General features: G+C 40.3%; 2 protein-coding genes and 1 non-coding gene across 5 annotated transcripts; 2 read left to right on the forward strand and 1 right to left on the reverse strand.

Annotated features, from left to right (window-relative positions):
• Positions 1–2,491: 2,491 nt before the first annotated feature.
• LOC121491956 (cytochrome P450 1B1) lies at positions 2,492–10,735 on the forward strand. The gene is made up of 3 exons (XM_041757140.1): positions 2,492–2,623; positions 3,038–4,081; positions 6,920–10,735. Exons 2-3 carry the CDS (start codon positions 3,039–3,041, stop codon positions 7,506–7,508), a joined length of 1,632 nt encoding a protein of 543 aa, XP_041613074.1. The 5' UTR covers positions 2,492–2,623; position 3,038; the 3' UTR covers positions 7,509–10,735.
• A 36,110-nt stretch (positions 10,736–46,845) lies between these two features.
• RMDN2 (regulator of microtubule dynamics 2) lies at positions 46,846–113,996 on the reverse strand. 3 transcript variants are annotated; one of them, XM_041756662.1, is made up of 12 exons: positions 113,871–113,996; positions 101,036–101,503; positions 78,173–78,347; positions 76,966–77,068; positions 73,171–73,231; positions 67,197–67,272; positions 66,249–66,326; positions 61,074–61,172; positions 55,418–55,471; positions 55,011–55,091; positions 47,151–47,200; positions 46,846–47,046 (listed from the first exon to the last, which is right to left on the reverse strand). In XM_041756662.1, the coding sequence occupies exons 2-12, from the start codon at positions 101,485–101,487 to the stop codon at positions 46,977–46,979; spliced, it is 1,299 nt and encodes a 432-aa protein (XP_041612596.1). In that variant the 5' UTR covers positions 101,488–101,503; positions 113,871–113,996; the 3' UTR covers positions 46,846–46,976. The 3 variants fall into 3 exon arrangements, with proteins under 3 accessions (XP_041612596.1, XP_041612593.1, XP_041612594.1); XM_041756659.1 differs by lacking the exon at positions 113,871–113,996 and adding an exon at positions 108,912–109,183; XM_041756660.1 differs by lacking the exon at positions 113,871–113,996 and adding an exon at positions 108,699–108,876.
• On the forward strand, positions 63,960–64,066 carry LOC121492231. The gene has a single exon (XR_005988142.1). It is a non-coding gene; the product is annotated as a U6 spliceosomal RNA (small nuclear RNA).
• Positions 113,997–144,179: the final 30,183 nt, after the last annotated feature.

Here is a 144,179-nt window from a genome sequence, read left to right on the forward strand (position 1 = left end):
TCTTGACTTGCCTAACAGAACGTGCTGTTGCTTGGCCTCAGTGAAAAATAGTGTGTTTCTGTGTTTTGCGCATCTCTAACGGCTCATGGTTCTTTTGCTTCCATCGAGGCTTCCCTCAATAATGAATTGGTGTAGTTCTACAGAAAACCTATGTCTGGGTGTCTCCTTGTGGAAAGCTCTGTCCACCTCCCCTGAGAGCCTGCTCCACTTGTCGTTTGGAAGGGAGCCTCGGCGACCACGATGCTCCAGCACTTGCCCCAGAAGACTGGTGGACAGAGCCAGGAGAAAGGGACATGTGCCTGGCCAGGCCCTTGGATGCCAGTCGGGCAACTTAATTTTTCTCCATTTAGGAGAGGGCAGGAAGATAAGCTTTAAATTTAAAAGGCTGGAATAAAAATAGAAATCCCCATTCTTCCTTCACTTGACCTGCCTCACTCCAGGGCCGACGCTAATTCACCAGGACGTAGCTGCCATGCTGTGGGTCCACAGCCTCCAGCATCTCACAATCAGAGTCCAGGGAACTCGGAGAGGGGGAGTGGGTCATAGCTGGAGGTGGCCTCCTGAGGTCCCGAGCTCCGCTGTGGACAGTCCTGTGTGGCCAGGCTGCCCTGTTGGGTTCGTCCATTGGGTACTGGCAGGGAGGTGGGTAGTCTGGCTCAGGTAAGCCTCAAGTCTGAGGCTTAATAGACTGAGCCACCCTGAGCCAGGCGCCCCAAGATTACCTAAGATTATATTGTATGACTGTAATTGTATCATTGCAGTGTGTGTGATCTTGGTAAAGTCACGTAACCCCTCTGAACACCAGTTTCCATATCTATTAGCTAAGAAACAACTGAACAACAGAGATTCTCAGCACGAGGAAAGCTCAACGCGCAGGACTGTCACGAGGTCAACGCCCAACTTTTACATGGACGCTGGAGGATCCCGGGGGCCTGGAGACACACGTCCCTCCTGGTTAGCTACCATCCATCCATCCTTCCCTCCCGGGGCTCGCCCTTTCCCCAGCCTTCCCAGAAGACCTTTTTCTCTCCAGGGGCTTGAAAATACTTTGTACCAGCCGGTGAGGAAGGGCGCAGCCCGCGGGGGAAGGCGCCGGCCGAGCACCCCGGCTCCCCGGCTCCCGACCCGCCTACCCGCCGCGGAGTCTGGGCGTCCGCCTCGCCGGCCGGCCCGGGTGCGGCCGTGCGTGCGCCGCGGAGGGTGGTGGCGGCTCGCACCCCGCCCTGGGCCGCCGCCGCCGCCGCCCCAGCGTGTCAGGTGCCGTGAGAAGCGCCCAAGGATATGACCAGAGCCGACGACTTTCCAGAAGCCGCGCACGCAAGGCACAGCTCCGCACGCAAGGGGGAGGCGACAGCAGGGGAAACTTTCAACCCCATAAAGTTCAGAGGCGCGAGATCTGCGCGCTGCTCCTCCCCCTCCCCCTCCGCCCTCCCCCCTCCCCACGGGGGCATCCGAGCGTGCTCCCTCGGCTGCGAGCGCCCGCCGTAGCCCCAGCGTGGTCCCGGGCTCCGGGCCGCGGGTCCCCGACGCGGGGCGGTGGGCGGCGCCACCTGGGGGCTGCTGAGCGGGAAACCGCGCCCGGCTGCGTCCCGCTGGCGCTGGCCTTTGTGTGCCAAGCGCGGCCGGGGCGCGGGGGCCGGGAGCGGCGTCCTCCGGGGACCCTCGGTCTCGCCCACGAGGTGGAAGGAGAACCTGGCGCGCCGGGGGCCTCATCCGAGGGGCCTGTCTGCAAGGAAGTTACAATAAAACAAAACAGCCGGGGACGCTGTGAAGGCAAACCGCCACCGAGACCCGGCTTCCCGCGTTCCCCGAACTGACGGGTTCCCTCTCCGGGCCCCGGCGCCCGAGGATCCCGAGCGGGTCCATCTCGGGCAACGGAGCTCAGGCACCGAGAGGGGACGGGGGGTGTCAAGCTCCCCGGGAGGGGCGCGCTCCCCCCGACGGGCAGGTTCTGCTCCCAGCGCGCTTCCGGGCAGCAGCGGCTACGATGGGGAGGGACGGATGAGAGTGGTTTTCCGGGAAACGGGAAGTCCGCACCGCCGCTTGCAGCAAAGCCGCCAGCCACCGACCGAGGCCGTCGGGGAGCCTCGCGGCCGCCTCGCGTGACCGCGCTAGCGCCGCGACCCGGGTCGGGTCTGAGCCCCTGGAAGCGTCCCGCAGGCCCCGCCCCCGCCAGCCCCGCCCCCGCCAGGTTCCGCCGCCGCCTCCGACGCAGACCTTAAAAGCCAGGCAAGCGGGATGGCGCGTTTTGACTCCGGCGTGACTGCGTGCAGGCGGGCCGCGCCCCTGCGACAGCAGCTGTCAGACGCGCGCGGGTCCTGAGGCTGGGAACTGGCTGCGCTCGCCCACCCCGCGTCTCAGTGCGCGCTCTGTGGGGGAACCCCCGCTTTGCCGAGGCCCCAGGTGTAGCGGGGCTCGCGGCCGAGGAGGCCGCCGCCTCGGTCCCCATCCCAATCCCAGCGCCGCTGGCTCGGAGGCTCCAGAGTGGGTGCTCTGGCCCCCAGAGCAGCAGGTGTCCAGGCGAGGCCTCCGATTTCCTGGGGACTTCTGGCCCTCCTCAAAGGCCCCAGCCCTATTACGGAGCCGTCCATCCCGCGCCGCCGGACACCGCGCCACCTCGCAGGTCAGTCTGTCCGCGGAGCCGCCTTCCCGCGGCCTGGCGGGGCGGGGGTGGTAGGCGGTGAGAGGGAACTGCGCGCCTCCGCCTGGATGCCCTCCGGCCTGCCCCGAAGTGCTGGAACCGTTACACAGCTGGGGGTTGAGGTGCGGACGGAGAGTCCGGGTCACGGAGAGGCGGAAGCATGCTCTTTCCCTTCTCCTTTAGGGGATGGGTTTGGGATGGGAAGAAGCGTCCTCCGCTGCTTCCCGGGAGAGCCCGCCCCGCCCCGCCCCGCCCTGCCCTGCCCTGCCCTGCCCTGCGCGCGACCTCCTCGCTTGCCAACGGCTCAGCGTAGCCCGACGCCAGGGGTAGGGGCGCGGGGCGCCCGCTCCTTTCCCTGCACACCTGAGGGCCACGCCTTCGCCCCTCTCTCTCCAGCATGGCCACCAGCCTCGGGCCCGACGCTCCCCTGCAGCCGAGCGCGCTGTCCGCCCAGCAGACCACGCTCCTGCTGCTGCTGTCGGTGCTGGCCGCGGTGCACGCGGGCCAGTGGCTGCTGAGGCAGCGGCGGCGGCAGCCGGGGTCCGCGCCGCCCGGCCCGTTTGCGTGGCCGCTGATCGGAAACGCCGCGGCGATGGGCCCCGCGCCGCACCTCTCGTTCGCGCGCCTGGCGCGGCGCTACGGCGACGTGTTCCAGATCCGCCTGGGCAGCTGCCCGGTGGTGGTGCTGAACGGCGAGCGCGCCATCCGCCAGGCGCTGGTGCAGCAGGGCGCCGCCTTCGCCGACCGGCCGCGCTTCGCTTCCTTTCGCGTGGTGTCGGGCGGCCGCAGCCTGGCTTTCGGCCAGTACTCCCCGCGCTGGAAGGTGCAGCGGCGCGCGGCGCACAGCACCATGCGAGCCTTCTGCACGCGCCAGCCGCGCAGCCGCCGCGTCCTCGAGGGCCACGTGCTGGCCGAGACGCGCGAGCTGGTGGCGCTGCTGGCGCGCGGCAGCGCGGGCGGCGCCTTCCTGGACCCGCGGCCGCTGACGGTGGTGGCCGTGGCCAACGTCATGAGCGCCGTGTGCTTCGGCTGCCGCTACAGCCACGATGACGCCGAGTTCCGCGAGCTGCTCAGCCACAACGAGGAGTTCGGGCGCACGGTGGGCGCGGGCAGCGTGGTGGACGTGCTGCCCTGGCTGCAGCGCTTCCCCAACCCCGTGCGCACCGCCTTCCGCGAGTTCGAGCAGCTCAACCGCAACTTCAGCAACTTTGTCCTGCACAAGTTCCTGCGGCACCGCGAAAGCCTGCAGCCCGGGGCCGCCCCCCGGGACATGATGGACGCCTTCATCCTCTCGGCGGGAACCGAGGCGGCGGAGGGCTCGGGCGACGGCGGCGCGCGGTTGGACATGGAGTACGTGCCGGCCACCGTCACCGACATCTTCGGCGCCAGCCAGGACACGCTCTCCATCGCGCTGCAGTGGCTGCTCATCCTGTTCACCAGGTAAGGCCTCGAGGCGGCGCGGGCGGGCCTTCCTTTCCTGCCGGGTAAGGGGGGGGCGGTGGGATATGCCGAGGTCTCCGCGCACGCCCAGAGTCTGCGGTTTCGCGCCAGGCCCCCCCCCCTCAAAGCTGAGATCGCGGCGCGAAAGCGGGGCTCGGGAGGGAAGGCGCAGCGCGGGCCGGGAGCGCGCCCCCCCCGCCCCCCACCCGCCCGCGTCTTTGATCTCGTGGTTCGCTACCTCCAAGTGGGGGACAAAGCTGTGAGGACCCCCGGAAAGGCACGATCTCTTAAGTGCCCGCAGATCAGCCCCGGATCTCTGCCTCCCTGGTACAGCAGAAGCAAAATTGGCACAGTTCCGACAGAAAGGGTAACGGGAAACACGTGAAGTAAACCCAGCAGCAATCGGCGGGGCCGGCCCTCGGCGCAGACCGGAGCTGCCGGCCGGCCGCGCGTCCGGGCTTTGTTCCCGGGCGCAGGAGCGCTCGGAGGCCGGCCCCGCCGACCGTTACCCGGCGCGGGAGCTTTAGGAGGGCGGCCAGAGACTAGCAGGTTGCGCTGGGCTTAGGGAACCGCCGCGCTAGTCGCGTTAGAAATCCCCGGGGAGAGAGCGGGAGCGGGCGCTTCCTCGGAGCGCGGAGCAGCGCCTCGACAGGCGCACGCGGAACCCGGGCAGCGCGTGCGGGCGGACTCCTGCGGCGCCGAGCCTGCCCCCCGCGGCGCCCGCCCCGACCGAGGTCGCAGACCCTGGGAAGCTCTGCGCGCAGGGAGCAAGCGGGTTGCTGGGATAGGGTGTTGCCAGACTCAGAAAATGAAAAATAAAACGTACACAGGGCATATTCTTGCTGAAAGATTAACTGTTGTTTACCAGAAATTTAGGTCTAACATAGCAGCCTATTTTTGTCTGGCAACTCTGCTCCAGGAGCAGGTGTCTCACTGTCTTACTTCACTCACGGCAAATGTTGGTTGCCTTGAAAGACCTGAGGTCCTGGTTGTGCCGTTTCTTGGCGCAGAAGGAAGTGGAGGGGGATGCCGAACTTGCTGGCAACCCAGCAAGGGCTGGTTCTTTTCTTATTAGAATCCTGCAACCTATATACATATGTCCTTAGATCCTGTGCGACTACTTTCGTAAGTCGAATTTTTGTGTATTTAAAATTGCTTTTCAGTATTAAGAGCACAGAAACCCATAGGGGCAATGAGCAGAAATCAAATAAAAACAAGTCGGTAATAGATCAGGAAAAAGACATCCTAAAATGATATCAATAGGTCCTTTGCATCCCACCATAAACTTATCATCTTCTGAAACTTCGTTTTTTTTGTTTGTTCGTTTTGTTCCCCACCCCCACCCCCCATCAGAAACTGAATTGGGCAGCAAAAGTAAATAAAACAATTTTGGAGTCACTCTATTCAATATAGCTGATGAATACATTTTTCTTCTTTTTAGTGAAAACACAGTATGAAGGAAGTTGGCAAATTACACTGCCCATTTGGTATGCAAAATACAACCATGGCCATTCATTTATGTGTTGTCTGGCCGCCTTCACAGCACAAGGCAGAGCTGAATAGCTGTGACGGAGGGAGGGTTTGGTTGGCAAAACCTAAATTTTTAGTATCTGGCCTTTCATGGAAAAGTTTGCCGACCCCTGAAATACGATGAAGCATACTTCATGAAGTTAAGGAAGCAATTTTTTTAATCACCCATAATTTTATACCATACACGCTTATATTTTTTTCAGAGATGCAATAATTATTTACTTAAAAAAAAACTTAAGACATTTTCATTTAGTGTAATGGACATTCTCCCATCTTTTAAACTTTATTTTAGTGATTTCTGATGGCCCCCTAGTATTTTTGTCATAATAGCACCATTACGTATAATCGCTTCTTTTAACATTGTTGATTGCATTTTTAAAATTTCGGTGATTGTTGTAGTTACATATTTTTGTACCTGTTGTTTCCTGCACATATGTTTCTAGGCGTGGATTACTGGGTTTAGAAAGTGGGGGAGAGTTACCCTTCTGCATCTTGCTTTGTACTCAGATTTTGTTTTCCAAAAGGACAATACTGTTTGTATTGCCAACAGTAAAGAAGCATTACAGTTTGTACCATAATCTTTCTAACATTGGGAATTTTCTTTTAAATTTAAATTTTGAGGATTTGTAGCTTTATCTATCAGGAGACCATTGTGTGCGAGAGCAGTGTGTATGCTAGAATTTATCCCGGGAGATGAGAGAAGAAAAGGGTCTGCTTTTGGGGCTGCTTTTTTACTTTTCATGGGCCTTGGATGCTTTTGCCTCTTTAGACTGTTTGCCCCTCAGAAAATCTTAATGACATTTTATTACTACATTGGAATAAAGATAAATATGTAAAATTACATATTAAAACATTTTCTTTAACAGGTTTTTTTTTTTTTTTGGTGTATTTTCTGATTTTGAATGAAATGAAAACATTTTCACGAGCCCCTGAAAAATTTTGCAGGTCCTTGGCATGTCTGCCGTGCCTCATGGAGAAGCTGGCCTTGTCTGTTAGGAGCTTTTTCAGGCTAGAAAACTTCAGACTGTTTTTGACTTACGATAGGAAAGAGAGCATTACCCATATGAAACTAATTACAGGAAATATAACTGTTGATTTATCCATCCTGTGATTTAGTGAGAAATGAGGAAACTGTTTTGGATTTTTTTTCTTTTTGGGGGGCTGGAAGTACTAACTCATTAATGAAATAATTCATTAATTCGGTATTCATTCAGATAAAGAAAGCAGAATTAAAGTGCCATGTGCTTTCTAGATGAAAGAAGAATCGATTACCCTTACTTATTTTCTCCTGTGTTAACGACCAAACAGGTATCCACAAGTGCAGGCTCGGGTCCAGGAAGAACTGGATCAGGTCGTGGGTAGAAACCGGCTGCCCTGCCTGGACGACCAGCCCAACCTGCCCTACACCATGGCCTTTCTTTACGAAGGCATGCGTTTCTCCAGCTTTGTGCCCGTCACCATTCCTCATGCCACCACCACCAGTGCCTGTGTCTTGGGCTACCACATTCCCAAGGACACAGTGGTTTTTGTTAACCAGTGGTCCGTGAATCATGACCCAGTGAAGTGGCCTAACCCAGAGGACTTTGATCCAGCCCGGTTCTTGGACAAAGACGGCTTCATTGACAAGGACCTGGCCAGCAGCGTGATGATTTTTTCAGTGGGCAAACGGCGATGCATTGGGGAAGAGCTTTCCAAGATGCAGCTGTTTCTCTTCATTTCCATCCTGGCTCACCAGTGCAATTTCAAGGCCAATCCAGACGAACCCTCAAAAATGGATTTTAATTACGGTCTGACCATTAAACCCAAGTCATTTAGTATCAACGTCACTCTCAGAGAGTCCATGGAGCTCCTTGATAGTGCCGTCCAAAAGTTACAAGCTGAGGAAGACTGCCTGTGAGAAACCAGAAACATGCTAAAATTTTACAAGTACTCAAGTTTTGGGGGGATAGGGAGTAGAATTTTCTAGCTCCTCTGGGTCACTCTCTCAATTAGCCTCTAAAGTGAGCATGAACCAACTGATCCGCAGGTGATGTGCTTCATGTGTGTGTGCTCAGATGAGCACTGGGCTCCGAAGGAGCTCCTGGAAGAATCAAAGAATGAAAGGATCCAAAGAATTTTTACACAATATCGAGTTCTGATAATAATGTCTTGAGGGAGCATGTACACACACAAATGACCTAATGAGGAAGAGTTTTGATAACCGTGCCTTCGTGTACGGGATCCAAGCTTGATGTTCTGCGTGCTGAAATCTGCTCCAAAGCAAACTGTAGTTAGCCAAGTTTCAGAATATATTGCTGAATATGCAAAGACAAATAATTTCCATGTAAGACATGTGATTGAGGGTAATAAGGGAAAAGGGTAAAGACCAGGAATTCCCCCTTTCTCACCTCTTCAATAAAAAATAGCTTAGTTAGGCTGTAGTTATCTATGGATGGATTTATCTTTTTGCCTACTGATACACTTTCTTTCTTGGGGGGTAAGTCCTAAAGTCATTTACTCACAAAGAAATTAATGGTGGTTGATTAACTGATTATAGTAGCTGTTCCAGTGATGTATTCTGAATTTTAAAAGTATAAGTTGTTAAATTGTAAAAAAATTCCAAGCCAAAGTCATATCTCTGTTGTTGCCAAAGTACAGTTTCAATGATGAGCAAAAAAAAAAAGAAAAAGAAAAAAAAGATTTAGCAGCCTAGCTAAGCTTTATCTTATATGATTATAATGCACTGATTTCAGTAAGTCTTATAGATTAAAAAAGTCACCAAATACTATTCAATGTATTTACATATATAATTATCCATAAGCAGTATGTATTAGTTATTGTATTATTAAATAGTATTAATTATTTTGGTTAAGAAAAATTTGAATAAGATATGTCTTTCCAAAAGAAAGACCAATCAAAAAGTACAATTCAACCAGTTTGGGCTCAAATATGTGAAATGAGCCTATTTTGACATCATGGAAACCAAGATGAAGCAAAATCCATTCTCTCATCTGCAACTTGAATGAGAACTGAAAAATCTCAAAATTGGATCTGTAAGATGTATTCCTTATTACTTTACAACATATTTTCTAAAATGATATTCATAATCTAGAATCTTTTTATGAAATCAATGTAGTTACTATAATTCCAACCTCTTGGCATGCTTACATTTTAATTTTAAAACCATTCTGATTGTTGAGTTCCAGTTGAAGTTACTGGAAATCTGACCATTAGCCTGTGCAAAGCAGAGAAATTTAACCTGTGTCTGCTTGATGAATAGTGAAAAATGCAATGAATTATCCGGGTGTTCTCTTTATTAGAGAACCAGGGGGGAGGTGGATTCCCATCATAAAAGGCCTAGTTTCTCTTTTAAGTTTTTTAAAAATAGCATTCATGTCTGTGTTTTGGAAAGTCAGAATCAGAAGGTCCTGTTGGGAGACTGTTTTGAAGATTGCATCACATTCCAGTGGAGCTGATCAGATCAGGTGTGCTGCTCAGGATGGCCGGCCCGGGAGCAGTCACTTTGGTAACTGTGAAAACATAAAGCCTGAAGGAAATACGTATGTTCCATTTATGTAAAGAGCCTGAAAATCTTAAAAACAAAAAACAAAAACAACACCACATACTGGAAGATTGCAAAAGTTCAAAGTGAAGGTTGGAGCTTTAACTTTCATTGCATGTGAACTTGCAGAGGAAGGTATACCGTATCCTGAAAGCTAACTGCTTCTTACATTCTATTAAGCTTTTGGAATCTTTTAATTAACATTATAAAGAGAGGAATGTCTGACGTGTGTGTGTTGGGGTGGTGAGAAAAAAAAGCAAAAAAAAAGAAAAGGAAGAAATATGGTTAAGCCTTTCTCCACTCATTCCAAATTAATTCATCTGAAGCACAAAATTTGAAGTATGAACACTTAGAAAAAAGATGATTTGTAGGCCGATGTTAAATCCCAAGTAGACTTTAAAAAAAAAAGATCTATTTTGTAATTTGAAATTCTTTTATTAATAAAAATTTCATATAATTTTAATCAATAAAATCTCATAGCTCTGCCTCTTGAGTATGGAGAACTGTGCCAGTATTTTTAAAGGCACTAAATCCACCTGTAGAAATCAGGCTTACCCCAATACCTTAAATTTTTTTTGTCACCAGCCATTCCAAAACATGACTACCCGCCACCCCTAAGCAGGGCTGAAATCGTGATTGTTGGCTGCCCTAGCCCACTTACTCTGAGACATATGTGGTACCAAGAGTAATCATGTACCAATCTAGATGCCTCATTAAGTCAACCAAGTCCAGATGTGCTCTAATCTGTGCGAATGTGGGCTCAGTTTGCTTGGCACTTCTAGCAATGGAAAAGCTGTACTTTATAGGAGGAAGTAAGGTGGGCTCTTGGAGGTCACCTAGCTTATTTAATACAACTATTTTATGTTTTATAATCTAGTTAAAGGAAGGATAGCAAAACCAAAAACAAATTAAAATAACCAAACTTGGAGGCCACAATAATCAGGCTACTGGTTTAATCAGAAAACCTTATTTCTTCCAGAGAAAGAAGGTATTTGCTGGTCACTACTGTAGTCAGAATATCTACTCCAGATTATTGTTAATAGTTCAAGCATATCGTTTATTAAATACTTCCTTTATGTATTGAAGCTTTGACTTTGCAAGAAGATTGCTTTTTTTCCAAACAAAAAGATGTCTCAGGTTTGTTTTGTGGGTTATCTGAAAGCTTTTTTTTTTTTCTTTTTTTCCTCTGAAAGCTTTCATGTCTCAGAACTTAGCCTTCACCTGTGAAATGCTATTACGGCCTTAATATGTCCTTATTAGATCTATATTAGATCAAATAGTTGCATAGCATTTATATTAATTTTATATTTTTTTAGCTATGACACACTGTGTGATACTCTGGTAGATGCTTATAGCTCAATGATAATTTTTTATTTAATCTTTTCTTATTTTTGTATTTTATCATGTGTGCTTTTAATATGTACAGAACAACTATAATACATAGTTGTAACTGAAATACATTTCAGAGGCACAGCGTTAACATGTACATTTTACTGTTTGATATACCAGATTAAAAACATTTTGTATCTGTAATTACCTGTAACCGGACACCTTTACCAAGATAATAAAAATCACTCTTATAATCTTGTTATGGAATTTTACTTTATGTTGTAGCAAGTATGCTTTATCTTTTTCAACATGCATCCATTCATTAATGTATCCATTCTTTTCAACTACCACTTATAACTGCTTAAATTAAAATGTTGCATTATAAACATTTTATTTGGCCATTTGACATTTTAGGCTGCTTGCTCTTTTTAAAAAATAGGCTTTTAGCATTCAGTTTTCTACCAAATTCCTAGTCTCTATATTTTTGAGTTTATGAGAACCAACACAGAAGTTAAATTTCAGTGGCAAACATCTAGAAAAGTGGGAGTTAATTTTTAATTTTGAAAAATAGACCAGATTGAGATTTTAAAGACTCTGATCTTTTATTACTGCTTCATCCAAAAAAATGCAGAACACATATTTGCCCCTCAGCAGCACATCAGTCCTTTCTGTTAGTATTTCATTCATTTATTTTTTTTTCCTTTTGTCATGAAAACTTCTGTTTATGTGTGTGTGTGTGTGTGTGTGTGTGTGTGTGGTGGTTTTGTTGTTTTTCTTTTTTTGAAAGCTTTTGTTTTCAGTTTGGTTGCTATACATTCATTCATTCATATTTAAGGTACGTGTGCTTTAATTAATAAATGCAATTCGTGTCCAATAAAAGAAAAGAGGAGAGCATTCTGTCCTGTAGTATGTGGAAATATTTTCTGCTGACCTTTTTACTGGGTAAAAGATGCGACTTCACAGAGCCTCTGCTATGATTCTCCAGGCTCTCACTGCCCCACCTGCACAGATGGCAGGGTGTACGGTGCCAAGGGTTCTTATTGCTTCCAGACCTAAGCTCCCATTACTGTGAAAACAGGAAAAGAAATCATGAAGTACAATTGCACACAGTGTCATTGATACTTCGGCTTGACAACATCACTTCAGCAACTAAAAGGTATGGCTATAAATTGGCTTAAGAGAATACTCACTTGTTTTCCAAATCTGCCAACATAAGATCTTCATAATGGCCGTAAAATTTTAGGATGAGTGAAATAAATTTTCCATAGGAGAAATTTTAACAAAATTATGATCAGGGTCAGGCATTTGCAAAAAACGTCAAGCAGAGTTGAATTCTACACAATCAATCCACTAAAATAGAAGGCGGGAGTGCAGGGCAGAAAATGACTGTAGCTTTACAAAGGAGACAGCCATGATTGCTGCAAACGCATAGGGGTTATTTCTGTAACCTCAAAGCCAGTCCATTTTTCTGCAGCTATTAACACCCCCCTTATTTTACCTCAGTGACTCACATGCTCTCTGCTTTCCAGTTCTGACCTTCTAGCTCTAATTCTTAGAGAAGGGAAGAAAGAGAAAAGAATACATTCAGAAGCAATTATTTTTAATGGGAAAGACTGGAGAAAATCCAGTTTAAATAGCTATGGGCAAGCTATAGGCAAACAACAGCTTATGCCTGTAGCTCCTAATCCACTTACAATACAAGCTGTGTGGTCTCCACTGACACTTCCCAACATGTGTCAGGTATGGGGGGAAGAAATGCAACTAATACGTTGAGCACTTCTTAGGTTTGAATCACCACGCTAAGCAGAATCGCACCGCAATTCTGTGCAGGAGGCAGTAATGTAATATATAACATGTCACAGTTAGACGTGGCAGTGTCCGGACGCTCCCAGAGATGAACTGACTCCAAAGCCCATTGTCCTCGTGCTGTAGTGTCACCTTCCGACCTGGCTGTGTTTGGGTGGATAGTCTAGTCTGTCTATTTTCAATCCCCATGATCCTTGGGTTTCACAGCAATGCATTTCCTTTGTCTAGGGCACATTCCACACTATAATCAGGGTGTAACTGACATTGTGAAGTGCCAGAAAGACTCACAACATTCCTCTTTCCTGAGGAAAGCGTCCTCAAACTGTTCCTTACTAAAAAGAAAGAAAAGGAAGGAGGGACAGAGGAAGAAAGAAAAGGAAGAAAAAAAGAGAGAAGGAGAGAAAGAAAGAAAGAAAGAGAGAAAGAAAGAAAAAGAAAGAGAAAGAGAAAGAAAAAGAAAAAGAAAAAAAAAGATCACACTTTGTTTTGTAATCTTAAAACCCCTATCCTATAAACCTCTTTTTGGGCCAGGGATCCTTGCCTGAGCCAAAGGCCATCCATAGGAAGGAACGGTTGCCTGTGAAGTGGCCTGATTCAAGAATTCTCTCTGATAGGGGTGCACCACACTGGATAGCTCATGTGACCTCCACACTGGATAGCTCATGTGACCAATCAGAACCTTTCGGGCTCTCAGGGAACTTGAGTAGGGTAAACAGAACCGCCAGAGAAAGTACAAAACCGAGGAATGAATCAGACAGGTGTGTTGACGGGAAGCCTGCCTTTGAAAACAGTTTCCTGGAGCTACTGGAACTGGTATGGGACTACTTGAGATCCCTTTGAGCGATAGGCTAAATAAACTAACTAGCTAAATAAGTATTATACTAAATAAACAACACAATATTGCACAAATTGCACAATATAACAGCACAAACCCAACAGCCACGGAGATGCCCTTAGATCAGAGCTAAGGGTCACTCCACCAGCCTGAAAAATCTTCTAGGCTCTTTAAAAAATTTTTAATTCTGTTTTTTCTTCCTACCTGCCTATTTTTGTTTCTCTCCCTCTTTTGGTGCTAAATAGGTACTTTTTGTTTGCATGTGTTCCAGCAAATTTCGTATTATTGTTTTGTATACATGTGGTTTTAATTTATGCAAGTACTCTATCTCATCCTGTTGCTTCGTCTTCTACTAGTACGATACTTTCAATATTGTCTAATCCCATGGCTTCTCCCCAATGCCTAGTCTTCCAGGCATTCATCCACCACATTTTCTCTATCCAAGTCTCAGAAATGGGCAACCAAGTGGCCTCTGACTTCATGTATCCCCAAATAATGCTGCAAGGAACACCTTTGTACATGTTCCCTTGTGGACCTGTGAGAAGTCTGTAATATATACACCATAACCATGATCAGCACTGTCAGGCCAGCAAGTCTGGGTCTGTGTGATTTAGGGACTGTAAGCATGTTTTCCAGGATGCCACCCAGCCACACTCCTGTCAGCCGTGTGACGACGGTACCTCTACTATATGTATGCCCCTATCAACATGTGGAATGACCTTATTTTTTTTTTACATGAAATATACCATTTAGGAAGGTATCATGCATTAAATTGATTTTTTTTAAAAGAGACATCTACCCTCATATGTCAATACATCTTGTAGATGTATGTGTAGTTCTATCACCTCTCCTCTCATCCATGGTACATTTATTAAAAGCCACCGGGTGCCAAAAATTTGCTATTGAATGATAGCAAAATTATGAATGAACGAAGGAGTGAGTTCTATTAAACCTGCTTCTCAACACTAATGACACCATCTTTGCCCTGCCTCCATTCTCAATCCGTGCCCTTAAGTCTGACCAAGTTCTCTTCCCTGCTGTAGGGTTGAGGTTGGTTAAGGTTCTTCTGAAGGTTCTTCTCGAGGTTCTCTCTGACTCACTCTAAGCAAGTAGAAATGCTAACCCTGGGTCTTCCTCCTGTGGTATGAACAGTGGCTTTCAAACATGTTTTACCATAATCCACAGCATGAGCTATATTTTGTATTATGACTTAGTACGTACCTATTGTGTGTGACTATGTATTCACATACTTATATCAGAATAGTCTTTACCATTGTTTTCTGTGATGTGATCTGTTTTCAGATCTACTTTATTTTTTTTCATTAAAAATATGCTGTAATGAGATACCACCACAAACCTTTGATTGAGGCCAAATGACCATGACAAAATGCTAGAGACAATGTGAAGCTACTAGAGCTTTCAAACATTACTGGTGGGGAGTACAAACTGGTACAGTGTGATCCAGCAATCCTACTCCTAGATTTTATCCTAGAGAAATGAAAATTCATTCGCATAAAGGCTTTACATTAATATTTATAGCAGCTTTATTCATAACACCCAAACCGGAAACAACCTAAGTGTGCTTCCACAGGGGACTGGCTCAACCAACCTTGGTATATCCATACAAAGGAGTGACACTCAGCAATAAAAAGCAATGAACTCAACTGATTTACACAATAGCTTGGATGAATTTGGAGGGAATACCACTGAATAAAAGAAGCCATCCTCAAATGGTTATATACTCTGTGAATCCAGTTTTGTAACAGTCTCAAAAAGACAAAAGTAAAGTGATGGAGAGTGGATCACAGGTTGCCAAGGATTAGGGGCAGAGGGAAGCTGTGACTACAGAATATGGTGGAGTTTGGGGGTATTTGCTGATTGTGGCAATATAGTTACACAGAGCTATACGTGTGTTAAAATTTCTAAAACTATACTTTAAAATAGACTGAAAAATATTTTTGAGGGAGAGTTGGTGCAAGTGATCTTCAGTGAAGTGTGGGTTGGCGGATAGTACAGCAGGTGTTGGCAGACAGAGTAGCACCAACAAAGAAGGTCAAGTCCAGGTGTGCAAACCAGGGTCATGGCCTGTGTTAAGTCCTTGTAGACTGAGGGGAAAGGGTGATGGCAGGCTCTCAGAGCAGAATCGGAAAGAAGGACGCTAGTGTTTGTGATGAACAACAGCAGCTAAAAGCCATGAGGTGGAAGCTGCCACTGGGTACAATTTAAATTCAATAGCTTAAGTGTTAATGGAGCACCTACTGTATGGCAGGCACCGTTCTGGGCACTGCAGATATAACAGCGAGGAAGATACTTGGCTCTGAGTTCTTGAAGCTGATCTTCTGGTGGAGGGGGCATGGAGAGAAAAGAAAGAAGAAGATTTAAGTTAGGAGTAAGTGCCCTGGTGCGGTAAAGACAATGAAACAGAGTAGGGTGTGTGTGTGTGTGTGTGTGTGTGTGTGTGTGTGTGTGTTGGGGGACTCGAAAATAAGTAGTCAGGGAAGCCCTTCCAAAGGAGGTGGCAAAAAGAAGTAGAATTAAAGACAAGTATCCTCTTCCTCCCACCCTATGTGAAGGAAGTAACCGGCACTGAGCTTTCAGACATAAATTAGTTACCTTAAAAAAAAAAAAAAAAGCTAGTTACAACTCATTAAATTGATTCTATGGTCACTAATGAGTCACAGGCCACAGTCAGAAATAAAATAATTTCAGCACACCCAATGACAGATGTTGTAGGCTAGCCCTTAGTCAGTTTTGGCTTTTGGTTTTGCCACATGGCATCTCTCTGGTCCAGACCGTTTCCTGCCTTTGACTCCCAAGCTCATTCCAGATCGTAGTCCTCTGGGAGCATTGAAACAAGTCCTGGAGCATCACCAGCGAGTAGGCTCTCTATGTATGTAAATATATAGGCGCTAACATGCTTGACAACGATGCTTTGAAAAACACAAGTTAACATGGCCTGCGGATTCTTTAACTTTACAAGCAGTGAAGGATTTCAAATGGATTCTTTGGAGCACTTAATGGGTCTTCTGGAATATTTCACAGACGCTACCTCTGGCCCTAGAAGGAAACTTTTATTGTATCTGATTGAAAAGGATTTCCACCCTAATTTCCGTGGGCTTGCTGAGAAGAGCAAGGAGTCTGTGCCCAGGATCTTGCATCCCTGGTATGGTGCCGCACATCTGGCAGTGCTTTCTTTGTGTGCCTTGCTTTGCTGTTGTATCCCTCAGTTCTGGCTGTTGTCGAGGCCCAGGGACACCAGAGCGCGGGTCACACCCAGCTTGAGAGTTTGCACAGCTCCATCGCCCACGCTTGGACAAAGTTGCTGGAGTCCCGTTGGGCTGGCAGGCTCTGTGCTGGTCTTTCTGACGCCTCCTCGGGTGCTCTTCCCCCACATTTCACTGTTGCCCCACTTCAGGGAGCCACTGGGGCGCCTCGGTTCTCCTACTGCCTTCCTCTGCAATCATCATTTTATTTATTTCTATTTTTTAAAAGGTTTGTTCTATTCTTTTGAGAGAGGGACAAGAGAGCACAAGCAGGGGGAGAGGCAGGCGGTGGGGGAGGGGAGGAGCAGACTCCCTAATGAGCAGGGAGCCCAACTCAGGGTTCCATCCCGGACCCCAGGATCATGACCTGAGCCGAAGGCAGAAGACGTTTAACCATCTGAGCCACCCAGGCGCCCCAGCAATCCACATTTTAATTTAAGACTCTGCTTCTGCAATTTCCACAGCCTCCGAGCAAATCCAGTTGGCCCTCTGTTTTCCTAGCACTTGGCATTGACATTGAGGGGAAAAAACGGGGGAAAACATGCTGGACAAAGAGGTGGAAGAACAAGGTTGATTTTTTTACTGTTGTGTTTTCCAACGTGGTTTCCAGAAACTCATTGCGGCAAAAAGCGGAGCGAGCCTGCTTGCTACTTAGTTTTAATTTTTAACTTCAGGAGATGGTTCTGGAAAATACATATCAAGGCTTTGTTAACAAAACCCAACGAAAGCTATCTTCCCTTTACAGGGCCCTACCAGGCTCCTTTTCTTTGTGACTGTGTGGCTGGGATGATCCAGAGCTGCTACTTGGCTCTGCAGTGTCAGCTCCTTGGGCACTTTCTCTGCCCAACCTGCTCCCTTGCCCCTCTCTCCAGTGAGCTCAGCCCTCAGCTGCTTGAAGAAGCCTACTTTGACCACCCACCAGACACTCTCAGCTCACCTTATCTTACTCTACTTTTCCTGTGTTTCTGTTTTTCTTTTTTTATAGCACATATCTCCTGCTAATGTAACATAAATTTAACTTTCCTTTTATTAGGTTGATTGTCTCTAAAAGACCTCACTCCACAGAATGTAAGGATGGGTGTCTTTATGTTGCTTGGAAAGCAGAGTATCCAACCATCTCGCTAGGTTTTCTATACAACACCTGTATGATCTGATCACTGCCCTAAATAAACAATCCATTCACGCACACACAAAAATAGTTAATGGAGGGATCCCTGGGTGGCGCAGCGGTTTAGCGCCTGCCTTTGGCCCAGGGCGCGATCCTGGAGACCCGGGATCGAATCCCACGTCGGGCTCCCGGTGCATGGAGCCTGCTTCTCCCTCCGCCTGTGTCTCTGCCTCTCTCTCTCTCTCTCTCTGTGACTATCATAAATAAAAAAAAAAAAATAGTTAATGGATGTCATATAGATCTGTGCTGTCCAATAAGTTAGCCACTAGTCACGTGTGGCTATTTAAATTTAAAGTAATTAAGGTTGAAAAAAATTAAAATTCAGCTCCTCAGTCATACTAGCCATATTTCAGGTGCTCTGTTATCCATGTGTGGCTAGTGGCTGCTGTTGTGGACAGCACAGATAAAAATGGTTCCATCATAGCAGAAAGTTCTATTGGACAGCACTGCTAGAGATGAATCAGTTTGTCGTCCATTGGATTTTTTTCTATTTGAGTGGTAGATATCTATTTAGTGTCTACCTGGAGTAAGGTACCATGATAAGAAATACATGTCACTCAGGAAGAATTCAGAGAACTTGCTTCTTTCAGCAAGTGGGTCTGAAGATAAATATAATATGAAAAGAGATGTGTATCAAAAGCCTTGAGGTAGATGCAAATAAAGTACTGCAGGAATTCAAAGGAAGGAGAGTTTATATTTTCCAGGTCAGGGTAGGAAATCAAGGAAGACTTCTTGGAGGAGGGGAGTCTGAAACAGAAAACTGCCCATTATTTCCATTCGAAAGCACAGAACACTCAACACCTTGGGATAATTGGAGGAGAGGACCTGTATACAGTAATAATCTGATGGGAATGTTAACTCCAAACAAGGAGGTTATTTTTCTTTTAAAGATTTTATTTATTTATTCATGAGAGACACAGTGAGAGAGAGGCAGAGGGAGAAGCAGAGGGAGAAGCAGAGGGAGAAGCAGGCTCCATGCAGGGAGCCTGACATGGGACTCGATCCCGGGTCTCCAGGATCAGGCCTTGGGCTGAAGGCGACGCTAAATCGCTGAGCCACCAGGGCTGCCCACAAGGAGGTTAACAGTGATAGTTCCCATGGCCTCGAATTCTACTTTTACTTCTCTCTAACCTTTGTCTCGGGACAACGAGTCCCCCAGAAACAAAGGCTTCTGGTCTGGATGTCCTCTGCTCCCACAGAGCTGGGAAAAGCAGGTGAAAACTAACACTTGAATGGTTGCTTCCCTGATTCTTCCCTCTGACTGGGAGTTGCAATGCAGGGAGAATCTTCTCCTAAGGCTGCTTCCCCTTGCTGAACAAAGCTTGAAGTCTTGACCTAAAGAGCTACATTGTAGGATGATGAATGATTGAATGTGATTTTTCAGATATCTGAGATTCTCCACCTGGGCTCATTGACCCCCTCCCCTGACCCCACAGGTACTGGTCCTATTAGCCTGGCCTTCACTCACAGGTGGAGAATCCCATACTCCTGGTGGAAAATGCACTCAGCGCAAAGGAAAAAGGCATGTGAGGAGCACAATTATTTCTACAGAAAATAAATTTCTAAGAGCTGGTATAGCTCTCTAATGCCATTAGTACAATTTGAATACTTCTCAGAGTGCTTATTCTGACATCGCTCAAAGAGTGGACTCCACTGGCCACCAGTCATCTAGACAGATACCATCTTGTGTAGTTTACACCAGAAGTCAGCAAACCACAACCCATGGACCAAATCCGGCCCATGGCTTATTTTTTCCCAACTTTTGAGCTGTGACTGGCTTCTATGTTTTTAAATGGTTGGTAAATATCAAAAGAAGTATAGTATTTAGAGACACATGAACATCTTATGAACCTTGGAATTCCATATCTATAAATAAAGTTATGCTGGAACCAACAACACTCATTTCATTCGTTTGCTTTTTGTCTGTGACTGCTTTCCTTCCACAGAGGCAGAGTTGAGAAGCTGTGACAGAGACCATGAGGCCTACAGAGCCTAAAATCTTTACTGTCAAACCCTTTACAGAAAAAGGTTGCCAATCGGGGTCTTTACCATCAACCTCTCGAGGCACCAGCAGATATTGATCGTAACTTCCTCTTGTTCCTCAAATGCTCTATGGTTGACAAAACACTTCCCCATGTACCATTTTCATTTTTGTCATCAATTGTCTTGGGCTCTGGCTTCCTGGGCTGCTGCTGCCTGTCTCACAGACAGACATGAATCCACAAAGCCAACACCCCAGGGGAGCTCATTAGGGAGCAGAAACAGGTGACAGGCATTTTTTTTTTTTTTTTTTTTTTTTACCAAGGCAATATTCCAGATTGTCTGAAAATGTAGGCATTTAATCACAGACGAGAGAACACAAGCAGTTACATTCAGGCAACGTTCAGACCTATGCAGTGTAGTGACATCACTAAAACAAAATGAAAAAAATAGATTGTGGCTTCAGGACTTGAAGATCTTTCTCAATTATTTTCCTCTCCCCAAACTATTTGGTTTCTGTAAGTTTACATAATTTGAAAGGTTGCCCTTCACATTTTTAATGCATACCCTGAGATAATGCAGTCAAACAAAATTCTTCCTCTTATATGGTCACAGGGGACACTCTGAAGAGCATTTTTTAGGAATTCTCCTGTTGTCTTCATGCAGGGCATAGTATTTTTAAAAAAGATTTTATTTATTTATTCATGAGAGACACAGAGAGAAGCAGAAACACAAGCAGAGGGAGAAGCAGGCTCCATGCAGGGAGCCCGATGCGGGACTTGATCCCAGATCCCAGGATCACGCCCTGAGCCAAAGGCCGACACTCAACCACTGACCCACCCAGGCGTCCCCAAGCAGAGCATAGTAAATCAAATATAATATTATTTGAATTCAGATAATTTATTCACACCCAATGTATGCTTCTAACCATTGTTAAGCACTGTTAGCTTTTGTTATAAGAGAAAACTACTATAAAAACACATTTCCTGATTTGGTGATCGTTATTCTCTGTCCGAGGAGACACACTCAAGCACCCCAAATACCGTGGGATGGATGCGGCAACAATTTCTTCTGAAGTGCAGTGGGAATCAAAGTTAGAAAATACCAAATTCTCTTAAGGAATGTGAGAGGATGAGGGTTGGGAATGGCTCTGCAGAGGAGGCTCCATGTGAGCTGGGCCTAGAAAGATGCTTAGGGTTGACCAGAGAGACACAATACTGGGAGAGGGAGGATGAAAAGGTCCTGGATTGGCGCTGAGGTGAGGAAGGGCCCGGTGGTCTGTCTTGTTCCTGCTGGGCCTTCAGTGCTTGTGATGGTGCTGGCGCCTCGCACGTGCTCAGTACATACCCGCCGGCTGAATGAATATGATGTGCTTGGGGGTAGTGACAACCCAGATGGAGTGAGGGGTTGTTTGTATGCTTCATAATATGCTATTTGGAAATCATTGCAGAGACCTGATGAGACTGACTTTTTTTTTTTTAAGATATTTAAAATTTATTCATGAAAGACACACACAGAGGCAGAGACATAGGCAGAGGGAGAAGCAGACTGTCTGTGGGGAGTCTGATGTGGAACTTGATCCCAGGACCTCGGGATCACAATCTGAGCTGAAGGCAGACGCTTAAACACTGAGCTACCCAGGTGCCCCAAGACTGACTTTTAATTTGACTTTGCATGTGACTTTCATGTGTCAAATCACTCATCTTGCAGCCCCTGGAAACAGCTTGTACTCTCTCTTCAGGAGCATTTTTGAAGCTTTCTTCTGTTCTGGCACATGTGGTAGACATTGTGTATGCATCTGACATTCCTGTGAAACCTCCCCAGCTGCTCAGGACACTTCAGCTAATAGTACTGAGATACCCAAATGTTAACAGTAGGCCAGTCACAGCTACCTGTGGGCTGTTTGGTCTTAGGTAAGACCGGCTGTGCATCTCTGGCAATTGTATTTGGAAGGCATTGTTCTTTCTCTCACTCAAAAAAACCTGTCACGATTCAAATGAGAAAGTCTTTATTATAGCAATAATCTTAAATCAACTGCTCTCAATCAATCAACCAACCAATCAATCAATTAATTATTTATAGCATGCCAGGGAGGGGCAGAGGGAGAGAGAGAGAATCCCAAGCAGGCTCCAATGTGGGGTTTGATCTTAAGGCCCTGAGATCATGACTTGAGCTGAAATCAAGAGTCAGTGGTTTAACCTAATGAGCTACACAAGTGCCCCTCACTCATTTATTTTTAAGGGACATTATTATTTGCATTTGTTGGTACTTTATTTTATATGAACAAAGTTCTTTCAGTCTTTCGGTGAATTAGGATGTAGTAACAGATTGAGAACCAGTGCTTTGTATTACAAAGAGCCTTGACATTTATAGATTTGGCAGTCGTGGAGTTAGTGACAGAGGATCCATTCGATACAGTGATTTTTCTGAGGCACAAATTTGAATCCCATGGCTAGCGAGACTGGAGGACGGAAATGAATCCATTAGCTAGTGAACCCAGCCCACGGCCCACCTGCTCACGTCAAAATAGTATTAACATTTTCTACTTGACTTTAGAGTCCTGTAATTTTTGGGAACTAATTAAGAAAAAAAGTTTGTAGAAATGTCCCCAGAACAAACAACAATTGCTGGTGATGACAATAAAAAGAGAAGTCATGAGACAAAGAAGGAACCTCAGGTGGGTTCGTCAGTGCTTGTGGAGAATCATTAAGAATATGAAGGTCACTCAGAATTTCCATTTCCACTTGACTGCATGGTACAGAGGGCATGTAAAACTCTGCTGCCATTCACAAACCCCTCCAGACACATCCCACCTGACCGCGAGGGGTCAGCTCTATCTTCAACACTCCCTAGCAATTTGGTTTTGCTATGAATCTGCATGACCCTGAAGAAAAGGGTTGGCAAATCAAAGATAAACATCAAACCAGACTTGGTCTAATTGCATAAATTCCAGGTTGATGAAGCCTGAGCTAATGAGGTTTCATGCCCTAAAGGAAGTCTTAATCCTTGTCACTGGGCTTGGGGATGTCTTTCCTGGAGAGGCTGACTCCCCAGGGCACAGCCAGCCTCGTGAAGTCACGTTCTAACTTGCCCTCCCTCTCTGCATATCCGATTCTGGCCCTTAAGAATAATGTGCCCTTTGTGATACTTTCCAGGTAATTCTTCCAGGTGGAAGATTCACAAAAGGAAGGGATTACCCATGAGCCTTCTTTGGATGCTGCTTCTCCTCTCATTTCCTTCTGATATGTAGACATCAGCCATGGTGGCGGGGGGGGGGATGGTTGTCTAACTCGAGTTTAAAGTTGGACGAATATCTCACAGCCAGGAAGCTAGATTCAGATTAAGAACTGCTATTCAATTTCAAAATATGATGCTTCTACTAAGCATTTTGGGAAGAAACCATAAATAATGATCCTAGTCCTAATCTCCCGAAATAAGACCTCATTTCAGTTTCTTAAACTCAGATCTTTTAAGAAGCAGATTGATTTCGAGAGTGGTTCTAACTTTTTAAGGTCTTTTTGGATCGACTGTTTTTTTGTTTATGTAGATCCTATAGATAACAACACAAATCACAGTAATCCAATAGAATGATAAGTTATACCAATACAGTAGATAAGGTAGTGAATGGTCCTCTGATCTTTCTTTAGGAAATACATGTGGTATTCTTGCAGAGTCATGTTTTCTCTTGGTTCCAAGTTCGTAATGAGGTGACCAGGAGCTCTATTAGAAATAATTGAACCATGGGGCAATACCCAGGGTAGCCCTTCTGCCCAATTTATTCTTTTTTTTTTTTTTTTAAAGGCAAGTCACAGGAGGAGACATTTTTATTTAAGCTGGTTTTACTGGATCCTACCATATGAAACCATCATGTAGGTGCTGTGAAATATGCACAGATGAACAAGGCACTATTCTAGTCCTCAAAGGAACTTTTCCCTTCTGCCCAATTTAGAGACTAGATTGCAACCCCATTGATCAGGGCAGAGGCCCTATGGAGTTTTTAAGACTCCACAGGAACATCTGAGATCTGAAAACAATGTAATGGACTGGTTATATTGCTTGCTTTTTCAGGAAACATAGAGGAGAATCAGAGAAATTGGGGCTGTATGTGGGGATGTGCGGAAGGAGATGTACGATCAAGGGATGTGTTTTGTCAAAATAGGTAATACTTAGGCAGGTGTGTGTGCTGGCGACAGCGGTCCTACAGGAAGAGGAGAGGAATGAGGCAGGACAGAATGGAGCTGGTTGTAGGAGAGAAGTCCCCGGGAAGGCAGCAGAACACGGGGTGCCCAGCACAGGGGGACACTGGGCCAGGGACATGGAGTTCATATAAGGTGGGGCTAAGAGCTTTCATCAAATCTTGGATTCAGATATGGTCTCTGTCAGTGTAGAAATGTGTGAATTTGTGCGAATTAACCTCTAGAAGTGGCCATCCCCTCATGTGTAGAATGGAGGGAGTAAGATCTCAAATTCAAGTTCCTACCCCTGAGTCATGCATACATGCACACAAATCACTCATCTGTGATGAAAAATGACATCCTCAATCTTTCCACAACTCGCCTTCTGATATTCTCTGTCCTCCCATCCCACATTGGCCTTCCCCCCACTTGAAACCTCTCATTGCTAATGGCCCACTGGGCGCCAGAGGGCCAGAGAGCCTGGCTGGGAGAAGGCTGTGGCAGGACAGCCCGAGGAGAGGAGGGGAGGCGGGGAAGTGGGGAGGGAGTAAGTGGGGCTTGCTCTGTGTTTGTCCGACACTGCGCTGGGCATGTTCACATTCCTCATCTCATTTAATCCTCACAGCAAGGCCCGATCCCTGGTGTCCGGGGGCAGGTGGTGAAACAGGACCCATTAGGGCCTTAGGAGGGCAGGGCCAACCCCGCATCTGTCCTAACCCCTTGGGAAGCAAACATGGTTCAGCCTCAGCCAATGGATGAGTTTGTGGCAAGGCAGGAGGAGGGGTCTTCCTTCCTCTGTCTGTCTGCAAACCTGATTCCTTTGTGAGTGGAGGCAGGGCCTTCTGGTTAACAATGGGAGTGAAAGGGATGGTGAATGTTTCCATCAACACAAAAATGATGTATCAGAGGAGCAGGGGGTGACTTAGGAGGGTCTGTGCCCTTTAAGTAAAGGAAGTCATGGCTTCTGAGGAAGAAGTGAAAAAACAGGAGTGCCTGAGGATGCTCAGGGAAAACTTTACAGACTGCATGTCACCTGCCAGCCATGGGCGATCTATGGATTTAGGAATCAGACAGTTTTGAGTTAGAATCACATTTTTGTGACTCACTAGTTCTATGGCCTTAGAAAAGTTTGTTAGCCTCTCTGGACAATAGTTCCAGCACTTTAGAATGAGAACACTCCCAAATGACTAAAACCCTAAAGGACAATCCTAAAATGAAGATTGACTTTTCCAGAACAATTGTATGCATTAAAATTATATATATAATAGCATCTGGTTTTTAATTGTTGCTTTAAAAAATCATTACTGTATTTTCGCCACTACTTAAAAATTTCAAATCAAGTTTGGGTGCAAAAAAACTGTGCTCCCTGTTTGGCTTCTAGGGGATATACCCGAACCCGAAACACGGGCCTAACACTTCTAGTGCTGAGGGGAGTAGAACCTCTTAGGGCAGGACTGGCAAGGGAAATGCCAAGAAATGATGCCTGGTCCTCTGATATGGACTCCAGAATCGGGTCTCGTGAGACCAAAGTGTCTGCCTCTACCTGTCCAAGGTCAGCCTGGTACTCTCAACGCTGTAGGGGTCCAAGAAGCTCCCAGTGCCCCCCAAAAGACTTTTACCAGGTGCCTACTATGTGGCAGGTTTTATTCTAGATGCTGTGGGTACAGAGACTAAAGACGTGTGGTTTCTGTGTGCTTGCACCATAGCTCAGGAAGGTGGAAGGAAGCCACCGACCATGCCCCAAATGTGGAGGCCCTTGCCCTGCAGACCCAGACGGCCCCGCGTGCGGGGAGCAGACAGCGGGCTGTAGCCCTGAGCCACACAGGAGACAGTTCTGAACTTCCCAGAAAACAGCTTACACAACACGGAGTATCAGTTTTCTCCTTGGCTCCTTCCCCTCTGTACCAAGATAACCGAACCAGTTACACAGAACACTCAGTTTATTTGATTGTTGGGAAAAACCGAAAACACCCCAAGGGAAGGCAGGCCAAAGTGGCTTGTGCAGAGACTGGCAGCTAGTGGTGGCCTTGCTCAGATGCTCCCTGCCCGCCTGGGGACAAGGGCTGCCTCCCTGCAAGGCTCCCCCCAACGAGGCCAGGCTGAGGCCCTCCAGCGGAAAGTCCCAGAAGGCCTCCTTCTGGGCTTGGGAGACTTCTGCTGGCTAAAAGGAGCCTGTAAGCGCCTTCCATGTTCTAGGAAGAAATGGAAAAAAAGGAGAGGAACGACGCAGAACAGAGATGAGACAGAGAGGGAAGGTAGCCAGCGTCCCGGATGCCAGACTCGCAAGCGAGGTCAAAACTACCAGGCTCCAGAGCTCTACAGGCTCACAAAACACTGCAAAGGATTGCATTTCATCTTCCGTTAGAGTTCTCTTTCCTTAACAGCTCTTTCTGGATGCACTGGCCTGACTCCCAGCTCAGGCCGCGAGGTCCGTCCCACAGCGGGAGTGACTTAGCCTCAGGGAGCTGGTGTTTTCTCACCTGTAAAATGGGCATAAGGACCTCGTGGGGAGAATTAAAGGGCCAAAGTGTGTAAAGCATTTCACCCAGTATCTTCAGTGAGCAGTTGGTGAGTTTCCTGCCTTGAGTTTCTTTCAAGCTCTCAGTAGCCAATGGGAAACTGAAAATGCTATCGAACAAAATATATGAATTCAGGAAAGACTCACCAGGATTCTGAATTATTTTTGAGATCCAATTAAGTCAAGAAAACCGACACAGATTCCCCAGCTATGTGTGCAGCATGGTATTGTAGTACCACCAAGGTCCTCCCCCAGGATTTGCAGACTCCTTGGATGCTGCCAGGCCCTTCTCCTGGGCTGCTGGGCAGTGAGCTCGTTGCCCGGCCTGTCTCTGCTGTCTCTGCAGATATTCACTCAACAGCCAGAATCTAGAGGAGTAGTCAACAAGCATTTACCACATTCTTTTTGATTTTTCAAGAATTTATTTATTTATTCAGGAGCAACACAGAGCGGGGGTCGGGGAGGTGGGAGGGCAGAGACACAGGCAGAAGGAGAAGTAGGCTCCATGCAGGGAGCCCGACATGGGACTCGATCCCAGGTCTCCAGGATCACATCCTGGACTACAGGCGGCGCTAAACCGCTGAGCCACCCAGGCTGCCCCATTGACCACATTCTTACGTTCCTGGGGGCCACTTTAGTTACATGACAGGATTCTAAGGATTAAAAGCAACATGGAAACATCTAGGAGAGATGTGAATAACCGGCAGAGGCTCTGTCTCCACAGGAAGGAAGCTGAGAAATCCTCTTCATTTCAGTATGTCAATTATTTTACTTGTGTTTATTTGATCTTTCTCACAAAATCTTGCATCATAGGGATTTTTAGCACCATTTTATGAATGAGGAAACTAAAGCTCACAGAGCTTAAGTCACTCATGCAACTTTGTGCACGGATCAAGAGCCAGGTCGGGATCTGAGTCTGATTCTGAACACAGTGCTTGTTTCTTTTTTATATCATGCCACCTTTCCCTGGAAGCCTAAGTTTAGGGGAAATAAATGAACTCTAGGGATAAAGCAGCATGTTCTTTGCTCTGCAACCCTTCCTACTCTTTCTCTGGAAATAGATAATGAAGCCACCAGGACCCCCAAGGTAGCCGTGGCCAACAGCACAGTGGATTTGGGGCCTAGTTGTTTCTCATCAGACTTTTGCATATCTGCCAGGTCCGCACAGCACATCATCTCTGGCTCTGATGTTTCCCCACAGGAACCCGAGAGTCTGTCTCTGTATGTGTTATCAGACCAGCTAAAGAGTTACACATGTCAGCGCAGAAAAAGAGAGCTTTGATGTTGGCTCCGCGTCCAGGAAAGCCTCACTGCTCCCCTGCTCTGGCTTGAGCTCTGCGTCTTTCATCAAGTTCCGCAAGACGCCTCACTGCCTGCCAAGACGAAGGCAAATGAAGCAGGACGCTCACAGGGTGAACGCTCCTCCCTGGGACCTGCCTTTGGACGGGGTGCTGATTATTCCATGGCTCCCAACCTTAACTTCCTTTGGGGGAGAGTATCTGAATTCTTGCTGGGTCTACGTAGCCCATGGCTCCTTTAGAAATAAAAGGTGACAACAGTGAGAAGAGTGCATATTCCAAGCAAGGCTCAACTCAAAGTGAACACTTGCCTCTGACCAGAATTTGCAACGTGTACTCACATTTGTCATTTCCATGCCCTTCTTAGGGGAACCCTATAGCTGGTCATAGCAGGAAGAAGTATCCCCAATAATGTGTACTTGGCTTGTTAATCACCCTGAGCCATGCCTCTGGGCCCCTGGTAAGAGTGTCCTGCAGGTGATGAATGTTCCTGGGTGACACCTCAGATTACTCTGTGATGAGGTCTCCATGGTTCTCCATCACCGGCACCTCTTTCCTTATCCTCAAGTTGGGCCTATCAACAAGGGTCCTCTGGGTGTGTGCACAGTGAGGCTCTTTTCCCACTTGTCCTCATTCCCTCTGAATCTTGAATTCCTTCCTGGTTGGTATACTTTTCCCTGCTGTGGTATTCAGGGAGAACAAGTGTCTGAACTTCACTGAGCAGTTATTGTGTGTCACTCCAGACGCAGTGGTGCAAGCCTGGAATGTGATGATCCCTGTGACACCTGTGATGCCCAAAGTGCGGCTGTGAACAACTGTACCACGGGAGGACGGATTTCAGGATGCTGCTGCTTCCAGCTGGGAAACAAGTTTACTGTCTTTTCCACCCATCCTTCTTCTCCATCTTTCCCACCCCCTTTTTCTCCCAAGGGCTCATTTACTATAAAATCCATTTTATGTGCCCCCTTTATTGTATATTAAATTTGCATGTGTATCTGGGTGTATTTACAGTCTCTCTGTTTCACTGATCGGTTCCTGTATTCATTCAAAATACTGCTTTAATGCGTGGAGCTTAATAACACATTTTTTCCTATCTTGTAGGTATGCTTGCCCTTCCTTTCTCAACCTTTCAGAGTCTCCACAGCTCCTCTTGCTGTTGTTTTTCCATTTGAATCTTAAGACACAAAAAGAATCTTGTTGGGAATTTTAATGGGAATTGCTCAATTTGTAGATTAACTGAGGAAGCTTTGGTAACTTTAGGATGCCGTCCTTGTAGTCAAAATACAGCAAGTCTTTCTACTTGTTCAAACCTTTGAGGTCCTTCGATTTCTGCTTGTCCATCAAGCACGGTTCCTACATTTATTCCTAGAGATTTGAGTCTGTCTTGTGGTTATTGTACATAAGGCCTGACCTGCCATTACATCCTTGAACCAGCTACTTGTATTTGTGATGGTTGTTGATCTCTACACATTGGCTTGTTATTGCATGAGTCTTAGCAAACTCTCTCTGTTTGAAAGTAGTTTTTTAGTTACTCCTCTCGGGTCTTTTGTGTATACAGGCTGACTTACCTAAGTAATGATATTTATTATACTCTGTTAATATATTACTTCCAAATGGACTCTGTAATTTAAAAATTTGTCTTTTTAAATTAGAGCTAGCACCAGGGCATATTCAGTTGGTTAAGTGTCCAACTCTTGATTTCTGCCTCTGGTCATGATCTTGGGGTTGTAAGATTGAGTCCTGCATCGGGCTCTGCACTCAGCCTGGAGTCTGCTTGAGATTCTCTCTCCTTCTTCCTTCTGCCTCTCCCCCTGCTCATGCTCTAGAAATAAATAAATAAATAAATAAATAAATAAATCTTTAAAAAAGTCAAGCTAGTACCTCTAGAACAATATTAAATAATAGTAGTGATAATGTCGTCTTTGTCTTGTCCCTGACTTCAGAACAAATGTCTCTCAACTCTGTGTTAGCAGCATGATGAACTCAGATAAATACCTTTTATCATTTTAAGAAAGTATCTTTTTATTTCTATTTTGTTAGGAATTTCTTTTATACCCAAGAAAGGAGGCAATCCTAAACTTTGAAAAGTTCTATATATGTGTATATTTTATCATGAATATTTTAAGAGTTTCAAGTTTCAATATTTATAATTTATAAATAAATGAATATAAATACATTGGAGGATGCCAACTTTTAAAAACTGAATCAAGAACGTAATTGAAAAAGCTTGAAGATCAATGGGCTTACAAGATTGTATAAAATTACTTACATTAAAATATTAACATTTACCATATACAATTTAGCTTTTTGTTTTTTTTTTTTTTTTTTTGTTTTTTTTTTTTTAATTAACTTTTATTGGTGTTTAATTTACCAACATACAGAAAAACACCCAGTGCTCATCCCGTCAAGTGTCCACCTCAGTGCCCGTCACCCATTCCCCTCCAACACCCGCCCTCCTCCCCTTCCACCACCCCTAGTTCGTTTCCCCGAGTTAGGAGTCTTTATGTTCTGTCTCCCTTCCTGATATTTCCCAACATTTCTTTTCCCTTCCTTTATATTCCCTTTCACTATTATTCATATTCCCCAAATGAATGAGAACATACACTGTTTGTCCTTCTCCGATTGACTTATTTCACTCAGCATAATACCCTCCAGTTCCATCCACGTTGAAGCAAATGGTGGGTATTTGTCGTTTCTAATTGCTGAGTAATATTCCATTGTATACATAAACCACATCTTCTTTATCCATTCATCTTTCGATGGACACCGAGGCTCCTTCCACAGTTTGGCTATTGTGGCCATTGCTGATAGAAACATCGGGGTGCAGGTGTCCCGACGTTTCATTGCATCTGAATCTTTGGGGTAAATCCCCAACAGTGCAATTGCTGGGTCGTAGGGCAGGTCTATTTTTAACTCTTTGAGGAACCTCCACACAGTTTTCCAGAGTGGCTGCACCAGTTCACATTCCCACCAACAGTGTAAGAGGGTTCCCTTTTCTCCGCATCCTCTCCAACATTTGTTGTTTCCTGCCTTGTTAATTTTCCCCATTCTCACTGGTGTGAGGTGGTATCTCATTGTGGTTTTGATTTGTATTTCCCTGATGGCAAGTGATGCAGAGCATTTTCTCATGTGCATGTTGGCCATGTCCATGTCTTCCTCTGTGAGATTTCTCTTCATGTCTTTTGCCCATTTCATGATTGGATTGTTTGTTTCTTTGGTGTTGAGTTTAATAAGTTCTTTATATATTTTGGAAACTAGCCCTTTATCTGATATGTCATTTGCAAATATCTTCTCCCATTCTGTAGGTTGTCTTTTAGTTTTGTTGACTGTATCCTTTGCTGTGCAAAAGCTTCTTATCTTGATGAAGTCCCAATAGTTCATTTTTGCTTTTGTTTCTTTTGCCTTCGTGGATGTATCTTGCAAGAAGTTACTGTGGCCAAGTTCAAAAAGGGTGTTGCCTGTGTTCTCCTCTAGGATTTTGATGGAATCTTGTCTCACATTTAGATCTCTCATCCATTTTGAGTTTATCTTTGTGTATGGTGAAAGAGAGTGGTCCAGTTTCATTCTTCTGCATGTGGATGTCCAATTTTCCCAGCACCATTTATTGAAGAGACTGTCTTTCTTCCAATGGATAGTCTTTCCTCCTTTATCGAATATTAGATGGCCGTACATTTCAGGGTCCACTTCTGGGTTCTCTATTCTGTTCCATTGATCTATGTGTCTGTTTTTGTGCCAGTACCACACTGTCTTGATGACCACAGCTTTGTAATACAACCTGAAATCTGGCATTGTGATGCCCCCAGCTAAGGTTTTCTTTTTTAAAATTCCCCTGGCTATTCGGGGTCTTTTCTGATTCCACACAAATCTTAAAATAATTTGTTCTAACTCTCTGAAGAAAGTCCATGGTATTTTGATAGGGATTGCATTAAACGTATAAATTGCCCTGGGTAACATTGACATTTTTACAATATTAATTCTGCCAATCCATGAGCATGGAATATTTTTCCATCTCTTTGTGTCTTCCTCAATTTCTTTCAGAAGTGTTCTATAGTTTTTAGGGTATAGATCTTTTACCTCTTTGGTTAGGTTTATTCCTAGGTATCTTATGCTTTTGGGTGCAATTGTAAATGGGATTGACTCCTTAATTTCTCTTTCTTCAGTCTCATTGTTAGTGTATAGAAATGCCATTGATTTCTGGGCATTGATTTTGTATCCTGCCACGCTACCAAATTGCTGTATGAGTTCTAGCAATCTGGGGGTGGAGGCTTTTGGGTTTTCTATGTAGAGTATCATGTCATCGGCGAAGAGGGAGAGTTTGACTTCTTCTTTGCCAATTTGAATGCCTTTAATGTCTTTTTGTTGTCTGATTGCTGAGGCGAGGACTTCCAGAACTATGTTGAACAGCAATGGTGAGAGTGGACATCCCTGTCTTGTTCCTGATCTTAGGGGAAAGGCTCCCAGTGCTTCCCCATTGAGAATGATATTTGCTGTGGGCTTTTCGTAGATGGCTTTTAAGATGTCGAGGAAAGTTCCCTCTATCCCAACACTCTGAAGGGTTTTGATCAGGGATGGATGCTGTATTTTGTCAAATGCTTTCTCTGCATCTAATGAGAGTATCATATGGTTCTTGGTTTTTCTCTTGCTGATATGATGAATCACATTGATGGTTTTACGAGTGTTGAACCAGCCTTGTGTCCCAGGGATAAATCCTACTTGGTCATGGTGAATAATTTTCTTAATGTGTTGTTGGATCCTATTGGCTAGTATCTTGTTGAGAATTTTTGCATCCATGTTCATCAGGGATATTGGTCTGTAATTCTCCTTTTTGGTGGGGTCTTTGTCTGGTTTCGGAATTAAGGTGATGCTGGCCTCATAGAACGAATTTGGAAGTACTCCATCTCTTTCTATCTTTCCAAACAGCTTTAGTAGAATAGGTATGATTTCTTCTTTAAACGTTTGATAGAATTCCCCTGGGAAGCCATCTGGCCCTGGACTCTTGTGTCTTGGGAGGTTTTTGATGACTGCTTCAATTTCCTCCCTGGTTATTGGCCTGTTCAGGTTTTCTATTTCTTCCTGCTCCAGTTTTGGTAGTTTGTGGCTTTCCAGGAATGCGTCCATTTCTTCTAGATTTCCTAATTTATTGGCATACAGCTGTTCATAATATGTTTTTAAAATCGTTTGTATTTCCTTGGTGTTGGTAGTGATGTCCCCTTTCTCATTCATGATTTTATTAATTTGAGTCTTCTCTCTCTTCTTTTTAATAAGGTTGGCTAATGGTTTATCTATCTTATTAATTCTTTCAAAGAACCAACTCCTGGTTCTGTTGATCTGTTCCACAGTTCTTTTGGTCTCGATATCATTGAGTTCTGCTCGAATTGTTATTAACTCTCTTCTTCTGCTGGGGGTGGGGTCTATTTGTTGCTTTTTCTCTAGTTCCTTTATGTGTAAGGTGAGCTTTTGAATTTGAGATCTTTCCAGTTTTTGAATGTATGCTTGTATTGCGATGTATTTCCCCCTCAGGACTGCTTTTGCTGCATCCCAAAGATTTTGAACGGTTGTATCTTCATTTTCATTAGTTTCCATGAATCTTTTTAATTCTTCCTTAATTTCCTGGTTGACCTTTTCATCTTTTAGCAGGATGGTCCTTAACCTCCACGTGTTGTGGTCCTTCCATATTTCTTGTTGTGATTAAGTTCTAATTTCAAGGCATTATGGTCTGAGAATATACAGGGGACTATCCCGATCTTTTGGTATCGGTTCAGACCCGATTTGTGACCCAGTATGTGGTCTATTCTGGAGAAAGTTCCATGTGCACTTGAGAAGAATGTGTATTCAGTTGAGTTTGGATGTAAAGTTCTGTAGATATCTGTGAAATCCATCTGGTCCAGTGTATCATTTAAAGTTCTCGTTTCTTTGGAGATATTGTGCTTAGAAGACCTATCCAGGGTAGAAAGAGCTAGATTGAAGTCACCAAGTATAAGTGTATTATTATCAAGGTATTTCTTCAGTTTGGTTATTAATTGGTTTAAATATTTGGCAGCTGCCACATTCGGGGCATATATATTGAGGATTGTTAAGTCCTCTTGTTGGATAGATCCTTTGAGTATGAGATAGTGTCCCTCTTCATCTCTCACTATAGTCTTCGGGGTAAATTTTAATTTATCTGATATAAGGATGGCAACCCCTGCTTTCTTTTGAGGACCATTTGAATGGTAAATGGTTCTCCAACCTTTTATTTTCAGGTTGTAGGTGTCCTTCTGTCTAAAATGAGTCTCTTGTAGACAGCAAATAGATGGGTCCTGCTTTTTTATCCAGTCTGAAACCCTGCGCCTTTTGATGGGGTCATTAAGCCCGTTCACATTCAGAGTTACTATTGATAGATATGAGTTTAGTGTCATCATATCTATTCAGTCCTTGTTTTTGTGGATTGTTCCACTGAACTTCTTCTTAAAGGGGAATTTTAAGAGTCCCCCTTAAAATTTCTTGCAGAGCTGGTTTGGAGGTTACATATTCTTTCAGTTCCTGCCTGTCTTGGAAGCTCTTTATCTCTCCTTCCATTTTGAATGAAAGCCTTGCGGGGTAAAGTATTCTTGGTTGCATGTTCTTTTCATTTAGGACCCTGAATATATCCTGCCAGCCCTTTCTGGCCTGCCAGGTCTCTGTGGAGAGGTCTGCTGTTACCCTAATATTCCTCCCCATAAAAGTCAGGGACTTTTTTTCTCTTGCTGCTTTAAGGATCTTCTCCTTATCTTTGGAATTTGCAAGCTTCACTATTAAATGTCGAGGTGTTGAACGGTTTTTGTTGATTTTAGGGGGGGATCTCTCTATTTCCTGGATCTGAATGCCTATTTCCCTTCCCAGATTCGGAAAGTTTTCAGCTAGGATTTGTTCAAATACATATTCTGGCCCTCTGTCCCTTTCTGCGCCCTCGGGAACCCCAATTAAACGTAGGTTTTTCTTCCTCAGGCTATCATTTATTTCCCTTAATCTATCCTCATGGTCTTTTAATTGCCTGTCTCTTTTTTCCTCAGTTTCCCTCTTTGCCATCAACTTGTCTTCTATGTCACTCACTCGTTCTTCCACCTCGTCAAGCCTCGTCGTTAGGACTTCTAGCTTGGATTGCATCTCATTTAATTGATTTTTAATTTCTGCCTGATTAGATCTAAATTCTGCAGTCATGAAGTCTCTTGAGTCCTTTATGATTTTTTCTAGAGCCACCAGTAGCTGTAAAATAGTGCTTCTGAACTGGCTTTCAGACATTGAATTGTAATCCATATTTTGTAACTCTGTGGGAGAGTGGGCTGTTTCTGATTCTTTTTTTTGAGGGGTTTTCCTTCTAGTCATTTTGCTCAGTGCAGAGTGGCCAAAAACAAGTTGTATTGGGAAAAGGAGAAAAAGAGAGAGAAGGAAAGAAAAGAGAAAAAGAAAAAAGAGAAAGAAGAAAAAAATAGGGGAAAAAGAGAAGAAAAAGAAAGAAAGGAGAAAAAAGAAAAAAGGGGGGGGTGGGGGAAGCAATCAGAAATCAAGAAGAAAGAGAGAAAAAAAAGCACAAAACAAAACAAAAACAAAAACAAAACAAAACAAAAAAAAAAAACAAAAACAAAAACAAAAAAACAAAAAACAAAAAAAACCACGGGGGAGTATCTTCCGATTCTGTGTAGTTTAAGTCCCTTGACTTCCCTTGGAACTGGTCCGTCTCGCTGGTCTTCTGGGGGAGGGGCCTGCTGTGCTGATTCTCAGGTGTTGGCACTTGGGGGAGCTGCTCTGCCCCTGCCTGGTGCAGGGCTCAGTGGGGGTTGTTGACCCCGTGAGGCCCCGGGAGGAAGCCACAGTGGCGGGGGCAGCTCTGGGACCCTGGATCCAGCCCCCGCAGTAGCTCCGGGGCTCTCCTTCTGCAGGGCCTGGGCGCTCCGGGGCGGGGCCGCTGATCTGCTCAGTTCCAGGCAGGAGCGTCCTCGCTGTCCTGGGCCCTCCCGGCCTCTGCCTGTCCCGGGGGAGGCCGGATCCTGGGCTGTGTCCCGGCGCCCTGTGCTCCGGGGCCTGCGCTGTTGGATTCGCGCTCCCGGCGGTGCAGCCCCCTCCGCGGAGCCGCCGCCCGAGCCTCTCCGAGCTGTTCCCGGAGCCGCGCAGCCCCCTCCGCGCGGAGCTTCTTCCTCTGCGCGAGCCGCCGCCGCTGAGCTGTTCCCGGAGCCGCGCAGCCCCCTCCGCGGAGCCGCCGCCCGAGCCCCTCCGAGCTGTTCCCGGAGCCGCGCAGCCCCCTCCGCGCGGAGCTTCTTCCTCCGCCCGAGCCGCCGCCGCTGAGCTGTTCCCGGAGCCCCGCAGCCCCCTCCGCGGAGCCGCCGCCCGAGCCCCTCCGAGCTGCTCCGGGCCCCGCCGAGCGCTGCAGCCCTTAGGGAGCTCGGCGCATCTCCCGGGGCGCAGTTCCTCTGTTACTGTCCCAGGGAGCCCGAGGGCATCCCCGCATTTCTGGGGATCCTGCTCCAATTCCCCGGGAGGCCTTTCCGCGGGGAAGGTCGGTGCAGCTCCTGCTCCTCCGGGCCGGGGCTCTCCTGTCCTGGGGACACTCGCCCCGGCCTCAGCCCGGCTCCTCGCGGGGCCCCTCCCCCTTGGAGGCCTTTTGTTTCTTTATTTCTTTTTCCCCGTCTTCCTACCTTGATAGAAGCGCGAACTCTTCTCACTGTAGCATTCCAGCTGGTCTCTCTTTAAATCTCAGGCCGAATTCGTAGGTTTTCAGGATGATTGGATGGTTTTCTAGGTAATTTGCTGAGGACCAGGTGACCTGGAGACCCTACTCCTCCGCCATCTTGCCCCTCCCCTCCAATTTAGCTTTTTGTTTTTAAATACACTTGAGGATCTTGAATGCTGTAGGCTCATCATTTTGGATATTGGTTGTCTTATTAGTTGATAGAGGATTGGCTAATCAAGCATCAGTCATTAGAAGGCCTTAGTTCACCTCTGAAAAAGTCTAATTTCTGCGGCCCTCTGAATGTCCTCTTCTACATAAGATGGTTTCAGTGAAGCAGCAATATGCTGGGTTTCCCCAGCCACACTGCCATTGTAGAGGCACCATAATATGACAGAGGAGAGATAAAGGGTGGGCCTGCCTCTCTGAAGCATGCCTTGGATAAATAGAGTGTCCTGGTGGAAAGATGCTCTTTCTGGCAGAGGCAAGGTGGTGACACACCTATGCGCAGACCACTCAAAGAATGGGAATGAACCAGACCTCATAAAGACTCATTGCTTCAGCACAGTGGGACTTCCTGTTGGGGCCACTGCCAGAAGTCTTCTTGAGTAGAAGATTCTGACAAGTAAAGAAACACAAGTATTCTTTGTAGTCATAAAAAAGGAAAAAATGGCTAGAGGGATAAACATCTCAACCAACAAATTCTTTTTATGGGATGTCTGGCTTTCTGCAAATTTTTACTGAACCAAGACATGTGTTCTTTTTAAATTAATACATGCAGTGCAAAAACTCAAAACAATATGCTGATTTATTCCATAAAGATAATTCCCAGGCTAACTGTGGTTTGTTTTACATTGTCAACAAGAGTAGGGAATTGGGGGAGGAATCTTGTAAAGTTCTGGAGATGAAAAGTTTGGGTCCACATGGAATGATTACTCTATAATCTAGAGTAAGTTCAACCTCAGCCTCCTTCCTTCCCTTCATGTTCCTCCCTCCCCTTCTCCCTCCCCTCTTTTCTCTCTCACTCCTTCCCTTCCCCCACCACTCTCTATGTAACAAGCATATATGTTGAACATTGCAAATTTAATTTAACTTTACAAGTACTCATTGAGCACCATGGGAACACAGACGCAAGATAAGATGGAGTGCCTTTTAATCTACTTAAGGAGGGGAATACATGTGCGTATAGGGTTGATAACAATTCAAAGAAATACAGATTTGAATAGCAACATAAGAAGCATGGACTGTGTTGCAAGAGGTCAGAAAACTCATGACTGGTTGATGGGATTGTACCAGTGGGGGTTCCTGTAAGTATAGCAGAAAGTATAGCAGAGCAAGCAGGGGAAGAGGGATATGATTTATCTTCCTTCTCCCAGTATTGTTCCAATGTCACAGGCTCAATCTACCTGCTAAAGTTTCTATACATGGGGCTTCTGAAGATCTGTTTTGATGACCTCATCTTGGGATGAGGGGGCAAATCAGAGCTCCTGTCAGCTTTCTTATGTGCTGCCAGTGTTAAGGCAAGAAGGAAAAAGTAACAACCTACCAGCAAGTGACAAGGATGCTTTGGCTGTCAGGATGCTTTTTGGCTGATTATTGAATTTAGTGCCATCTGCTGGTCAGAACAATTGAGTCAAGGAAGAAGATGCCCAATGAGCACATGAAAAGATGCTCAGCCATTAGGGAAGTGCAAATTAAATCCACAATGCAATGCCGCCTTACATCCATTAGAATGGCTAAAATTAAAAACAGGCTGACAGTGCCAAGTATTGGTGAGGATATGGAACTCTCATGCATTTCTGATGGGAATGCAAAAGGATGCTGCCATTGGAAAAGCAGTATGAGTTTCTTGTAAAGCTAACATATGCTTACCATGTACTGACAATTCCATACCTAGGCTTTGGTCTCCACCTTCCAAATAAAAACGTGTCCTTGAAAGACTAGTATATGAATGTTCACATCAGCTTCATTCATAATAACCCCCAACTGCCAGCAACCCCAAATATGTGAATTGATAAGCTTTTTTTTTTTTTTTATAGATTTTATGTATTTATTCATGAGAGACACAGAGAGAGGCAGAGACATAAGCAGAGGGATCCATGCAGGGAGCTCAATGTGGGACTCAAACCAGGGACTCCAGTATCAATGCCTTTGGGCCAAAGGCAGACGCTCAACTGCTGAGCTACCCAGGTGTCCCCCTGATAAGCTATTTATGACACTCCAGTTATATGATATTACACAGCTATAAAATAGAATGAACTATTGATATACGCAATACCGTGGATGAATCTCGAAAGTATGCTCAGAGTAAGAATGATTCCATTTATGTGATATTCTAAAAAACAATTAACCTGTAGTGCTAGACAGCAGATTTATGATTGCCTGAGGATGGGGTGGGGGCCGGAGATTGAGTGGGAAGGGACAACAAAGGAACTTTCTGGAGTGATGTGCATATTTTATATCTTGATTGTGGTAGGGCTTAAACTGGTGTATAAATTTGTCCCACCTCATTACACTGTACACTTAAAATGAATGCATTTGGTTGTATGTAACGTATACCTCAATAAAGCTGATGTAAGAAGAAAAGGACCCCTCCTCTGATGAATGGGCTTGCGGGACAGGTGAACCCCAGTGAGAGATAGCACTCACTTCTGAGAAATGCCTGGGGGTAATGGGACAGTGAACATCTCACCCCCAGATCTGCTACGGGGCTGTACAAGGATTGAGACTGAGTGGTAGGCTGGCAGCCACGGCACACAATCTCCTTGGTTGGATATTTCTGAGACCCAACTCAATTAATTGGCTCCTCTCTTGAACAAGAAACTTAAGTTGGGGTCTAGCTAACTGTGGTTAAAAAAAGCATTCCCCCTGGGCCCTGTGCATCCTGCAGAGGGTCCCTGCCCAGAGCATTTCCAGTCGGAAACAAGGTGAGAGATCAGAAGGAGACAGGCAGCTTTTGCATCTGTGCCCCTCGCAAGTTATCCTCTCTGTAAAGAAAACTGGGTGTTAACAGGACATTGCTGAGTTTGGGAAAGTCCAAATAAACTTCTTCACCCTTGAATTTTTTCGGCCAACTCAGTGAGTCACATTGGAACAGTCTAGATGTGGGGAGGGGAGATTTGCAACTGTGAGATTGATCATAATCTCCACTAAGTACATTTTGAAATGTAAATTATAGTTATGGAACAGTGAAGATTCACATAATTACATCAGAATTAAAAGGGAAACAAAGTATGAGCAGCATCTTGCAGAAAAATTACCACAACCAGATGTATGTAAATTGTTCCCTGAGTAGAATAAGGCATCTCTCCAGGACATTCCCATGAATTTCTGTTATATGGACACTGAGCTCCCTACCCAAAGCCCATCTTAATTACTATTTTCCTTTCCAATGAACCATTTCTCCCACTGTGGGAGATATGTGTGTGTCCTTGCTAAATTAACAATTACATGAATTTCCAGAAGTCTATCTTTGTAAGATAGACTACCATAAGCACTTTTCAGTAAAAAAAACAAAAACAAAAACGAGGGAAAACGAAAGTGTTCCTAAACACATTAAATATAAAATGGTTTAAGGCTGATTATGTGGATCTGAATATGATTTCTTCCCTCACTACACATGCCAGGGCTGAGAGTCAGGGTATCTGGGGCCCGTCTCCACTCTCTCATTAGCTGGGTCCATGATCTCCAGCATGTCTAACCTTGTTCCGGTTTCTTCTTGGTCAAGATGCCACCATGTCCTACCAATCTCAGCAATTAAAGAGTTTGCAAGGAAATGTTACATCTAGTGCTAATACTCTGAAAAAGTGGAAGTCTGATATGAATATAAAGCAGAGATTTTTTGCATTTAAAAGACAACTTTTAAAATGTTATAAACATATGTGCCATCACTATATGTACGTGTTATAGGGTCAATCCCCAAAGCAATAAAAAATCTTGTTTTCAAATTTTCCAATCTGTTAGCAACAAGCATAAGGGCTAAGTGTTCTCCACGAGCAGTGCTCACTCTCACTGGGTTGTTAGGAACAGTCCTCTGTCGCCGCTCTAAATCAGTTTAAGTTCAACACTGGGGTATTGCAGGAGTTATTTTATTACTAAGCCAATAGACTGCAAAGTGAAGCCTAGAAATGGAATATGAATTAAAACTTGAAAAAGAAAAAGAAAGCGATTGGGTCATAGAAACGCCATAATGATGAAGCCTAATATATGATCCATATTCCATTTAATGCAGGTCTAGTAAAAAATAAAATGGAATGTCCAGGATCTGTGTTGTTTTGGGGGGAGTAAGAGAGTACTAGGAATTTGAAGTCAAGGGCTGGTCTTGGCATTGCCTCAAGCTTATGGCCTCTGGCCAGTCCCTGAGCTGCAGGGCTGCTCCATTTCCTGCCCTGCTCTGCCTCCTGTCCTCTTCTTGCTCCCTGTCCCATCATCTCCGAGGGCAGAAATGACCCTACATTTTCTCTTTTAGGAACCCTAGGAACTGTGAAGCACTTTTGTATTTCTTGCGTTGGTTTAGGTGAACACAGGTTAACTCAGTATATACTGCTAGACAGTGAAGTGAGTAATCCATGGTCCTTGCCCTTGCCTTGCAGGAGATCTGATGGAAGGACACAGGAAGTGCCTTGCTATTTTGAGGAAGGAGAGAGCATATTGAGTTATGTGCATTGGGAAGGTTTTATGGTAGAGCTTCCATCACTTGAGCCAGGCCTGGGGAGGGGAGGGGAGGAGAGATGTGCACAATGTGAGGCTAGATGGCAGGCCCCTGAGAACATGACCTGAGCTGAAATCAAGAGCTGGATACTCAACCGACTGAACCACTCTGGCTCCCCTGACTGGGACTTTTTAAAAATGAGAACAGCCAATGTTGGGTTCCAGATGAATTCCATACACACTATGGTGGGACTAGTCTACCTCACTGGAAGTGGCTGGCCAACCAGGGCTCTGCTAACAGCACCGTTAAGCGACATTAATAATTCCTAATGCTGTTTCTACTTGCAATTTATAGCAGATTCTTTTCCCAGTCAGGTTTCTCAATTTTAAATTAGTTGAGTTGGATAAATATAAAGTATTCAAGAAGGAAGAAAGGTATAATTTAATTCTTCATATGCAAACTTTGCCAAAGCTTAATAATGCTACTTAAAAACAAACACAAATTATCTGAGTTGTAACCAAAATCTAATTAAATAATTTCATAGTACAATTGCTCAACTTGTTTTATATTATAGAATGGAATGGGTACATCTGAACATCATAGAAACTTGTTTTAAAAAGCAATTTAATATGTTTGCATTTGTGGTATACAAAATAATGGTTTAGAGGACTGGAAAGTGCTCCAGAATTACAACTCCCTGAAGTTACAATTTCTGTTTTTCAAAATCCAAAACATGAACAAAATGTATGACCTATTTTTTTAAAAGATTTTATTTATTTATTCATGAGAGACACAGAGAGAGAGAGGCAGAGACATAGGCAGAAGGAGAAGCAGACTCCCCACGGAGAGTCTGATGTAGGACTTGATCCTGGGATCCGGGATCACACCCTGAGTCAAAGGCAGATGCTCAACCACTGAGCCACTAGGCATCCCAGACCCAATGGTTTTCAAGTTATTGGACAGTAGGAAAGAAGGACAGTAATCAGTCCCTGAGAGATTGTAACAAACAAGATAAGCCCTACAATTGCTTGGGATCCCTTCCTTGAGAGACTTTCCAGGCAACAGTGAAAAAAGCGGAGCCTGAAAGGAGTCTCACAATCTCCTTAAGGAGCCAAATTGATCAACAAAGTCCCAATCAAAATCCTTGCTAGATTTTTTTTTTTAATTTTAAAAACTGATTCTAAAATTCATATGGAAATGCAAAGAATCTAGAATAGACAAAACAAATTTGAGAAGAAATAAAGCTGGAGGAATAACAATATCTGACTTCAAGAGAATATAAAACTACAGTAATCAATACTGTCATATTGGCATTAATATTGATAAATAGATTGATGGAAAAAATAGAAAGTACATACATATATGGAAAATGATTTTTGACAAAGGTGAAAAGGCAATTCTGTGGAGGAACTATATTCTACAACAGATGATACTAGAAAATTGTATATCCATATTCACAATGAATGAACTTTGATCCATACCTCACACCATATGCAAAAATTAACCCAGAATGGATCCCACATTTAAATGTAAAACCTCAAATAAAAAATTTTTAGAAGAAAATATAGGAGAAAATTTTTATAATCTTGGATTAGGCAAGAGTGTTTAGATATAACACCAAAACAACATACATGAGAGTATAAATTGATGCATTGAAATAAAAAACTTTTGTTCTGTCAAAGACACTGTTAAGGAAATTAAAAGACAAGCCACAAAGAGAAAACATTGGCAAGCTGCATATCTAATAAAGGACTTTTATCATACAGGATATATACAGAACTCTCAAAATTCAATAAAAAAGAAAACCAGTATCTCAATTAAAATAATGGATAAAAAATTTGAATAGATACTTCACGAGAGATAATACAAATGGCAAATAAGCACATGAAAAAATGCTCATTGTAATTTGCCATTAGGGAAATGAGAATTAAAACCAAATTTAAAAAATGCAAATTAGATATGCCTACACATGTAGAGCCGTAGCTAAAATTATGGAGAATGACCATACCAAGTATTGTTAAGAAGGTGGAGGAAGTGGAACTCTCATTCATTGCTGGTGGGAATAAAAAACGGGATAATCACTTTGGAAAACAGTTTGACCACTTTTTAAAAAATTTAACCATAGATCTGTCACATGATCCAGCCATTCTACTCTTCATGTATTTATCCAAGAGAAATGAAAGCATGTGTTCATTTGAAGAATTTATGTGAATATTCATAGATTTGTTTGTAATAATCAAATACTGGGAACTCCCCAAATGTTCATCAACAGATGAATGGAGAGAAACAACTGTGGTATATCCATGCAATAAAATATCCCCAGCAATAAAAAAGAATGAACTCAGTATACACTATGAGATGAACAAATCTCAAAATAATTTTGTTGAGTGAAAGAAATCAGACAAAAAAAGAGAGAACATAATGGATAATTCCAATTATATAAAAGTCTAGAAAATGCCACCTCTGGTGACAGAAAGCAGGTCAGTGGTTGTTTGGGGATGGGAGGTGCAGGAAGAGGCAGGAGGGAGAGGTTGCAAAAGGGTCTGAAGAATCTTTTGGGGGTGATGGAAATGTCTGGGGGTGATGGTCTCAGGGAAACATGTATATCAAAACATCAAGTTATACACCTTAAGTATGTGCATTTGGTATGCCGATTATACTTCAATAAAGCTATTTTGAAAAGTTATTGACTTTAGCCACGGAGAGCAAAATCCTGGTTTGGGAGCTGCAAGTCACGGAATCTCAAAACGTTAAGTATACTTGGTTCTAACATGTAACGTCTTTAACTGTAAAATAAAATATTCCTGTTAACTGCCCAACAATAGGCCATAAAGGCTCTATGGAGGTTCTCCCTCCACACAAATCAAATGGAACAAGTCATTGAAAGCAGGTTTCACAATCTCCTCACTCCCTCCTTCCTTATCTTGGGAAAGGAGATGATGGGAATACGAAAATAATATAAGGCAAGATACACAACAGGTTGTTGGAAATTTATGTGACATTAGAAAATGAGTATCAGTATCCAAAAAATAAATACAAGGAAAAAAATTTTTTTTGCTCTCTTCTTTTCCTTCTTTCCTTACCATCTCTCTCTACCCCCATGCTCCCTCTGCCCCCACTACCCCGGCCCCGTTTGCAGGCAGGATTGCACAGCAGTTCAGACTACAGCGTGGACTGGAGCAGACTACCCAAGTTCAAATCTAATTAGCTGCCCTATCTGTCAATAGGGTAACACTGAAGGTTCCTTCTTATTGGGCCACTGTGAGGATTAAATGAGCTAATGTAGGGAAAGCACTTAAAAAGGTAGAACCACGGGTTAACACCATGCAAGCGTTACCATTCTCAGAGCCCCTAATCTACAACAGACACGTTGGGCTCCAATCAGTTAAATATAAAAAACCCTGGGCTCAGAGAAGACGGAGGAGGGCACAAGGTCCCTGACCCCTTCCCTGTTAATTTTGCATCAGAGCTTAGACTTATTTATAAGGGAAGTGAGAAGGCTGGTCTAGAAGACTGTCTCTGTGGTTCCATCCAGCTGTTAACACTGCTCCTTAGAATTCAAAATTACACAAATATCAAACGAAAAGCCTTTTGACTTTTGCACTGTAAGGCACAATGAGGTCTTTTTCATGTTCCAGTGAAGGTCATTCATTATTTAGTAAGAAAGACAACTAACCTTGCAAATTAAACGGACAGGACAGTTGCTAAAGTTTTTAGCAGAACACTGACTTCTTTAATGTGTTATGAGAAATTTTAACACACAGTTTATTATCTTCCAAAATCAAATATATTCGAAATTCTGGATCAGATCTTCTCCTTTTCAAAGCTGAGCATGAAGTCTCTTGAAAGTTTAGGAGTTTATGTACTTTGCAGTAGACGGCACACCACTAGGTTGGCTTCAGTGACCTCTCCCACCCCCCAAATCATTTCAGAAGTGCTCCCACCCCCCAAATCATTTCAGAAGTGCTCTGTAACCATTGGCTTCTCCCAGGTCAGCAGCGGGAGTGGGGAGTGGAGTAACCATAGAAAGAAAGCTACAGTCAGTTCACAGGACTCACTTCATGAGAAATTCACTGGAGTAAGTGTAACAATCCACATATAGTGTTGCCATCTGAAAAAAACACTCTGCTTTTAGAAGGGGGCAGATTTAATGTGGAGGCTGTCTTCAGTTGTGACCTCGCCAGCAGGGCTTTAATGTTAATTTGAAGGGGGATCCAGTATAACTATGAGGAGGAGGGAGATTTCCTCTGCTAACATCCTACTGAAGAAATTGTCAAGTGTGTCAGGAATTCCTAATGCTTTAAAGAGTCAAGTAACTTTCAGGAATGTTACACTCCCAATGGGGCATGTCCTTATCCAGAAACTGAATCACTCAACCCAGGGACATCAGTCTGTCTGCTGAAGACATATTGACTACAGGGACCAAACAGGAATTTTGTTTAAATAGAGATGGATTAGATGGTCCTCATAATTCCTGGCAGAAGTCTTTGCATTGCTCTTGGCTGGGATGAGCTGCTCCCACAACATGGCTGATTTTGTCTTTTGCTGATAGTGACAATCACCTGCCTCAACTGGCCCATTCTTTTAGCTGTTTAGAGAAAACCAGAGGCATCCATAGCCTTGTGTACACTACGTATCTGTGCAAAGACCCGCCAGACTCCTGTCCTTCTAGCCAGTAGGGTCAACATTAGACCTGTTGTCAAGAGTTTGGGTCAGAAGCAGTTAAACTGATTCGGGTACCTTGATGGGTCACTGTAAACGACCAGAGGGAGGAATTAGCTTAGTTTGATTAAATGCCATCTCTAGGTCAGGGCTTGAAATTTTGAGTGTATCAATGTATGTGTGTGCCCCTGTATTTGGGATAGAAAACAGGAAATTCAAGTTTTGATCTGATTTCCAGGATGAGGTTGGTTAAAGTGTAGTGAGGAATCTTTATAGATCATTGCTAGTTAAGTTCGATGAAAAAATCCTTTTAGTTTATTAATCAGAGAGTGAGAGAAACCATAAGAGACTCTTAATCATAGGAAACAAACTGAGGGTTGCTGGGGAGAGAGAGGTGGGGGGATGGGATAACTGGGTGATAGCTGTTAAGGAGGGCACGTGATGTAATGAGCATTGGGTATTATAAAAGACTGATGAGTCACTGATCTCTACCATTGAAACCAATAATACATTATATGTTCATTAATTGAATTCAAATAAAATTTAAAAAAGTTTAATTATCCATTACAATGGATAATTAAAGTGTTATTTTGGTAGGGAAAAAATGGGAAATATAAGAAATAAAACCTAACTCCAAAGAAATATGAACTGCTACCAGATTAGTATCTTTCCAATAGACGTTTTTCTGCAAATATTTTCATATAGTTGAGATGCTTTGTATACACTATTTTGCCTTGTACTTGCACTTAACATGCTTTGTGCATTTCACAATTTTTGGAATTTTTTCAATGTCAAAATAATACCCTGTTGTAATTATTTATATTTTAATATGGTAAAATGCTTTTCTATTGTTGCACATAGTGTTTTGCCATAATAAATAATGCTGTTATAAACATTTGTGCATAAATAATTATACGCTTTCTCTTTAGAGCTATTTCACTGAAATCACCTCATAAGATTAAAGAGTTAATACATTTTTAAGGCTCAGGATACATTTTACCAAATATTTGTGTCAAAATACCCTTCTGCCAGCTGTGGTGGAGAATGTTTCAAGTCATGGCATCATTATTAGCACTGAACATTTCTTGAAAGAAAAAAAAAATTCTTGCTAATTTGATGACAAATCAGTATCCTACTGTAATTTTATTCTCATTTCTGAGTACTAGTTACAATATATTTACTCTTTTGTTTTTCCTCTTCTATCAATGACTTGTTCATGACCTTTGCCTATTTTTCCCATTTTTCATACATAGTAATGAAATTTTGTTTTAAAAAGTCTCCACTGAAGCAGAAATAAAAGAATCACTAGGGGTCATTTTATTGAATTGATTTAAATATTTTATTTAAAGAAATATTCTGAAGACTATAGTTAATTGATAGGAAAAATATAATCATACATGTTTAAAGATCATTTTGTACTGACATTATGGGAAGTTGATTTCTTCAAATAACATGATTAGTTTTGTCTACTTGTGGAATGCATTCTGAAGAAATGTGATTTTACCTTCAAATCTGAGCACATCATCCTTACATCAAAAAAGAAAAAAGGATAATAAAAAACACAACTTGGATTAGTTTGAATTTTAGTAGACCACATCTGATTTGTTGAAGAGTAAGTTCTTTTATTTACCTCTTCAAGGAAGTGCTTATTTTTTTCACTTCTTTCTGTGCATCTTTATCCTATAAAAAAATACAAATACATAATGAAATTTCACACTTTGATCCTGCTACTCTGGGTACTTGGAAACAATTTCTGGAGGAGTGAGGTGATACATTCTAAAGGACCATTACAAAGAAATTACATATTTCTTAGAACCAGGCATGATTCAGATCTCTGAGAACACATATAATGTGGAGAGCTATTTCTAGGCTCTTCCTCTACCAGGTTTGGAGTGGTGGGACACAGGAAAAAGAGAGCCTTCCCTGTAAGCTGACATGCTGGATCTTACTAGTGTGTTAATGGTAACACTATTTTCTTCTTCAACTGTATCATGTGCAAGAAGTCCTAACCCTACTAGAAGAGTTTGAAGAAATGTGAGATTCCACTGCAAGATCCAGACTAGCAAATACACATTTCATTACTGACTTTATCAAGTAGTTTATATTTAAGATGAGAAACCAAGTATATTTTATAGTACTCCACATGTATTGTTATTTCTTTAAAACAAGAGTGGATGTTGGAAACAGTGGCGATAAATTCAGATGGCAGGGAACTCCTCTACACTTTTGTATTTGACATTAATTGAGAGGCGCCTGTGTCAGTAGATTAAGCATCTGCCTTGAGCTCAGGCCATGATCTTGGAGGCCTGGGATTGAGCCCCACATCAGGCTCCCTGCTCAGCGGGAGTCTGCTTCTCTCTCTCCCTCTGCTCCTCTCCCTTGATTGTGTGCTCTCCCTCTCTCTCTCGCTCCCTCCTCCCCCTCAAATAAATAATCTTTAGAATTTTTTTTCAAAAAAAAAAAACCCCTTGGTCTTTTCCCCTGCCTTTAGGAAAAAGGTACACAAGGCTCTCATCTCTTCTCTCCCTCTAGTACTCAACGTTTCAGCCATATTGTACATTTGGTTCAATGCTTTTAGGCATATTTCTCAATTCCAAGCCTTTGCTTTTAGTGTCTTATAAAGTAGGGCCTGTAAAAAAAAATTAAAAAAAAATAAGTAGGGCATGTACACCACCCACATCAGTATCCTGAAATGTCTGAATCACATAGCATGTGTTTATGTGTTCATGTTTCCATTCACCCTTGCCATGTGGATACATATTTCAACACTAATATAATCATTAGAACACATTATTTTGTATTCTACATTTTTCAATTACATTAAAAGTTGTTTTCTGTTTGAACAAAGTCTTTGTAAATTTGTTTAGCGCTGCATAAAAAATAGAAACTAATCAGCTTTCAATAGTGATGAAACAAAGAGAAAATGGCCCGATTACTCAGCATAACATTTCATGATTGAAGACAAATGCCAATGTATTAGATTTTCTATCAACAACTTTTATTAATCTACTGAGGAGGGACTATCTTACTGCCCATTACATTTTACCATATTCTGCATTCAACATTTCCAAGAATGCATTACAGTTCTACCTTTTTACATGACATGATCTTCAGTGCCACACCCTTTGCCAAAAGTCTAAATTATATGTTGAATTGTTAAATTGTGTTCTAAAGGGTTCTTGATTGTTTTGTTCTCCAGTAGGAGTTTTCTTACATAAATGGCAGATAAAGGCATTCCTACTTTGACTAGAAGCCTGAGGGACTCCCCAGTGTGAGAACTTGAAGGTATGTGTGATCATTGAAGACTTTCCTTCATTTGTGATACCAAGAGTGTTTTATTCAGTAAGAATCCTTACATGTCCTGGAATGTTGCTCTATGAGGAAACAGTTTCTCATGTTTATTTCATTGAATTGCTGCTCTAACATAAATTATCTATTATTTCTCAAATGGCTTCCTCCTCCTCGTAAAGACTTGCTGTTCCCATCTTGTTTTGCTTCCAAAGCTTGAGGTTTGGCTAAAGGCTGTAGGGTGTCTCCCCTGTGGAAACTCTTGTGTCTATAAAGGTTAAAGCTGAGGCTGAAGGCTCTTCTACACTCATTACATTTATAGGGTTTTTCATGATGGCTAAGGTTAGAGCATCAGCTAAGGGCTTCACCACATAGATGACATTAGGATAGTTTTTCTGCAGTGTGAATTCACTCATGCTGTTTAACAGATGAGTTGTTCCTGGAGGCATTTCCACACTGATGACAGGCCAAGGGTTCTTCTCCTGTGTGAGTTCTCTCATGTAAACAAAAGTTAGTTCTTCAGCTGAAGGGTTTGCCACATTCATTACATTTGTAGGGCTTCTCTCCAGTAACACAGGCTAAGTCAGTGGAGCTATGGCTCTTTCCCCAACCTCATTATATTAAAAGACCCCCTCTCCAGTGTGAAATCTGAGGGAAAGTAGGGCCTGCTAGAGAACTGCCTATATCCATTCATCTATTCATTTTTCTGCATATGAATTCTATGCTGATCCTTGAGTGATAATCTCCAGTTAAAGTTTTTGCCACATTGGTTACACCCATATGGTGCGATACTCTCCTGCATGTAACTTTTTTTCCTTCGTAACATGTCAACTGCACAGCTATGTGATTAATTCTGAGGTCTTCATTATGTTTCAAGCACTCAGTATATTGGCCATTTTTGTGCAAATGTCATCTTCTAAGGATTTGGGTTATGGTTTTGAGTTCAGGTTATCTTTTCTTCCCCAGATTCAAACTACCCAAACCATTCTGTTGAGACAGCACACGTTCTCTCCATAAAACACTGCAGTTTCAGATTCTGGGAATACAAAGTTGTTCACATGCATGAATCTAGGCCCTAGAGCCCACGGGCTGACATTTTCAATATCAAGTGCAGTGTGATGAGCTTAGAGCTCCCTGAAAGGGACAGAAGACATGTCACAAATAACTATCGTGCCAGAAAGAGATTTATAAACACCACAGGAAAGCAGCACATATGGGAAAATATGTCAATGCTCTCTGCCAAAAACTTCAGATAAGTAGGAGAGAGAAAGACTTATATTACGTTGTTATACTCCTGGCATTTGGAGAATGATTATCAAACATCAATTTGATTAGACAGGGTACATGTTAAGAATGGCTGATTCCAAACCGATGCTGTGTCATCAGTTATTTTAAGAAAATTATTAAAAGGAGGTCTAAGAAACTTCATTCAGGTGTTTTTAAGATCAACTTAAAATATACAACCAAGGCCATTAAATATGGAGAAAGCTCAATGACTATTTCAGAATGTCAATCAGTAAAAGATAAGAGCCCAAAGAGTAGAAATAGAGGAGTATAGACACAGTAGCACTCTCCGCCTGCAACTCATGAAAATGTCTGTTCAGAGAGTGGGAAAACTCTGTCCATCCTCTAGTGGCCTTATTAATTTCTTTTAAAATGTACCAGGAAGAATGAATTCTCAAGGCATGGATAGCACAGATGAGTTAATCTATAAGAAATAAGTTCAAACCAGAAATAAATAGGCAAATCAGAATTTCTAACAAATGGGAAACCTTGGACAACACTGCTGGATTTCAGTAAGTGACCTGCTCATCACACTAAGCTGTGGTATTCCCTTAACAGGAAGGCAGGATGAACATCTGTGGATGAATTATATTTTATAAACTTAACTGAAAAACCAGTCTCTTAATTTAAAAATCAAATATGAGGTCTTAATTAAGACAGAAAATTAAAAGCAGGATTAGGAATTGTATTACTAAGAGTGGTTACTACTCAGAGGGATGATTCTTAATCTATGTAACAGCATGGAGATACAGCCCAGGATTTTTTTTTTAAATTTATTTATGATAGTCACAGAGAGAGAGAGAGAGAGAGAGAGAGGCAGAGACACAGGCAGAGGGAGAAGCAGGCTCCATGCACCGGGAGCCCGACGTGGGATTCGATCCCGGGTCTCGAGGATCACGCCCTGGGCCAAAGGCAGGCGCCAAACCGCTGCGCCACCCAGGGATCCCCAGTCCAGGATTTTAAACAACACATTAACTTCCAAGAACTTGCTAGGCAGGATGAAGTATTCCTTACTGTGAGCACTCTCAGAGTCCTCTTCTTCTTGGACTTGTTTCTCACATATTTTATTTACTGCCCTATAAGAGTTTGCCTTAAAAGAGCAATTAATGTCACTTTCAAATATTACAGAAATTTAAGAACAGTTTGTTTCTTTACCAGATTAGCACCTCCCTTGTCATAAAACATGATATGACATAGTACTTTTTGAGCGGAGCTTTTGCAGCATACTCCAGGTCAGTATGACTTGGACCATTCCTCTAGGCAAAACAACTCCCAGGCTGCTGGTGTGGTCATGACTTCACTCATCAAGCATTCTTACACTGCCTTAGACACAGGATCCCTTTTATTTTAAAAACGGGATGTTTCTCAGGACCTGAGATTACCTTCCTAGGGTCAAGAAAAGTCCACGTGAATAATAAAATACCGCAATTTCAAGTTCTGGGAATCTAGAGCGGCTCACATGCATGAGTCTGGGCCCTAGAGCCCAAGGGCTGATGTTCCCAGTATCAAGGGCAGTGTGATGAGAGTTCCCTGGAAGGGACGGAGGACATGTTACCAGTGACTCCAATGCCAGGAAGAGGTTACAAGTGCCATGAGAAAGCAGCCTATAGGTCCTGCGAGGTCACCTGAGGGAGAGAGCACTGATGGCCGGGGCAAGAAGGGGTGTTCAACCGTAATTTGTGGCTCTGCTAGACATTTTGGGTATGAATAGACTGGTCAGCAGAATCACTAGAGGGATATATTTCAGTCAGGAAAAGCTTACAGAGAGAAGGGGTACTACAGATAACTCTCCTCAGCCTAGTTTCTAATTGAAAAAGAAATTGAGATATTCCTGATAGGACATTTACTACTTAAAACAAAACAAAACAAAACAAAACAAAACAAAATCTCCTAGAATATACAAACGGAAACATCACTGGAAAAAAAAAGTAACATGGAAAATATTCACTACTGCTGTTTTATTACATAAATATTTCCACAGTGCCCAGCTCTCTTAGCTACATTTATAATCAGTCTTATTTATTAGCACTACTGGCACTATTATTTTTATTTGCAGGGTATTAGTCTTCTGATTCTTCCTACCATGAATGAATGCTTATGATCTGCCAGGCATGGCACCTGGTGCTGGGAACAGAGGAGTGAATGAAATACATCTAGCTGTGACTCTCATGGAACAATCAGACAAATAACTATGCAACCACAACCCTGCTAAAAGATATGAAAGAAAAGTACGAGGTACTTTCTTGCCTGGGTGTGTCAAGGAAGTCTTTCCTAAAGAAATGACATTTGTGGTGAGACTTGAAGGGTGAGTAGCAATAAAGGTAGTAAAGGGAGTGGAGGGCTCAGGGCGGGGGCAGAGGGTATTACAGGAGGAGGCAACAACAGGTGTAAGGCAGGGAAGAGCAGGGTGCAGAGATGGGGAGAGCGGGGAACATACATCAGAGCCATGATGGACATGCTAAACGTTTCAAACTCTGAAGCAGCAAAGCGACACACTGAGGTTTGTTTCATCTGCTGCTTTGGCTGCTATTGAGAGCCAAGAATGACCAGGAGGGAGGAAGAAAGCTGTGAGACCAGTGGGAGGCAACGTAGTTTGGGTGAACTTGGGTGTATCCTGCTTGGAGTGGTGGAGTAGAGCAAGAGGGCAGTTGGATGACTCATGGCATGTTTTAGAAGAGGAATTCTGAGAACCTGGGGACTGGGTGGATGTCTGGGTTGAGGGCTGAGGGAAAAGGAAGTATCTAGGATGATTCCCAGCATTCCCAACTGATGAATGAGTGTGCCAATTAGTAGATGGGAAGATGGAGAAAAGCAGATCTAAAGGCCTGATGATGAGTTAAGTTTGAGATGTCTGCAAAACCTCCAAGTAGAGATGTTACATAGGAAGTCGGATAAATAGGTCCAGAGCTCAGAAGAGAGGTCTAGAGATACAAATCTGAAGACTCCTGGCAGGTAGATAGCATTTGAAGTCATAGAAAACAGGCTTGTGAGGTAGGGAGGAGGAAGAGTGAGAGGAGAGAAGAGACTTAGGGACCAAGGACCAAACCTTGGGGGTCATTGATATTTAGCCCTTGTGCGAGCACTCTAAATTTCATGCACAAATATTTGCATGTCAAACCAGGTATTATGCCTCATTATCATACTGTGTTCTAATCTCAAATTCTTTTTTTTACATTTTTAAAATTTAAATTCAATTTTCCAACATATAGTATAACACCCACTGCTCATCCCCTAATCTCAAATTCTAATAAGCATAGGCACTCAGTTTAAAATGACTTTATGCAACCTAAACTGACATAATCCAGGAGAGGTGGAAAGGATGGTAGGGTCCCCATCACTCATATGGAGCAAGCAACCAGAGGAACAAAATCTATTTTCTGCCCCCCAAATCTATAAAGCGTCTTCTGGAGAAGTGCAGCTACTGATCCTGCGCTGTTGTGCTCAGTACTGACCAACAAAACCAACTCAGGGATCTGAGTTGGAAGGATGATCGACCTTGTAGGAAATCCCAAACATAGAAGTCATCTAAGACATTGTGCAGGTGGTTGCTGGAAAGGTCCATGGACGCCTAATAAGTCCTGTGTACAGACGTGGGCACTCCTGAACCCTCAGGCTCCCGGCAGGTCTTGTTCCACTCCCACACCACCACCGTCATCCTTATTTCCCATGACCATCCTGAAAACCCCCTCCCCTCCAGGCGAACAAATCTTTGCTTTTCCACCTCTATGCCTTTGTTCATGACCTGAGATGTGCTTCACACACAGCTCCACATATATCTTCAAAGCCCACCTCTGATGCTACTTGATCTTTTCTAGGTGAAAATAATTTCCATATTCACTATTTACATAACCAATTACTTGTACCTCTCTTAGCACTTTAGGCTTTCCACCCTGAGCTATAGTTATTTGGATATATAATTTATATTCTAGGCTATAAGTTCCTAGAGGGCTGTGGGTATGTCTTATATGTTTATATTCAAGATCACAACAAATAATGGAGCCACTGTTGCTCCAACAGAGAAGAAGAAGGATGCTTATTTCTGAGGCATTTTTTCCTTTTTTTTTTTTTTAAAAAAAAAACATAGGCTCCACACCCAGTGCAGACCCCAACATGGGGCTTGAACTCATAACCCTGAGATCAAGACATACTTTTGAAATTAAGAGTCAGACGCTTAACCAACTGAGCCACCCAGGTGCCCCTTGAGGCATTTCTTTTAGATGTGATTCAGAGGATGATAACGTTTGGTGGTATGAGAAGGAAGCAGGAAAACATTCATCTATTTTTCTTTTGTTCCCACACCACCAATATATGGCTCATAGGAACACTGAGTGGGGTGTTTACTCTGAAATTCCTAAAACAGAGCACATCCAGAATCCTGAATTAGTGAACAAAAGGACAAGAAGCAATATGATAGTTTCTTCTTCATTAGTGGTAGGTTTTCAAAGACCAACACAATGTTAATATATTATTTTAAATCTTCTTCATGGTAGAAGATAGCCACACTCTGCTGTGGGGTTGAAGTTGGGGATTGAAGATGGCAGCCATGTGGACAGTCCTCTTGCTCCAAGGTAGGCAGCCTACTTGTCCGTTGCCTATCACAGTTTAATCATCAGCTTCCCAGAATTAGGCTTTCCTCCTTCGTTCTCAGTGGGGCTTGGCCTATTCCCTGCTGGCTAACATTAAACAGACATCAGGATGTTTCAACTGCTAGCACATGATGTGAGTGTCCCTTAAAGATACAGGGAGTCTTCTGGTAAAGGGTTACCTACAGCAACTTTAAGAACCTCATAGGATGTGTTAAATACAAAACGTTTTAGTGTGGAAGAAAAATCCAGATTTATCTAAGCCAGTTGTTCATGTTTGAAGCCAGAAAAGTACTAATAATATAACAGCCCTCATTGTCACTGTTGGGACTTACCTCTTTGGTAACACAAGGAAGCAACACTGCCAAATTACAAAACTTCACAGCGTTATCTGCTTGTTCAAGATCAATGTAACACTAGAAATGAAAAATAGTCAATATGAAACACAATCACATCTTTATGTAATGGACTCAAAGTGATCTCAAAATAGCAGGCTTCCTGGGGCACCTGGGTGGCTCAGTAGGTAAGCCCTCGGACTCTTGATTTTGGCTTGGGTCATGATCTTGGCGTTGTGGGATTGAGCCCCATATAGGGCTTCTTTCTTAGTACAGGGTCTGCTTGAAATTCACTCTCTCCCTCTCCCTGTGCCCTACATCCTACTCATACTCTCTAAATAAATAAAATCTTTAAAAAAAAACAAAAAACAAAAAACCCAAGCACCCAAAACAGTAGTCTTTCTTACCTTGGCCAAGTACAAGTAATTGGACTTAGAAAAACCAGGGTGTAGTTCTTCAACCTGATTTTAAGAGAAAACAGAAAAGAGAATAACAAGCCAATATTGAAACAACCAGCAAAGATGATATATCTTAATAAATCAAATATTAACCAAATTGTCCTAAAAATTTAGGTTGATTATGTTACATTAGCATCATTTTATCCGTTCAGTATCTTTTAGATAGAAATACAGCTTTTGAGGTTATACAGCTCATAGGGCTCATGAAACAATGAGACACAATACATTAAGATTTTGAGATTCCTTTGTATAACCTATCCTTTCTCTTGATTCCTCTCAAAAACAAAAACAATTGGTGATACACTCTCCCAGGACAAGTCCTATACAATTCAAATCTATTTAGGAAATGAGTAGAGGATAACTGGTATCCCATGGCTAGCATCCTCCACTCCACTGCATTAGTACTTGATTTCTTAGGATTTCGACACATCTCATGAGTTGAATCATATCTGAAGTCCATCACATCAAGTATTTTGAAAGAAGAGACAGACTTGTGAAACAACCAAAGTAGCAGACCTACTTGCAGATTTTAATAAGTGGGTATTATGTAGGCACTTTACTCCTCATCTACTAAACTCTTATGCACCAGTTCCCTTTCTATATCTCTGGTGAATAAGAACTTTTTTTTCAGGCATCTGGCACTGCTACTAGAAAGCACTTTTAACCCAAGTCAATCTTCGGTCAGAGTCAGCTTCTGCTGTTGTAAGGGCCTATGCAAATAAGCTCCCAATCTGACCCTGGAACTCAATCCAGAGAGATGCAGAACCCAAGAGAAGAAGGTTTCTTTAAAAAACTTACAAAGATGGGGTTGTTTTACAAGATACAAATAATATGGACATTTTTAAAATTGAAAAGTGGAAGTTTCTTTGTACTAATTTCATCTTCAATTTCAATCTCATTCCCCAGGGGTAACCAGTATCAACAGTTTGACATGCATCCTACCAGACCTTTTATCAAGTAAACACAAATTTTTAAAAAATTCACTTTTGAAAAAAATTAATAAGGGAACATTTCTACATATTGGTCCAAAACTTTTTTCCCACAACATATCACAGACACATTTTTTTGTTAGCATACACAAATCTACCTCATTGTTCCTAAGAGCTGCATTTCATACTACACATATGCCATAATTAAATTGAGCATTCTCTATTAGAATTTTTTTTACTGTTACTAATAAGGATCAATGAACATACTTGTTCCTATATGCTTGTGCACATGTGTGATCATGTCTGTAGGACAGATTTCTGGAAGTTGATCACTGAATCAAAGGATACATACATCTTAAAGATGGAGGGGAAGCTAAGACCTAAGCATTCCTGTGCTAAGGAATGCACATCTTTAGTAAAGAACATTTACTGTCTATAAAATTCAAAAGGCAAGGATTCTAGAGGAGGTGGAGGACAAAGTCTCTTGGACTAGGGAACCACCTTGGGTATAACTTTTTAGGATCAAGTAGATGAACAGTGTATGGATCTGGCCAAGAACTTGCTAGTGAGATCATAAGGCTGCCAACAGATGAAAGACATTGTCAAGTCCAGTCCTAGCCAGAGCTTTGAAAAGCCTGGAGAATCATCCATGGTGCTGATGGATTCTGGTTATGCTGCTCCACTCCTGTCCCATTACTTTCATCTCAACTCTTTGAGTCTAATAAGTGCATTTCTTGAGTCACTCTAATAAGAAATACCTCAATTAAACTTTGTTCAGTTTTACCTTCTATGTCTAATAGTTGCCCAGCTCTGTCCAAATCCTGTCTGGAAAATGTGCTCCAACATATGAGCATAAGCAGCTTATTTTTTTAATGTTGGCATTTTAATTCTGCATACATACCTTAGCACTTATGTTTAATTATCTGTAAGGACTATAAATTAGAACATCTCTTTATGTGCTCATGATTTTTTTTAAAAAGTCAAAGGAATATATACAAGCTACTAACAATACCAACTTCCTAAAATGGAGCAGAGTCTGAGTTTTTACCAAATGGCTTACCCGAATAACAAGGAAGGTAGTGTTGCTCAGTAGAATGTTCTAGTTAAGGAGCAGTTTCTAGCTAGGCTCTTAGAACACTCTATAATAACACTAGGCAGAGAATATTGTGGTTGTTTACTTGGTCTTGGCTGTACAAGTTCCTGGAGGGAGGAGCTGTGTTGATCATTTCTGTATCCCCTACATTTGACACGCTGGTACTAAGTATGTGCTTAAAAAGATTACTGAATAAACTAGCATTATTTTAAGAAATCTCATAACCTCAAGCAGCAGCCCTCCATTGTATCAGGACACAGATGAAGGTTCTGCAGGTGGTAAAACCACTAAGGGAGATCCAGGGATCATATGTTGCAAAGAGTGGGGGAGACCAGGGCCACCAATCCTCCAACATTGCCACACCTGTTACCTACTACACACACTCAGGTACTGGTCCTGGGCTGTCAATCATGCCATAGACTGTACAAGAAGAGCTTTAAAAACACAGATCAAGTTTTAAAAATACTTCCCTTATGACCCAACAAGTCCATTCCCAGGTACTTACCAAAGAAAATTCAAAACATATCTACATAAAAGCTTGTATATGAATGTTCATAGGAGCTATATTCATGGTAGCCCCAAACTGGACACAACTGACATGTTTACCCTAACTACCAATACATAAATGCATAAGCAGACCATGGTATGTACACAAAATGCAGTATTACTAGGCAGTAAAAAGGAACTACTGATACATTGATAAAATGAATGAATCTCAAAATATGTTGAACAAAGGAAGCTGATATACACAAAGTACAAGCTCTATGATTCCATTTATATAAAATTTCAGAATCGGCTAAACTAATCTATAGTGACAGAAAGCAAATCAGTGGTTGCCTGGGGCGGGGAGTGAGGGAAATTGACAGTAAAGGGGCAAAGATAACGCTTAAGGGTGATGGAAATGTTCTATATCTTAAAATGGTGGTGGTTACACAAGTATATAAATTTGTCAAACTACAATGATCTGTAGACTTCAAATGGGTGCATTTTATTGTATATAAACTATACCTTAATATATTCAAAGATTCTGAAATTATTAGTCTGGGTTGTGGCCTGGACTGGCCTTTTTTAAAGCTCTCCAGATGATTCTTGTGTATAGCCAAATTTGAGAACCACTGCCTGAGGGAATCATGCCAGAATTTTGGATGAGGTGGAAAGCATGCTATAGTTTGAGAAAATTCCCACAGAGGATTCATAGATGACTCCTGGCCAAAAACTACCTCCCTAGTGGCTGTGATGCTGTGGAGGATCAGATTTCATCAGTTGGAGGAGCTATATAATAATAGCAGCTAACATTTATTTTTAGTTAGAGTACTTAATGTGCTAGACCCTGAGCTAAGAAAATTTTATGTATTAATTTATTTATCTTCACAAAAACCATATAAAGTAGGTATTATTATGTCTGCTTTATCGATGAAGAATTTAAGACTAGGAGAAATAAAGAAACATGGCCAGGTCATACAGATAGGAAAAGGTTCAGGTCTCAGACTGTCTGATTCTAAAGCCAGTGCTCCAGATCTCTACAAAACGGAGCTGGATGGTCTGGGGACACATTCCTGGCCCCTGTGAACCCTCTTTGGAAGGACAGAGTTGGGGACAGGAGTCCTACAGTCTGGGTTCCAAAAACATGACCTCCTGCTGGGACCACAGGTTGCAGACTCCCCTTGGGTGTGGGATCCAAGTTTCTTTCTCACCTTCCACCTCCCAGTTTTCTTACATCCTTTCAGCCTTTACCCTTAGCACTCTGGACTCCTCAGCACCCTCAGCTGTGGCAGCTGATGCAGGAAGAAGCTTTCCTGATGCCTTCTCGCTCCTTAGCAAACACCATGAAGCACATTTTCAGATGGAATCTAAGTCATGACTGAATTGTCAGGTCCCCAAGATGGTTTGCCACGATGTTGACAATTTCATGGAGTTAAAATTCTTACTAGGTGTGGAGTACTCTCTAAGCAATTTCCTTGTCGTTTACTTATTTAATCTTCACAACACACTATATGACTCAGGTACTGTTATCTCCATATTATTGATTAAATTGAGAGAGGGGGTAAGAAACTTGTCCAATGAACTGGAAAGGGGCAGAACTGAGATTTAACCAGGTGGTCTGGTTCTAGAGGTTGTAATCCTTACCTCTACATTATTGGGCCTCTGATCATTTTTTATTTATCTGGGTAGTATTTCAGGTACACTAGCAACTTAAGAATTTCTGCGCAATGTCCTAAAAACCTGAGCCCCTGCTTATAACTTTATAATATGAATAAATGAGTTTCAAGTCCAAATGATATTTTTCCTAATTAGCTTAGTGTCTTCTATTGAACTATTTATCTTAAATATACCATGATCTTAAATTCTTACAAAATGTAAAATAAAAGAACAAATTCTCAGGGGTAGGAAAAAAGGTGAAGAAATTGGAATGATATAATCTTAGACTACATTCATATCTTTGGTCTGCCACTGTGTAACACTAAAAAAATTAAGTTCCTGAGGTACTGATTTCCTTTTATAAAACAAAAAAGATCACGTTAAATAAAAACTAAGACATGTCTGCCCCTTGTGCTTTTATATCCTGCATTCTTTTCCATTGGGCTCGTACTTGATCTCAGAACACTTATTTTTTCCACAGAGCACTGGAGGTAGGCACGAACCATTCACTCAGTAATGGAAAGTATAAATGAAACCTATTTGCGATCTGAGAATACATATTCTCTAAATTCCCTTTCAGTTCTATAAGATCAATCCCTAACATACAACAGAAAAATATGAGCATGTACAGTATGTTGGATAACACAGTCTAGAGCCTGATTTTGTCTGTCTGTTGTTACAAATCTGAAATAGGTAGATCAGGAAAGAAAAAAACATCTTAGGGTCTATAAGATTCTATAATTGCTTCCAGAGAAAGACACAGGGATTAGCCCATGAGGAAGCTGATTATGTGCACACACACATATTACTCTTCAGAGTTTTATTAGCATAGCAATTATACATTTTAAGATAGGAATGAAAATACTGGTTTGGTCTGATTCTCCAAGAATATTCCATAAGACTATCTGCAACTTATGGGATGGCTTTTAAAATAATAACTCTTCCTTCTGGCACCTTTTAGTTCTTCAAGATTTTTTTTAAAAGATTTTACTTATTTATTCATGAGAAGGCAGAGACATAGGCAGAGGGAGAGCAGGCTCCCTGCAGGGAGCCCAATGTGGGACTGGATCCCGGAACTCTAGGATCACACCGTGGTGAGCGGAAGGCAGACGCTCAACTGCTGAGCTACCCAGGTGTCCCTAGTTCTTCAAGATTAAACTGGCTCTCTAGTAGGCTAATTAGGAGTATTTGGGAACAAGTCTAATAATCACAAATGCTTTTGCGTATACTCACATGACCTGGAGAGCTGCTCTTGGATTTGGTAGTAAGGGCCATGCGGCTAGGACCCAGGGCATAGCTAGCTGCTCTGGGAAGCAGTTTGGATATGCTAAGACTAGGGTTCAACCACAGCTCCCATTAGAGAGCTATTCACGGAGAGGGGTAGGAGGGACTGGTACAGGCAGCAGCCTGTTTGATACTGAAATAATGGATAGACAAAGTATACCTTAAGGAAATTTTGCAAAGCTTCTTCCACTGTTGAGGATGGTATTTTTCCAAACAGAGTAGCAGCCATTTTTTTCTCAATCCAGCTCAGTTTGGAGACCTGTAAACACAGAGACAACATCATTCTTAGGAATTTGTGCACATTTTGAATAAATAATCTCTCCTCAGTTAGATGTTTGGTGTATGTACGTATATGTATATATATATAAATATCTTTAAATAACATATATGATAGAGATCACCTTTATGGCATTAATATTCTACCTTTTTTTTTTTTTTATAGTTCTAACAAAATATGAGCTCTAAAAGCACTGGTTACCAAACCAATTTGAAACATCCATGATAAGATTTGTGTTCAATCAGAGAAAGGGATGGGGAATAAGGCTGATCCTGTTTATTCAAGTGATTCAAGATTCTGGGATAACCACCCAGTATTTCTTTGCACAAAATGTAGGAGCTACTAGACCCCATCTTTGTTCCTTCCTGATTACTCTGTGCTATCAACCTGACACAGAACACAGCATCTCAGAAATGTACATAGAACAAGGATCCTCAACCCAGAAGGAGTATAGAGTGAGGGCCCAGTATACATATTTACAATCCAGAAGAAAATTTTTTTAACCAATAACCACCAAAATTAAATTTCATATTATCATTTATTTTTTGCTTCCTTCCCCTCCCCCATTTTAATTCCAGTATAATTAACATACAAAGTTATATTTGTTTCAGGGATACAGTATAGTGCTTCAACAATTCCATATGTTACTCAGTGCTCTACAAGATAAGTGGACTCATAATCTCCTTCATCTATCCCCTTAATCCCCTACCCACCTCACCTCTGATAACCATCTGTTTGTTCTCTATAGATAAGATTCTGTTTTTTGGGTTGTCTCTTTTTTAGTTCTCTTGTTCATTTATTTTGTTTTCTAAATTCCACATATGAGTGAAATCATATGGTATCTGCCTTTCTCTGACTGACTTATTTCACCTAGCACTATAGTCTAGATCCATCCATGTTGCTGCAAATGGCAAGATTTCATTTCTTATGGCTGAATAATATTCCATTGTATGGTATAATATACCACTTCTTCTTTATCTATTCATTTATTGATGGACACTTTGGTTGCTTTCATAATTTGGCTATTGAAAATAATGCTAAGATAAACAATGGGGCACATGTATCCCTTTGAATTAAAGTTTCTGTATTCCGTGGGTACTCAGCAGTGTGATTACTGGATCATAGGGTGATTCTATTTTTTAATTTTTTGAGGAACCTCCATATTATCTTCCACAGTGTCTGCACCAATTTGCATTCCAACCAATAGTGTATGAGGGTACCTATTTTTCTACATCCTCACCAACACTTGTTATTTTTTGTGTTTTTGATGTTAGCCATTCTGATAGAATATCAGAAGTGATATTTCAATGTGGTTTTGATTTGTGTTTCCCTGGTGATGCTGAGCATCTTTTCAAATGTATCTGTTGGTCCTGTGTACTTCTTCTTTGGAGACGTGTCTCTTTATGCATTCTGTCCATTTTAAACCTGGATTATTTGTTTTTGAGTGTTGAGTTGTATCAGTTCTTTATGTTTTTTGGACACTACTGATATGTCATTTGCAAATATCTTCCCCATTAAGGAGATTGTTTTTTAGTTTTGTTGGTTGTTTCTATTGCTGTGCACTTTTTATTTTAATGTATATCCAATAGTTTATTTTTGCTTCTGTTTCCCTTGCCTCAGGAGATATATCTAGAAAGATGTTGTTATGGCCAATGTCAGAGAAATTACTGTCTGTACTCCCTTCTGGAATTTTTATGGTTTCAGGCCTCACATTTAGGTCTTTAGTTCATTTTGAGGGTTTTGTTTTGTTTTTTTTTTTTTTTTGGTGTATGATGTAAGAATGTGGTCCAGTTTCATTCTTCTGCACGTAACTGTCCAGTTTTCCCAACACTGTTTGTTGAAGAGACTTTTTCCCATTGCAAATTCTTTTCTCCTTTGTCAAAGATTGACTATGCAATTGTGGGTTTACTTCTGGGATTTCTATTCTGTTCTATTGATCTGTGTCTATTTTTGTGCCAGTATCATACTGTTTTGATCACTACAGCTTTGTAATATAACTTGACACCTGGAATTGTGATACTGCCAGTTTGTTTTTATTTTTCAAGAATGCTTTGGCTCTATACAAATTCTATACAAATTTTACGATTGTTTATTCTAGTTCTGTGAAAAATGCTATTGGTATTTTGATAGAAATTGAATTAAGTCTATAGAATGCTTTAAGTAGTATAGACAGTTTGACAATATTTGTTCTTTCAATCCATAAGCATGGAATGTCTTCTCATTTCTTTGGGTCATCTTTAATTTCTTTCATCAACTTTTTATAGTTTTCAGAGTACAGGTCTTTTACCACTTTGGTTAAGTTTATTCCTAGATATTTTATTATTTTTGTAATTATAAATGGGATTGTTTTCTTACTTTCTCTCTCTTCTTTTTAGAGATACAATGGATTTTAGAAATGCAACAGGATTTTGTATCCTGTGACCTTACTGAATTCGTTCATCAGTTCTAGTAATTTTTTGGCAGAGTCCTTAGAGTTTTCTATATATAATATCATCTCATCTGTGAATAGTGAAAGTTTTGCTTCGTCCTTACCAATTTGGAAGCCTTTTATTTCCTTCTCTCGTCTGACTGCTGTGGCTAGGACTTCCAGTTGAATAAAAGTAATGACAGTGGACATCCTTGTCCTGTTCTTGATCTTAGGGGAAAAATCTCTCAGTTTTTCACCACTGAGTATAACATTAGCTGTGGATTTTTCATATAAGGCCTTTGTTATGTTGATGTATGTTCTCTAAACTAACTTTGTTGAGGGTTTTATCAAGAACGGATATGGTGCCTGCTTCGGCAGCACATATACTAAAACTGGAATGACACAGAGAAGGTAAGCAAGGCCCCTGCGCAAGGATGACATGCAAATTCGTGAAGTGTTCATACTTTTATATATAAAAAAAGAATGGATATGTACTCTGTCAAATGCTTTTACTGGATCTATTGAGTTGATCATGTGGTTTTTATCTTTTCTCTTAATAACAGGATGTACCACACTGATTGATCTGCAAATACTGAACCAACCTTGCATTCCAGGAATAAATCCCATTGATCATAGTCAAAGATTTTTTTAATGTATTGTTGGATTTGTTTTGCTAATATTTTGTCAAGGATTTTTGCATCTATGTTCATCAGAGATAGTAGTCTGTAGCTCTTTTTTATTGTCTATAACTGGTTTTGGAATCAGGATAATGCTGACCTATTAGAATGAATTTGGAAGTTTTCCTTCCTATTTTACTTTTTGGAAAAGTTTGAGAAGAATAGGTATTAACTCTTCTTTAAATACATGGTGGAGGGGATCCCTGGGTGGCTCAGCAGTTTGGCGCCTGCCTTCGGCCCAGGGCGTCCTGGAGTCCCCTGATCGAGTTCTGCATCGGGCTCCCTCCATGGAGCCTGCTTCTCCCTCTGCCTGTGTCTCTGCCTCTCTCTCCCTTTCTCTGTGTATTTCATGAATAAATAAATAAAATCTTTTAAAAAATATATGGTGGAATTCACCTGTGAATACATCTAAACTTTTTTTTTGTTAGAAGTTTCTGGATTACTGATTCAATTTCATTGCTAGTAATTGGTCTGTCCAAATTTTCTATTTTTTCTTGTTTCAGTTTGGGTAGTTTATATGTTTCTAGGCATTTATCCATCTCTTCTAAATTGTCCAGTTTGTTGGCATATACTTTTTCATAATATTCTCTTATAATCCTTTGTATTTCTGTGGTGTCAGTTGTTATTTCTCCTCTTTTGTTTCTGATTTTGTTTATTTGAGTCCTCTTTTTTTTTTTTTTTGATGAGTTTGAGGTTTATCAATTTTATTGATCTGTTCAAAGAACCATTTCTGGTTTCACTGAACTGTTCTATTTTTTTCTTTTTTTTAGTTTCTATATCATTTATTTCTGCTCTAATCTCTATTATTTCTTTCCTTCTCCTGGATGTGGGTTTTGTTTGTTCTTCTTTTTCTAGTTCTTTAGGTGTAATATTAAGTTGTTTGAGATTTTTTCTTGCTCCTTGAGGTAGGCCTCAGTTGCTATATACTTCCCTCTTAGAATCACTTTTGCTGCATCTCAAAGATTTTGGATCATTGTGTTTTCATTTTCACTTGTTTCTGTGTATTTTTTTTATTTCTTCTTTGATTTCTTGGTTGATCCATTCATTGTTTAGTAGCATGTTATTTAACCTCCATGTAGTTGTGGTCTTTCCAGATTTCTTTTTTTAAGAAAGAAATCTAAACAAATAATGTACATCCAAGCCCCAGACTCATGTGATGTTGGTCAATGGTTTTTAAGCCTGAGGGGTCTCCTACCTTAATGAAGATTCATATTCTAAATATTTAAAACTGGCATAATAAAAATTGCTTACAGAGCTGTTTCAATGGTTAAAGGACATAAGAAATAAAAAGTATAAACTGCACATTTGTTACATAGCAGGTGTTTAGTAAAAAAGCTTCCTTCTCCATTCCTAATCCTCAAACCTCAATTAAAAACTTCCTCTTTTGCTTATGCTAATTTTCGCATTCAGAAATAGCATTTCTCTTCAGCATAATTTTTTCATGCATCTCTTAAGATAGATTTTCACATTCTGTTAATTTTCTATAAACTAACATCATTTAAGACACCGGATTTTACACTCGCCAGCTGCCTTGATTTATTTCTATAGGTTTCATGTGCCTTTCTAAATTCAGTTCTTTGAAGACAAGAACAGTGGGCATGTAATTTATGCTCAGTATACTCTGATAAATGAAAAAGTCCTCTCACAAAACAAACAGTAATGTGCCAATATAGGACACATACATGTAGATGATTGGTCACCACCTGAGAGCACGAAGGAGACAAGTGATTGCTGCAAGGGGAAATAGAGAGATGGTAAAGGGCAAAAATTATATACTGTATGTAACACAGTACAGAAAACACAGTAACACAGTACAGAAAGAAATCAATCATAAACTCATAAAATATGTATGGATTTTACCATTTTCCTTATAGTAGGCACTAAGTAAAACACTTAAAGAATAAGGCACTGAAAATATATCATGTGATCATAGTGTATTTAAATAAGACTTGTAGATAAAAATATTCAACTCACAGTATAACAGTATCTTCCTTTGAGGTAATACAAAAAGGGTTCTTCAGGTAAAAATTGGATTGCTTTATCTAGATGTTCCTGAAAGAAAATTCAAAATAAGTATCATCTCTCAGATTTTAAGCAGTGTTGAATGGAAGTGTGCCTAGTAAGTTCAAGGGGCTTTACGTGTTGTTTGGTCCTCTTCCTCAATCCCTATCATTAACACAAGTAAGTCTTACCAATAATTCAATTATCAAAAATGATTGCTCACAAGTAGAACCAGACTTTGACTATGATTTAATTAAGCTATGGATAATTTAAAGCCAAATGCGACTATGAAAATAGAACATATCTGGCTGACATTTTTGTCTGCCCATGCCTTGCCTAGCTAATACTTACTATTAGGAAGCATGCTTGCAAATATCAAATGATTAGGATATAATGGAGGAAAGAATAGCAGAACTAGGTGGTGGAGGAATCTACTCCCCTGACATTATTAAATGGTTTTAGAGAGCTGGAAAACAGATTCTGACCATTTATATTGAGTTATCAAAGCTAAAGGCCACATTATAAATGATGTACACATACATTACTTATTTTATTCACTTATCATGTTAAGTTTAAGCCCTAGATTGGATTCTATTCCTTCCACCAAATCAATATGCAAGAAATGTTAACTAATTAGTCCTAGTCATGTATATGATGTTGGTGAGCTCATGACCAAAAGACTAATCCCCATCTTTGAAAAAGTAATACTCATCTACTATGTGACTTCTTTCAAGATCCAGAATAATTATCTTCAATCTCCCAAATAGTTTTTTATTCTTTTTGCACAGTACTATGTAAAGACTGTCACTTCATTTAAATAAAAAAGATAAATTCCTTGAAATTAAATTGTTGAATAACTTGATTTATATCTTTAAGGGGAACATACAGCTATATTAAAATATTTTTAATTTTAAGAAATACCTTGAAGCGATGTCCATAGTTGATTTTGTTTTGTAAGCCCTCAAACTCAGATACATAGCCACACAAAACTGCATACCTGAAAAGGATAAAGACAGTGGATAGTGTGTGAACTTTTAATCAAATACCACCAAATATAACATTTAAAAAAATATCTCTAAACCATTCATTAACACTTGACAGAAGTATTCATATAGAGGCAAGGGTCCTAAAAATAAAAAATACTTGACACTACATGAGGCCAGTTTCCTCATCTGTAACTGGGGATACTGACACCATCCATCTCACGTGTATGCTGTGAGGGCAAAACACTTCAAACACACAAAATTGCTTAGAGTACTAACTGGCACAGAGTGAATTCCAAGAAATATGAGCTGCTGCTAACACCAATATTGACATCAAAGTCACAAAGAGGCTCTCTTGAAAAGCCTAGTCACGCAAGTAATAAATTGAAAAATATATTGCATCATCATATCCCTATTCCTCCTTAATAAAAAATAAATAAAAATTTCACAGCCTCCCTTAATGTCATTTGAAAACGAAAATAAATATCATGACTAAAACAAAGTCAAAGGTGACTTCAGAACACATTTTTCTGAAAAATTCCCTTCAATTCCTTTCATCCTGCCTTATTAGCACTGCATACTAGAACAGGGCATCCCATGAACTGTTGACTTTTTTTTTCCACTGAGAATACAAAAAGTTACATTAGTAATTCTTTGACATACATTCTGTGCAATATTTGTTCAGCAATTTGCTCACTCCAAAATCGGGGGATATGTTATTTTTATATCCAGAATGTTTCTGTCTGTGCCAAGTCTCCAGAGTATTTCAGAGTGTTTCTGTCTGAGGAAAAATATTCATTTACCTAAATATTTCAAGAGTAAGTATTAATTATTACTTTCATTGTCATAGCTGAAATGGAAGATGTAATTTGGGGTATTTATCTCATCATTTCTGTGGATAAGCATAACTTTCAAGTACAAAAATGAAGTGAACGATTTTATTTAAAACAGTAAGACCATTCCTGAACACAAAAGATCACATAATTCACACAACTTAGGACAACCAATAAAACAGTCACTTTTCAGTGCTGACTTGTGTGACCTCTGAATTTTCAGTTTCTATATAATTAACCAAAACTGCTACAGTAGAAACAAGAGTGAAGACCAAATCAACCTATCAAAAGTGGTCTGAGAACATAACTAGAGTAGGAGATATCACAAATTCTATGATCAGACTACTTTACACACACATCTCTACACCCATCAGAGATTGAGCATGTAGGAAAGGATTACTGGAAAACACTTGTGAATTCCCTTGTAGAAATGCTATGGTCACCGTGTTCTCTTGACATGCTGTCATTTTGTTCTATCATTCCTCCTAGGGAGTTCCAGAAAATAGAACAAAACTCCATACAACTACATCCCCACATTCCCCCATTTCTGTTATGGGCATTATCATTTTCCGACTTATTCAGACTTAAAGTCTTAGGTCATCTTTTTTTTTTTAATAAGCTTTTATTTTAAAGTAGCTTGAGATTTATAGAATAGTTGCAAAGATGGCACAGATGGTTCCTACATACGCATATTCAGTTTTCTCTACTGTTTTCATCTTACATTACTAGAGTACATTTATCACAAGTGTACTGATACTATCAAACAATACTGATACCTAATTTTTACAATGTACCAATATTAATATATTATTAACTAAACTCCATGCTTTATTCAAATTTTCATCTATTTTTCCCTAACTTAAATTTTGATGCTTTTCTCTCTATCCCTCCTTCCACATTTATCCCTATTAAATCACACATGTGAAGATCTTTGGAATTACTATTGTCATTTATCATACACTCTGTTCCTCCTAATTTTATGTTACTTGCAACTTTCATAAACATATGTGTTATATCTTTACCAACTGACAATTTTACACAACATACCAGTGTCTATAATGAAGACCTGGAGCCCTAGAATCACCTCCAGATTGACAAAGATGTTGCCAACAGTTACTCTGTTGAATAGCTGAGGCTTGAACCCTCCTCTCTATACGGGTAACCCAGAGACTTGCCCACATTTCTACATCTTGTCCACAGGAATGTTAGACATAAACTTACCTTAATGCCTTGTTTAAATCCAGATATACTAGCTCACTTGCCCTATTCTATATGCTGACAAAGAAATAAAAAACAAATCACGCCACATTTTTAGAAAAATTTGTTGGATCTTTTTGAACTTCCTCCTCCAGAGACTTATGGAGCAACCCAAATATTTGTGCTGGAATCAAAAGAAAGGAATCTATGTTTGCTAATCTAGAATGGTGAGATCAATCATCTATTTCCCAAACATTAGCATCAGAACGACTTAGTGCACACCACTAGGTATATATAGTGCTCTCTCAGCACACACACTCTCTTCAAGCTATTCTGAGGGAAAAAAAGGAAAAAAAACCCTATGACTTATGAATTCCATTATATGAAATATGTACATTTTCCTTGTAAATAATGTCATACAGTTTTATGCTTTTCATAATTTTTTTGAAGTCTGTTTTTTATTTTTATGTTTTTTGAGCTAAGATCAAGAGTTGGATGTTTAACTGAGCCACCCAGGCACCACTTGAAGTCTGTTTCTTTAAAGTTTAAAATATAAAAAGAAATAATAATAAAGTTTAAAATATTATTTATCTTCCTACATACCCTAGTTCAAAGTTCACCTAATCAGTTTTTCTCAAAGGATCATCACTTCTCTTCTGGCAATTAGTTCCACTTATGTCTCTGTGTGTGTGTGTGCATGTGTGTGTGTTCTTTTATGCTGTTCATCTTTTAAAACGTAATTTAAAATTTTATTTCATAAACCATCTCAAGTGGATGGGAACGCTAAAGTATGTTATTTCACAATATGGTCTATTAACTCCATCTAGAGGTCATTCTCATCATACATGCTTTGACAAAAATTCTGTGTTTTCTTTGCATTGATATTGAATATATCTTTAATACATGACCAACACTCCTGTTTCCACAACTACCAAAATAACTCCATTAGTTTATTATTTATACTATGAGAAGGCAGTAGAAAAATAATGTAATAGAAGAATTACTGAGTATCTAAGAATAAAAAACCTGGTTTTTGTTTTTCTATTTATTGTGTGACTCTTGCTTACTATTCAGCATGAATCCCCTACCCTCACCACACACACCCTAGGCATACTACCTTGCTCATCCTTATCTATAAAATGGAAACAGGTTGTTCTGTGAATCATGTGCTGCAAGGCATATGGATATAATTTGTGAACGGTAGAGCTCAACAAATGTGTAAGACATTATTTGTAATTAAGGTCAGGCCTATTCAGCTAACAAACTGTAAATCCACAGTGACTTTACTCTTTTGATTCTGGAAGTATTTGAGGCTGAGTATAACAAAAACAACAGAATTTGTAGCAAACATTTTCAGCTTTGAGGTCAGATAGTCAAGGTTGCAACTATTCAAAATCATTGCTGGGCACAAATCCATGGGAGTGGCTGTGCACCAATAAAACTATTTATGAAAATAGGCAGTTGGCCCAGGGCCATAGATTGTCATTTATGCTGAATGAATGAGAAAATGTCTTAAATACTGAAAAAGACTTTTTGATGATATTTTCTTACAATTAACTATGGAATCAGTTAACCTAAATTTTAACCATGGCTCCTCAAAGTCAGTTTTAATTTCTCTTTTTTTTCATTATGCGAAACCTCTACTGTTTAAATGAATGAGAACTTTTGTATTTATTATTGTATTAATAAATAATTATTTATTATTTCTTATATTTATTACATATAATACATTCTAAGAACAAAGATAAAATTGCCATTTGGATTTATTAAATTTTATCAACTGATTAATTTTAATATTCTTTAAATTAAAAACTGATACTGAATAAGAAATCATGTGTAACACAACTGATCATTACTCTGTGTGTGTGTGGGTATGTGTGGGTGTGTGTGGGGGTGTCCATAAGATTTAAACTTGGAGTTAAATAACATAGTTATAAACAAGGCAAATCCATTCACAACAAAAAGTGAAAGAAGATGAACAAAAGAAAAGTAGCCAGATTAGTGCAGGCCAACTGGGTTACCTAGTAGGGCAGAGTTACATATACTTTCTTCTTAAAAAATGGATTTTAAGGTACTTGTGAAGCCTCCAAAGAAGACTTAACATTGTTCCTCTATGAAAATTTGAAGTTTACACAGATAAATGCCCCCAGATTGAGGATTGAAATCAATTGTACATTTTAAATGTGATTCTTCATGGATGCAGATGTATGTATGGGAGAAGGAAGAGAGCAACAGAGGAAGAGCAATGCAGCGGGAGGGTGAGGAGGAGCAGCTCAGAGTTAAAAGTAGGGATTGGGAATTCTTTCTGCATGTAAATCTGACCAACCAGCTCCCAAACACCTCCAATATCAAAGGAGATGAGGAGTGTGTGGTTTGATCAGTACAAATTCATTGCAGTTACAACTAAAAGTAGAACAACAGAAGTACCTGAATGCATACATATATTAATTTATTAATACTAATGTGCAAAGTAGATGAGAAGGTATATTTGGCTGTAGAAATAACAGCCAAGACTGTTACATACTGGGAAAATGATTTTAAAGATATGTACTAGGATGTTAACTACAAAACTACCTTTTTCCTAAAGTTGTGGTAGAAGCACCAAGGGCATAGAAGAATACTCTATTAGGTGCTCCAATTCCTACAGCAAGTTGCTCTTGCATGCTCTTGTATGATATGCTAAGGAAATGATCCACAGGTCTTGCCAGGCTTTAGCCCCTTACCCTTCTCCAGGCTATAGAAGAAGAAGGTAAAGAAGGATTCCTATAGATAAAATTGTTAGGGGACTGTGGGTTCCACCTCCCACCTTCTCAGGGGAGGGGCAGAAGGAAGGCTTGCGCCTCATATTAAGCCAAAACGAGGGCAGATCAAAAGATCTGTTTTTATTTTGGCTTGTGTCCCTTAGGGGACAGAAAATAGGTTACTTGACTCCTAAACAGAAAAGCTTTCAGATAAGAGTGTGAGTGGAGCTCCCCCTGCTGGTGGTACAGTAAAGAAACTGGTCTGCTTTGGGAAAATTGGGTTTGCATTTCAGAGTCAGCTGGTGGAATGAAAATGAATTTCCTGTGGGGCAAATGTGGACCAGCAGAATGGGAGCCATTCTGAGAGAGACTGTGCCTAAAAGTGCTCCAGAAGAATAACAAGAATCCTGAGAAGGGGTGGATTTCCAGAAACCTAGATCTGAGAGAAGGGTCATAAATTAACTTATCATTATCTTCCTAGCGCCTAACGTTCCTGTATTGCTGTAAGGAACTAAAAGATGTTGTAAAAACGCAACCACAGGATGTTAATTTTAAATGATATATTCTTTTTATTTGTGTTTTATAATTCTAAACATAAAAAGGATCCGAAACAAAACATATTCAAGAATAAATTTGTTTCCCCAAGGATCTTCACCTACCAAATGAATTCCCTTTGTTTGAGCTTTCTTATATTCTATTATATTTCTTATATTAAAAATGGCTTCTCTTTTACCTATAGAATTTGTACACATGGACTCATTAAGGTATGAGAAATGAGTGACGTGCTTTTATTCTTTGAAGCATTCTTCCTATATTTCATTTAGAAACAGGACATCACTTCAGTATTTGTTTTCAAACAAGATGTTAAATTATATTTAACTTGAATTTAACATGTTCAAAGGCACTGCGCTTGCTAGATTCACTTATGAAATCTTCAATGAAAGTTTACTTTGGATATATTTAGAATATGCATACTGCAAAACACATGAGAATAAGAATAGTTACTGTGCTATCTATTAAATATACATTTCAGTGAACGTGACAGACAGGTTAAATGGGTCAATAATATCTTAAAAATCAATTGTAACTTAGGTTGAGGCCTATGAGAATTTAAAAGACTGGATAAGTTCTTTGTACTTACCACAAGTGACAATGTCCATTCGTGGGTGCTCTAGTAATAGCTCTTTCTCCTAATGTCTTTCCTGAAAAGACAAATGGTACTTATGTTTAGTACTTTCGTGTGAGTTGGTGGGGGAGGAGGTGGATTATTGAATTAAGTCAGTGGCTCCCAAAATATGGTCCCAAGACCAGAAGCATCATCTGGGAACTTGTTAGAAAAGCAAATTTTGGGTTCCAAGGGAGACTCATTCCATAACAAGGTTTGGTCTCAGCAATCTGTTTTAACTAGCCTCTAGAGATTCTGCTGTACGCTCAAGTTTTAAGCTCACTGGACTAAGTGATGTAACCAAGTGCAAGAAAAGTCATTCAGTCATTATTTAAAAGTATTAATTTAAGAGATTGTTTTGTAATTAACCCAACCAACATCTACCGCGTGCTTTGTACGTGCCATATAAACTCTGGGAATAAAAAGTCAAATTAAGACACAGTTTTTGACTTCCAAGGTTCACGTTTTAGTAGAAAGTAGGTATATAAGCAAATAAAACACATGCAAAAACTAAAAGCAAGATGAAAAAAGAGAAAGCATGGCAGAGAAGAGAGTGACTAACTCCATCTAAAGGGAAGATTTCCCAGAGAAGTGCTTACCTAATCATGCACTATTAATAATGAAAAGGCTCTGTACATAAATAATCTTCCCAAATCATTTCACTTAGTTTTAGGATAACTTTCATAATGTCATAATTACTTTGGATAGAGGTTTGTCCATTTTCCTGAAAAGTCAAAATTCTTGCAACAAAACTGAACATTCTGAAAATCCTTCTCAAAAAGGGGCTGCTTTGTTTTATGCTATCTCCTTTTACCTTGTTCCATTTTTTTGTTGTTGCCTTGAAGAGAACATCCAGTGATCTGCAAAAATGTTCTTCTAAATAAGTGGTTGAGACAATCTTTATAAATAAAGATCTTTTATTCTAAACCATATTATTTGTTAATTTGTTAAGGTGGTACACTCTGTATTTTATAGCTCTATCCATTAAGAGAACCATTCTGTGTAGAAATCTATCTAAACTGGAAAAAATTAAAAAGTGAAGTGTTTTAATACTGATATTACATTGTAGACATATATTAAAAGGGTATCTTTTAAGTAAATGACTGGAAAACATAGTTTAAAATGTACATTTAAATATTAAAAACAAAAAATAAATAAATATTAAAAACATAACCAACATTTTAGCTGCTTTGCCAAAGGAACAAAAATAGCTTTTAGTGCACTACCACAAGCCTAACATAGAGGAGAGTCCACTACCCTGAGAATATAAAAGGAAGCTGGGTAGTATATAGACTGGTTTGGCAGTCTCATTTTTGCAGCTGAAGTCTGAAAGGAAAGCTGTTTTCTGTACAAAATTATACCTTGTGATCTATTTGAGGCGCTTGTTTTGATTATTTAATTCTGGAAATTATAATAATATTCCTTTAGATATAATATTCATATCTTATTTGGAATACAAATCATGATCAGAGTACTTCAAAAGATGCACTGCACCCCAGCTACACCCCAGCTTGAGGACTCTGAAAGAATTCTGCACTCCCCAGTGATCGCATCTGCCCTTAGTATAACAATTTTAAATATGCTATTATGGGGAATAACATTTAGCCCTTCGTCCTCCCTCACGCCGAGTTCCAGTGTCTCTAACACTGGTCTCAGCTCAGTGCACTCTGTCATCACCTTTCCCAAGAACTTACGACCTGAAACCTTAAGTATGATGGGCTGTCTCCATGCAGATCTATCTAGTAAATTCCTTAGCATAGCATCCTCCTAATCACATTCACCTCCCTCCTCTCTCCCTTCTCTTTCCCTCCACTTCCTCATTTTAACATTGTTCCTGGACACACTAATTTCACATAAATATTTCTTAAATGTACAAAAAATATTTTTAATATATTTCAATATCTGAACAAATGCATTTGAGGCTTTCACTCTTTTTTCTTGATATTTTAAATGTTTCTCTCTTCAAAATATATCATATTCCAATCTATGCTCCATTTTGTCCCTTGATTCCTTCCAGCTCATTTCTTTTTTCATTTTTATCACCTCATACATTAACTCAATTAAACTTCTATTCCATTTAAAAATAGAGATCCCAAGTAACATCACCTATGTGAAACTCTTACTTCCCCAGGAAAGACTCCTGGCCCCTGCCATCACATTCTTTCTGTTATTACTCTTAGCGTCCTGCATTCTCTTTTACTCATGGTGGGTTTCCATCCGCTTCTTTAAGTGTATGGTTACTTCTATAATACTGCTCCCTTCACAGAGCTATCAGTTCATCCAGAGTCTGAGAACGTGTGATTTTGCTATCATTTCTACCTCCTATCACACACAGGAGGAGCCCTGATGCCTGGGGTAGGAGAGGTGCTTATGGGAAATAAAAAGAACTTAATACTGATACTGTGATTTTCTCAGTAGATACGAACATAAGCCAGTTTTTTCTCTTTGTGCAAAAAAAGAAAATCTACAAGTAGAAGGAATATAATTACAAGGAGTTTGAAGATACTACCTTCCTTCTTGGAAATAAAAATGACAGGGAATGAGATTGGAATGAAGTCTGTAGTATCATCATGTTTTGCTGTTTCTTCCTTGTGCTACCTTAGAGAAAGTAAGCTTGGAAAGGGGGAAAATTTGGAATAAAAGAAGAATTAAATAAGTTTTGATGTCAGATTACTCTGCTAAAACTCAGAGAAATGGCAGCTAAGGGGATTTTTGCAAGAAAGAGTTTTGATATTAGGTGAGAGTCAAGGTGAGATATATATGCATAAGAGATTTGACGTTCTGGGTGTTTTTCTTTTGTTGTTACTATGGAGAATTTCAAAAATACACAAAAAAGTATAAAGGACAGTATAATGAAATACCATGTACTGTATCCCTTAGTTTAACTGATGATCAACTCAAGGCTAATTTTGTTTTATCAAGATAAATTTAGAAAAAAAAAGCACTGAAGTCTGAGTAATTTCTCTGCAGCAAATAAAGTTCTACCTTATGGAATCAAGGAGGGTTATTTTTATTTTTTTTTAAATATTTTATTATTCATGAGCGACAGAGAGAGAGAAGCAGAGACACAGGCAGAGGGAGAAACAGGCTCCATGCAGGGAGCCTAATGTGGGACTCGATCCCAGGACTCCGGGATCATGCCCTGGGCCGAAGACAGCTGTTCAACCACTGAGCCACCCAGGCATCCCTCAACCGCTGAGCCACCCAGGCATCCCAAGGAGGGTTATTTTAATTCCACTGAAGACAGCTATCCTCTGCCTCTTATTGCTCCTCATATATTACCTCTTAAATGTTTTGCCTTTCTGTGATTTTATAAACTTTAATATCTGAAATTTGAGTTTTTCAGTTGCCTATTCTAATATGCTCATTTAAAAAGAATATATACTTCTGGGGTGCCTGAGTGGCTCAGTTGTTTAAGCATCTGCCTTTGGCTCAGGTCATGGTCCCAGCGTCCTGGGATCAAGCCCTGCTTGGGCTCCCTGCTTAGTGGGGAGTCAGCTCCCTCTCCCTCTGTCTCTGTGTGTTCTCTCTCTCTGTCTCTTCCTCTCAAATAAATATTTTTTTAAAAAAAGAATATATATATATATCTTAGTCCTAAAAAAAACCTTTCTGTCCTTAGGCTTTGTATATTTTTCAGTACTAGGATATATTAAAATAGATAAAACATATTGGTTTTAGCTAAGATAATTTAAATTTAATTAAAATTCATTAATAGGTTATTATAGATAATGATTGTCATTTGAGGATAATCAATCTTTACAAAATACTTACCAATATTGGCAAAATGTTTTTTTTCTTGTGCATTAGTAGATAGCTCATACATGTCTCCATAAGCACGAGTTAATCGCCAAGTAAACTCTATTTCATCTCTAAACTGAAAAGAAAAGATAGAACCGTATATTAGATTAACTCAGTAACTTGGCCAGGCTATATGAATGTTTTGCAGTACAACTTCTAAAAAATTTAGGCTGGTGAACTGGAATTTATAGATGACTGTATCTACTCATGTGCATATAACATTTTAAATTCAAATATTCATGACTACAAAATATGATTTAATATAGAGTTACATTTGGATCTTAAAACTAATGAATGTTATCCAGATACTAGCTCTACAACACAGAAGAGAATTGATAGGTGCCAGAATCTTTAAGTTTTTCCTGGGTTGTAGTCTCTTCTTATTTTCCTTTCTAAATTACTACCTTCAATATAATGCCCCAGTGAGCATTATAGATCACATATAGTCAAAAGAGCAGTCACATTTCTAACCTAAATTACCTATAATCATAATCTTTGTATTTAGAATTGCTAAATCCTCACGCAAAGGGTTTAAGACTTAAATTGCTCATAGGAAGGAAAGATTCATTGCTCAGTGGGATACTGAGAACTAACTACCTTCCTTCCTTCCTTCCTTCCTTCCTTCCTTCCTTCCTTCCTTCTTTCTTTCCTTCCTTTCCTCCTTCTCTCTCTCACTCTCTTTCTTTTTGGTGGTAGTAGTGGGAGGGATGGGCTTTCCCAATTCAGCCCAACATTAAATGCTAAAAAATGATCATTAGTAGAAATACACTGAAATACTGATGGCTTATTAGTTACACTATAACTATAAGGCAGAAAATTTACTTTTTTTGTTTGTTTTTTTTTTAGGGCAGAAAATTTAATATGTAGCTTTTCCTGTCCCAACAGAAGCAGTAGGTCTTACTCTTTATGTTATAAACTATGTATTAAATACGGCAAATTAATAAGAATCAAATAAAGATAGATGTGTATAATCATACATCTGGTTCTTATTTTCATGATCTTAGGGCCTAATAAATTCCTATAATTTACTTTTTAAAGATTTCAGTCAGATTATAGAAATATTTTGCATCAACTATTTAGCTTGTGTAAACTGTAACACAGTTGTTAACAGTCATAACATGAATGGGATAGCAGATTAAAAATTAAAACTATATAAACATTATTGTCTCATATCTCTTACCTTTTCTTTGTGATCACAAAGTAGTTCAAAACTCTCCATCTTGCCACATTCATTCATACGTAAATTATCAGCCTTTTGAAGAAGGACATCTAAATTTAATTCCTCTATGTGTGTATTAAATGCCTTAGAGACTGGAAAACTCTGTTCTTCTGTGTCAGTATTAGCTGTAATATACCTAAAATTGCAGAAATAATAATGATCAAATCTCTTGAAAGTTATATAATAACCAGAGTAATTCTTTTAAAATATAAGCCAATATCTATGAGTATAAGAACAGATGAGTGACTGATGAAATAAAAGAGGCCAGAGGCAGATCCAAACATATATGGAAATGTGTATGATGGAGTTGGCATGTCATATCACTGGAAAAGTAAGGGAATGGGCCTGAAAAAAAAATTCCTATGGGAAACAATGAAATTGAATCTCTACCATATAATATAAAAATAACTGTGGAAGGAATTAAGTGTTAAAATTTTCTAAACCCTATATAGAAACTATAGGTGAATACCTTAGTCTTTGGAGTAAAAAAATTTTCTTAACCAATATATGAAAACATTAACTATAAAAGATTATTAATTATGAATGATTAAGAAGTTTGGCTATATTAAAATGAAAAACTGCTGCTAATCAAAAGACACTCTCAAAAATATAAGAACACAAATTGAAAACCAGGAATAGATGTTTTGAAACACACACAACTAGAGAACATTGATACAAAGAACACATAAATTCTTTCCTAAAATTAGATGATAAAAACACAGTGAACTCAACAGAAATATGCTTGAGAGATATAAATATATTGGTTTCCCAAATGAGAAAATACATACAGTTAATAAGCATAAGAGAAGATGTTCAATGTTCACTAGCAATTAGAGAAATACAAATAAAGACCACAAAGAAATATTGACAAAATGTAAAAAGTCTGACAATAGCAAATGCTGGGGACTGTCAATCCACAGGATCTGATTTGAATGCAAACTGGTGAAGCCAGTTGAGAAAGCACTTTGTAGTTATCTTCTAATATTGAACTTTCACATACCCTAGGACCGAGTAACCTAGTCTCTTGCAGATGTGAAAAAAAAAAAAGGTATGTATAATAGAGACAGTAGTATTTTCAAATAGCAAACACCAGGAAACAACCTATATGCCCATCAAAGAGTGGATGAATACTACACAAAAATCAAAATGAAAGAAATACACTGATGTGCAAAATATGGAGGAATATTAACAAATTTATTATTAAGTGGAAAAATAAGCTCTTAAAACTATACACAACACAATCCCCTTTCAAAAAAAATCAAAATTAAATGTGCATCTTAAGACATATACATATACATGCAATAAAATGGTATATTAAAAAAGGAAGCAACAAACAATATAGATTATACATTCAGGATAATAGTTACCTTCAGGTGAGGGAAGAAATGTGTACATATGTTTATCCAATCATAATAGTCCATAACTGGAAAGTACCAAATGCCTGTTAGGAATAGGAAGCTTATATATTGTGGTAAAGTAACACAATGGAAGAGCATCTGTAGTGAGAATAAATGGACTACAACCACACACAACAAAATAGATGAATATCACAAGATAATGTCAACTGAAAGATGCTAAACACAAATAAGTATGTAGTGTGTTATTTATATTAAGTAGAAACATAATTTTAACTAATGTATGCATTTAGAAATCAAGGTGGATTATACCGTTGGTGCCAGGGAGTGACTGAATGAAAGAATGTTGGGAATATGTGAGGTACTGATAATATTCTGTCTCTAAATATGGATTCTGACTTTACGATTGTATTCAGTTTGAAATTCTACCTGTGTACTTGTTGTTTGCATGCTTTTCCACATGTACTCTGTATTTCATAAAGTTTTAAAAGAATTTTAAAAAATACACCTCACATGTAAGAGAATGTAAAAAAAAAAAAGAAAAAAAGCAGAAGTCATTATAAACACCATCAGGAATGAAACAAAGAACCATTGTTACTACAAATAGAGCATGGATTTACATAGCAGACTACCATGAACAATTTTATGCTAATAAATTTAAACTTTGAAATGAAAGGCAATCATCTAGAAAAATGTAATTGGCTAAAACTGTTCAAGAAAAAAAACCAATCAATTTGTTCAGAAATAAAAGGTGCTCACATTGAAAAGAAGTAATCTCTAATCACAGATGATATCATCTTGTTCATATAGAATCCTAATGAATCCATAAAAAGTTATCAGAACTAATAACAAGTTCAACAGGTTGCAAAATACAAGATCAACTTATAAAAGTCAATTGTATTCCTATACATCTAGCAATGAACAATCCAAAAATGAAATGAAGAAAACAATTTCACTTACAACATTATTAAAAAGAATAAAATTCTGGGGCACCTGGGTAGCTCAGTCAGTTGAGTGTCTGACTCGTGATTTCAGCTCAGTTCATGATCTCATGGGTGGTAGACTGAGCCCCACATTGGGTTCTGCACTTAATGGGGATTCTGCTTGAGATTCTCTCCCTCTGCCTGCCCCCAAATAAATAAATAACCTTTTTTAAAAAAATGGATAAAGTTCTTAGGATTGAATTTAACAAACTATGTGCAAGACTCGTATACTGTAAACTATCAAACAATTGTTGAAATTAAAGAATAGGATCTAAGTACATGAAAAGAAATATAATGCTCATGAACCAGAAGATTTTGTTATGATGACAGCATTCCCCAAATTCATCTACAGATTCAAAGTAACTTCTATTAAATCTCAGCTGACAATATTTTCCCCCCAAAGCTGACAAGCTGATCCTAAATTCCATATGGAAACCCAAGGGACCCAATATAGCCAAAATAATGCTGTAAAAGAAGAATTCAGAGAATTCACACTTCCAGGTTTCAAAATTTACTAGAAAGCCACAATAGTCAAGACAGTACTGGCATAAGGATGATAGACATATGGAACAGAGATTAAGGAAGGGCCTATTAAAAATTAAGAGTCCAGAAATAAATCTTTATGATTATGGTCAATTTGTTTTGACAAAAGCATTAAGACAACATAGTGGAGTATACAATTTTATTTTCAACAAATGGTACTAGGACAAATAGATAGCCACATGTAGAAGAACGAAGTTGACACTTTACCCCACACCATATATAAGTATTGACTCAAAATGTATCAAAAACCTAAATGTAAGAGCTAAAATTATAAAACTCTTAGAAGGAAACAAATATTTGTGACCAGGCACTAGGCAATCATCTAGCACAAGTGACAAAAGAAAACATAGACAAAAGAGATTTTACAAAATTTAAAACTAATGTGCTTCAAAGGAAATTTTCTTCACCAAGAAAATGAAAGGATAATTCACAAAATGGAAGAAAATGCAAAATCATATATTTGATATAGAATATATAAAGAACCTTTACAACTCAATAATGAGACAAATAATTCAATTTAAAATGGAAAAAGGACTTAATAGGTATTTCATCAAAAGATGATAACAAATGGCCAAAGAATACATGAAGAGATGCTCAATATCATTAGTCATTAGGGAAATGCAAATCAAAAGCACAGTGAAATATCACTTCAAACCTCCTAGGTCAATGACTGTTGACAAAGATGTAGAAAAACTGGAATCCTCCTACATTTCTCGTGGGATTGTAAAATGGTACATCAAGTTTGGAAAACAATTCAGTAGTTCCTTAAAATGTTTAACATGAGTTATCATATGACTCAGCAATTACACTTCTAAGTACACACCCAAATGAACTCAAAGCATATGTCCACACAAAAACCTGTATAGGAATGTACATAGAAACTTTATTCCTATTAATAGCCAAAAAATGAAAACAATCCAAATGCCCATCATCGGACAAATGGGTAAACAAAATGAGTAAACAATGGAATATTATTTGGTAATACAAAGGAATGAAGTACTAGTGCATGATACAACATGAATGGACTTTGAACACATTATGCCTAGTGAAAGGCCTGCCACATATGGTAAGATTCCACTTCATGAAATGTACAGATTAAGCAAAGCCATGGAAACAGAGAGTAAGAATAATGGTTGACAGGGCCTGGGGATGAGGGGAGATAGACAATGTGTGGATACAGGGTACATAGCCTTTTTTTTTTTTTTTTTTTACTGATGAAAGTGTTTGGATATTAGTCAGGATGGCCTTACAACTCTATGAATAAACTAACCCCCCACCAAATTGTATACTTTAGGGATCCCTGGGTGGCGCAGCAGGTTTGGCGCCTGCCTTTGGCCCAGGGCGCGATCCTGGAGACCCGGGATCGAATCCCACGTCGGGCTCCCGGTGCATGGAGCCTGCTTTTCCCTCTGCCTGTGTCTCTGCCTCTCTCTCTCTCTCTCTGTATGACTATCATAAATAAATAAAAATTAAAAAAAAAACAAATTGTATACTTTAAAGGGGTGAATTCTACAGTATATGAATATATCTCAATAAAAATTTTATTTTTATAAGAAAAAAATCCCAAAAGGTGTGAGTATTCCTGCAGCCATTAAATAAATTAAGCCAGATTCTATATATTATTTCAACACACACACACACACACACACACACACACACACACACACGGAAAGAGGGAGACAGAGACAGAGATTGAGAGAGAAAGAGAGAGTGTCAGTTTCTTTCATGGGGAATTTTACCAAATATCCAAAGAATTAGATTTACTCAAATTCTTCTAAGGAATTCAAAAAAAGGGAAGGAACACCACTTAGCTTATTTTTTGAAGCTGGTAAACCTGACACTAAAATACAACCTGGACTAGAGCAGAAATGAAAATTATAGACCAATTTCATATATAAATATAGATGTAAAAATATCAAAGACATCAAAAATATCAAAAAACTGTAACAAACATGAAAGAATGCATCATAACCAAAATGGATTTCTCTCAGGAATTACAAGCACAGTTTAACCCTAGAACATTTCTTTAGCACAACAGATAGGATGTGAAAAATTGCATGATCATTTCAGTGGTTACCAATTTTTTTTCAACAAATTCTGTTCTATTTTAAGACAAAGAAATACCAAAGCCATAAACGGAGTAGAAGGGGACTTCTGAACAAAAAGTTATATGCCAAAACTATAATACATTTCACACTTAATGGTGAAACATTAGAAGCATTCTTCTTAAAATAAGAAATAAAGAAGAATGTTTAATATTGCTTCTATTCATCAATGTACTACAGGTCCTGTTAGCACAATATTAGAAGAAAACAAAAATTATAAGAATTGAGAGAGAAGAAACAGAACTATTATTATCCAGAGTTTATGGAATAGAATACAAAACCCATCAGAATTTACAGATAAGTAAATAAAACTAATCAACATTTATGATCAATTTTTGAAAATCAATTATGTCCCTATATCTATAAAACAAGTTAGAGAATCTAATTTCACAAAACATTTACAGGAAAAATATAAAGTACCTAAGAAAAAAATTCCACATAGGTTTTTTTTTTTTTTCACTTTTCTATATAAAATCACAAAAATATTATCTGAGGGCAATAAAGAATATCTAAGTAAATGGACAAAGATACCATATCCATGGATAAGAGAAGTTAACATTAAACCAATTTCATATGGCCCCAAATTTAACTATACTTTAATGCAATTCTAATCAAAACCACAATGGGGGTAGCCCCAGTGACCCAGCAGTTTAGCGCCGCCTTCAGCCCAGGGTGTAATCCTGAAGACCCGGGGTTTACTCCCACATCACGCTCCTTGCATGGAGCCTGCTTCTCCCTCTGCCTGTGTTTCTGCCTCTCTCTCTGTGTGTCTGTCATGAATAAATAAATAAAATCTAAAAAAAAAAAAACCACCAAAATGGTTTTTCCTATGGAACTTACCTGATTCTAAAATTAATATGGAAGGGCAAGTGCAAGAAGAGCAAAGACACTTTTAAATAATAGCTATCAGGACTACAGTATATAAAAGATAAAGCTGTAAGAATTCAACATGGTATTGGTATTAACAATAGACAAACTGACCAATAAAACAAAAGAGAACATTAAGTTAGTCTTTTCTCCACATTTAGAAACACTCAAGTGTTTTCCTCCTTTGCACAAGAATCTTCTACTTATTACTGAGCATTTATCAAAAATTATAAGAAAGTTTTAAAAGCAAATTTAAAAAATAGGGCATATCTAAATAGGCTTGGGAAAATTCAAACATATGTATTAATTTGGTGTTAGAGCTTAGATTTGTAGTAGGGCAAAAAAAAAAAAAAAAAAAAAAGCCAGTTCATAGCCTATCTGATGTCAAACAGAATTTTCCCACAGTCTTTAAGCAGGTCTGGAGAGATTCATCCTTAAATGTTAAAATTACTTACAAGCATTTGGAATTTCGTATACTTTTCTGGCCCTATTTTCTGCTCCCAATTTGAATAAGTACTATGCCATTTCCCTTATCCTTTCATTTCTTCTGCATAATCAATTGCTTACTTCAATGGCAACAACAGCATCTCTGAAGGTATCACTGCACAATTTAAAGGGAAGATGACATTATTTTCTATGAAAATAAGGTGCTGTATTTCCAAAATCAATCTGCGTTGCATCAGAATAGGCCTACCTACAGTACTGTGCCATCTCTCTATATCAGGCACCCTGATCTAGTACCTTTTGCTCAGCTTTACCCGATACCTCATTTCCCAATTTTTTAAAAATATAAATGCCAAGGGAGACTGAAGTCAGCAAGATAGCACAGAGGAAGCTGTAGGCCCTTATTTCTACATGGAAACACTAGATGAACAATAGACAGATTGAAACAGCTTTGTGGGAGATTTAGAAGCCAGTCAAGGATTTGCAGCAACCAAGAGAATGCCAAATCAAGAAAAAGCCATACTCAAAATGGTAGGAAACTTCATAGTATTTTTGTTCATCCTTGCCTCACCTCTGGCATCATATTGCATAGATGGAAAGTTTCCAATTCCCAGCTCCTCCCCTGGGACAGAAGGAAAAGAGTGGAACTTCTTTGCAATGTTTTAGCATGTCTAACCACTTCCTGAAAGACTGTTTTCTGTTTTGCTTGCCTCAGAGCTCAGACAGAAATGAAGGCATCATTTCAATATCAGATTGGAGGTGGTTGTAAGCAGTAGCAGGTACTGTGGCATATGAGAACTAGAAAGGGTCCTACAAACTCATGGGTGACTCCATGCAAGACATTATGGGGAGAAGAATACAAGAGATTATATAGAGAGAAATACAATGAGACATCTAAGAACAGGGGTAAGACTCACTGAAATTAAGATATTTTAAAACACTCATGTATATGGGATAATTAGGGAGGGAAAAAAACACACACACACACAGGTCCAGGGAAAACTAGTGCCTAGAAAAGACCTGAGAACACTGGGCTAATTAGCAAGGGTCTTCTGCTACATGGAGCCAATCAACAAAGGCTAGGATATATGGCTGTTTTTCCAAATGTGCAATTTTCTTTTCTTTCTTAAAGTAGGCTCCATGCTGAAGCCCCACTGTGGAGTTTGAACTCATGACCCCAAAATCAAAACCTGAACCAATGTTAAGAGTTGGACGCTTAACCAGTTGAGCCATGCAGGCACTCCAAAATGTGCAATTTTCAACAAAAGATCACAAACCATACAAAAAAATAGGATAGGAGGGACAATTTAAATGAATAAAATAAATTTCCAGAAACTGACTCTAAAGAAATACAGGCTTTAGACTTATTAAGACAATAATTTTAAAATAATACTTGTAAGTGTACTCAAAGAGCTAAAGGAAAACATGGAGAGGGAGCAAAAAGAAATCAGAAAAACAATATATGAACAAAATGAGAATACCAACAAAGAACTAGAAATTATTTTTTAGAATCAAACAGAAACTCTGGAGCTTAAAAAATAAAATAAGTTGAAAAATTCACTAGAGGGAATTAACATACTCAAACAAGCATTATAAAGAATTGGCAAACTTGGAGACAGATTTTAAGTTCTTGAATCTGAAAAGCCAAGAAAAAAAAAGAAATGAAGAAAAGTGAACAGAGCCTAAGAAACTCTGTCAAATAACATAAACGACCAACATACATATTATTAGAATACCAAAAGAAGAAGAAGAGAGGAAGGGGTTGAGAGCTTATTTTGGGGATAATACCTAAAAACTCCCCCAAATTTGAGGAAAATATGGATATACAAATGTAAGAAGCTCAGTGAATTCCACGTAGGATAAATTCAAAGAAATCTACAACAAAGACACACCTTAAAACTGTAGAAAGTTAAAGACAAATCTTAAAAAACCTTGAAAGCATCAAAAGAAAAACTACTCATTACATATAAGGGATCTCCAGTAAGATTATCAATGGATTTCTTAGCAAAAAAAAACTTCTGGCATGAAGGCAGTGAGATAATATATTTAAAGTGCTGAAAGGGGGGAAAAAAAGTCAACCAAGAATTCTATATCCAGCAAAACTGTCTTTCAAGAATAAGAGAAAAATTTAGACAATGCCAGTTAAACAAAGCTGTGGCAGTTCTTTATCTTTAGATCTGTTCTCCAAGAAATGATAAAGAGAGTCCTTCATGTTGAAATGAAAGGATATTGGCAGCAACTTGAAGTCATATGAAAAAATATGACGTTTTTTGCTGTAGCTAAATACATGGATAAATATAAATACCAGTATTATTATAATTTTGGTTCAGAACTCCATTTTTTATTCTCTTACTGTATTTAAAATAGAAAACCATAAAATAATAATAAATTTATCATTATATATATTTAATATATAGAGATATAATTTGTGACATCAATAACTAAATGAGTAGAGCTGTTAAATGAGAAGTTTTTCTATGCAATTGAAGTTATGTTGGTAGCTGTTTAAAACAGATTGTTATAACTTTAGGATGCTACATGCAATGCCCATGGTAAAAACATGGAAAATATCTACAGAAGACACATAAAAGGAAATGAGAAGGGAATCAAAATGTGTCATTACAAAAAATCAAGTAAATACCAAGGAAGGCAGTAACAGGAAATGAAGGCCAAAAGCATATAAGACATACAGAAAATAGTAAAATAGTAAAAGTGAATTATTCTTTTTTTTAAAAGATTTTACTTATTCATGAGAGACAGAGAGAGAGAGAGAGAGGCAGCGACAGAGGCAGAGGGGGAAGCAGGCTCCCTGCAGGGAGCCCAATGTGAGACTCAATCTAGGGACTCCAGGATCATGCCCTGAGCCAAAGGCAGATGTTCAACCACTGAGCCACCCAGGTGTCCCAAGTTATTCTCTATTAATCAATTTAAATTAATAATTTTGAGGGTGCACATGGATGGCTCAGTTGGTTAAGCATCTGACTCTTCATTTCAGCTCAGATCATGATCTCAAGGTACTGAGATTCAGCCCCACATTGGACTCTGCATTCAGTGGGAAATATGCTTGAGACTCTTTCCCTCCACTCATACTGCTCTCTCTCTCTGTCTCTCTCTCTCAAATAAACAAATCTTAAAAAAAAAAAACAAAATAAATTAATAACTATTTGGTAATTCATTTAAATTACTAATTAACTAATTTATAATTAATTTAATAAATGGATTAAATTCCCCAATAAAAAAACACAGGTTGGTAGAAAAGATTTTTAAAAATCAGGATCAACTACATGTTGTCTATAAGAGACTCACTTTAGAACTGAAGACACATATGAGTTGGGCATAAAAAGATGAAAAGATGATTCATGTAAATAATAAACAAAATAAAATAGGGTTGGCTATACTAACATCAAACAAAATGACTTTAAGTCAGAAACTTACACGAGACAAAGGAGAAGATTACATAATATAAAGACTCAATCTGCCAAGAGTATGTAATGATAATAAACACATATGCACTAAATACTAGCCATTCTAAATATGTGAAGCAAACACTGACAGAATTGAAGAAATCGACAGTAACATAGTAACAGTAGACTCTCAATCTCTCTCTTTTAATGATGGATAGAACAACTCCATAAAAAAAAAATCAATAAGCAAACAGAGGTCTTGAATATCATTATTGATCAATTTGACCTAATAGACATATATGGAATACTCTACTCAACAATAGAAGAATACACATTCTTCTCAAGTAAACATGGAACATTCTCCAGCATACATCATATATTAAACCACAAAAGAAGCCTTCATGAATTTTAAAAGATTAAAATCATACAAAGCATCTTTTCTCATTGCAATGAAATGAAAGAAGACATCAATAGCAGAAGGAAAACCAGAAAATCTACAAATATGTGGAAATTAAACAACACACTTAAACAACAAATGAGTCAAAGAAGAAATCACAAGGGAAATTAGAAAATATCTTGAGTGAAAAGAAAGTGAAACACAGCATACCAAAATGTACAGGATTCAGTGAAAGAAGTATTAAGGGGGGAATTCATAGTTATAAATGCTTTCATTAAAAAGAAATATATCAAATCAACAACCTAAATTTATAGCTTAAGAAACTAAGAAAAGAGCAAACTAAACCCAAAGCTAGCAAAAGAAAGGAAATTAAAAGATTAAAGCAGAAATGAACATAATACAGAATTTTTTTAAAAAAGAAAATCAATGAAACTAACAGTTCTTCAAAAAGATCAACAAAATTGACAAACCTTTAGCTAGACTATGAAAAAAGAACAGAAAATCAAATAACTAAAATCAGAAATGAGAACTATCACTATCAATTTTACAGAAATAAAAAAAGTTATAGGAGAGTATAATGAAAGATAATATGCCAACAAATTGGATAACCTAGATAAAATGGACAAATTCTTAGAAACATACAACCTACCAAGACTGAATTAAGAAACAGAAAATCTGAACAGATCTATAACGAGTAAAGAGACTGAGTTAGTAATCAAAAATCTAACAAAAGATCACAGAACCCATGACCACATGGCTTCACCGTTAAGTTCCACCAAACAGTTAAGGAATTAACCAGTATTCCTCAAATTCCCTAAAAAATTGAAGAGAAGGGAATATTTCCTAACTCAATCTATTAGGTCAGTATTACCCTGATCCTAAACCTGTATAAATACAGAATAAGAAAACTAGACCAAAATCTTTGATGGCTATTGATGCAAAAATCCTCAAAAAAATGTTAGCAAACAGAATTTGAAAACAATTAAAATGATTATACACCATGACCAAGTGGAAATGCAAGGATGGCTCAACATATGAAAATCAATGTGATACACCACATTAACAGAATTAGGGAAAAAAAAAAAACATGACCATCTTAACTGGCACAGAAAAAAAAAAACAAAAAAAAAAACACATGACCATCTTAACTGGCACAGAAAAAAAAAAACACTTGGCAATATTCAACACTCTTTCATGATGAAAATGTGTAACAAACTGGGCTCCATGCTAGGTGTGGAGCCTACTTAAAAACAAAAACAAAAATGTGTAACAAACCAGCAATAGAAAGAAACAACCTCAACATTAAATAGAGGCCATATGTGAGAAGCCCATAGCTAACATCATACTCAATGGTGAAAGACTGAAAGCTTTTCCTCTAACATCAGTAATAAGACAAGAGTGCCTGCCTTTGCCACTACTATTCAGTACAGTACTAAGAGTCCTAGCCAGAGAAATTAGACAAAAAGAAGAAATAAAAGACATCTAAATCAAAAGGAGGAAATAAAATCTCTTAGCAAATGACATGATCTTTTATGTAGAAAATCCTAAAGATTTCTCTCTCTCTCTCTCTCTCTCTCTCTCTCTCTCTCTCACACACACACACACACACACACAAACTGTAAGAAAGTCAGCAAAGTTTCAGAATATAAATCAACTTGTAAACTCAGTAGTTTTGTTTCTATACATTAACAAGAAGCAATCTTAAAAACAAAGAAAATGACTCTATAATAGCTTCAAAAGGAATAAAATGCCTAGGAGTAAACTTAACAAAGGAGATGAAAGATTTGTATACTTAAAACTATAAAACATTGATGAAAAAATTAAAGAAGACACAATTAGAAATCCCATACCATGGATTTGGAGACAAATATTGTGAAGATGTCAGTACTACCCAAAGCAATTGATAGATTCAGTGCAATCCTTCTCAAAATCTCAACAATGTTTTGTGTTAAGAGAAAAATCCATTCTAAAATTCATGTGGAAGCTAAAAGGACCCTGAAGAGCCTATACAACATTGAAAAAGAATAAAGGTAAAAGTCTCACACTTCCTGATTTCAAAACTTATCACAAAGCTACATCAAAACAATGTGGACTGACATAAAATCAGATATATTCATCAATGGAATAAAATAGAAAGCCCAGAAGTACTCTCACATATATGGTCAAATAATTATTTACAGGGGTGCTAAGACCATTCAATGGAGAAAGGGTAGTCTCTTCAACAAGTGGTGCTGGGAAAACTGGATATTTACATTCAAAAGAATGACACTGGACCCCCTCTATACAAAAATTAAAAATTAACTCAAAATGGATCATTTACTAAATGTAAAATCTAAAATTATAAAACTCTTAGAAGAAAGCATAGAGGAAAAGCTTCATGACATTGTTTCTGGTAATGATTTCTTGGATGTGACAACAAAAGCATAGGCAACAGAAACAAAATAGATAAACTAGGCACCAAAATTAAAATAGAGAATTTAGATATCAAAATTAAAATGAAAGCTGTGCATCAAAGGACATAATCACAGAGTGAAAGACAGCCCACATGGTGGGAGAACCGATTTGTAAATCATCTATCTGATAAAGAGCTAACATCCAGGATATGTAAAGAACTCCTGTAACTTGACAACAAAAAGCAAGCAACCCAATTAAAAAAATGGGTAAAGAACTTGAGTAGACATTTTTCCAAAGAAGATATACAAAAGGCCAATAAGCACAATACTCAATGTCACTAATTATTAGGGAAATGCAAACCACAATGGGATACCACCTTGCACCAATTAGGATGGTTACTGTCAAAAAAAAAAAAACAGAAAAGAACAAGTGTAGGCGTTCATGTGGAAAAACTGGAATCCCTGTGAACTCTTGGGGGAACATAAAATGGTGCAGCTGCTCCTGAAAAAAATGGCAGTACCTCAAAAAAATTAAAAATAGAATTACCATATGATCCAGTAATTCCATTTCTGAATATACAAGCAAAAGAATTGAAAGCAGGGTCTTGAAGAGATATTTGTACACCCATGTTCATAGCAGAATTATTCACAATAGCTAAAAGGTAGAAGCAACAAAAGTGCCCATCAACAGATGAATAAATAAGTACAATGGGATATATACATACAAAGTAATACTATTTAACCTCGAAAAAGAAGGAAACTCTGACATAAACTACAACATGGATGAACGTTGAGGACATTATGCTAAGTGAAATAGCCATTACGAAAAGACAAATACACATAATTCCATTTCTTTTAAAGTACCTAGAGGAATCAAATTCACATAGAAAGTAGAAAAGGGGTGGCCAGAGGCTCAGGGGATGGGGGAAGGGGAACGATTGTTTAATGGGTCGAGAATTCAGTTTGGAAGATGAAAAAAGTTCTAGAGACAAATAATGATAATGGTTGCATAACAATATGAATGTAATTAACGCAACTAAACTTAAAAATGGTTAAGATAGTAAATTTTATGTGATCTGTATTTCACTACAATTTAAAACACTGAAGTAGAAAAATATTTTTAAGACACATGCTAAAAGGTGGAAAAAGCACAAAAGTAAAAGTAACATCTTAGCCCAATGATACAGGTTTAGGGGGCATTTTATCATGATAAATAATTGAAAATAATGCCAATTTCTTCCTTCTACAAGGACCAACTATATACTAATGTAAGTACTTTTAATTGTTTATATGCATTTTTCCTTCATTATTTGTTCTGAGAAATATATGTGTAAACTTTAATATAATGGAAAAAATTGAAAGATATTTATGCAAAAATATAATTTTGGGAGACACTTTTTAAAATAAAAATTTTATTTAAAAGTTTTTTAAAGTAAAAATTTTGGAGAAAAACTGAAAAATATTCACTCTGAAAAATAACGACTAATATATGAATTTATTACCTCTGATCTCAGAGTTCTCTGAAGTCTCAGACGTGCACATACAAATGTGCATTAAAATTTTTTAGTTAAAATACCAATTTTAACTATATTAAATTTCATATATTCTACAATATATTCTACATTTTTCAACTAAAATATTTTTTTATTTATAATTTGATCCTTGTATTAGTAAAAATATCTGTCAGTGGGCTATCTGGCATGAGAAATGTACCAACAAGGCCAATATAAATGAAAATTTGTGAATTACTTAATATAGCTCTATAGATGACATAGGAATACTGTCTGTAATGACTAGAGTAGGATAAAAGAAGATGCAAAAACTCTCAGAGAATGTGGCACATGTAGAAGACTTCTATATCAGTGCTTGATGTTATTTTCAGACCACCAAAATATAATATAATCATCCAGAAATTTGAGACAGGTCAACCTGTCAGCAGTCAATCTGTTAGAAGCCTGAAACAGATTAATAATCTGTGACTTCCAAATTCCAGTGATGTCAATAAGCTATCTTTCAAAAAAAAAAATACAGCAATTAAAATTAAATTTAGACTGCAAAGTGGAAGTCTTTTTTTTCGAAAAGGCAGTGAAACTTAGTGAGATAGGAGACTTCTAGGAGGGCTGAGCCATGACTTCTACAGTGTGTCTGGTGGAAAAATTTCTGATTTGAGCTACCCTTCTAAGAGAGGGGAAAGTCTGAGGTGACCTTATTTTAGGAATTGCAATAGATGAAGATCTGTCTTCATTTTGAGATGAAATAGCAATGTTTTCATCTTCAAAGGAATCTGAAGCAACATCATTCTGAGGTGGAATAAAGCAAGTAGCATTTTTATAAAGTGAAGAAAATCCAACATTACACAAAACAGGGGAAGTTACTCTTTGAGAGGGATGCTGCTGAATCACAGGTAGAGAATGATCTGTACAGGTGAATTTGAGAACCAGGATGAAGGGAAACTTTCCTTAATTGGCCTCTTTCTTCAATGTTGGTGGCAGTTTCATTTTGTTGACAGGAATAGGAAATAATAGCTGGAAGAGAAAGGATGGTTGCTGTGCTGTGTTGACAGGTGTTTCCACCAATGGTGTTCGGAAAGGTTGAAGGATTAGCTTTTGCTCCCAAACTCATAAAATGTGTAATATTATATCCAGGAGAACAAGAGCTTAGGTATTTTTCAGCACCACTAATACTTGAGTTTTTAGAAACTATTTCATCTGGATTAAAGATGTTATGCCCACTTGATTGAAGATCAAAAAAACCAGCAATATCATAACAGGAGATTATACTTAGTTTAGGGGCAGAGAAAAGTCTTTGGGATCTAAGGCCAAGATGGTTTGAGGACGATTTCAAATCACTGGAGTTTCTTTTTTCTTGAAAGTCAAAGTTAGCTCTACCTTGTTGATGGTCAGGGAAAATATTGCTTTTCTGTAATTTGGCAAATAAAGAATGTCTTCTTCCAAAGAAAGATGTATTTGATGGAGAACATAAATTTTTACTTTCTCTACGTGAACTGACATTAAATACTGCAGATAGATGAGCTCTTTTAGGATCAAGAGATAGAGTTCGATGAGTAAAAGAGGTTCCATGGTGCAGGGAGTCTGAAGGAACTTGATCTGCAGGATAATTTAGTTGGTAGTTCTCGTCCTCTTTGTAGTGGCTAGAGTGAAAAAAGTGTCAAATGAGGAAAAAATAGGGAGCAGAGGTGGAGACCTGCCAAGACTCCTGAAGAGTAATATGCACTTTATCAATATGGAAACAATAGGGAATGAGAAAATTATGGCAGCTGAATTGATGGTCACACAGATGTATTCCCCCAAAATGCCCTAATCTAAAAGATTATCTCTACCTACACAGTACCTGCCCAAACAATTAAACCTTAGGAAGATCATTTAAAGATTCAGGGAACTACTATATTTAAAGGAGTGAAGTAGAATAAATCTATGCCCTGTTGACTAATACATTTTAAAATATTAACCATGGATAAAGCAGACCTCTCTGGAGAGAATACTTCAGATAAATATCCATAGTCCAGATATTCAGTTACTGTGGGAAACTAAAGAAAGCATTAAAGCTTGATTTCTGAACATGTCCATGTTCTCACTATTAGCACATGAAACATGGGAAGAGTGGGGTGTTTTTTTCTTTTCTTTTTAAAGGCTTACCTTAAGCATTCTCCCATATTGAATTTAATCCAAATTAAATCTCTCCTTTCCTTCCTAAGCCATCATCCTTAAGCCATAAAATGCCCTGTGTAGGTGGAACAGGTCAGAAGACTGAACACTTAAGTTGCATGTGTAATTAACACGGTAACAGCACAGAATGTGATGACAGCAGACTCTAGAATCTCATGACATCAGGTTTAGATAAAATTGTTCTGTGGCTTGCTTTTCTGAGAAGCTGCGAGTCACATGATGGGGGAATGTATATTCTAACCTCACCATGTTCAAGGAGTCAGCCAATAAATCAAGGGACAAGAAAACAGGATGAAGGCAGTAACATATATAATATCTACATGATCCTTTGCTTGGGACTGTCTCTCTCACTAGCCACCCTACACACCCCTGGCCTACTAATTCATTCTACCTTCACATGAACACTATTCACCCCAGTTTTTTATACCCTTCAGTGATATGGAAAAGTCACCAATACAAACTTTGGTCCAAAAATATATGGAGAAGGAAAACAAAACAAAATCATACCTGATCAACATCACTGCCCCCAGAATGAAGTAAGCTTCATCTTCATCGGCAATAAAGCATGCCATCTGATTGTGTGGGCCACATGCACAGATTATGGAGATCGGCTATACTACTGTTTCTAACCCCACCCCTTAAAACAACTCCTACTCATTTAAAGACAAAGGTAACAGAGTTATCAGGGAAGAAATATTGCTCTCTCCTTTTCCAAACCAACTTGGAGCACTATCCATATAATAGGTATGTGTGTCAAGTCACTGATGACATAAAACACTGCCTCGAATATAAACTTTTTTACTTCTTAATGTCCTGAATACCCACTACCACCTTGTGATTTTGTTCCCTTCCTAACAGTCTGCTTTGGGAAACCTTTGAACAAATTATTCTTCAAAGGCCTAACGCTCTCTCTTTTTCATCATATAATAGTCAGTTTGGTAATCTGATTTCACCCTACATATAAGCTAATACATTAATCGGTTAATGTCTCAAACATGGTTCTTAGGTCAGAGGGAGAGGACTTTATTATGCACAACAAATCCAGCAGTAAGATCACTGGCATATTTGAGCTGGTTTTCCCAGACCCCAGTTCCCACAAGGGCAATGCAGAGGTCCCCGGAGGCTCTTGCATTTACACTGACTTATGTTACAAAGAAAAGAATGCTGAACTTAGGGAACCCACTACTTTTACCCCAAGCAGTAAGAAAATTTGCTAAATGTGCTTTTGGTTCTGGAGGGGACCATCACATCATTCCTCATGGTTTCTCCCCACAGTCCTGTCATATGGCCTAGACAAAGGGTGGTTGGTCATGCAGACCTTACACCCTTCACAAACATGAACTCAAAATGGAACAAAGACTTACATATAAAATGCAAAACTATAAAACTGCTAGAAGATCACGCAGGAGAAAACCTAGATAAATTTGGGTCTGGCAACGACTTCTTAAATAGAACACTGAAGGCCTGCTCCCACTTCCTTGATCATCAGTCTTCTGTCTTTCCTTAAAGGCTCACCCACCTCTGCCCTCTCCCTTAGTACTGGTTCCAAAAGGCTCTGCACTCACCATTTCACTCTTCTCATGCAACATATTCTACCTAAGTAATGCTATCCATTTCTATAGCACTCTGCATCATACACATACTGGTGGGATGCCCAGCAAAGGAACAACTTCCCCTGAAGAAATGCTTCTTTTGCCCTTCATCGGCTTCCTTTCACAGGCTACCAGTGAGTGCATGCTCATGCTGGCCATGGCTTCCATCTTTTGGCAAGTCCTGCCCAGGAAGGTTTAGAATGCAAGAGGACTTGGCCCTTAACTGATCTGTTCTTGGCTTTTGGGGCTCTGGTTAAAGCTAGAACACAACATCTCTCTAACATTTTGTTAGTTTTTTTGTTTTTGTTTTTTTTAATCTGTTTGACTGGAAAGACTTTCTTTTGTTTCCTAATGTACATGGAGAGCCTACACAGTGCCTGGCACAGAGTGAACACTCATTGAATGAATAAAGAGGACACCAACTGTTAGTGTTACCTTCCTCTATTGTTTCATTTTTAAAAGAAATTTATAGATGAGGAGACCGAAATGCAAATGAACTATGAAGAGATGCCCAATCTTACTAGTGCTTGGGGAAATGCAAACTGAAATAATAATTAGTTACTACTTCATCTCCTTTTCAAGTTGCCTAAAATTAAAAAGTCTAACTATAAGAATTTGTATGGAAAATAAGAATTCTCAAATACTAGTACACCCTGAAGAGTAGTTTAGTAATACAAAATAACACTATACTTGGCCGATAATTCTGCCTCCACTTCTAAGTATATACTTTAAAATTATTCCACACATGCCTAAGGAAAAATGAAGGCATTCAATAAAGCATTGTTTAGAAGAACCAAAAAATGGTGACCTAAATAAACATCCATCCATAGCGAAATAAATTAAGGCATATTCATACAATGGAATGCAGCATAGCAACTGAAAAGAATGAAATAAATTTACTTACATCAATTTGGAAAAACCTCCAAGAAACATTTGATGCAAAAATGAGTTCCAGAATGTTATATACCATATATCACCATTTATGTAAATTTTAAGAACCAAACATGATTTATTCATTTCTGATGTAAACATACACATATAGGAGAAAAATCCAAGCTTTCAAAGGAAGACTCTGTACCAACTTTAAGATAATGGCTACCTCTGAGAGAAAGGACTACAAAAAAGGATTTCAATTATGTGGCAATGTTTCATTTTTGAAAATTCTAAACCAAAAACAATTTTTTGTATACAAATGTGCTCTTCTACAACATGAAAGAATACAAAAGCACCACATCATGAATATCTGAATTTGTCTTTCTCTCAAGGCCTTGAGAAATTGAAGTCCAACAGTAAAACTGACTTGGCAGAAGTAATAGAATAAAAAATATAAATGAATAAAAAGCAAAGACTATATTTGGCTCATGAAATGAAAATTTAAGTTTTTTCTTTTTTAAGATTTATTTATTTGAGAGAGAAAGAGAGAGAGAAAGAGCGTGTGGGTATGTGAGTAAGTGACCAAGGGAAGGGGCAGAGGGAGAGAGAGAATCCCAAGCAGACTCCCTGTTGATCATGGAGCCCAATGTGGGGCTTGGTCTCACAACCCCAAGATCATGAACTGAGCTGAAGTCAAGAGTTGGACACTTAACCAACTGAGCCACCGGCACTCTAAGAATTTAAGTAGTTTTAAATAAAATCTCAAAAGCCTATTTCTGTCTGTGGTCTTGCTGGCATCACCATCCTCTATTATTTGTAAAGTAATATCTAAGGTTCTAAGTATTGTGGCTTGTATTATAGCTTGGTGCTCTTTTGGTGGTAGATTTATGGGGTTTTTCTTTTCCAATAATCCTAATTGTGCCTGTTGACACTATCTGAAGCTATTATACAAACTTAACACTATAAGGAAAATACCACAGTCAAAAAAAAAGAAACAGAAGGCCCGTAGGGTCACTATACAACCCTGATTTTCCTAATAGAAATGTCTCATTTTGAAACACATCTATTCTTTGTAAAGCTCACTTAGAATGAAGAACTATGAGTTTATCATGGGATATGACTTTAATCTAAAATGGAATAAGATGGAACTTTTGAAAGAGAGGTTTCTAAAGCTTTACATAACATTGTCATATAATAACTTTTTAAGCTCGTGGTTTGATAGAACAATACAGATAAAGGCTGACAGAGAAAAAGCAGTGAGCAGCTTGAGAAAGAAAATGAGCTAAAAAAGTTTTCAGAAATAAGGAAGGGCTTCCATTTAAGCTGAAAACACTGATGTGAACTTATAACCTTGAAAATATTTAGAACAATTTTTCTTTACCCTGACCTAAAATGGGCCCAAACAAGCTCTCGTATCACCCTGCCATGTCTACACACCAAGATGCTGCTGTCTAGTACTACTTGTCACTGAAAGGAACCAACGCTGCCAAGGCAGTGACTGACTCCAAGTCATGGAGCAGGGGAGAAAAAAATCAGTTGAAACATAATATTATCAAGAAGCACAGATGCTTTCCAAGACATTCACACTAGTGCTAAGAAAAAAAAGGCCCTCTGATGGCCACAGTATAGGAATCTAAGCCTCAGGCAGCATCACCCCCACAACCAAGATAAAATTAGCTAGTTCTAAAAAGGCATAAATCCCTTTGTCCCTAATGATACTGTGTACTAAGACAGGCATGCAGAAGATACTGTTTGCAGAAAATGCATTCTACTGATCTATCCACTCAAGTTTTTGACACTACCTAAGGACATAATTCATTTTCTCCCCTTTTCTTATATAGAACAGTGTTGGCAAATTGTGACTGTCATCTTCTTTACTAAGAGAAGTCAAAAGCTCCAGAAACCTTTAGCAAAAGTTAAATCTAATGTATGGAACATGCAATTATCATTTGATGTTTTAATTTTGCTGCAAGGACACTGTTGTATCAAGGATACATCTTACGTTAAATATGCTAATGGGGCTAAGACTGTATCTTACCATGACCAGTCAGTTTGTACTGTGGGAGGTTTATCAGGACGGGTAATGTAAAATTTACACAAATATACTTTATAAAGACCTTGTTTTTAAAAAGTACATTATTTATTTTAAAAGTTTGTCTCTAGGTTTTTATTTAGAAAGAGGGTATTAAATCTTTGTGTCTTATTCCTCTCTCCCTTATTCCTCATTAAATCTTTGTGTCTTATCCACAGCAGGTGTTGGTTTGCTTGTTTTGTTTATTTTATTGAAGTATAGCTAAATAGGAAAGTTTCCCTCTATTAAGAGCCATTTACTATAATCTAGTCCAAGTCATGAGGGCTCCCTTGCCTCAATTCTAGTATTCTATTGCTAACAAAGGCACCCAGGATTGAGCAAGAAGGGGCAATGATGTAGGCAACAACCTACATCAATCTTAAAGTTTTTCTTATTAGCTGTCTGTGACTATTATTCACAAATTTCACAAATCCTTCCTGAACTCACATAAACAATTTATGCCTATACTATTACTTGAAGTTAATTAAGTCCCACAGTTATCTTCTTTTCATTTGTCCCAAATATCTTAAACTTATCAAAGGTTGCCTCTCTTCCTAGAATTTTAGAATTTCTTGAACAAGCCTGTGCTCACCCTAACCCGGGTCTTTTTAGACTAAGGTCCACTCAGCCTTTTGGCCTCCACTCCTTTACCAGGACTGCCGTTTCTTATCTCGGTCTAGGCGATCTTCTCTGGCTAGTCCTTAGCTCCATTATGTCCTTTTGAAGATGAGATTGCCAAAGTTGAACACAGGATTCCTTAGGAGGAAATGCCATAGATTTACATAAAGGTATAACCATTGGTGATCTTCAAGAACTCTCCCAGATGTCCTATGTTGTGTTGGGATCTTTGTTCCTCATTAGAGTACTAGGTTGCTATTCTCTATACCCTTAATAATTAATAGTGCCTTTTTCAAGTTACAGTCCTGGAGTATTTAGAAATATTGTGAATTCCTTTTAAACATCCCACTGCCAGTTTTAAAATCAGTCTACAACTTGTTCAGGAACACAAATGTTTAAGACCTTCCTGTTATCTAGATCTATCGTTTGTGACTTTTCTCTATCTGAAAGATTTTTCATACAGTCATGTCTCCAGTTCATACATAAAAATACTAAGTAATTTCAGTCCTCACATGATGTCAAAGACTTGATCAACCATTTACATTTCTTTATGTATGAAATCACACTTTTATGCCTACTCTTTGTTTCCTCTCTTCTTCCCTCTCCTTCCTTCTCCCTTTAGATCCCTTCTCCCAATTCCATGGTGACTTAGCAGAACATTCATTCATTCGTGAAATATTTATTGGTATCTACTCTGTGCTAGGTACAAGAACAATGTGTTAAGAATATAACAAAGAAAACATAGTGTCCCTGCCCTAAAGAACATCTAGTGATTATATGCTTGCCTTTTTTATTCTTCAAAAACACTAGTTGAGCATGGGTTTGTTTTTTGGGTTTTGTCTGGGGGTTTTGTGTGTGTGTGTGTGTGTGTGTTTGTTTTTTTTTTACTTATAAATCATGTTTTTCTTCTAAAAGAATATTATTTATGTTCTTGGTTTTAGAATTCAAAGGATTACCATTGAGGATGGTGAGGATGAAACTGAATCACTTGTACATTCTCAAATCTTTTTTAGGTCTGCATTGCTCAATTCAGTAAGCCACTAGTTCCATGGCTATTTAAATTAATTACAATTAAATGAGATTAAAAATTCAGTTTCTCAGTTGCACTAACTACATTTCAGGTGCTTAATGGCTAATGTAGCTAATGATAATTGGCAGCATAGATTTGTTGGACAGTTCTTACATAAGGGGTCACATGGTAGCCACATATAAAAATAGGCTACATATTCTGGCAAAAATTACTGACTTTTTCATTACTCATATGAGGTCACGAGGTACTAGTCATTTACTTATATTCTTTTTGTCAATGTAAACTATCTTAAATATAGACCACTACTGAATAGTTTTAATTATGATGTAAGCCATATAATCATTTCTTTTTTTATCTTATTAGTAGCAGTATATATACCTGGAAGTACATAATGAAAGAACCTAAAATAATAGCAATAATGAAATAAATAATTCGACATGGGAAACATCATCAAGAAACTTACCCTCCTTCACTTTCTGCTTCCTCTGAACTATTACTTGTTGCAGAACTTTGAACTGTGGTAAGCCTTCTTTTTCTAGCTCTGTGCTGAGGACTTATCTTATGAACAGTTATCTTCCCTCCAAGTTCACCTTGTATATATTCCTCCAGCTTTGGAATGGTTTCTTTAAGAACTCTGATTTCCTCTTTGAGTTCTTCCATATTTGTCAGTAATTCATTTAATTTCTCCAATATCTGAAGCTGCCTTCCTTGAAAGATTGCTGCTGTTCCTTGGCCATTATACATTTCATCTTGAAAAGTCATTGAATCAAACTTACTACCCAGGGAAAGAAATTTAGGTAAATTCAATGTTTTCCTGGATTTACGAACCTTGTGGTACCACAAAAGAAGCAAGCTGATTCCAGTAGTTCCCACCATGATGCCAAGTATCAGCTCTTTGTTTGTGGAATGAGGCATTTCTTGGGTTTTGTTTCTAAAATTGAAAGCACAAATGTAAATGAGTGTTGTTTCTGTCTTTGCCCAAGACAAAAATATTAAAGCTTTCTCAATCAACAAAAGCCAAGTCTACACCATAGACACACCCACCTAAACACACACAATAAATCATAAACTAAAATGTATTATAAGCAAAATACATTTACCTTTAAAATGTATGTGGCCAATAGAAATATTTACTTTAAGAATATTACCAAAGTCCATTATAAAGTATCAGTTTTAATTCAGAATTTGTATTCTATATGACTGGCCTGAAATTTATTCTTTATCATATATTTTTAAAGAGTATGATAAATAATGGTAAAAGCATCATTATACATTTCTGGGAAAATAAAACTATTTAAGAATTCAAATTGTGCTTAACTGTATTTGAGAGCCCTTTATCTATATAAAATCAGTATGCTGACTTCTGAGTCTTACCTACTCTTTAAGGAAGTCCAAGGAACTTTTTCTTAGCACCTAATTCACACGTATACTTAGAGTAATAAACATTTTAAAAGCTCAAGGATTTAGAATGTAAAATATATTAGAGAGCTCTGTCAAGTTTGGAGCTCACTTCATCTCTGTTTTACTCAGCATGGGGAACAAAAATGCTGACACATACAGGCTTCATCTCCTTTCTCCTTTTGACCCAGAATGCCTCTGCTCCTTACATTTCTATTTCTGTCTGAGGTCTTAATGTTATTTTTTTTCAAATGATCCTTTTTTAAAAAATAACAAAAATGTCCTCTTCTTAATTCTTTTCTCTGAACTTTCACTGTTTTGCACTCAAGGCTCAAGCTTTAGCCTGCCTAATTCCACATAAACTCAGCTACTTTGAACGCACCACAATCTTTCTTTGGTATATCCCATCTTCACTAGTTTTATTGTTTATCTCTGTTCTTAAAATCAGAAGGCCATTAACAAGAAACAATAACATAAAGCCCCTTTTCTTCCAAGATTTTAAGATAGCAGTAAGTATATTAGCAGTACAATAAACTTCTGTGGTTAGAGCAAAATATAGTGAGGCTTTTTTATAGACTTTGAGGTTCCAAAAATTATTTTCTCACCAATATCCACTACATTGTAAACAGGTAAACATCTGTATTAAGTTTTGTTAGCAATTTGAGAGAAATGTTACAAGTAATGGTATACTATCCATTACAGGAATTTAAATTCACAAATTTTTGTTTTGTTTTTCTTGACACCTCTTCAAGGAGCATACTAATGCAGAACGGCCATCTTTGATCCCCAAGATAAAGGAAACACATGAGGTAAATCCTATGACCTCCCCAGATGTTTAATTAGAGGCAATTTTTGGACTATGGCACTGGAAGGGGAAAACCAAACAAAGCCTAGTAGTCTTCCGAGTTGAACAGAGAATAGAGCTCAGAGAAACTGAAGCAACCTAGAATTTGTGTGGCATGGTACTGTGAGGAAAGTACGTAGAGAAAGAGCTCTAGAAATATGCATAGGAGTCTTCTTAAATCTTTAACTGAGTATCAGTCTGAACATGTACAGAGGAAAATCCCATTAGGCCAGGCAAAAGAACAATTTCCAGGAATAGAACAAATATCAGGAAGCTGTAAATGGAACTATTGCTAAAGACTACACAAATTGCCACCAGAGTAGAGAGTATTTATCAAATATCTGAGGCTTTCAGTAGAGATCTCAAAAGGGTAATGCCTTAGAAATGAGGCCTAATTAACCCAGAGTTAAGATCTATTTAGAGTTGTTCTAAAACAGATTAAAAATGAGCCTCCAAAGGATCAAACTAATTCACAAATAATTTAACTGCCTTCAAGAGAAAGTCCAACACTCTTTAAAGGAAATGAAAAATGCAATAACATAAAATCACAATGTTGATCATCCAATCAAAAATTACTAGATATGTAAAGAAGCAGGAAAATGACAGAGATGATGGAATTAGCAGACAGGATGTTAAAACAACTATTACAAATATGCTCACTATTTAATATAAATATATTTTTTAAAGATTTTATTTATTTATTCATAAGAGATACGGAGAGAGGCAGAGACATAGGCAGAGAGAAGCAGACTTCCTGCAGGGAGTTTGATGCGGGACTCAACTACAGCACCCAAGGATCACACCCTGAGTCGAAGGCAGATACTCAACTGCTGAGCCACCCAGACATCCCTATTTAATATAAATATTAAAAATATGTTAAAGAAAAACATAATCATGATGAGGAGAGCAACAGAAGTTATTAAGCAGAACCAAACAGAATTTCTGGAGATGAAAAGTAAAATATCTGAAATAAAATTGTATTAAATGGGATTAACAGAAGAAAAACCATGGTGGGAGAAAAAGTGAGCAAATCTGAAGACAAAACAACAGATACCATCTACTACAGACTAAATGTTTGTGTCCCCTCTAAATTCGTATGTTGAAATCCTAATCACCAATGTGATAGTATTAGGAGGTGGGGCCTTCAGGAAGCAGAGCCTTCATAAGTGAGATTAGGGCCCTCATAAAAGAGAACCCAGAGATATCCCCCCACTCTTCTACCATGTAAAGTTACAAGGAGACAGTACCATTTATGAACCAGTGAGCATCTTAATATATATGTATATATGCATATTAATATATTAAGCACAGCTTATAGCAATATCAAGCAGTCTAAAACATATACAGTTAAAGTTACAGGGAAGAAAAAGGGTAAAAAATATTTGAAGGAGGGCACCTGGGTGATTCACTGGTTGAGCATCTGCCTTTGGCTCAGGTCATGATCCTCGGGTCCCGGGATCAAGTCAGGCTCTCTGCAGGGAGACTGCTTTTCTCCCTCTGCCTATATCTCTGCCTCTCTCTCTGTGTTTCTCATGAATAAATAAAATCTTTAAAAAATATATTTGAAGGAAAGATGGCCAAAAAATTTCCAAATTAGACAAAAATGCTGACAACCAGTGATAAAGAAGAAGTGCTAAAAGTAGTCAGTGGGAAAAAAGTGACATATCATGTACAGAGAAAAAAGGATAAGATTACAGCAGTGATTGTCTCAGAGACATCACCTTAGAAACTATTCATGTAAAAATACAATGGAGTGACACCTTTAAAGTACTGGAAGAAACTGTCAACCTACATTTCCATGTGCAGTGAAATATTTTCCAAAAACGAGGGTAAAACAAAGACTTTTCTAGACAAAGAAAAGTTGAGAGAATTCATTGCCATCAGACAAAGACTACAAGAAATGCTAAAAGAGGTCCTTTAGGCAGAAGGAAAATGGCAATAGATGAATTAAAACAGTAGTGGCAAATAGGATAAATATAAAAGTCATTTTTCTCACTTTAAGATTTCTTTATAAAATCTTTGCTTACTATAGTAAAAATGATATTTAACCTATTATGGGGTTTATAACTTATGTAGAAGTAAAAGGTTAGAATAATAGTCCAAAGTATGGGAGGGGACAAAATAGATACACTGTTGTAAGGGTCTTAGATTATAATGCAGTGTCGTAATAATAAACTAAAGATGTACAGTCATAAATCCAAGGGCAAACATTAAATAAACAAACAACAATAACAGCAAAAAAAAACAAGAAACAAAACCATTAAGGTATAAATAATAAGCCAAGAGTGGAGATAATAATGTAATACTAAAGATATTCAATTAGTCCAAAATTAGTCAGGAAAAGAGGAAAAAGAACAAACAGGCATACAGAAAGCAAGTAAGGAGAGAAGAAATGATGTCGTGACTATATTGGAAAATGGTGCCAAAAAGATGGAGAAATAACAGCATTTCTGTTATGGGAATGGACAAGATCCAATTTTTTTTCGAAGGAAGATAAAATGATGAAGTAAAGAATCAGAGAATCACTGTGGCAGTAAACTTGAGAAGGCAGAGGGATGGGTGGTCTGCAGTGTACAAGCACTGACGTTGACCTTTGATGGAAACACAGGCCATTCATTCATAGAAACAAAAGAAAAGGCAGATTATGTGAGCAGATTCAGGAAGGTGGGTAGATGTGAAAGTGGGAGCTGATGGAAGTTCTCTGTAGTTGCTTCATTGTTCTAAGTGTCTGTAGTTGCTTCATTGTTCTAAGTGAACCAGGAAACAAAATACAGCTGAGAGTGAGAACAGGGTAAGGCGCACTGCAAAGATGCAGATTCTGAATTCAGCTGTGTACGTGAAATGTGCCTTCCTATGGTCTATAGCCCATGATCTCATATACTTAAGCAAGGCATTGTTTCTTATACTCTAAATGACCAACTAAATGGGACGTTTCAAATGATGCCCTATGGGAGAGGGAATAATATTTCCAAGAAGTCTCCCTAAAAGAATGTCTCATTAGATTCCGAAATCTTACAGTAGATGATATGCACTGAATGCAGGGAGTATCCTATTTCGATGCTCCACTTCATTACAGGTGTCAGTGTAAGAGAGAAGGATTAATGATTTTAAAATGATAATTTTCCAGAAATTACCTCAGATGTTGGTGAATATAATATCCAAAAGAATTAAGACTCCTTTCTAAAGCCAAAGATTCTAATAGCAAGGCCATGTGCTTAATCTTGCCTGCCTGACCTCAGGGAAGTTTGCCTGGAATTAATTAAAAAAAAAAAAAAAAAAAGGGGCATTTTTACCTAATTGGTAGAACAGAACTGTAAGTCTAACCATTTGTCCTCCCCTATCAAATGCAGGAGACGTGCCAGCAGTAGATTAGGATCAGTTTGTAACTTCAGCTGAATAATAATTATTATTAGCTTTACACTTTTATTTCCACACACAAAAAAATAAAACTAAATTTTGAAAGATTATTGCAAAAAGGCAACAGATAATAAGAAAAGCTGTTACGTGCCCAGGATTCCCATTAGCATCACATCTAATAACCATGCATCAAGCTTGATCTTGGCTTCTTGTCAATAAAAAGATTAATGCAGCATGTTCATATGCTAATCTGGAGGTCTATTAAAAGAAATCTTCTTATTGTGATTGCTTTCTTGGTTCATTCCTGCTGGGCCTTCCTTGAATTTTACATTAAAAAATATAGCCTAGTTTGAAATTCTTTTCATTTGATAAAGTAAATAAATAGGAAGTCAAAGTCTATGTAGGAAGGCGATCTTATCCCTGAGACCATACCAGGTTTAAATAGGTGGCCAGGAGCATTAATTTTTCTTTGACCTTTTGTTTAGGAATTATACCAATTCCAAATTATCTCTTGGAGGCAGGTCCTATTATTATCTCTATTTTGCAGATAAGCAAACTGAGGCATACAGTTGTCATTTACCCAGGGGCCATCTGACTAGGACAGGAAAACTGTTACCCTGATAACTCTTAGATGTACTGCTGCATGAAGATTCAGAATCAATAAGGACATGAAGGAGAATGCTGACTAGGCAGAGATGTTCAGAGGTGAAATAGGATTTTAGAACTATAAAAATCAACTACAATCAATCAATAGAGCAGGTATTGCTTTTAAATAACCACAGTTAGAGACTAAGGACAAGCTATTATCAAAATAAATGTGCTTCTAAGCCACCAATTTGAAAAATGCCACTCATTAAAAATAGTAACTAGCAGGGGCACTTCAGTGGTACAGCCTTTTAAGTGCCAGACTCTTGGTTTCCACTCAGGTCATGATCTCAGGTCTTGAGATCAAGCCCCTCCTGCAGCTCAGAGCAGAGTCTGCTTAAAATATTCTCTCTCTCTCTCTCTCTCTCTCTCTCTCTCTCTCTCTCTCCCTTTCCCTCTGCCCCTCCACCCCACACACTCTCTCTCTCAAAATAAATCTTTTAAAAGAAAAACAGTAGCTAGCAAGGTAATAAATCAGAACACTTGCTTAGCTGCGGTAAAATTTCAAAGGTTATATTACATTATTTAAGTAACTTTTATATATGTAATTGTCAAATTAGTATACACCTATATTTTTGTATAAAAACACAGTAATCAAAAGATGTATTGACTAGATAATCAAATGCTAAGTATTATTCCCATTACATGTGTTGATTTGTAAGGTGCTAGTAATATTGATAGAAAATGAAACATTATTTTAACAAAAATTATTGGCATCTAAAATCAATGGGTAATATATAATTAAGTTACTAGCAGATGAGAACAAGAATCCTACTGGATAAATCAAAATTTTAACACTAAAGAAATTTCTACATTAAAAATAATTTTGGGGAGCGTCTGGTGGCCCACTTGATTATTTGGCTGCCTCCAGCTGACTGAGGTCATGACACCAGGGTCTTGGGATGGGGCCCAGTTGGGCTCCGGGCTCAGTGGGGAGTCTCCTCCCTCTCCTGCCCCCCTTGCTTATGCTCTCTTTGTCAAATAGATAAAATCTTTAAAAAATAAAATTTTAGAAAATGGAAAGTGTGCTTTACACCAAGGTAGTTACTGTGTTTTCAGCAATATCTAGCACATACATGCATTTAATTCATCAGCAGACTCTTAGCGGGAAGTACATAAAATATTTAACTCTGGTACTTGGAAGATGTACCGAAGGCTTTGTAAGAACGATAAAGGCACATCACGGGTTACAGTCCAGTGCGAGGTCTGTATCCCAGAGGATTAGATCTGAGACCTCGACGTGGCCATCAGATTCCCCACGGCGACCTGGATAATCTAATACTTCCTAAGTGAACTCTATTTCATCAGGTTCTCACTACTTTTCCTATTTTAATAATTTCTTTTAAACTCAAGGGCTTGCTGATGTTTGGCGTATTTGCAAACGTTGGTGGCACTACCCAGCCCTCTAGCGTCAGGCAGGTGGAGAATCGGACGGACGGAGGGCAGAGCCGCCGCATCGGGGTGTCCGCGGGCGGCTGGGAGGGAGGGTCGCGGCGCGGAGGCCGGCGGCGGCGCGGCGAGCGGGGGCTCCTGGGGCTTGCGGGCCCCGCCGGGCCGCGACGCAGCACCCGCCCGCTCCCGCGCACCCAGGCCGGCGGCGTCCCAAGGCCGAAGGCCGGCGGCCGGCGTGGACACAGCGGCCAGTCCCAAGGCCGACGCTCTCAGACGCCGGCCGACAGCGCAGCGCGGGCGCGGGAAGCCCCGCAGCCGCCGTGCCCCGCGCAGTGTCGCCGCCGCAGCCGCCGCAGCCGCCGCAGCGAGGATGCCCCGCGGGACCCGGAAGTGCCGCCGCCGCGCCGCCGGAAGTGCCGCCTCAGCCCTCCGCAGCCCGGCCGCGGCCCGGCCCGGCCGCCGAGCCTCCCAGGGCCCTCCCCGCACGCACCTGAGCTCGCCGCGCGGGCCTCTCCGCCGTCGGGCACCGGGGACCTGGGCCGGGAGCCGAGCGGCGGGCGGACAGCAGCCCCGAGCCCGCGGGTCCCCACGGCCCGCCCCGCGGCCCGCCGCGTCCTGACCCAGATAGCGGAGGCGCCGGGGGAGGAGCCCGCGGCCACTCGCCCTGCGGCTCCCGCCTCCTCCCGCGGGGGGTTCGACTTACCCGGGCGGGCTCCCAGCGCACCTTCCCCGGGAGAGACCGCTCCGCCGGCGCGTCTGCGCGCACCGCACACCGTGGCCGGGACGCCGCCTCCCCCGGGGCCCCGCGCGGGCCCGGCGCCTTCCGTCCGGTCGCCGCAGCCCCGCACACCCGCCGGCCGCGGCCCCCGCCCCGGGTACCCGTCTCCGTGCCCCTCCCGGGCACGACCTTGACGTTTGACCCGCGGTTCTGGGCAGCGCCGAGATCGCTGTCATTAGCGGTCGGGGCCGCAACCACGGCTTCTTCGCTTTAGCTCACGTTCCAGTTTAATGACTGAGATCCCCAACCGCCAATCTTTTTTAAGACTTTTTATTTTATTTATTTATTCATGATAGAGAGAGAGAGAGAGAGAGGCAGAGACACAGGCAGAGGGAGAAGCAGGCTCCATGCCGGGAGCCCGACGCGGGACTCGATCCCGGGACTCCAGGATCGCGCCCTGGGCCAACGGCAGGCGCCAAAAGGCTGAGCCACTCAGGCATCCCCTGCCCCCGCCGTTCTGAGCTGCCGTTAACTCAAGACCGCGGCCCCCTCGGATCCGGAGCTTAGCGACCTTACCAGACCTTACCCAGCCGCATGGTCTGTGGTTGGTACGATGAAGGCAAACTCTTAACAAACAGAAACAACACTCTCCTTTCCGTATTGCCCTCACTTTGAGTTTTAAACGTAGGCTTGCGGAGAACTTAGTTTGGATTCCAAATTCTCCACCAATGTGTACTAAGTGGAATTAAAACCGGAACATTCCTATTTATCGAAAAAAAAAAAAAATCCTGCTCTCTGAAAAATAAAAAGGCTCATTTTATAATCTATACAATGCTGTTTACCGACGGGGATTCTATAGGATTCCTGAGACTCTAAGGTGTTTGGAGTTTCAAGCAGGCCGCATTAAAGAATTCATTAAGCCTAGCCATAGCCACGGTCATTTTGTTGAAATAAAGTTGTATTTTGGAATACAGCAGGCTAATACTTTTAAGATTTGAAACTAGAATAGCCCTCCATTCCAAAAACCACTTTCATCTCATTTATGGTTTGCAAGGATGTATTACAATATAATCCTAATATTTGCTTTATTTAACCAGAATACAATAAAATATTGTATTTATGTATTATACATATAATACAATAAATGTATTATACATAAATACAGTGATGCGATTATACATAAATACAATACATATTATTGAAATATGTATTGTATTTATCCTGTTATGCAGGATGATAATAAGTGGTTGGTTTTTTTTTTTAATTAGAGTCGAATGCAAAAGAAACTATACTGTCGGGGATCTCTGGGTGGCTCAGTGGTTTAGCGCCTGCCTTTGGCCCAGGGCCCCATCCTGGAGTCCTGGGATCCAGTCCCACGTTTGGCTCCCTGCATGGAGCCTGCTTCCCCCTCTTCCTGTGTCTCTGCCTCTCTATGTCTATCATGAATAAATAAATAAAGTCTTAAAAAGAAAAAAACTATACTGTCTCTTCTGTAGTACTTAAAGTACCTATCAATTTAAGCTTTTCCAGAAGCAGCCCTCTGAGCGGTCTACTGCTGTGGCCTCAGCACACAGCACAGAAGGGGTCCAAAATAAAAATATGGAGTATAGGCTGAGAACAAGGCCTTACCCCTCTCTGCTCCTAGAGGAGGGTGGCAGCTGGTGCTGACTGGTTAGTCAGGTGCAGGAAGCAGGGGAAGATAACTGTGGACTCCTGTGTGTGTACATGACACCTGTTCCTTTGCCTGGCACCAGTATCTTTGATTCTGTTCCTGGCTCTGTAAAAATTACATGAGAGGTAGAAACAGAGATAGTGGTAGCCGTTGATCTTTGGTAAAGTTCAAACTAAATAGCATAGAGAGAACCTACCCTTGCCAGGCTAGCTAAAAAGAAGAAATGACTCCTGCACCCTTATTCGCAGAATAGCATAAAAGGAACTACAACAGCTAGGGGAGGCTGCCGGAAACAACCGCTAGGACTTTCCAAGTTGCTGATCATCATGGACACATGTTTGTGCTCCCCCAAAGTTCATATATTTAAACCCTAATCCCCAAAGCGATGCGATTTGGAGGCAGAGCCTTTGGCAGATGATTGGGTTACAGGGTTGGAGCCCTCGTGAATAGGATTACTGCTCTTATAAGAAAACTAAGAGGCCAGAGGTCTCTTTTCTACCATGTGAGGGTACAGTGTCTGCAACCTGGAAAAAGGAGTCTTACCAGAACCTAGCCATACTGGCACCAGGATCTTGGATTTCCAGCCCCCAGGACGGTGAGAAATAAACGTCACTTAAGCCACTCAGCCTATGGTAATTTGTTATAGCAGCTGGACCTAATTAAGACCCTTTTCTCCATCACAACTAGCACAGTGCTACAATTATCTGGCTCTTCACAATTTGTCCTCACTGGCTTTTCCAGCTCTTCCCTACCAGGCATCATCCTATGCTTTAGCTATAGCCAAACTGCCATATCCTCTTTCCGTAAGCCACAGATTTTCCAGTCTCTGTGTCCTTTTCAGATGCACTCTGTGCCTCGAATACCCTACTGTTTGCCGCTTGTCAAAAACCAACTCATCCAGCAGATTAATTTTAATCTGCTTCCATTGAGAGGCTACTCTGTACATTTTCCTCCTCCCCAAAAGATGTATTCATCCATGCCCCCATCAAAACTTTCGTGGAAGGATAAGGATTTCAACAAACCCGAAACCCTTCTCTGCCTCCTTTCATACACATCTCTCTCATACACTGAATTATTACTGCTTGGTCAGTGACTGTTGGGTCCTTGAGATTGAGAATCTTTTCAAGGCAAGGATGTATCTATCTTGATATCCCAGTGCCTGGCACAGTGCACATACCCAATGTTAAATAAATATTTTGAAAAAAATTTTTTAAAGTAATATGTATAGTGAAGAGAAAAGCATTAAGAAATGTGTTGTCCTTCCTGTAGTAAAGCGTGTGTTATGGGTTTATCAGGTTTTTTTTGTTTTATTATTACTTCTTGGGTTTTATCTGTGTTTTTATTCCTGGAAGCAATTGAATGACCAAGTTGATCTTAGCCCTATAATAATAATTAATCTAGTCTGTAGTTAATTATTCTTATATTTCCTTATGTAATCATTTCCATTTTTTTTTTTTTTTTGTATCACCTATCAGCTTACTCAGGGAACGGACCATTAAGGGCAAAGGAACTATTTAGTTGGAAGGCAATCAAGGGTTTTGCTTGCATTTCCTTGAGAAGATATACTCTCCTTTTGTTCTAGAAATTTGATCTAGATTTTATTTTAAGGCTCAGGAACTGGTGATGGTCAGGTATTACCATTTACATTCCAATACATTATATTTTTGCTCTTCAAGTTAATTTACCACCTGAATTTCTGTGAACTGCAGATTGAGCTATAAACGTTAAGTACTACTGTCACCCTCAACTCCTATCTCAAAAGAACAAAATCTACCTTCTTCTCCAGGCTTGGGTCAGAGAAGTATTTTGTTGCTAAATAATTGAAGAAATTATTTTAAAATTAAGAACACACTAACCATGAAGAGAGAGAGAGAGCATGCATGCAGAGATCTATGGCTGGCTGTGCAGACAAAGAGCAGCAGTGGAGAAGCCAGCCAGGCACAACTCAAACTCCAAGTTTCCCAAATCAAATCTGGAGACCAGAGGAGAGCCAATAACAGCAACAACCACAGCATAAATAGTGATTGGGTCTTATACCCAGCTCCTGCTTCCTTCTTCATATGGATTGTCTTACTCCTCAGCAATCCAGTGAGATCAATAACATTATAGGTAAGGAAACAGAGGCTTGCAGAGGTGAAGAAACTTGGCCCCAGTCACAGTCATTTTTAGAGGCAATAACCAAACTTAGCATTGTCTGAGAGCCTTTCCTCTCAACCACATCCTGTGAGTCCAGCCTGGATGGCTGGCCTCGATGCCTGAAGAACATTCGAAGGAGGTTCATCAGAACACCTTTCATAAGCACAGCACAGAAATTCGCACATGATATTGTCCTGTCTGCATCTTCCATGTCAGTTATCAATGGAGCCTTCACTGCTCCATTTACAGGAGGGCCTGAATCTCCAGATCAGAGCATCTTACCCATGGGGTTAACCATTATCTCTAAGCCACAGGGTACATACAGAATTATGGTGGGTCTAGCATGTTTAGGTTGGTGTAGGAATAGACTTGGGGACAAGAGGAAAAATAATACTGTGTCTAATGCAAGTGGGAGTGTTTTGGAGGGCATTTTTCCTTTTAGGGGAATACAAGAAAATTACCCCCCCCCCCAATTATAAAAGTAGTATGAGATTACTATGGCCAACTTGAAACTTCCAAAGGAAAAATGCTGTCTTTGAAAAAGGCACAAAAGTTAAATAAAATCTTAAAAATAAATAGATAAAAAAAAAGGGCAGTCCAAGTGGTTCAGTGGTTTAGCACCGTCTTCGGCCCAGGGCCTGATCTTGGAGACCCAGATCGAGTCCCACATCAGGCTCCCTGCATGGAGCCTGCTTCTCTCTCTGCCTGTGTCTCTGCCTCTCTCTCTCTCTGTGTTTCTCATGAATAAATAAAATCTTTAAAAAAAAAAGATAAATAAATAAATAAGAAAAAGGCACAAAAGTAAGTTTATTAACTGTTTTCACAAGACTAAGTAATGAGTGTGATAAACTATTAATCATTTAAATATAATAAAATAGTTGGCCCAATATTCCTGTGCTGAATAAAACTTAAATGGTATTTAAGAAAAATATGTACAAAAGAAAAATTAGCAACAATATTTATGTAACACTACTTAGCAATCCAGTATTGAAACCATTTATTAAAAATATGATGACCTCATTGAAATATGGAATTCTTATTAGAAACTGTTGGTTTGGCTAGAAAAATTAAGTTTTTGTTCAATGAAGGAATAGTCATTTTCAGAAAGGCGTATACTTTGCCTGATTGATACCAACCTTGCTCAATGATCAGCAGTTTTCCTGGGACACTTGAAGATAAGAATGAAATTTCTTCAGAAATTGCAGAAAGCTTTCTAAGTCACATTCTTACACCAATTTCCTGTAGTCAGCCTGTTCAAAGCACAGTCTTGCGTACATTTGAAAATGGAACTGAACAGATTCAGAGCAAAGAGGAGTCTTGCCCCTCCCTTCTGCATTTTTTCTTCATCTTGAGAGATAATGTTCAGGGACATTCTTGATGATTTGTGTGTCAACTTCAGAAGCCAAGGTCAGTTTCCTCAGGGCAGGTTCAAAATAAAGTCAAATGTACATCAGTTAGGCAAAATATTGTTACTATATATATATATTAGTTAAAATAACTGGATAGTTTTAATTATACATAAGTAGAAAAAAGATTTCATTTCGAATTTGGGTGGTAAGTCAATTTTGTTCAAGGTTCTGCTGGAGAAAATTTAGGTTAGCAGTTTCCCAGACCCACTGTTCTCAGACGATATAAAGACAAGTTATTTTCTCCTTAGAAGCAAATCTCTCTCAAAAAATTGTTCAGTAGAGGCAGCTTCTTGGTATGCAAATAAATCTATAGCAAGAGTTCACTCTTATGGCTCAATAGAGACATTTTTTAAAAAAGATTTATTTATTTATGATAGACATAGAGAGAGAGAGAGAGGCAGAGACACAGGAGGAGGGAGAAGCAGGCTCCATGCTGGGAACCTGACGCAGGATTCGATCCCAGGACTCCAGGATTGCACCCTGGGCCAAAGGCAGGCGCCAAACTGCTGAGCCACCCAGGGATCCCCTACAATAGAGACATTAATTCATCAACCATTGTTAAAATTTTATCCACTTTATAAAGATTGTAATTCCATCATTATAATTAAGACACATAGAAAAGTGAAAAAAGTGAATCTAGAAAAAGATGAAAATTGAAATTCACCACCGTTACAATTTTAGAAGAAAGCTTGCCTTATAAAGGCAAGTGACTAATCCATAGTTATTATGATCCAAAATAATTGTAGTTAGTTTGGAGCTTGGAACATATCTTATGAAAACCATGCTATAAATTGTGGTTTGTTTTCTAAGTAACCCCACAAAATCCTTCATAATCTATATGAAAACATACTATACGGTTTTAGCTGAATTCTCACTTAGAACTGTTGATGACAGGATATCACCAATCTGTAGCCATGGCCTTAGCTGTTTCCACTTAGGAAAAAAAAGGGGGGGGCTTATCCCTGCCAGCTGCATAGCTAATAACTTTCCAGTGAAAAAAGAGACCCCCATCTTCCAGGTATGGTATCTGCTTAGCAGCTACTTAAAAAAAAAAAAAAAAAAAAAAAAAAAAAACCAACCTTCCTACCTCCAACCACAGCCTTTGATGAGTTTTCTAGCAAGAACTGGGATCGCTGGGTGTACTATCCATCCAGCCACAGGGCTCTTTGATTTATCACCTGAGGCAAAACAATTCTTCCCTGCTCCTTTAAAAAAAAATAATAAATAAAAGACAATTCCAATAGTAGTGACATGTACTCTCTCTCTCTCTCTGTAATGGGAACCTCCCATTTCTCAAACAGAAGGGCACTGGGAGAAACTTTTCTTCTAGACATAATGACAGGTTAGTCACTCATGGTCTAGGAAGACACCCCAAGGGGTGTCTATATTTAATAAATGAAAGACTGTTAAACTAATTTTAGTCATTTAGATATTCACATAGAAAAATGTAATACAACTTTATAGAGTGACAGTAATTTAAAAAAAAAGTAATTGCGAGACGCCAACTTTCAACTTTCAAAGGCATTTTTATTCTTTTCCTTTACTAAGTATCTACAATTATTGTTTTTTCTTAAAGATTTCATTTATTTATTCATGAGAGACACAGAGAGAGAGGCAGACATAAGCAGAGGGAGAAGCAGGCTCCCTGCGGGAAGCCCCATGTGGGACTTGATCCCAAGACCCCGGGGATCACGACCTGAGCCAAAGGCAGACGCTCAACCACTGAACCACCCAGATGCCCCAATATTTACGATGATGAAGACATGACCAAAAATAAGTAGCATTATTTTCTCCCCTTTTTAAGGTGTAAACACTGTAAAGATCTTTCAGCAAGACAATATAATTGCCACTATAGCTTAGGTTAGGGCTTCAGCAGCATCAAACATCTAAAGGAAAAATGAAAATTATAGTTGATCTAAATACTTTAGTACCACCAATTATCCTTCCTTAAAAATCTTCTTAACCCTGCCTCCCCTCTGGTGTTTCTACTCTATCTCACACCTGGCACTACCAAAGCCTGTAAAAGAAAACTTTCCATTCACAGACTTGTCTTCCTGATTTCCCTACCATTTATCAGCCCAGTGCAGAAACCACAAAAACTGCTCTTACAAAGGGGACAAAGTTCTCCTGATTTCCCAAATTAGTGGCTTTTGAACTCTTTGAAACAGGACTTTCAACCTCAGTCGTACAGACTTTTGGCACTTGAGAATTATGTGTTGTAGGTTGTTTAGCATATTCATGGCCTTCACCCAGCGGGTGCTGGTGGATCTACAATGAGTAACCCAGTCAAACACAGGTACATTTTCCTAAAGAATTAAATACTCTGTGGGCAGTCTTGTTAAGCAATGCCCTGACATGGAAAGAATGTGATGTGAGTTCTTAATTCTAAGTTTAGGTCATTTTTTCTTAAAAACATCAGCCATGTTTTATTCATTTTCTACCTTCAATTCTTGACATTCAGTAATATACACCTTGAATGAAATAGATGGATGGATAAATTAAAATGCTTCTGCATCTGAATTCCTTACTTTTCAACCTGAAGTTTTGACAAGTTTACACATATGTAACTGACCTACCTGATTGCTTTAAATTTTTTGTTGTTGTTGTTTTTAATTGGTTAATCCCACGGTAAAGTGGGTTACAGAAGAGAAAGGCCCATTGGTCATGGATTATGGAACTGTTGGAAGGCTAAGAAAGGAGAACTCAAGTTCCCAAAATTAAATGGAATTTTTTTGCTTCACCTCAAAAACCTAAATTTTGCCTAAAGCTAACTCTGTTTATCAAACTACTTTTCTCATCAGAGTTATACTATCCAGTGTTTGGAATTCTTTCTAAATGTGTGTATAGTTCAACAAGATTTAGTGTTACTGGTTGCTGCTTTACAAGGCCCACGAAGTCTTTTAGGTAGCATTTGTAATTAAAATGGTAAACTGAAAGATTGGGATATTTATGTGCATGTACATCAGCTGGGTTGCTTGCTTATTTTATAGATTCTCTGACCACCAAAACTTCAGATTCTTAGCTCTGAGATGGAGCCCAGGAATTTGCATTTCAAAATACTATTCTGACTTGATGTTGCCTGGACCACCCTTTGAGAAACACTGCATGTAGCAATAGGGATGATGAGTTACTGCTGAATTTCTAAAGTAAAAATGAGGTCAGGCAGCCTTATACTGGAGGATACACTGTTAAATCTGTTCTTTGTTCATTTTTGGTGTTTTATGCAAAATGAAGTTCAAAGACAATATTGAAAGAAATCAAATGAAATTCAGATTTGGGAAGTTGAACACCTCATTAGGAGGTTCTTCTTGCAATTTCTCCTGGAGTGAGTGAGAGGGAGAGAGGGCACAAAGATAAGGAAGGATAAAAAAGGACCACATTTGCTACAGGAATCACTGAGGAACCATTCTCAAGATTCCAACTCAAAGAGAATATGCCTCTTGGTACTTTTTGTTTATGCTGTCCATATGGTTTAAGGCACTTATTAGACTCAACTTTTTGAGATCATCAATTAGATCATTGAAAGTAATACACAGGCAATCCTTAAGAGTTGTGGAAGAAAGAAGAAAACCATAAAGAATGAAAATCTAGGTGGAAACGGGGTGACAAACAATAAATAGTACAGAAGTTCACCACCTTGTGCTCATGTAAGTTTGCAACATCCAAATATCCAGGATAATAAGGAAGTCATTTATTTGGTCTGTCGTGGTACAATGCAAGAGCCATCTAAATGCACTGCAAACAGAGTTCCAGAGAAACCTCTATTAGGAACAGATCCAGAATGGGAAGCAAGGTGCTGAGAGATGTGGAACAGGGAGCTGGGAGTCAGGCGTGTGGACCCCAAGAAAGAATGAAGCATTTACCTCTGGAGAATGGGATGGAGGGGAAAAGGAAGAGGTGTCTAACACTAATTCCAGAGAATCACAGCAGGAAAATTAGAACACAAATTAAAATATTTTTATTCCATTTTCACAGTTTATGGAAATTAGATATCTTTCTTATGACTTTTAATGTATTGCTTGGCTGCAAGTAATAGAAAACCAACTTGACATGCCTTAAACATCTAAGGTTTTTCTTTCTCAAGTCTCAAAAAATCTGGAGATCTGATTGATTCAGCATCTCAACAGTATCATTAGAAGCCAGATATTTGGGGAATCCCTGGGTGGCGCAGCGGTTTGGCGCCTGCCTTTGGCCCAGGGCGCGATCCTGGAGACCCGGGATCGAATCAGGCTGCAACTCATGGCACACTGACTTTCATCCTAGGCCGGCATGCTCATGGCTGCAAGAGGGCTGCCACAGCTCCGGGAATCATGCCATCTCACAACTGCTTCAAAAAGCAGGAGGGAAGAAGCTATCCTCCTGCATCTCTTTCTTTTTATGATTAAGGAAAATTTTGTCCCAAGGCCATAACTGCTCATAGCCATGTTATCATTGAAAGGGAGCTGTTTTAGAAAAACAAGTAACTGTCATTTGCATGTCTGTTGTAGATGAACTCTGTCAAACAGCCAGAATAGGAAGGCTATCCGTGCAAAGAAACTTGTGGGTGAGCAAACAAAACTGCTTCATGAACAGATCTGGTGCCTCTCCTTAGATGTTTCAATACAAGTGAGTCAGATTTCTAAACCTGACTTTATATTATAATAGCTCAGGCCCAGATATTTCCTGTCTCCTGAGAGTAATTCTCTCTGATTAACTGACTTCAGAGAAAGGGGTGCTGATCATGAGCTAGCTCTCCTGCTAATGTGCTTTTGCACTTGAAGGAGCAATGCCTGCTATGAAAAAGGAGAATGTGTTCCAATATATCATGTTGCCAGAAACATAATTAGCAGAGGTCTAATAATAGAGGAGGTCAAGAAGGAGTTCTGTTTTGTATAAATCACATTTGTATTCATACAAAAAGAGCTATTACTGTTTTTTCCTTTGTACACATATAAACAAATTCCCCATTGGACATGAAACATTTGTGGAGGTGCTCTATGTCTGATGACACTTTAAAAAAAGAAAAAGAGATTCTGGCTTTTACCTTCAACAGTGTAGGAGTTAGGGCATTAGTGCATCCTTCGACAGGTCTACTACAACATCCTTCAGTCAAACAAAATACTGCTAGTACAGCAGATAATAGTCATAAGATTCAAATATGCAGAAATGTCACTTGCATTCTTCATCTGTCACTGAACTCAACTGTGGATCTTTTCATCTTGGCTGGCAATGAAATGGGAGGGATCAAAATCGCCTATTATTCAAGGTAATTCAGTTACTTCTAGATTTTAAGTCTGGGAATCTTCCACTCTGATGCACCTTCTCTCTCTGTCCCTGAGGCTGAGCTAAGGGGAGGCTCTTGGGGAGGCTCATGCATCATCCTGGCACCTGGCCAATGGAGCCATGCTCCATTCCCATTCACTTCTCATGCCAGAGAGATTGTTTTCTGCCCCTGAACCCTGGCCTTGGGTTCAGGCTCTGGCTGCAGCGGCTGGTGACCCCGGCCTTTGGTTTCAAGGTCTAGCATTTGGTTTCTTTTGTGTCCCAATCATAAGCTTTTCTGCTCTCTGTCCTTCCCAGCACTATGCTCCCTACCTCCCCACTTCCTCCCTAGGGGTTCTAGAAACTCTTGCCCACTTTCCTACGTGGGTGGGGTAGCAGAACTTTCTGAGACAAACTAGTTTACTCATAAAAATAATAGTGACACAATAGAGCACAGATATCTAAAGAGAGACTTCCTGACCACACCAGATTTTCCAAATCCCTACCTTCCGTTAACACACTGGTGTGCCAGTTGTGGTTATCCTTGAGGGAAAACAAGAAATCAGCCTCGTTTCCAACAGCACAAGCATTGCTCTGGGAAAGTAGGAAGAATTTGATCCTCTCTTCTTAGATAAGGGAACAAAGTCAGAGATAAGATAATGTTGCCTTGGGGGAAAAAATGTTTGCTTTCAGTGATTTTCCTCCTGGGAGCCTGACTGGTCTGCAGGGATTCACTACTCCGCTGAATCACTGTGGGTTTTGGTGCCAGTGATCTGTGCATTTAAAGCATTCAGCTTCTGAAATGAATACTAAGTACCTCCACATGGAATCAACGTTGCCAGGACCTCAGTGACGTGGGGCTGTGTACTGAAACTGAAGTTCTTGTGTTTTAAAAAATAAAGCATGGAAAGAAAAAGCTGATGGATAGTTTCAGTTTCCAAATGTTCTTTCCTACAGGCTAAAGGGTTTTGAATGATGATCATCTATGTTAAATACACACCATGTGGAAGGTTGAAACTTAGGTTAGAAAGCAGGTTTGCATGGGTGTCGAACTCCGAGGAATTTTTATGGGGATGGTGGTGGCAGGGGTTGTTTATAGTCTTGGGAGCTGGCTTGATGGAACAAAGCTGGGAGGGAGAGCTGAGTGGCTGTTCCAGCTCTGAAATCCATTTCCTTGGTGACTTCAAGTGAGTCACCTTAAAAGACAGTCATAGATGAGTCAAGGACCTAGGCTTGAACTTGTATGGAGGACCAAAGCCCACAGACTCATTAGTCCGAATGCCTGGAGCTTCTCTGAAGGGCGGGCGGTGCTACAGAAAGAGCAGGTGTGACTATCTTGTGCCTTCTTGATGAACCTGATGGTGACCCATCAGAGCTGCAAGAGGCCTCTATGGCCATCCAGCCCCACCCCACCCGTAACAGATGAGGAACCCAGAGAGGTTAAAATAACTTAGGAGGGTCACAGAGATGAGAAGTGCGGAGCGGGACCCCTAACTCAGGTCTCATGGTTGCCGTGAGGATCCCGGTGTCCTCTGTGTCTAATGATGAATCAAGAGTTTATTTTGTGGCTAGAAACAGCGTGAGTGCTCACAGTGTTCTCAATAACCTGCCAGGCTCTGTGTCCTAGAGATCAGAGGGATGACTTGAGGAAGCATCCCCAGTGAGCCAGGCAGAGGCTGCTTCCAGTGGTGCGTTCCACCAACGCCGTCATCCCTAGGGATGGGCCATCTCACAGGCCTGGCGCTGCCACCTTCACGGGCTCCTCACCCCAAGTGCTCCCTGCTCCTCACCCCGGAGATTTGGCTTGGGAGGGCAGGAGGAAGAAAGCACTGAGTAAGCAAGGCAGGGGGGTGGGTAGGAGCAGAGGCCTGGGGGGTGGGGGGGTGGGGGGAGGAGTGTTGACTGTGGGCCCTGAGGGTGTCACACCTGAGCCTATCAAGAACATCACTTTTTCTTCTTTTTTTTGCTTTCTTGTTTGTTTTGTTTTGCTTTCCTGGGCTGCTTTGAAGAGTTGCTTTGAGGGATTCAACTGTTAGATCTGAAGCATGTCCCCGAAGTGACACTGGATTCAGAAGCACAGTGATAGCTGCACATGGAAGCCTCAGTCCCCAGACTCTGTGGGACAACAGACGGATGTGTGGATATGTGGAAAACTATCTGCTGAAAGTGTTAGTGAGGAGAAAGCCGTGGGAAGGGGAGGGAGGGAGCCAGCAGAGAGCAGACAGAAAGGGGGCTCCCCTCTCCTGATGGAGCAGGGTTGTGGCCCACCTGATGGACTGGAAGGGCTGGTGATCCCTGGGCTTGAGGGTGTGGTTCCAGCTGCTGGCCCGGGGCCCTGATGGAGTTTGGAGGAAACGGACAGGATGGAGGCACACTGGAGCATTTTCCAGGTTGTTCCAAAAGGAGCCTTTGGGCAACAGATACTTCTAAGGTCTCCAAACAACTCTGCCCCGAAGATACAGCCCTTGGAGTCCTAATAGGCCTGGATTTCATAGTAAATAATAAGTATATTTGCTAAGTACTTCCATGTGTATGAAATGTGATAAGCATTTTTTCATGCTCTGTCTCATTCAATAATCACAACAAGCTTTAAAAGTTAAATATTATTATCCTTGTTATACAGGGGAGGAGATTGAGGTTTAGAGATGTTCAAACAGTGTCCCAAGACTATCAAGCATATAAGCAGGCAGAGATTCCAATCCAATTCTTATTCTAAATTCTTTTGGAGGATGCCTGGGTGGTTCAGTGGTTGAGTGTCTGCCTTCCGCTCAGGTCATGATCAGGGGTCCTAGGATTGAGTCCCGTATGAGGCTCCCCACAGTGAGCCTGCTTCTTTCTCTGCCTGTGTCTCTATTCCTCTCTCTGTGTCTTTCATGAATAAATAAATAAAATCTTAAAAATAAAAAAAATTATTTTTCATCATTACATTATACTATCTTCCAGTGGGCAAGTTGTTGGCTCCTGGGAGCAAAGTAAGAATTTATTCACTCAAGAGGGGTCAATGACCATGTACAGCAAACTCAGGATTCTGACGGGGTCTAATCTGGGGACAGAGATTGGGCAAACTGAGCAAGGACCCTACACACTTGGATTCTGTCCCTGGGGTTGGTTCCAGGTTCTTCCTTTGAGTTATACCAATTCTAAGACTTTTCTGCATGAACCCACCCATTCCAAGCTCTGTCAGGAATCAGAAACTCTGACTGATTGGGGAAAAGAAAGAGAAAGGGAGGAGGATGGAGGATGGGGGTGAAGAAGCAGCAGGCACTGAGTGTTCAACACAGCCTCAGGGCATTCATCTGCCTCAGGGCTGCATTTCTCTGTGGCTTTCGATTCTCAGCCTCTTAATAGCTCTGGTCTTGTGGAAGCCAAAGAGCAAGATAGAATAGTGCAGGAGGGCCCAGGACCAGGGAGGGTCTAGTTAGACCAGATGCTTGTTCAGGCAGAAAAGGAGACCAGGTAATTTGGGCAGGGGTGTGCAGATGGTGCATCCAGGTGGGTAAGCAGGATACAGAATCAAGCCCTCTCTGTGGGCAGGGAGGACCAAGCAGCAAGAGGGTCTGGAGCAGGTAGGAGAGGTTTTTGGGTCCATGAGATTATCTCTGTCAGGAGATAGGACGAGCTCGGTTTAAGTTATAAGCAAGTAAGCTTATAACTTATAAGCAAGTAAGCCAGGCTAGAGCACTTAGGACTTCAAAGAGAAAACCTAGACAAGCCCTAGGTACTGTGTTTTGGCATCTAGTTCAATTGTACAAGTCCTCAGAGCTGGCACCAAGCCTGTACAGACCACTGACCCCAAGGCAGAGTCTGCGCCCTGGCTCATGTCTGGTTTACTCTGTTCCGTTTGGATGAAAAAACTGGCCACGAGAGGGCAGTAGGGAGCCATCCCTGAGGCTGTGTACTGTGGGGGACTGGGTGCTCTCAACCTTGGGCAAAGTGACACAGATTCCTAGGCTGCACCTTACGACATTCTGATTCAGTAGCCTGATTGGGGGGGCGGGGGCGGGGGGGAGCTGGGGAGGTTGAGGGGTGGCTGGCAGTCTGTAGTTTTAACACACGGCTCACACGACTCTGATGTGACAAATCTACAGCTGGCATTTTAAAATGTTCTGAATCTTCTATTCAGCTCCCTTAACCCAGGACGATTGTTCAGAGAATAATACCTGTTAAAATGTTTTATTGAGAAAATAGATCACATAACAATGAATATCTAAAGCATATGCTCATTTCAAAGAAGAATAATGAACGAAAAGCTGTGCAAACACCTGTTAAGTTGAGAAGTAGAATGTTGGCAGCACCTTAGAGGCTCTTGTGTGCCTGGCTCACCTCACATCCTCTCCCTCCCTCCAGAGGTAACCATAATCCTGAGGTTTGAAGAATCACCCCCTTCCTTCTCTTTAGAGCTTAACACCTCTGGGTTTTTGGTATTTTTTTAATCCCTAAATTACATATTGTTTAACTAGGGCTGATACTGAATTTTTAGTAAAAGGAATTATTTTTTTCAGTTAACAGTAGGCTTTTGAGACAAATCCATATAGACACATGTGTTTATATTTCATTACCATGTATGGACATGCCCCGCTGGATTTCTCTCCTCTCTCTCTCTCTCTCTCTCTCTCTCCTAATATTTTCAAGTAAACTCTACCCCTAGCGTGGGGCTCAAACTCATGACCCCCCAAATCAAGAGTCACATGACCTACTGACTGAGCCAGCCAGGTGCTCCCATCTCCTCTCTCAACAGACATTATGGAGCATCTAGTTTTCTCCCTTTACATTTCTGTGAATATTCCTGTACCTGGAGAATTTTGCAAGGGTTTTTCTAGGATATACATCCAGAATTGCTGGGTTTTAGTATGCATAGTAAGCATTAATCATTAAAAAAACCTGATAAATCTTTAAAGATAATGGAAAGGCAAGCCACATCCTGAGATAAGATGTTAACAATACAAAATACCGATAGAGCACTAATATCCAGAGTATACAAAGAATCACAAATCAGTAAGTAGAGGGGAGACAACCCGGTAGAAAAATGGGCAATAGTCATATGTGCTTCAGAAACAAGGAAATCCAGAAGACCACTAAAAATACTAGAAGATGCCCGACCTCATTAGTTATCAGAAAATTGCAAAGTAAAGCCACAAGAAGATATCAGCACATAGCTTATGGATTGTTCAAAATGAATCAACCCTGTATTAAGTGTTGTTGAGGTTATGGGACAATAGAAAAATCCACTCATTGCAGAGTAAATGGTATAATCACTTGGAGAAATACCCTTGTTGAACTAATCCTCTCAAGACTGTGGTCTTACAGCATAGGTTGGAGAATGCAGTGGAATCTGAAAAGCTAGGTGCCCAGTGCTGAAGTGGGGCTATGAAGGGGAACTCGTAGGGGGGATCTCTAGGAAGCTCTTGCCTTGGTGTAGCTAAGGCCTCTGTGGGTTCACAGCCAAGCATCTGATGAGAGGCCCAGGCTGCCATGGCTCAGCAGGGCCTGTAGTCTGGAAGAGCTAGACATGTAACACAGGAGAGGAGCGTACAAGCATCTGATGGACCCTCCAGGGCACCTTATCATGAAGACTGTTGAGAGAAATGGCTCTTGCTTTAATTCCTCCACTTCCCATATCTTGTCGAAGTTTGGCTTTTGGCCAACTCTAACTGGGACATATAGGCAAAGGGATTCTGGGAAATGTGGTTTCCACTGTATTCGTTTCCTATTACTGCTGTAACAGGTCACCAGAAACTCGGTAGCTAAAAATGCAAACTTAGTAGCTTACAATTGCTGAGGTCAGAAATCCAAAATATGTTCCACCTGGTTAAAATCAAGGTAGTGACAGTGCCTCACTCCCTCTGGAGACTCTGAGGGAGAGTCCACTTCCTCATCTTTTCTAGCCTCCAGAGGCTACCTGCATTCTTGGTTTGTGGTCCCTTCCTCCATCTTCAAAATGTGCCACTCCAACCTCTGTTTCTGTTGTCATATCTCCTTTCTGACTGTGATCCTCCTGCCTTCCTCCTGTAGGACCCTTGTGATTATATTGTGCCGACCTGGATAGCTGGGATAACCACCCTCATCTCAAGATCCTTAACTTAATCGTGTCTACTAAGTCCCTCTTGCCACATAAGGAAACACATTCACAGGTTCCAGGGAATAGAACATGGGTGTGTGATCCAGATCATCACAGCAGCACAGCTCAGCTGCCTTCTTACCAACTGGAGCCTTTTTATTGGATGATTTTCAATTTGCTCACCTAGGTTCTCCCACAGAGTCTGGCTCTCTTCTTTCAGGGATGAGTTAGACTGGTAATTTATAGATCCTCTGGCTCATAGATCTTTCCAGTCTTTCTTTCTTCTCCAAGCCTTGCTGCTATCCCACTCTTTAACATACCCAGCCATATCCCGAAGATGTGGGAATTCCTTTTTACCTTGTTTTGTTGAAGGTGTCCTCCGCATTTTTCTTTCATCATCCTTGTAGCTATGTCTGTTTTTTATGATCTGAGGGATTAAATAAAACTCTACTGCCACCAGTTCTTGCTGCCTGAATGGTCTGCACTATTGCATTGGTTTTGAACCCATGTGTAGACTACTATTTTTTTTAAGTGAAGTTAGAAGATGGGTATGATAATAAAGATTAATGAAGGTTTTCAAAAGACCTTTTCTGAGGATGGATTTCTTAGCCAATCTCTTCTCAGTCCATCCCCTAAATATGGCTCAGCACTAAACTTCAAAGCTGAGTAGCTACTTATGCTACTAGAAATAAAATTGGATATGAGGGTTATGTGGCCAAGATATCCCTCCATTATGGTCAGAAATGAATTTGCAAAGGTTTAGGGTCATGATATTTTCTCAGTTGAAGTATCAGTTTCAAATACCTATTTTAAAGATTCTCAAACAAAGTGGTTTGATTTCTTGGTGTCTTATAAGTATTTGGTTTCACTTCAATCCAAGTGAGATTTTAGACTATGAGCCACATTGAAAGAATCCCCTGGACCACCTACCTCAAAACTTTTTCTTGCAACCACGGAACACACACACACACAGACACATACACACCCCACCACTACCACAACCACACCATTTGAAGTGTTTGCTTAGCATGTGACCTTCATTGTGGTTATAATCATCAAATATCTATTTCTGTACACTTTTTATGGAGAATTCAACTCTCTTGCAGAAAGTACTCTTTGAACAAAACCTACTCATTGCATTTGGGCTACCACAGACCACCTGGAGGGCCTTCAAAGACCAAAGTTTCAGAAACTACAATTTAGAGCATAAAAAGAATCATGGTGCCTTGAGTTGAGGAAAACCAAAAAGATACCTGGTACAAGCTCACCCCAAGTTTGAAAACTAGCAAAGCACACAACTTGTACTGGTACAAATATATTTTTTTAAAATGTCTTAAAGGGATTAACTATGGAATCCAGATGTCAGCTAGGATCATGTACTCTTTAGAGATTTAGGCTGTGCTCCTGCATGAATCAATGTTTTTCTGTTTTGTCTCCCCCTCAACCTGGAAACTCAGACCCTTGGAAGTTTCTGTAACTGGTACTTCCACTCAATCATCTCTAGAAGTTAATGGCATCAGAGAGATGTCAAAGGGGTCATGGGATGCCACACCTCACATCTTCCCTCCTCCTCTCCTCCTCCTCCTTTCCTAATTCCACCTCCCACGGAGGTGTGGCTTCGGCACCAGTCCTCCCAACCTGGCCTGGACTAATCTGCAATGAGTGGCCCTGGTGAGTGTTTCCCCAACAACGATGGGCTTCCTGTGAAGAGAAGTTCACCTACCAGCCACTGAAAGAACAGAAATATCTTCACCTCTTTACACATATGGCAAGCAAAATGATCATAAAACCAGGGAACTACATGAAAAGTTATTCAGTCTCTTTCTCCACAGAAGAACTTCCACACAGAAAGCCCAGACAGGCAAGGACAGAAGTGAGAATGTCTGAAGCTGCTCCGAATCCTACCCTTAGCAGGCTTAGCAAACTTGCGTTACCTGAATCTTTGCCTCTCCCAAAGCTTCAATCAGAATACGCTGTTCTTTCTTCTGTGTTTTTTTTCTTATTCTTTTAAAATTTAAATTCAATTAATGAACATATAACATATTGTTAGTTTCAGAGGTAGAGATCAGTGATTCATCACTCTAGTATAATACCTGGTGCTCATTACATCACGTGCCCCCCTTAACGCTCATTACCCAGTACCCTGTCCCCCCACCCACCTTCCCTCCAGCGACCCTCAGCTTGTTTCCCATGGTTAAGAGTCTTCTATGGTTTGTCTCCCTCTCTGATTTCATCTTGTTTTATTTTTCCCTCCCTTCCCCTATGACCCTCTGTTTTGTTTCTTAAACATTCTTTCCAAATCCTGGGAAATCTTCTTCACCGCGAACTATATCTGTCATCCTATTCTTTCTTCTTGCTTATGGGTACACATCCAGAACTTTCTAGTGCTAGGTGTTGTGTTTCTTTCACTTGTCAAAACGGAACGTTGCGACAAACTGTATTTATCAGTAAAGAAATCAGTTAAGTTCTTACAATAAAAGAACAGGTTGTTGTATTTTTCATTAAGAGTTTCATGCATCTACGTATCCTTTTACCGACAAGGCGGCAAGTGCCTGATACTGGCTTACATTTCCTTGTAAACTCCGCCTCCCTCCTCTGGCTGCCTGAGAAATGAACAGACATCACTAAGCTTGATGGGGCTGCTTCCCACCAAGGCAGACAAAAGAGGGCCCTATCTTTATTCAAAGGACTTTAGGAAACAACATAATGCAAAAGGAAACATTGGATTTAAAGTCTGAGAAACTGGCTTCAAAAGGAGTGCAGGCAGGTTATAGCAACTCTGGGAGTTTCTTTGGTTTCCTTGTTTGTAAAGTGAGTAATAATCATCACTGCCCAGCATGGGGTTGTCATGAGAAGTGAATACAAGTGTGCCTGTGAAAGTCCTGTGCAGACTGCAAAGCATTGTACAATATTGAGATCTTAAGCCAGGGTCTCACCATTAATACAAGCCATATATCCAAAAAGGATGTAAAAGGAAGGAAAAGTGGATGCAGTTAATTCTCTGAGTCTGCAGGTACATTTTTATGGACTTGAGCTTCAAATCCTTATCTGTAGCTTGAATTTTGATACAAATTTTTTCTTTATCTTCAACAGTAGCCTTGAGTTTGCAATGGATTGGCCTCAGCCTGGGTCAGCTAAGTACATCTGAGCAAGCAGCCCTCACAGAGGAACGTCCCACTGAGCCATGAATTGTCCAGCGTGGATGTGTTTGCCTCTCCACAGCTGTGGATTCCAAGCCTGTCTCTGTGGATCATGCCTTTTTCTGCTTTCCCGGGCCTTGCCTGAGCAGTGTACCAGTGCAGAGACGGAGACACCATCCGGACAGCCAGGCTGGGTGATTTTGGGCCTGAGCAAATCTCCATCTCCCCACCCAGCCAAACCCTCTGGGAGGGCCACCCTCATATTCTATTGTGGACTCAAGGAGGCTGGATTGCTGGATATGGCAGGGACCTGACTAGGGTGGGCATGGCAGTGACTTACCAAGTCTACAGGACTGGTTTGGGTCTGGAAGTCCCCTGCTGAGTCAGGCTTTAGCTCTTTGTTGCTGGATCATGAGAGATGCAGGGGCAATGAGAAAGTACAGAATGGTTTGGATAGTGAGGGTAGGGAGGTTGCAGGGGAGCCCTTAAGGAAAGTGTGCCAGCAGCCATCTACCCACCAGGAGGAAAGTGTTTTAATATTAAGACCTGGAATATTCTTACAAGGACACACAGACTGAATACCAGCCCAGAGATTGAGACACCATCTAGTCTGTCCCCTTGGCTTCACCCATGAGCAAGGTGAGTAACTGGCCAGGTCACTTTTCCAGCAATGGTCTCTTTGCTACATTCTTTCCATCCATTTGTCCTCAATCTTCTGGGCTTCAAAACATGAGGACTGCAGAGTGCCTGGTTGCTGTGGCAACCAGAAAACAGATGCTATGCTGGGACATCCCTTTATTGAATCAATTAAAGTCTTGTTACTGGTGCCTTTGGTTTGATTTCCTAATGCTTCCTCCTGTTCCTTCGTCAGGAATTCACATCAACACAACTTTATTAAGTAGCCTCTGTTTAGAATGGGCTAGATTGTCCAGGAGCTTCAGAGGGCCAGAGAGCCTCTGGCTTTAAGGAGACTGCAGGGAGAAGCAGACAGAGGTGTTGTCTGAGGGAGGCCAGGAACTCCTAATGAGCTGAGCGGAGAGGGGGAGGAGTGTTCAGTCAGGAGCCCCATAGCAGGGAGCCCCAGCCTGAAATGGAGACAGGCAAATGGAGTCTGGTAAAGATGCACTCATTGAAAAAAAGACACGTCTGTAGATTTATAGGTGGAATGAGGCGAAACAGGGAACTCAGCACTGAGAGCAGATACAAATGGTGGCAGATGGGTTAGGCAGTAGTTCTCCAACTTTTCTTGGGAGCAAATCTTATGCTAAAGCTGAAAACATACAAGAGATTAAGGCAGACCTGTGAGGTGAGGGTGGGGTCAGATGGAGAACACCAGGGAGGGGCAGGCCTCCCAGAGCACAGTTTGGAAACCATTGGTTTAAAAGAAGGCCCTTAGTGGCTGGCGGATCTTACAGGAGGATAGCTCGTGCACTGGTCACCTCATTCCAGCGTCCCCACAAGGAAGGCCTCAGATTCCCCCGACCCTGAGAGATTAACATGATCGGAGACTAACTTTGGAAGACTAGAATAAACAGTAAGATGTCAGCAACTGGGTTTTCAATGGACTGGACTCTTTACATATTCTTCCTGTCGTTAAACTACGTGGCAGACTAAATCATAATCAGAAAGCACTTTACTGCCTACCCCAGCATAAGAAATCATGGTCACTGGTCTAGAAATATTCAGTCTGGATCTTTAGCATTCTCCCTCCATATAGACATGCATCCGTGGCAGGACATAACCAGAAGAAACCAGTACAAGGGGGAACTAAAGAAATCAAATCTTTAATTGCATCCAGCTAAAATATCCTTATATTCTTATCTTGTTATTCAGTGGACTCCAAATATTATGGATTGTGTATCTCAATTAGAAAAAACTGTTGGAGCCCATATCCCCAGTATATGTATGTTTATTTATGAATTATGGGTACTGTCTACTGATTCTTTGAATATTAAATATGAATAAGTTTAATTAAAAATGAAAAAAAATCTAGTATTTTCTGTCTTCGTAACTATGGAATATTTAAATGCTCTTTGGTGAGAGAAATGGATTTAGTGTCCATGGATTTCCTATGTGTGAACCTCTTTTCAGTGGAAAAATTCAAAACATTCTACCAAACACATAAAGTGCATTCACCTTTCTTTGGTGGGCGTATTAGAATCATTATCTACCTCACTTATAGTTGTTGTCACCACAGTATGTAGAAACTGTGATTCTAAGCTTATAACTCATGTGTGTACCCTTTGATCTTATCTAACATTGAAGAACTTGCTGCCTTCCTTATTTTTACATGGAAGTACAATGACTGATAGACATATTGAAGACATCAAACAAGTAGGTGAGTCTGGCCATCTAGTTCATATCCATAGAAGCTGGGGTGAAGGTGGTTTTACTTTGCAGAAACACTATGAGCTCTTGTCACAGTTCAAACATTCTGGAGTTGATAGAACTTTTTCCCTCGATAACCATCATGCCTCACCAAGAAACAATTGTTTTTGTTATGGATCAGTGTCCATATTAGCACATAATAAAGAGAATGATTTGGGCTGAACATATCGACCTCGATGTGATTCCATTTTTATTATATCAATAAACACATCAAGTAGTTCAGCCAAATTTTTAAGAATTTTAATTTTCATTATTTTTATTTTTTCCTAAGATTTTATTTATTTATTCAAGAGAGAGAGAGCATGAGCTGGAGGAAGGGGCAGGGAGATTGGGAAAAGCAGATACCTCGCTGAGCAGGAAGCCTGACCTGGGCTGAAGGCAGATGTTTAACCGACTGAGCCACCAGGGATTTTTAATAAGATTTTCTAGATAAATAAAGGGGTGACTGATTCACAGTCACTGGTGCAAACTTCTTGGTACCAAGCAAATATGAAGAAGCTTGTCTAACCTAACTTGTCAACTTTCCCTTTCCTACTCATGCCTAGGTCTAGAGACAAAGACTTTCCCATCACCTCTTTTCTATTTCCTATGTGGATTTTTATGGCTATATGGTTTTTATCTGTCAAAGAAAGAAATAAAAGCATGTGGAACAACTTTCTCTCTCTCTGAATTAAGCCTAGGTTTTAAGCGTAGGTGTGTTGCTACAAAAATCCTATTTTGAATAACTAAAGCTATTATTCAAAATATCAGTTTTTCCCCCCACTTTGCATTCCTGCTATAACAATCTTTTTTTTTAATTTTATTTATTTATTTATTTATTTTTATTTTTTATTTTTCCTGCTATAACAATCTTAATCCTGGAGATGGAAGATACATCAGGCTGCCCAGGGAAAAGGACACATGCCCCCAAGATGTAGAGAGAAAAGCACATTGACATTTTTAGACTTCTTTACAGGACTTGGTCAGCTGGCTACAGAGGCTTTGCAGTATACCCTACAGAGCCCGTTTGGCTGGCCTTACATTGTGACACCAGTGGCCACGTGATGCTGCAGCTGGCGGCTCTCCAAGGCCTCTCTATCTGGGTTCTCTGTCATAAAGAGTGTTTCCCCATAACACTATAACTATGGTGGTTCTGGGCTTTGTTCTTTGTTCTTTTTTTTTTTTTTTTTTGGAGTTCAATTTGCCAACATATAGCATAACACCCAGTGCTCATCCTATCAAGTGCCCCCCTCAGTGGGCTTTGTTCTTGAAGCTCTTCCTGCCCATTGTCACCAGGGACACTCTCACCCACCCCAGGAAGTCTCCAAGTCATGAATGGTCTGTGTTTGGAATGTCTGTAAGCCCATAGCCTTTGAAACCCAGAACTCATTTTTCTGTAGAGAGAGTGTTTTAAATGTTTGTGGATATCCAGGTCAACCCACAGAGACTCATTCAACCCCTAGTACAGGTAATGAATTTTCCCTTTGCTCTTTTTACATATATCATAGAATTACAGAATGTCAGAGCTAAAATGGAATTTAGAACATCGTGTTATATGCTGCTAACAGAGTTGTTTTCCACTGTATCCTATTACAAATGCCCCACATTCCATCTACTTTAGACGTTAAGTGGGGTCCTGTGGTCTAGCCTGGAAACCCAGTCATCCTTTACAACGTCACATAGTCATAAAGCAGGAATGGTCTTGCCACAGAGAACTTCGCCTTGGCTACTTTTCTTTTAAGCCTTTGAGGCTCACCGCAAGGGCCAGGTCTTTGCTGATGGTGGCTTTACACAGACATGACCAATACTCACACACCTTAAATCAATGAGATCATGGGAGCCCCATCAGGAAAACCACAGGGCTCAGGTGTGGAAGCAAAGGTGTGAAGGAATACCTCCTGGCATTCATTGAGCCAGGCATCCTTCCATCATAAGGGGGCCTTTATCTTTCCTGCCCTTTCTGAAATGCTTTTCCCCAGATATTGTCATAGAACACTCTCTCACTTCATCAGCTTTTTGCTCAAGTGTCACAGCTCCTAGAGGCCCTCGATGACTGTCCTATCTGAACCAGCACTTCCCTGCACACTAATTTCTCCCCACCACCCCCGCACTTTGCTTTGCTCCATAGCACCATTTATTTGCTTATTTGTCAGAGTCCCTGCTTGCCATCGTCCCCACCCCCTTTTCCCCAACTCCCATGTCAGCTTCAGGAGGGGAGGATTTTATCTGTTTTGTTTACTGTCTACCATCAGTACCCCAAACACTGTTTCCCCAGCACAGAGTAGGAGCTCAGGAAATGTACTTGGAGACGAAAGGATGAAGTGAGGGAGCACTGTCCCAGATGCTCTGTACATGTTATCTCACTCTGTACTCAAAGCATTTCCAAGTGGTTAAGTTTCTTCTTTTCTAACACGTGAGTGGTGGAACACCCTTAGGTTTCAAAGCAACTTTAGTAATGCAATTTTATGATTCATATATGCATTTTATCAGTTTCTAATTGTTGGTATTTTTGAATCTCGGTAAAATCCTCTCACGTTCCCTACAGAAGACATTTGAATGAAAAGAAATTCTCTCTGGACTTAGTTCTCAAAAGGGGGAAGGATGGCACTTTACAGTGGTTTGTCAGTAAGTGATGATTCAATTCAAGCCAATAAATTTTAAATGATCACTGTTGCTGGAGGGGATAGAATGTAACGTCCTTGTCCTCAAAGGCCTTATGGAGGCATCATCTCTTTGTCCTGGGAGAAATAATATGTAACCATTTTTTTTATCCATCCATCCATTCATTTAATAAGCATGAGTTCTGTCCTTGAAGAATTCTATTACAGGAAGAAAGAAGCTTTGTAAAAAAAAACTTTGATTACAGTGAGATGAAAGTAACAGAGAGGTCTGTGTAAAATGCTGAGAGGACATGTGGACCTGCACACTTATCATTCTTTTCTTCCTTGGTTATGGTCAAGGTTACATGTCAAACTCTCTAAGAGTCTTCCCAAAATTACTTTCTTAAATATATGTGTGTATAGCATGGTCAGGCAAACTTGGCACATCTACACAATATGAGATACATGTGTCAGACCACAAAGGATGGGGCCCGTATCAGTACATGATGGCCTCCAAAGTGAACATCCACAGAAATATATCAGAAGGGAATTCAGAGCCATGTTTTGTGAGTTGACAGGATGAGAACAGCTTGGGAACCAGATGAAAAATTGGGTTTAAACCTGGCTCTCACTTCGTTGGATAATACTGGGTGTGGTGCCTGCTATCTCAGAAACTCTCCCTTTCACAGAATTGCTGTAAAGATTTCCTAGCACAATCTGATACTTAGCATGTGCTTAGTAAATGTCAAAGAACAAAGCTACCTTCTTCTGCTAGCTCTGGGGCAAGTTTTACATACATCATTTAATCAACAGAAGCCCTTATAATTATTCATATCTCCTAAATGGTTCAACTGAGAGCCCGGATTTTCCTCTTCCAAAGTTAGTCCTCTTAAGCATCACATAAATAAGTATATTTTAATTTCATCTGGTTATTTATGTAAGTTTCTTAAGGAATTCCATCTAAAATAAAAATGTATGTACCAAAATTTATATTAGCTAAGTCCCTAGGGGTACAAAATGGTCTTTCCTGGACAAGCTGTTGCAACGCTTTGTGATTTTATTTCGTGTGAGGGTGTGTGTGTGATTTTATTTCTTGACAGTAGATGGCGCTGATGATTGTCAAAAGAGACCAAGATGCTGCCGTTCTTCCCCCACCCCCATTCCCTTCCTTAGCCATTAAAACAAAACAAACAACAAACAAAAAACTGAAAGACATATGTAAAAAGAAAAAAGGTTGAAATTAAGAATTTGGAACAGCCATGCAACTGAGCTGGATGTATATATGATCCATGTGTGTTTAATTTGGGACTCTAGGGGAAATCTCCACAGCTACTTGCAAAATTTCATTAACGGTATTAAAACAAGATATAGTAAAATTTAATTATCCAGGCAAACAATAAACTTAGAGTTACTTGTCAGATTTTATTTTCTGCATCATAATTTTAGGAAGAGATGAATATTAAGACAACTACCATTGTAGTTAAAAAATATATGTATTTACATGACTTGCAGAGTACTGAAGACAGAACAGAGGAGTACAGAGGAATACAGTGGTCACGATGAGCAACAAAACAAGACAATTTAATTATATGACCCTCAGGCAAGTTAACATCTTGGGACGCAAGTTTCCTCATCTTGAAAACTTGCCTAAGTCACAGGACAGTTGCCTGGATGGAAGCCAGTGTAAATGCCTTGAGAATGATCATGTCTTATATCCAAATAAACTTTCATTGATCTTTTCCACGCATTCAACCCAATCTCCTACAGGCCCAGCTTTCACATGGTGACACTAAAATCCAGAATAAAAGACTTGAATGGTCAATTTTCTCATTGGTCCATGAACTACTTAGTAACCTTTAATGTATCAGGTTTATGGAAAACCGGGGACTAAGGTATTTTCAACCACAAGCAGAATGTTTAGGTTAATATTCAGCTATCCAGAAAATTAAATAAAAGAACCCTGAATCCAAAGAATATCTGTTCATTGAGGTAGCCTGTACTTTCCTCTCCATTTTCACTGTCTTTTCCTCTGCAGGAGTGCGTGTGCCCATGTGTGAAGGCAGTGGGTGTGTGTGTCTGTTGGATCCACGATTGTGGGGTACAGCTCAGCAGGGGTGTACTTTAGCTCCAAGAGAAGATCATAGCCCTACAGAAGCCTCTGTGGGATTTCTCCCCTGACTTTCACAAGAGGCATAGACATTTCCTCTGCTCTTCTTCTTCTTTTTTTTTTTAAATAGATTATTGAAATATCTTTGACATATAAAAAAATAGACACTTCTCAAAAGAAGAAATATCAAATAGCTAACAGGTTCTCAGCGTCTTTAAGCATCAGAGAAATGCAAATAAAAACTACAAGGAAATATCACCTCACACCTGTCAGGGTAGCTATTATCAAAAAGAGAAAAGATAGCAAGTGTTGTCAAGGATGTGGAGTAAAGGGAACACACGTGCACAGCTGGTAGGGATGTAAATTAGTGTAGCCATTATGGAAAATAGTATGGAGGTTCCTCAAAGCATTAAAAATAAAATTACCATAGTGCCCTCTCTTCTTTTTTTAATATTTATTTATTTGAGAAACAAAGAGAGTGCATACGATGGGGGCCTCCATCTCATGACCCTGAGATCATGACCTGAGCCAAAATCAAGAGTCAGAGATGCTCAAGAGTCAGATGCTTCACATGAACAGGCACCTGCCCCCTCCCCATACTTCTTTTAACAAAAGGTTCACAAATATTTGTGATGATGTATTGTCATTTCTGCTTCAGCTGCCCTGGGCATCTCATGGCACTGGTTCCTGGGCCTCAAGCTGCTCTCCCTAGAGAGAAACATCTTCCACACCAGGAACTCTAGGCAGCTAGATTCAGCTTCTCAATTCTTATCAGGAATAGGTGCCCTGTCTCCATCCTCTATGATTTGATCTGGGCTTTGGGGACATAAAGCATCCTGACCAAGGCCAGGGTCTGGCTGGCTTCTAAAAGCACAGGGGGCAAATTCTTCTCTCTTTTACAGATTCCATCACTCCCTCAGACAGGACTCCCTGCCTGGCCACAGTCTTGCTCCCGGCCCTGGGGAATATTCCAGCATTTGTGATTAGACAGCTGTTTCTATGGTTGTTTATTTCCTCCCACTAGACTTGAAGTTCCTGGGGGATATGATGATGCAAATCTGTCTTTTGTCCTGCTGTGTCCTCATGCCTGCCACAGGGCCCAGCACAAAATAGGTGCTCAGTGAAGAGCTGCTGAATGAGTCAGAGACTGATCAGCTTTAAGCTTCCCTGGAAACAGCTAGCAGGCATCTGAGGGTCAAACTAACCCACCAAGACTGACAGCCTTTATGGCACTTCTCAGGCTTTTCAAGACGACAGAGTGGGGAGAACTTCTGGTTGAGAGAGGCTGGGTTTTCAGGCCTCCAACACCCCCATGCTCTGAGCTCTCCAGAACCTTTCCTGCTAAACCGCCCACCCCCCAGAGGGCCCCTTCCTCCTCTTTCCTTCATTACTCCCTGTGGGCACGGGGTTGGCATGGAACTTGATCCTAAGTAAGAGTCTGTTCTAACAGGAAGCAAATAATGTTCCTCCCCTGATGGAGGTGTTTCCTTCTTAAAGAAGTTACAAAGGGCTCTTTTCAGAGGGAAAGGGGGCGGGCATGGTGTGTGGCCACAGTGCTGCCTGCCCTGTACAGATGCAAGCACATTCTGGAGTCAGGGCCTCTGAAACGAACCCCAAAACAGAGTGGCCCAGGCTGTCTGAGCCGTGGTCCCTTTACCTGTTGGTTATGAGCCTCCCTGCCCCCGGGATCCCCTAAAGTCGTTCTGAATCTTTTTCTTTTCTCAGCTTCCAGAATACAGCAGGCTGGGATTTCTTCCTGTTTTCTCAAAGTCCCCTTGCTGGATCCACTTCCTCTTTGTAATGTCTTCCACACAGGTCCCCCAGACCTGTCCTGAGGACTCTTCTTCACCCACACTCACCTTGGGATGAGCACACTGAATATCATGGCCATAAATTCTGTGTCCTAAGGAATCTGTTATGTTTTATTCCAGCTCTTGCTTTGTCCCTGGACCCCAGAGTCTTATAGCTACTTGCTGACTCTGCATCCCACTGGGATGTCTACTAGGTGTTTCACATGAACTGGATCTAAAGCTGAACTCTCTCTCTCTCTTTTTAGAAGACCACTTATAATGAGTAACAGAGCATTAATATAGACTCAATAATTGATACTATGAGCCATAGTGAAAAATTAGGGGCCTTCATGTTACAGGTCAGAAAGAATGGAAGGAGGTAGCCATCTTGATGCTATTTTAACAAAAATGAGGAGGTTCTAGCCAGTTAAATAAAATGAGGGGAGAGGGTAGAAGAAAGGAGGACGAAAATTATTCTTTGTAGATGATATGATTTCAAAACTGCAAACCAAAGAGAATCTAAAAGAAAATAATATGAAAAGACACATCAAGTAAGAGTTAATTAGAAAATAAATGTGCATATATTAATACCTTGCACTAGTTCTAACAAATTCAAAATATAATGAAAGAGGTGCCGTATATGGCATAATTTTTTAAAAAATAAAATACCTCAGAATCAACTTCTCAAAGAGGTGTAACATGTACATTTTGAAAATTAAACTACATTTAAAAGCAAATGACAAATCAGGAAAACAACTTCCAAGTAAATGACAAATCAAATTTCCCTATCCCTAATATGTAAATAACTCTTACAAATAAAGAACAAAAAAAGAAGAATTCCAGTTAAAAATTGCAAAGGTTGGGGATCCCTGGGTGGGTCAGCAGTTTGGCACCTGCCTTCGGCCCAGGGTGTGATCCTGGGTTCCTGGGATCGGATCCTGTGTCAGGCTCCTTGCATGGGGCCTGCTTCTCCCTTTGCCTGTGTCTCTGCCTCTCTCTCTTTCTGTGTCTCTCATGAATAAATGAATAAAATCTTTAAAAAAATTGCAAAGGTCAAAGGATTCACAAAAGAAGAAATATCAATAAACCTATGAAAAAAGTTTGGCCTTGTTAGCCATCAAAGATATACAAATTAAAACAGTAAAATGTTATTTATGCCTTGTCAAATTATAACCTTTTTCTAAAATATTGTCCGCATTGATAAGATGTGAAGAAACTGGCATGATTATATGTTGCTGGTAGGATATAACTAGCTGTGCTTTTCTTGAGGACAATTTGACAATATGTATCAAAAGCCTTAAGGCATCCTTTGACCTAGAGATTTCACTTCTAGAAATATAACCATACTCATTATAAAAAGCTTTGCTGCAGAGATTTTTGATATGGGGGAAATTCTGGGAACAACCCAATTGATGAACAAGGGACTGGTGAAATGAACTACAGTTCATCCAAAATTAAAGAAACTATGCAGCCTTACACATGACATTATGGAACATAAAGCTGAACTCTTGTTCCCACCCTCCCCACGCTCCAGCTGGCCTTTCTCTTAATCTTCCCTACCTCAGTCAGTGGCTCAGTCCCAAAACCTTGCAGTCATCCTTGACTCTGCTCTTTTCTTCATAGTCTGCATCTAATCCACAGGCCTGTCAGCTCCACCTTCAAAATGCATCCCTTATCTGACCTCTTCCCACCACTCTCGAACACCCTAGGCTTGATGGAGACCAAGCCACACCACCTCGCTCCTGGACCACCTCCACAGTCTCTCTCTTTTACTTCTACTCTCGTCGTGCTATAGGCAATTCTCCATACGGCAGGCAGACTGAACTTTTTAACTACCAGAACATGTCCCCTCCTGCTTGAAACTATCAGGGGCTTCCCTCACACATGGAACAAAATTCAAACCCTGTGCAATTGTCTAGCCAGCTTTGCTGGCTCTGGCCCCTGTGTGGCCTTCTGATTTCAGCTCATATCTCTGCTCTAGCCACACTGGACTAATTGGTATTCCTCAGACTCACAGGCTTGTTACTGTCTCACATTTGCACTCATGTTCTCTCTCTGGGGTTTCCTCTCCCCAGTTCTTTGCATGGCTTTGCTCTTAAAAGTACACAAAGAGGCTTATTTGATCATGTAAGTGAAATAGCTTCCCATCACCCTCCAGGCCCTCATCTGCCTTCTTTTTTGTCACTGTACTTATGACTCTCTGTGTTAGGAGTTACCTGTCCTTAGATGAAGGCTAGTTGAAGTAGAAGAGGAGTTTGTTAATAGACAGAAGCTCAAGGAATGGTTAGGAAGGCTCAGGAGTTCGTGACCAAGAGCAATGCGTAAATCACACCAGTTGGTGAGAACTCTGTTGCCTTGCTGCCTAAAAGTGTGTCACCAGTACCACTGTTCCAGACACTAGCTCTGCTGTACCCACTGCACTCTTCATCCTCCTGCAGATGCTGCCACCACCAGCAAGGATTTTCTGCAGGCCCTATGCCCTTGAATCACTGGCTCCTGACCCAAAGTATGGGCTCATGTGTCTGATTTACCAAGCCTTGACTATAGGTCTTGGCTTATTCTGTAAGCGATCAAACTACTCTCTGGAGATTTCTCTTTCTATGTAGTGGACCATGGGCTCTGCATCCCAATATTCCACAAGGTACAGAATCACTAGAAATAAGATGGAGTTTCAGATTCTGAGTGGCCAAAAAAGGATGACAAATACCTATTGCATTATCTGGTTTTCTACTATATGTATATTTGTCTATTGCCTATCTCCTCTGCTAGAATAGAAGGCTCACTAGGTCAGGGACTCCTTCCCTTCCTCCTTCCTCTCTATATCCCCAGAGTCCAGAACAGTGACTGCACAGAGGTGGCCTTCCAAGAATGTGCATAGACTGAATATCAGATACTCTATTGAAAGCGTTCTCAATCATAAAGATTAAAAAGTCTAGTTGTTACCATTCCTCTTTTTGGTGGTGGATGCTCCTGGCCCCCTCTTCTGGCCTGTAACTCCTCCCCTAGTTCCTATAACAAAAACAAGCCAGTCTGGCCTGATGTGGCTAGAAACCACATTTCTAGGTAGAAAGTATCAGAACTGAGTTACATTGTAGGACACCCAGCTGATGCTGCAAATTGCTTGGTGTGGGGAGAAAACCTTCACACATTTGGTGACCAGAAATGAAGTGTTCTCTGTGTTAAAATCAAGGAGACACACAGGGAAGAAACACTAGTAGGGAAGAACTGGGTTTTTCCCTACATAGAAGGAGGAAAATAGTTTTTTCCCTGACAAAGACACTGACATATGAAACTCCAGCATGGTGGGGAGGGGAGGATGAGATGCAAAATTTTTCTTTTTTAAATAGAAGGAGAGAAAATGATAGTGAATATAGTGTCTGGGCTGGACTGTCTGCAAGAGAGGGATGCGTGGAGGAAGGAGAAAGAAAAGAAGTGGGGAGGGGAGAAAGAGGAAAGGAAGGGGGCTCTCTGAGGGAGAATCTGGCTGCACATAATGTCGAAGGAACGCTTCCTATATTCTATTTATAGATTCAAGGGACCTGCTAAGAAGAGACAGTGAGAGCTGGCTTAGTTGTGTTAAAAGATTCCTAATTACAGTCATTTATGAGACTCGCTGCTTAGCATTTCTAGCTAATCACTGTGCAGGCAAGTATTATCTATATCATGAATATCTGCCAGGGTGTCTTTTGTTGTAAATTTTATTTGATTGCAACACCTGCTCGTGAAGATTCCCTCTGTTCTGGTGCAGCATAGCTGCCTGCTCAGGACTGAAACAAAGCAACCCAGAAGGAAGGCTTTCTAAGAATATAGGGGGAAAATGCTTGTAAATATACCACGTAATTTTTATTATTTTGGGTGATGGCTGGTAGAAGAGGATCAACAAAGCACTAAGAATTTTGTTTTTATTTTTTCAGCTTCCTATATCCCCATTCTTTATTCTCACCACCATCACACACACACACACATACACACACACACACACACCCCACTCTTTGCACACTAGGTCCATGACAGATTCAGAAACTGAAGCATGTAATCTGCAAACCTCTCCATTATGGTGTTTTGCAGATGGACAGAAGTAGCTTTTACCATTTTAGAAAAAAGTGCCTGCTACTAATAGTGCCTAGGCCACTCAGGAAATCTGTGACATACTAAACAATTTGGGATTTGGGTTAGGACAAAAGGTTAAGTTAAATCCAAGCAAAAGCATCTTGACTTGTAGCTTAGAAACGTGTGCAGCTCCTTCCTTTAGATTCAGTTTTGTGAAGTAACTTTCCAAAACACAATTTGTGGGTGTGTGTACATGCATAGCCCTGTGAGCAGTTTGGAAAGAAGCATGGCCTTCACTCTCAACCCAATGTCTGCCACTACCATCTCTCCATGGAGGCGATAAACTGGGGCAGCGGACCAGGGCTTCTCTACCAAGGCTGGAATGCAGACAGGGAATTGCATACGTAGAAAAAGAAAACAGATTGGAATCACTCGGTTCCTATGTACATTCATCAACTTCTATCCAGTCAACATTTGGCATCAGCCCGGGGGGAGTCAACCTTTCCAGGCCTGTTGTTCAGATGAAGACATTACAGAACACAAAAGGCACGTCAAGTCCTCCAACACAGCAGCAGGCCTGAGATAAAAACCAGACTTTGGAGTCAGAGTGGAAACAAGCTATACTGTTTTAAAATGTTACTTACTGTTAAAAGAAAAAAAAAAAGTAAGGAATCAGGAATCAGAAAAATTAAACCTAAGGGCAAGATTTTAAAAATCAAGCATTTTCTTCTTAAAAAATACGACTTCTATGTAACATTGTGAACCCCCAATAAATGCATTATTGGGTAAGAACAAAATGATGAAAACTTAGAGGTCCTCAAGTGCAACTCTCATCTGATATTTGAATCCCCTCTTTGTGCCCCAACATCTTGTCATCTTGTTTCTGCCTCAAAACTTTAAGTGACAGCAAACCCATTGCCTGTTGGGGTAACTTATCTGTCTCTGGAGCGTGCCAGTTGAGAGGCAAAACACCCTGCTACCGTATGACTCTGTGGTCCTGACATTGCCCTTTGGGGACACACAAGTCCAATCTCTCTTTCCTGTGCAAGCCCTTCCTGCACCATTAGGGAACCCTAGTCACATGCCTTTCAAGACTATCTGTATGACCCCAAATCTACAAATACTCCTGAGTCATGGTGTCAGGTTCCCTCACCAGCCCTACTGCCTGGTTCCAGTTTGCAAATGCTCCTCTTCAGTGTAATACCGGCAACCAAACCCATGCCACAGCCTGAGGTCTGACTGGGCTTAGTATCTATCTGACATATTTTTGATCATCCAGCCAGTTTTGAACATCCCTCTCTTAAGAGCCTGGTTATCCCTAAGGAAGAAGTCAGAACTTGCTTTGTAAGCCACCCTTGCAGCTAAGGTTTGGCCATGTGATCCAGACCCCTCTGTTTACATATAATCACATGAGACTGTGATTCTCGAGCTACAAATGTGAAGAAGGACTGCACTGAAGCCATTCTGGTAAGACTGGATGTAGTGACATCCAACATTTCACAGACAGGGCTTATGAGGTCCTTTGGTAGAGCTCAGAAATTGAACGATGAACTACTATGGTAGACAGACATGGCTACCATTTTGGATGCCCATGTCCAAATCTTTATAACCTGAATATGAATATGAAACTCATGTGGCAGATGTGATCAAGCTCAGGACCATGACATGGGAGTTATCCTGGATTATTTGGGTGGACTTGATGTACTCTGTAGAGTCGTCCTAAGGGGGAGGCAGGAGGGTTAGAGTCAGGGAAAGCAATGTGATGACAAAAGCTGACTTCTGACTTTCAGAACTATAAGAGAATAAATTTGTGTGTCAAACTACTAAATTTATGGCAATTTGTTATGGCAGCAATAGGAAGCCAACACCTAGATCCCTAAGTCTTCAGCCCAGTTATGGTGGTAGTGGGGGTTACATGAAAGCAGTTCGACGCAATTCAGGTGCTCCTCTTACTGCAAAACTTGCAAATCTGATTCTCTGGCTCCCCTAAAAATTTCATAATCACTCTTCTATCATTTAGCAAATTCATTTTCTTCTTAAACCAGATCAAATACATAGGTTTCATGGCTTTCAACAAAGAATCTGGTAACTCTGGCCACCCATCACTCTACATTTGTCCTTTCTTTTTGTCTCTGAATTATCTCTCAGCTCCACCTTTGCTGCTCTATCACTCCTGCCTTAGTTACAGTTTCCACTATTCTTTACCTAGACCATTTTCATGCCTTCCTAATTGGTTTCCTTGTCTCTGGCCTCTTTCCTCTCCATCTTTCTCAACCACATTGCTGCTTTGTCATTATCATTCTGAAACTTAACCACAGGACTTCATTGACCTATTCAAAATACATTGATGATGTCCTGTTGCTAACGGGATAAAGACTAAAATCCTTACATGGCTTAGAAGGACCCTTATCACCTTGTCTGAACCTGCAAAGCCTTTGGTGCTAGTGATATCTGAGGAGCTCTTGGACCTTGGGTAAGTGGAGCCTCATCTGTAACGTAGGAACAGTAACTAACCTTCTTCACTGGTAAAATGGTGATTTAAGAATTCCTAACTCATAGCATTGTCGTGTAATTAAAGGAGATAATGCATACAAATGCGATTGGCTCAGTGCTTGGCATATAGCAGGCATTGGATTATATGTGTGTGTATGTGTCACTCCCCACCTTGTACCACCAGGTACTC

This window comes from Vulpes lagopus, chromosome 5, assembly GCF_018345385.1.
Source record: "Vulpes lagopus strain Blue_001 chromosome 5, ASM1834538v1, whole genome shotgun sequence".
In the NCBI taxonomy this organism is placed as follows: domain Eukaryota; kingdom Metazoa; phylum Chordata; class Mammalia; order Carnivora; family Canidae; genus Vulpes; species Vulpes lagopus.

What these genes read in the sequence shown, in the direction of transcription:
- LOC121491956 (XM_041757140.1), top strand. Translation starts at nt 3,039, where the DNA reads ATGGCCACCAGCCTCGGGCCCGACGCTCCCCTGCAGCCGAGCGCGCTG. An exon ending in CTGCTCATCCTGTTCACCAG is followed by an intron (nt 4,082 to 6,919) that starts GTAAGGCCTCGA and finishes ACGACCAAACAG; the next exon opens with GTATCCACAAGTGCAGGCTC.
- RMDN2 (XM_041756659.1), bottom strand. Translation starts at nt 109,162, where the DNA reads ATGACAGCGATCTCGGCGCTGCCCAGAACCGCGGGTCAAACGTCAAGG. An exon ending in TTTGTGATCACAAAGAAAAG is followed by an intron (nt 77,069 to 78,172) that starts GTAAGAGATATG and finishes TTTTCTTTTCAG; the next exon opens with TTTAGAGATGAAATAGAGTT. An exon ending in AAGGAAGATACTGTTATACT is followed by an intron (nt 61,173 to 66,248) that starts GTGAGTTGAATA and finishes CTGTGTTTACAG; the next exon opens with GTCTCCAAACTGAGCTGGAT.